Source organism: Pomacea canaliculata, linkage group LG5 (genome assembly GCF_003073045.1).
Source record: "Pomacea canaliculata isolate SZHN2017 linkage group LG5, ASM307304v1, whole genome shotgun sequence".
Classification (NCBI taxonomy): Eukaryota; Metazoa; Mollusca; class Gastropoda; order Architaenioglossa; family Ampullariidae; genus Pomacea; species Pomacea canaliculata.
This window is the reverse complement of record NC_037594.1, coordinates 1,472,556-1,614,418: the sequence shown is the minus strand read 5'-3', so window position 1 is coordinate 1,614,418 and position 141,863 is coordinate 1,472,556. Positions and strand designations below refer to the sequence as shown.

The following is a 141,863-nucleotide window of genomic DNA, read 5'->3' as shown; positions in this document are numbered from 1 at the left end:
TTTGAACGGAGAGAGAGAGAAAAACAGAGGAGGTGAGAGATGGAGGGGAGAGAGAGAGCAGCAGGGAACGGTATCCGGAGGGAAGAGAGGCAGATACACAGGTAAAGGTAAATACGACGAGAGCTCACTCCTTGTCCCGGGACAGAATACGATGAATACCACTCAGAATACAATGCACAGGAATACAAAAGAGAATGTGTGACGGTGGGAGAGAAGAGAGGGGAGAGAAAGAGCCTGCGTGTGTGTGAGAGAGAGAGAGACAGACGGTGAACCACGAAAACATGAAGAGAGGATCCGCCGAGAATGAATGCAGAGAGAAGTGGAAAGACGAGTTGTGGACGAGTCCGGAGACCTGCTGAGCGCTTTTCACTCGTCTTCCGTTACACAGCAGCGCGCTGCCTGCAGGGCAAAACATCAAATAAAGAGGAAAAGAAAAAAAGAAATATCGAGAAACCTTGTTGTCAAAGCTGCTGTCCGCTCTGGCGCGTGGGAACTGGTGGGGCAGCCGACCACAACAACAACAACGCGATACGTTTGTGACAGTTGAAGTTTGTTGTTCGAGGCCAGTTTGCCGAAGGTCGTCCCTCCTGCGAAACTTGGGCAAGCGAGCAGACTTGCATTGCACTGGGGTCAGACTTGCATTGCACTTGGGGTCCACACAAACCACACAAGCATGCTCCATTCCATTTTAGGTTTTGCACACGGCACTAAGAAAACTGCGAAATGTTGATTGGTTGTTGCCAGAGGACATCGATCTAAGCGGAAAACCCTTATAGAAACCGATACCCGTAGATGCTATAAAAACGCGTTACGGGTACCGGGAGAGATGCACTGGGTGGGTGAGGGAGGGGAATTATTTGACCTGCGCCAGTACCAACAGAAGCACGTGAGAAATGACTCAGTACACGTCACAACTGGAGGGAAATGACAGAGCTAGAGCGCCACCTACTCATCTGTGCATGCATGCAATCTCAAGAACTAAGACCAAAGTTAGAGATTATCAGAGCAAGCAAGACAACAAACCGCTCGAGGCAGTGACCCTTTGAACTCTGCCCCAAATAAACTCGTGGCCGATGACGTCACACCGTCTTCGTCTCGCGCCAGCTCCGGGTACCCTCGTTACCTCAACATTAGCCTTTACTGTTATCGCCGACCTCACCCAGCCAAACGTTTCTTACCTAAAGGTCGGTGTGATGTAACGGGAGGCTCCGAGCCTCCAGCGCCCCTCACGGAGGACCAGATGGCCACCCGGTCTTCTTCAGCAGGGTGAGTGCAGTTCAAGCTGCAAATCGCGGAGGAGTCTGTCGGGGCCGAGGCCTTTGATGTTTCCCTGATTCGCAATTGGGAGAGGGCATGGTCTGTTTCCACTGACGTCACAGTCCTCAGGTAAGAAGTGTGTACGGCCGTTGGTTTTATGTCATCGTGAAATGAGTTAGACAGAGAGAAATGTGTGTTTGTGTGTGTGTTTACGTATTGTGATTTACGGCAGGAGATTGCCGCACACAGATGAGTAGTGAGTCAGTCACCGGGGGAGGGGGATGTCGGGGACGAAATGTCTTGAGACAGGACGCAGCAGACCTCCACAAGGCTTCCCGAATGTAAGAATAAAGAAAGAAGATAAATGAAGAGATAAAGGAGAAATGCAAGAAATAAATAGGGTTAGGGAAGAAGGGAAAAAAAGAGGGAAGGAAGGCTGACATATTGAAAGAAAAGAAATGAATGAAGTAAAGAAAGGAAGAAATAAAAATATAAAGAAGAATAATAGAAGGAATAAAAAAGAAACAGAAGACGAAAGAAAGATCAAAGAAAAAGAAAGAATGAAATAAATAACGAAAGAAAGGAAATAATTTAAGGAAGAAATAAACAGGAAGGAAAGAAAAAAAGACAGGAAGGGTGGAAACAAGAAACGAAGAATAAAGTCAATGGTCGGCGCTTATAAGATTAACGAGGACTAGTGATAGTACAAAATAGATGAAATTCACTTCCTGTCGTCCTCTTCTACCCAGTCTCCGGTTCCCCGTTAATTTAAAAGACTGATATAGAGGGAGGGTCGGTGGTGGTGGGTTGATGTCGATCGAAGAAGAAAATAAGAGGAGGAGAAACAAGAGGAGATAGAGAGACGCGAAGTTAGAGGATGAAATCGAGGAAAGGGGGAGACGATGTAAGGAGGTGGGGAGTGTTCATTACTCCGACAACTAGTGAATGAATGAGCGAAGAAAAACTCTCAACCACCACGAACGCACAAACGTATACCTATGTACACACACACATACTAATACATAAACATTTTATATATACAGACAAACACTAATACCTACAGACACAGCTACAGCCCCAGACCACGTGGCACCGAGCACATCATCCACTCACGGAGGGTCTGGTAGTCTGTGGACAGCAGAGTGAAGTCACCACGATTGATGATCTAATATGTCCCCACACTACACCATCACATCCGGTCCACCAGTGCACCCCATCTCCTCCACCACCCTACCGTTGTGTGTGAGCAGGGGTCAGTGGAGTAGATGGAGGGAAGGAAGCAAAGGTCAGAAGCGAGCAGTGGCATCATCGATGACACTGGCACGTGCCACCCCCATCTATCACGTGACGGATCGATGAGGAGGACAAGGGAAGGGGCGAACGCGGGCCTTGTTTTATTAGGGGTCAGCGAGTGCTGGGAAACAATCCCACATCTTGAAAGCTGATCACTGCCGGGGTCGGGGAGGTCAGCGATCAACGATGATTCCAGTTTCGTATCTCGCGATCTCTACGTGCCTGAACCTGGTTCGAAAGGATCAGCGATCAACGTCGATCCCACTTCAAAGAACCGCCGGCTTCATCAGGATCGTGAAGGTGTTTCAGAGTCAAAGATCACTTTTGTGTTCACCGATACAAGCATCTGAGATCTTGGATTTAAAAAAAAAAGAGAGAAAAAAAGTCTCCTGAGCTTTAGTGTCAAAGGTCACGAATAACAGATTCAAAAAGATTTAATGAAATGGTGAACGAGAAAGCACTTTGTTGTTATTAAGCGATCCTTCTCGTTCAGAACCTGGTTCACAAAGTAAAGAAACGTTCATACATCTGCAATAATGGCATTAAATATATTTTTATTTCTGAATAGTAAATCACAACATTGCTTGTATTAACTTGTTAGCAGCTGTGATTTTCTTTTCTTTTCTTTTCTTTTCATTTCTTTTCTTTTCCTTAGACACGGGTTGGGCTTCAAAATATCAGTTTTCTTTCGAACCGTGACTCGGGTGGGTCGGGCAGACCCTGTAGACCTGCAGGCGATTGCTGCACTGGAAAAAAAAAGAAATCATCCGACATCAGTTGTGCAAGAAGTGGAACGAAAAACCAGCAACAGGGATTGCAGATATGAGCAGCTGCTAATTTATTTATTTGTATTTTTGTCCTCTGTCGTCAGAGCATGTTTTGCCGCTAAAACGGACACCACCCTCCAACTGCGACATCCGATACCCGGACCATCTCTCCCCACCCTGAGGAAGCACAGAGCGTGGTAGATGCAGGTGCTGGGGATCCGTCATCTGGTGAACAGCACAAAGGAATAATTAGATGACGAGCTAATGCCTTAGTTTTTTTTAAATATCAAACTATAAAAAGAAGCAAAACCAGTAATATCGTGTGTATTACAGGGTTTTCCTGGCGAGTTCTAGTGGAGAACTAATTTAGTTTTCTAATAATGGGGTTAGAGGTCAACAACAATAACCTTAGAATCGCACATGGAAACGTTTAGTTGTGCAGGTTTCAGCTAATAGGACAGCTGGTATCGTATGTTAATAAAGTTTATCTGAGTACAAAAGGGACTTTCAGTTTGGACATCTCGCAGGCATGGTGACGATTGTAGACGAAGACGTCGATGGCGGAAGCGGTTGTTCTTCCTCTCATCCTAGAGAAAGTTCTCGTGCTCATCAAAACATTTACACTGTGTCCAGATTACTGTCACCGCAGCACAGATGAAAACATTCCTCCTGAAAAGAGTGGAAAAAAAGGATGGATGGATAGAAGAACGAAGAAAGCTGTCGATTGCAGGCGTGATGAGAACGAAGTGAAAAAAAGAAAGAAAGAAATACATAAAACGATTTTAGAGAAAAGGCTGAAGTGTTTGAGAGAATCCCAGTTAATATGTTTGTTAGTGAGGGCGAGCACGCGGACAAAGGGCTTAGAGAAGGCCTGAAAAACAGATTTAACGACCAAAGAGATTGCCGATGATGGTGGCTGCAATCAGAGGAAGACATTTTGGGGGAAGGTTGGGAGGGTGGGGTGTGAGAAAGCGTGCAGAACGGAACGAGCATGAATTTTTGATGGTGGGCAGAGCATCGTTCTTCGTACACTCTGATTCCTGGTCCGTGAAATTCAAGCCCCGCGACCACCAGCGACAACCGCAACCACCCGCCGGCAATGCTCTTCGTCGTCCGCTTCATCATCGTCGTCTCCGGAGAGCATCACGTTGCAGATAATAGAGACTACGCCTTCCCGCCTCCAAATTATCTCCCCGTCCCATTATCTCCCCCTGCCTGTTGCCCCTCCTCCCCACTTCAATATAGTAGATATCTTCGTACAGGCGTAAACACGGAGTCAGACAGGCAAACAGGAAGGTGACGTTGCCATGAGGACAAGCCGGGTAATGATCCTGTCACGATTGGAGAGTGGGTACCGGGTACAGAGGCGCCTTGTCAGATCTTATCTCCCTCTTGTCTCTGTCCCTCTCTGACGCGCACGCACGCACGCACTGTGGAGAGAAAGTTCTGAAGTTTGTCGAGGTCATCAGAAATAGAAGATGGCCGAGGTGAGAGTCAGAGGAATTTGGATGTTCCACAAAATTGTGAGGATCTGATTTATGGCTGTCCGTGCGTTTGTGGGTATGTGTGTATATATGCGTGTGTTGTGTCAGTACAGTTTCAATTATATTATTATTATGTTTCAATTATATTTTTTTTTTGTAATCACCTCTCCGTTTCATCGAATTATTCCTCTTAGATCGACAGAGCTGCTTATCTTTATGTCAGAAACCCTGACCTACCAGCTGGCAACAATAACTATTATCCAGCAAGTTCTGCTTTCTCTCACAGGTTGAACAATTCGAATCGCTTCAGTGACTGCTCACGTGTTCTCTACTTTAACCCTTTTTGTCTCCAAGGTAGCGGGAGAAGCAGCACCCCACTGAGGTTTGCCAGCGAGGATGGGGTTTGCCACTTCCGGAAGATCTTGAACGAGGTCGCTGTACTCAGGGTGCTGTTGAAAGTTTCTTAGGTCTGATTAGAGATGATGGTTGTTTATGGCCTTCTTCAACCTCGCTTTTCTTTTCTATGATTCCGAGATGACGAGGAGAAGCCGGCCATCAAGCAGAATCCTGCGTTGTCAGGAGGAAAGCAGACCCCGGTGCACGATCCACGCTGCGTGCGGAGGAACCGTTGTCCTCGAGTTCTCTCGCATGTATTTATTTTAATGGCTGCCCGGAGGGAAACTGGTTGTGACGGAAAGTTAACTCCACTGTCGTAAATGTTAACAAGTCTTGTGCTGCAGCAGTACTGCTTGGAATGCATGCTGCGTGCACGTGCAGTACTGGAAAAAGATGAAATACACAGCAGATGTCATGTGGGTAGGGATGCTGCAGTTGTTGTTTAGCAAACATCATCGCAGCTAGTGGTTAGAGCGCTGGTGTCCGAACTGGGAGGCGCGCGGGTTCGATACCCGAATAGCGCAGCAAACTTCCAACATTACTTGATGACGCAAAGGACAGCGTCAAAGGTCGTCCGGTTCTGTTTGTTGTTGGCCAACTTGTTGATGTTTTTTTCGGCTGTCATTCAGGCTCCGCAGCTTTTGTCGCTACTGCTCGTCGCCAGGTGTGGCCGAACCACATTTGCGCTTTCTCTCGGGAGTCCAGTGCAGAGCATCAGTCCTGGCGATGGATCTGCTGTCGCCTTTGATTACGCGGCCAGTCCAGCGCCACCATCTTCTGGCAGCCATGGCGGCCACTTCCTCCTGTTTGCACCGGGCAAGAAGTTCATTGCTGGAAATGATCTGTGGCCAGGATATCCCCAAGGTCTGCGCCAGCACTTGGCGCGGAGTCAAGTGACAAGGCCGGAGCTGAAGATGGCACACTTCTTGTGTCACTCGCGACCCGCACTTGGCACGTTGCGTGACCAAGAAGTTCAGCCTCGTTCTGAGCCGAAAAAGAAAAACGAAAACTTTGCTCCAACGACCTCGTCAAGAGACGATCTGGGGAGTGTGCTTCCACCCCATGCGGACACTGACGTCACAAGAAATCTTTGTCATGGGCTACGTCATTTTTTCGATGCTGAAAATCGTCACCACCGTAATAATGACGTCACTTTGATAAATGCGTCAGCGCTGTTTACATCAGGCTTTGATAATGACGTCATTATTCATTATTGTGATCATAAACAAAATTGGATTCGAGGCGGGTCCCTGTCTTTGTGGAGTGTACACATTATTCCCTTGTCTTCGTCAGTTTTATTCGGGTACTTTGGTTTCCTTCTACAAGTGTGAGTCTTTTATTGGTAGTTTGGTGATTTGTTTGTAAACAGGATACTGTATGAAATTAATTCTTGTTTACGTGTATCTCGATTAGCTTATGGATATCGTTTTTGGTCGTTTATCGCTCACCCTGCTGTTCCGTGGGTAGGTCCGTTGTCTGACAAGTACAGCTCATTAGCGTCCGTGCTTTTTCAACCAGACCACCATGCAAACCACACCAAGAACAACAACAACAGCAACAGCAGCAGCAGCTTCGAAGAATGACAAAAATGGCGGCTGAGTGAGACTCACGCAGAAGTAAATAACTCTCACACGCTATTTCCCTCTCTGTGCTAACAAGTCTTGACAGGTGCTCATCTCAATCCCTCTGCACCCTACCCCATCTCCTCTCATTTGCTTCCGCCATCGGCGTCACACAATCCGCTTTACACCCCTCTCCACACCCTCATCAACCTCCACCCGGTTTCGCACCGTCTGCCCGATCGTCTGTCAATCTCCTCCCTCAATCCATCACCCCGACCCCCATATTGGAGGTTTTCTTTTGGGTTAAAAAGGGTTTTGTAATTTTATTAGACAAGAAAATAGTTGTCTGGTCATAAACGTACTGACTACGGGTGGATCCATTTATCTGAGTGGAATGACGGTCGAAGTACACAGGTCTCACAATCTTTCTTTTGTGGCCTTTGGTTGCTGACAACGGCGAGAAGAACAGAACGAATACAGAGAAAATGGTCTGATATTAACTGAATACACGATGTTCAACATGTGACAGATTTTGTACACAATAGTGGTGCACACTCCCCCCCCCCCAAAAAAAAAACCAAACAACAACAACAACAAAACAAAAACAAAACAAACAACAACAACAAAAAAACAAAAACAAAACTACAAACAAACAACAAAAAAAGCATTCTATTTGTCCTTGTCCAGATTCCGTGTCTCTTCCTTCCCTTCTTTTCTTTCTGTTAAGGATCTTAGACACGCTGGATAAAATTTGATGTGTTTACATACATATACAAACGTTCGTTCCTATTTGGTAAAGGTCTTTACACACACACACAAACACAGACTCACACACAAATGATCACACACAGACACACAGACGATCCCACACACGCACACCTACCCGGAGGAGGAGGAGAGGTAGGTAAGGGTTACAAGCAGCTGTTTCTTGTTGTGTGGCAGATACCAGGGTTCCTGGAGTTGTCTTGCAGGCAAAGAATGCAGCGCTGCCTTCTGTCTGGCTGTCTGACCGTCTCCGTGGCACAAAAAGCAACACCTGCCCGTCTCTCTCTCCTCCCCCACACCCCACTCACTCCCACCCCGTCCCCACCCCATCCCCACCCCCATGACGCTTATCTCTGCTGCACGGCTCCGCACGTCTTCCGCACGACAGGCATAACTAGATGGCGCCACGGAGGTTGCGCTGAGGAACTCTGTCCCCCCTACCCCCTCATCCCCCACCTACCCCATCATCCCCCACCTACCCCCTCATCCCCCACCCTTCTTGGCCACAGACGGCGTGAAAGTGCTGAGGGTGCAGGGTGGGGGATCCAGGGTGTGAGTAGAGGGGGTTGTTCTCACCTACATCAGTTATCCTCCCCCACCCCAAGCATCCCACAATGCCTCCTATCCTGAGTGACATCAGGCCATCTATTGGGCTGATCTCCCTTGACGCGCCACCTCTGTGATAACAAAAGCCGGGGTCTGTAGTCGCTCGCCATGTCAGAAAGAATTTGTCGAGATAAGTGTTTTCTTGCCTCCGTGTGACGCTGCTTCTTGCCTTCCTAGCAACAAACATACGGGTCTTGGGTTCTCATTGCAAAATATTTCTCTTCCTCCGTCTCCCCTCCTCCGATACTAACGACAAATTGTTAGTCATCGCATTATCGCCGCAGACAAAATGTATTTGTGTAAACCTCATCACAGTACAGGGTCACGTGAGTCATCAGATCATATCGCAAGATTTGGGGGATAATCTGTTTTGGGGGATAATCAAATGATTGCGCTGTCTATCCCGTTCTGTTGTGCTGTCTGATTGCAACTCAAGATCATTTGCATAATCTATTCACAACACAAGGTTGTTTCTGGACATCACAGTCATTAACAACGACACAAAGTCATCGGTGTAGTCTGATCACAACAGACGTCCATCACGATGTGTTCTTCCCACAGCACACAATAACATGCTCCGACTATCACAGAGCCACAGTAAAATACAATGTCAACAACACAGAGTCAGTACTTTTGGCAGAACACAACAATAAACAAGAAAACTCTCTAGAGCAGGGTGGCCAAAGTTTTCTTTTTGCTAGCCGGTCTCAAAATTTTGAACTATGCGGCGTGCTGGAAAAAATATCAAAAGCATGAGTCAGGTACACAACACACCTAGTGATAACGGAATAAACAACAAATGAGTACATAATGGAGTTTAAATTTTAATCAAATTAACCGCTGAATGAAAGGAAATGAATACAAGTGCACTTCACATTTGGGCTGACGGGCAGGTCCAAAGATGTCCGCGGGCCCATCCTTTGCCCACCTCTGCTCTAGAGTCATTCGTGTTGATGTTCGATCACTGCACCTTCAAAAAAATAAAAAAATAATAGTGATAAAAATAAAATATTAGTTTGCTAATAATACAAACAACTAGACAGGAGTCAGTCAGCGGTCACAGACTGCTGTGCCCAATGTTACCGGAAGCTTTGCTCCCACACACTCTGGATGGCTTTTGGGGCGACAAGGACATGAGAAAAGTGATCTGGTCTTTATTTCTCTGGGTATTGTCAAACGAGAATTAAGTGAAAAATTCAAGAAAGATGACAACATTGACCCAGCGTAAAGAATGCAACAAACATCGGAGATGACCTCTGGTCTGCACCTGTAACAAAGGTATTTAAATTAATTGCTAGCAGTTAATCAACAACTCAACAACATGGTCACATTGGAAAAGATCCTCGTCCTCGTTATATCCACAGTTTGCTGAACAACTGCAGCTGATGTGGGAAGGGGGAAAGGTGAGACAGGGGTGGGGCTGACTGGTATGTGATCTGGAGTAAGAAGAAACCCTCTTTTCGTCCAACGATCTCTTGCAAATTGGGATGTGGACCTGACAGCTGTGAGTACAACCAGAAGGGCAACATCTGCGTGTTGGAGTGGCATTTCTCCTCGCCTAAAAGCTGGGTGCCGGGCATTTTGACAGTTGTGAGAACTATCGTCTGCTCTGGCAGGACTCTGCTACCATTATCAGCTTGAACACATTAGCTTTAAACCTGCGAGAGTCATCTAAGATGAATTTCGAAAGGTTCTGGGTTGCAGTTCAATAAGTAAACAATTTTAGGAAAAATAAATATATCTGTTCAGGAGGCTATACAATAATAGAATGATCTTCAAGAACAGTTGTTGTATTATGATTAATATTCTTTGTTGGGTCGGAAAATGTATTTAACCAGAGTGAAATGAGTAAATTTCCTTCACGATGACCTGGCATATTGATAACAACAGTAACTTGTGTAGCCAGGTCCCAGCCAACAAGATAAATACTCTAAATAATAAAAAAAGGATGATGAGGATGATGATGTGGGGAACTTGACAAACCATCCTCATCATGAACAGATGATACTTGTGATAATCGCAGTGTTGTCTCTTGACTACCCACTAAACACTGGAATCACAAGAAAATGTATGCAACTGGCTAAGACGATGTTTGGTGATGACGATGAAAAGAAAAAAAAAGACTAGAAGAGAAAGTGTTTTCTGTGTAACAGGAGAAGTGTAGTGACATTTCCATTTCTAGACGGAATGGCTGGCGAGGCTGGCGGCTTAAATCCCGATCTGTAAAGATTTACAGCTCACCCTCTCATCTCTTGCTCAATACGAGACGGCTATCGTCCTTCACCTACTCCACCTTCACCCTGCTCCTTTCTCCCCTTCCTCCACTTCTACACACACCCGTCAGCACGCCACACACACAGATGTACATCATCTCACTGGACAGTGGCCACACACACTCACAGACACACACACTCACAGACGCACATCACGTGACTGGACAGTGGCCACACACACAGACCACAGACGTACATCATCTCGCTGGACAGCGGCGCGAGACGTCATCACGTGACTTCTGTTGGTCTGTCTGGGGAGCTGACGTTGCAGCGCGCGGGGAGCCGAGGGAGCAGCAGTCATTAGACTCATCAGAGTCCAGTCACGAGATCCCTGAAATCTTATCCCTGCGGCCATATCGCACTGACTACTGGACATCTTGACCATCTGGCGGCTCCACCAGTCCACGCCTGGTAATAAGGAGACCCTTGGGCGAGATGACCTGGATAATTTGTCGCCCTCGAGACCCCGACACCCGTCCGCCTTCCTGGGTAGCCTGTGGGGTTGTAGCGGTGTAGTTGCTGGTGTGGGAATCCAGACTGGAGGGTCAACTACCTTTGGTGTGCGACATGGTGATTTTTATTTTAACTTCATCTGGTCTTACTTGCTTTATGACAACCCAGAAATAATGATGATAAAGAGAAAGAGAAATAAAGGTATCGTCTGAATAATGGTGGATAAATTTGCAAGATATTTGATACCTACTGATAGGGGAAACGTCATCATAATAATCATCAACACATTAACATACACATAAACAATTGAAAGAGCAGAAGGCGCAAATAAACAAACCCACATCCCCAGACATCACCTCACTCGTGTGCCTATCAGTCTGCTCCAGATATCCTGCCCGGGTAGCAAGAACAATCAGTCACTAACTCGCAGGCAAAACAAGTCCTGTCGGTGACCTCCCCAAAGTAAAGCTCACCCCGCCGGCAGTGGCGCCACTGGACAACCCTCGAGACCTTCAGGCCGAGGTCAGGTGTGCCAAAGGTCAGAGGGCTCGGCGTTGCGCAAGGTGGACCCGTCACTGAGTCTTGTACTCACTGGCAGCTGTACTGCAGTGGAGACCTTTGGTGTCCCTTCCAGCGGGGGGTACTTTCACAGGCCGACCATGTCTGTAGAAGTGGACAGTCAAAGAAATACTTTCCATCATTGATGACTTCATGCGGAATAGTACATCACGTGTCTAGTTTATTATTTCAGTTTTTAAAGACCTACTTGAGTCAAACAGGAAATTGAAGTTAAAGCTACTAGCATTTCGGCAGAATATATAAAGTTGCTATCTATTACCAAATTTATGAAGTAATTTTTTAATTTTTAGAAAAGCACACTAAAATAACATAAACTGATATTTCTGACATCGCTGACGACCACAGCCAATACAGAGTTGTGAGTTCATCTTGTGGACATTGTCCTCGAGGGAAATGAGGTTGTATATTATTTGCGAAACCCAGGTAAGAACTGTGATGTTCAGAAAAAGCATGTAAGTGTTTTTGGCTAAGATTTTGGAATCTCATAACAAAGTAAAGCCTTTCGTTAGACCCAGTAAAACAATAAATATGTATTATTGTAGGAAATAATCTGGCGCTCGAGTTTGCCTTTAAAGAAGGGACTTTGTCCCACGAGGTCGCTGCTCGCATCGCACCATCAACTGTGAAACAGCAGAGGAAAGGGGAAAGGAGTTCGGAAAAAAAAAAGAAGGGGACTGTGCTTGTAACTCCCTCCCGCCGACCTCCGTTTAGCCTTTTAAATCAGTGCAAAGATTCTTTAATCGACTTGCCCTCATGCCTGAACATGGGAACAGGGTTCAAACACACGCGATGAGATGTAATATTAGGAGGTGGAATCATCAAAAAATGGAAATGAGTGAAAATGGTTGATGAGAATATTTTTTTTATTTGTGTTGGCATCTGTAAGGCGACACACACGATTTACTGACCATATTTTCTGACAGATAAAGTTTCGTTCGATAAAATTCAGAAAGACTCATTTTTAAAAAGTGTAAAATCGCCAGATTCTGGAAGACGATATGATTAGCAAGTAATTTTGCTGCAGGGACATCGCAGATGTCTTCATTAGCCACACCCTGCTGTCAGCGGCGCTGACGTCGTTCTTGAGGAAGGACCGGAAGTGAGGCTGATGAGTCTTGTCGCAGGCGATCAGTGTCTTTTTGTGCAGCCGTGATGCTGGATGCGGACAGGACCTGGGGACGACGGCTGTTCCAGCATCCCGCCGCGCTGCTACAGTGTCATCCAAGGTGCGGACGACCTGGTCGATGAACGGGGCGCTGAAATGGGCAATTAGGGATCCGCGCACCGGGGCGGGGCTGCGTTCAGGACCTGATGAGACCTGTCCTGTCCTGTCTGCTCAACGGGCGGGGCCACGTCTTCCTGTCCTTTTCGTCTTCAGACAGGAATTCTCACAGCCCGGACTTTCACTAGATGAACTTCCACACCCTGAACTGCTGCCAATGGTGTCCAAGACAACACAGACTAAGTGTAATTATTTATTTTTTTTTTTTACTGAATGCATTTTGTTAAAATACGATAATGTCTGGGAAGTTTAGGGGATGGTTATCGTCTACAATTATGCCAATGCAACATTGGTGAGATGATGCACAAATGGCGAAATTGTCATCAAAAGGTTTCCTTCTGGTGGAGCAGGTCCTACGTTGCTGAGCCGTAGTGACGTGACTACGTCGTGGATTGTCACGTGGAGAGTAAGTAATCAACTCTGACTATGTTCATCTTCTTGGAACCAGACCAGACCTTCGTGCGCGTGCACAATTGTGACTGGCACTACGCCCATGACCTCAAGATGGCCGTCCCTGCTGAACAGCCGCGGAAGAGATGGTCTCCCCTTGGCGTGAGGCGCTCTTCACACAGGGAGGATGGCGAGCGCTGAGTCAATCAATGTCAATCAAATATGCCCCTGCGCTTTGATCCGTCTAAAAGGAATTTCTGTGAATACCTTTAATTTACGAAATTACTGTTTGTATTCCACTCCATTCCAGTTAGCAAGACGGCTGGGCAGGAAATTGTCTGCTGATGGCTACTCACTATTCTTCCTCTGGATGCGTCGATCGTCTTCTCCTAATGGCCTCCTCCGGATTTTCTCTCTCCTTCTCTTTCACTCTCTCAATCCCTGCGCGCGCACACACAGACACATTTACACTAAACACACATACTAAAATAAAAAACAAAAACAAAAAAAAAAGTAAAAAAAAAAAAATTAAAAAACCCCACACACAATAAAAAGAGAGAGGGAGGGAGGGAGGGATAGCAGAAGAACAAGAATGACCTCTCCTAACCCTTTTTTCTAACGAAACGGCCGGAGGCAAGTTTCCATCATGGCCCATATTTTGGCAGAAAACACAATTATGTGTGTCAAATCGCAGCCATTCACTCTCAGCAAGAAGAAAGTAAAGAAGAGGAAGAAAAAATCGCCTGAGAGACACGGGTACAGGCCGAGCCGTTAGCCAGCTCCGTGTCAACCCTTGAAGGCGCGGACCTGGTCGCCACAGACCGACTCTCTTTCAGAACAGGCCTGCGAGGAGGCCGCAGAGGATGTGATCGATGAGAGAGCGATGATGAAGCGCCGCCATGTTGACTCTGGTCTAGACAAATAAGGGGAGAGCATTCAACGGACTGGACACACGGATAATGTCCCCCTTCTTTACCTCCTTCGATATTTGGCGGTCATTTGTTTGGCGAAAAACGTTTTTGGGGAGATCGATGAGGCTAAGTAAAGGGTAGGGTTGTAGGAGAAATTGTGTCGGTGCCTCACGCCGGACTGAGGACAAGAAAATTGTCTTGTTCCCTCCCCAAATAGCCTATTTCTCTCCTTCTCTCCTCCCTCTTTTACCCTCTCAACAGACTGAAAGAGAAGACAACAGTTTATATCCTCATTCAGCTTCGAACTGAGATTGTAATAAAAAGATTAAAACGAAAAAAAATCATGTTCTTTGTCAAACACCCTGATTATTTTGGAAGAATGGAGGAACAAAAAAATCGTAATCCCATCGCACTAAACAGCGTAAATATATTTAACTATTTAAGAACAACAAATTAAATTAGACAGTTTCATTAGGAGAGAACCAGAGTGGCCGCGGCCTAATGACAAAGAAAGACAAAACGGAGAAGAGTGAAGGAGAGAGAGAAAAAAAAAAGGAGTGAGAAGCGTATGTACAGTCAGGTTTGCACGGGAGGACAAAACACTGGATTGTTTGCACGCGCATGACTCAGTGTAAACTGGAGACGTCCTGTAATGTTGTCTTTTCATCCAGCTCGTGTTCTCCAGCAACACAGCTCCTTTTTGTCCTCCCCTGATTGGCTGTTTTCCTTTGGCGACAGTCACGTGACTCTGAGCGCCACCAACTTAAGCCGCCATGGGGGTGTCTCCACGGCGTGCGAGGAATCAGCAAAGCCCATTAACTGAGTGGTCACTAAAATGTATGCACTCCAATTAGACAGACGGCAATGGAAAGAAGAAATAAAAGAAGGTTGGGAAATTAACAATCAATATAAAATTTTCATCGTGTGAGGGACTGAACTTTCGCAGTCATGTTGTTGACATGTCAGAAACTCAGAAAGTTGACATGTAAGCAAAAGACAAGATTTGCAAATATTTTAGGTGAAGGAACTGGTATTAGCAGATGACAGAAAGTGAACTTTCTTCCTCCAGACTTTCTTTCTCTCGCTTGCTCTCTCACACACAGACACACACAAAGAGAGAGAGATACATCAGTTGTTTAGTATTATTTCCCTACTTCCTGTCAAGATGGCATCGAGGCCAGAAACCTTTCTTCAACTAAATAACTTGCCATCCTTCTGTTTTCGACTGCAGCCTGGACTCGCTGCTGAATGTCATCGTGAGTCAGACGTGAGCTGCAGCTCAGACACATTAACAGAACACGCCAGCTTATTAAAAACCTACATGACATTTTTAAATGGCAAAAAACATAAGTAGACTGACCTACTACATCTTTGTTACCTATTGACATCACAGAGCTTCACGAATCGTTGTCCAATCAGTCCTTTCTCATTCATCCACATTTTGTTTCCCCTTATGTGTGAAAATTAAGTAAGGCAAAATACTTCGTAGCTAAGTGGTCGTAGTCTAGCTGTAAGTGGTTCACCATTTCTAGGGACCAGAATCTGGAGGAGGGATCCCAACCCTCCACTTCCTCCTCTGAGTACCTCCTCTGGTAAAACCAGCTCCTGAAAAACAAGCGACCCTGATTTTCGGGGGAAAAAGGGAGTGGGGAGAATATTGAGCACGAGAACAATCTTCCCATATTCAGGATGCTCTCAAACACCAGCTTCAACAGCTGCCGATTGAAAGTAGCGGGTACTGTATGTTCCAGGCGCAGGTTCATTCGATTTACAAGACGACCTCACGCTTGAGTGGTTTGTCTTGGCAGTGGTTATGTCGCCATCACTAATTTTGCCTGCTCTTCTAATTTTGTCCCCTCGTTAATAATTGATTGCAGGCTTAACTAAATTACTTTCGCGCCTCCTTGGCTGTTCATTTCTGCTGCAGTCATGATGAACTTTAAAAACGCAGCACGAGCGTGTCAGTGTAGGATGGGGGTGTGGTGGTTGGAGGGGGGGGAGAGATTTTTTGGGGGAGGGCGCAGAGAAAGACACCAGTGGCAGACTTCTCTCACAAAAACACATGAACTGTGATTTTACAGCTGACTGAAACGAGTATACCTGTTGTAGGTGTGGGTAGCACGCAGTCAGTGGCACCATAATGTCCATTAGCAAGAATGTCCAGTATCTCTGGTGGCAGGAAGCTCTTAGTATCTGTCAGTGGTGCTGTGGTGTACATCTGCCGACACCAGTGGGATCGGAGGATCGGAGGATCGGAGGACCGCAATATTGTCTCTCACGAAGAAGAATGGGTTTAATACAACTCTCGCCCAACTAATGGATGAGCTCCACGGGTCGATCAGCGACTTCCTGTTCCGGTCAGTGTAAAACGTCAATGGTGTAGGTACTAGACATATATGTGGTGCCCCGGTAGCGCAGTGGTAAGGCACTTCTTGTGACGGCGAAACTTGCTTGGTCCCCCGGGTGTAGTTATGACCCTAGGGTAAGTCTTTACCCCGGGGCGACATGGCGAACTCAAGGACAAACGTATTGTCTTTCCAGACCTTCATCTTCCCTGTAGTTACCCCTAGGGGTTTGGCTACCGCATCCTACCTACGAAGGGGCAGATAATTCTTCAAGAAGGAAGGGGGAAATAACTTGTCCGACATTGTTCCATGTCAGAGTACGTCTCTCTCCCTCCCACATGTCCCTCCCCTTCCTCCTCCCTTACCTGCTATCAGTCAGATTGTTAAAACACAATCAGAATGTTGATGTTCCTGAAAGATGGCGCTCGTCAAAACTCGTCATCGCGGCGATGTTTACAAAGAGTCTGACAAAGACAGGACTGACTACTACTTTCTCTGTGCAAGTTTCCACCTTATCGAACTGTTCTGCCCGCCCATCCACCCGCCATCTCCCCGTCCCCTCGCCTGGCCACGACCCGACACGGCACTTGGGGAGATGTCGGGCGGGTAATTCGAGTTTCCTGCGGAAGTCACTCAAGCGTGTCGTGTGTATTCGTGGCAGTCAGGCGTGACGAGCTTCCAGCGACCTGCACTCACGCTGTCAAGGGAGGCAACTGGGTAAACAGGTAGGGCAACTCGTGATGTCTTCTGCTGCACTGATGGTGGTGGTTGTTGTGTGTTTGTGTGTGTGAGAGAGAGAGAAGTGGGAAAGGGATGTAAGACACTAAATAGAACAAGATGGAATATCACAAGGTCTGTAATCGATCTTGGTCGTCTAAGCGATGACGACGACGACGAAAACGATGACATGATGATGTTGATGATGATGACGACTATTGTTCTGTATTTAAAATGGTTATTATGTAGTAGACCCAGCCGACATTTATTCAATAAACTGTAAATTCAGTCGGACTGACTGTAAAGAGAAAATACAGAATAAATGGAAGTGGGGCGATGGATCATAAACACAGCGACACACATGCATCTTCTCAGTCACGTGACCCTTCACTCCAAAAGTACCACTTGTTTCCAGAGGTGAATACACTCCTTTTAAGGTCTTTGGTTCTAGTTTTGGCGGAAAGGTTTTTCCACCTGGAGTTGATTTCACTCTATGAGTGGAGCTGGAGGCGGAAGGAGACAGGTGTACTTGATACACGCTCCAGATGCAGGCCTTCATTCATCATTATCATCACGCACAGAAGATGATCAAAATTGTGAAATCTCATTTGTGCACACACCTTATTAGCATATGGTCCCAGCTCTCCCATTGGCAGAGGCCTTGACCACGTGAGCGTGTCCATGTACAACCCTGACGTCACGCTGCTGACTTCTGCGCATGTGCGTGTCTCGAGGAGAGGAATTAAAGCGACTTGACGACGATGGCAACGACTACCGTGAGGGGGAGCCACTGGCAGACGCAGCGATGCACGAGAAGCCCTTGGCTCCACTCCGAGGCGCGTTGGGCGCGAGATGGAGGTTCAGCAGACGGCGAAGAGCGGGTTCCGCTCCGCTGACTCACGAGTGTAAACGCTCAGTAGGCACCGGGAGGAAAGGCGAGATTTCAGGGAGGGGATCGAGTGGGGTGGGGGTTAACCAGTGCATTATAATCACTGGCTGCACCGTGCGGCAAGGAGCTTTGTGTGGTGGGGTGAAGGATCCGTTAAAATATTTCGTTGGGTAAAGAAACATCTTGTTTGCAGTGCATGGTTAGTTTGTCCGTCGGCAGCTGCCGGGTACGTGATGAAGTTAGCAGTTGTCCGCTCGTGTGTGAACATTTCTTCTCAGAAGGAGCTTTGTTTAATTTCCCCTCCTTCTCGGAACTTTTCCATTCTTCTGCCAGGTCCTTAAAAGGCAAACAGATACCAGCAAGTAAACCAAAAAATCCTTAATTGGACGGTTATGTCTTTAAAAACTGTGGGTACGTCATCAAGATGGCGTCAAGTGTCGATGAAAGGGTACTCAATGACCCTGGGGATACAATGAAGCATGGATGGCTTTATGTTGTCATTAATACTACAGTTGACTACAATAAGTCTTGGTACTGGACATCAGGCACTGTGGAACTGACTCATAACTTGTGATGTCCTCAATAACTGTCCATTAACTTCAGCCACATGGCCTTGATGTAAGCCCTGGAGGGTAAAGGAAGGAGAGAAAAAGTCCGAGGCCAACAAACGTGGGTATCACATCTTTGAAAGTGGATCAACTGCCCTCAGATATTCTCTTAATGGAAAAATAAAGAAACTCTTTAAAAATGTCTACAAGTAAGAGGCAAAAGCAGAGTACTTTATAACTTTACACTTTTGTTAGCTTGTGGCACAGGGACATGGGATTAATTTACTCAGTTATTTTCGCATAATTGAAGCATGATTATTGATATTATTTTAAACTTATGAATTGTGTAATAATTTATTCTGAATATACACTTGTAGGTTTTTAAATTTCTGTTTGATCTTTGTGCAGCTCTTGTTACGCGCTTTATTATTATTTTTTTTTTCAATTTCCGAGAGCGGATTGGAATGAAAAATAATCCTTATTACTTCCCTACCGAACGAAAGTTTCACTTTCTGTTCACCGATGAAGACAGTAGGGACGGAGAACGTGATCGCCCTTTGTGTGTTTGTGGTGAGAGAGAGAGAAAGGATAAAATTGAAAGGTTGAAGTGGGGGAGAGCACGGGCGAGATTATTATTTTTAAATTATTGTGTCCGATCAGACAAGTCAGAGGCACTAATGCAGTGGTTGTGCAGACAGCAACACCCGTAATGCGAGGCATGCGACCAGTACCGGGTGTCGGGTGTCGCCATAAAGCAGCAGTCACATGCTGAAATCTCGCCGAGTTCTCGCGAGACACCGAGACGTTAGGCTTGTGGTTGCGGTGAAAGTAAATCGACGAAAATGAATTCCGTGAAAAAACCTTCCCTGAACAGGAACTCTCGTCTGACTTCCGGTATCTGCGCGCAACCTCACAGTCGCAAAGGGATGCGGGAGCAGTCACGTGACCTTAAATGAAGCCCGGAGATACGAAGACGATTGTAGAGAAAGAAGTAATGACTGACGGGCTAATGAGTGACGAAACATCTGACCTGCGCCATGTGAATGCGCGGGCGGTACTCTGGAGGCCGTGTCGGGGGCGCTGCGTTCGTTTGATGAACCGTGGGCAAGGGACAGCACTCAAACAGCGACCGAGCTTCTTAATGGCTTCCGAGTGCCTGTCATGGCGCCTGCATATTTACTGGTCTAACGCACGACACGCACTAATTCTGCCAGAGAGTAATTTCCCCTTAACCAGCTTCATGACAGCGAAACGGCTCCACCAATCAAAACAATCAAACGAAAAAGCAAAACAGAAAAACAGGGACTAGCTAACAACAAACAGCATGACACACCTGTTAATTTGACACAGCAACGACAACAACAGTTATAATGATAAATAAGAAGAATATTTATGTTGATTTAAAAAGTTGTTTCTGTGTTTCTTTAGAATATCTAAAATTAAAAATTCTCCTAACACAATTCATGACATGCTTGTGGCCCTCGTATATTCTAATAAGTGCTTGTTTACCTTTTCAGTTTCAAGGTTTTATTGTTCTTCTGAATTTTATTAACCGTCTTTGCGAGGACCTCGAGACATCGCCTTGACCTACAAGGGTGGGTGTGGGGTGGATGGCAGGGAGGGAGGCTGGGGCTACAACTACCACATCCTGTGGAAGTGCACTGGCACGAGGCTGACTGCAGAAGGTGCCGGGGATCGAATGCCTTGCTTATTGATGCCATGAAGTATTTAAAGTGACACTCGCCTCTCGTGGCAGGTGATCCAGCGCCGGGGATCAATAGCTGCCTGCCCTGAGTGCATGGCGAGAAAAATGACCCCAGGAAATAGGCGAGTTGATGGCAGGCGAGAATGCCAACAGTTGTGATTTGTCTCCTGACATATCGCCCCACAGAAAAAAAAGGTCATGATAAATTCTTGCTGAAGACTGTTGCTACGGTTGGTGGGAGCGGTCTGGGTGGGAGAGAGAAGTTGTTGTAGAAGAATTAGTGATGACAAGAACAGGAGAGTAAGCAAGAACTGCGGACAGGTGAGGCCATGATTACAATGAAAAGTCTTGTTTGTTTGTTTGTTTTGCTTAGACGTTTACATGTTTGTTATGTTTCTGTATTTGTTTGTTAACGTGTTCGTTGTTATATCTTTTGTTTTCTTTGTTTACCTGTTGTTTGGCTTATTTGTTCGTTGCTTGTTTTGTTCTTAATTTGTTTTCGTTATTTTGTCGTTTTTTAGTTGTCTTTTTATTGTTTCCCTTTTTATTCCTTCTATACTGCCTCTCACTGTTTGCTGTTGTTAGCTTTGTTGTTAGAAAACATGGCCTATCAACATTTTCGTTTATACTCCCACTCACTCGTATATATTCCTACACCCGTATACATGCTCACACCCACGCACACACAGACGAAGACGCCGCCACCACCTCATCAGCACGAGGTCGACACGCTTCAGCTGCTGAACGTCCTGCGCGTGCAGGTAGGCAGAACAAGTGCGCGTGCGCAGAGCGTGGCGGGGCGCAATACATATTTGATGTCATCGCGAGGAGCGGGCCTATCGGGTGACAGCGGGGCCCCGACAAGCTGCGTTCTTCCCGCAGGCCCGGGCTGCGGCTCCCATTTCCGCCTGGTTGCCGCCGGCGGGGAGAAGATGCCGCGCCGCGATACGCGCGCAAATGAGGTTGGAAATTAGCAGATTCTTTCTGTGCGGCCCGTGATGGCGAGCGACCTGTTCCACCAATTAACGACAAGCTTTCAATTGATCGTACGCTCGGCGGCTGCGGCAAAGCAGTAAACAATCCTCCGGTATCCTCGGACCCCCATTAAGTAGGGAAACTATTCTAGACGCAGTTGTGTGCCCTTGCTGGGGATTGTTACGCACTAATGTATCGTCTGGCGACTGTTTTGGTTTGGATGGGAGGACGGCATTACCTAATTTCTTCTCGTGTTAACAACTGCAAGTTTGATTAGACTTTTTAAAAGTTTTTTTTTTTGAACCTAGAAAATAATTGACCTTTTTTACTTTACGGGATAATGCTCTATCGAAGTATGTGTAGTATTGTGGTGATGGTGTAGTAGTTGTGTTTGTATGATGTCTGTGGTGGTGATGGTGGCAGTGATCCCATTTACTTTTACTTGCCTGTTACTAAACATTTTTAAAAGTTATGACTGAGACACTGTCAGGGCTTGTTACTAAGGTTATCCTTTCCAAGGTTTATTTGCTTTCAATCATTATTTGGCTTATTCTTTCTACGGTTAATTTTTTTTCTTATTAGCGGTATCACCAGAAGAATTATCTTCAATCATTAATGTACAGCTACCTTGTTCTCTAATTAAATTATTCTCATGGTATTTGAGCCTCTTTGGCCTTTCAGAGCATTGTTAAAAGGACACATTGTCAAATATGTGAGTATGACAAAAGTTTCCATGACTATAAACAACTTTGTCAAAATGCTGCTGAATATTTGGCTGTCTAATTAACAGCGCCGTGAGTGATGGCTAAGTAAAACAACTGATCAGTTATTTTACACCTGATTAACAGCAATGACAAACTAAATAATAAAAAAAGAGAAAGAAACCGCACTCTTCATGCCATAAACAGACCTCTGGGCGTCAGCTCCAGGGTTCAGATACTCCCCAGATATGGACATTCCATGAAAAAGGTAAATCTTGTAAGGATTGCCTCGCTTGCTTTTGTGCCCTCCACCCGACCTACCCCCGAGACGACGAGTCACAATAGCTGCCACATCGACCGCTGCAAATATCTCTTGGTTAACAGGAATAATAACTCTTTCTCACCATTGACAGTGACATTCCATGCCTGGCAGACAGGCCCCAGCATATAGTCCACAACCTACACTTTCCAGATCGAACATTTCTTGAGAAAGGACCGTGGCACGCGCTCTTCACCCCTTGCCGTGCACGGGAGGGGGTCAAAGGTCGGGCAGACCATGGACGTTCAATAAGGGAACGGCGAGAACGGTTCCCGCAGGAGGGTGGGCGAGGCCGCCATCTTTGTCATGTGACGACCAGACTCCATGTCTCCAGGCAGACGACACTTGAGACGGGGAGAGGAAAAGAAAAATGTCAGTTCCAGGACGGGAAGATGAAAACAAGGAGAGAGAGAAAGAAGTGGCGGAGGGTTGCTGGAGGGTAGGAGAGTCGGGGAAGGGACAGAATGCGGAAGATGCTGAAATGACTAATGCCTACCAGCTTTTCAATTTCGTTTGGGAAACAGTTACAGTCGCAGGAGGCGTTTATGATCCTTTCCCTCCAGCTGCCGCATGTGTTGGCGTGTCATTAGGCAACACGGGGATCAGTCGCTCATCACCGCTGCTTTATCTGTCCCTCCATTTGTCTATCTGTCCATGGTCAATGGGAAATCACACTGCGTCTATCGGCGGGAGTGAGTACTAGTACCAGTCATCTGTAAGCGGGAGTTTTAATGCGGTCTTAGTGACCGTAGATTGGCAGTTAATGGGGTGTTAACGGGGGCCTGGTGGGCCGTTAAACGGCCTGTTGTGGGCTGTTATCAGGCGGCTGGTGGGCTGTTAGCAGCTCGAGATCGTTAAAGACAAGCAAGGACCCAGCATGATAGCATCTTGATAGATGCCTGGCCGATGAAAGGAGAAGATGGCACACATGCGGCGCCAGCAACACAAAACGTGGAAAAACTCATGGCCAGCGGTCGTAAAGAGCGCCCCCTACTTATTTCAAGACATTTATCTGGTTATGGGAGGTAAACCTTCACGACAACCTTCTATGGTAAACATAAACATACTGGTCTTCTATCCGTGGTACCCATGAGCGGTATACTCTTGTAGATGTGATGTTGTTGTCGATGTTGGAGTTCAGTTTTCACGGCATCAATGAAGTGAAATCAATTTTTAAAAACTTGTGCTTTCAAACGATGGCGAGCTAATAAAATCTTCACCACCTCGCGCCCATCCACCTGCCAGCCCGCCCACCACAATTCTTTGTTTATAAGATGTCTATTCAACTTCACACTTACATCGGTATGCACTAACGACTGCGATGTGAGTGAGGTTAGGTCTGCAGTCCACACAATGGTCAAGTATAGACAACAAGTACAGACAACAAGTACAGACAGCAAGTATAGACAACAAGTATAGACAAGTATGGACAACAAGTATAGACAACAAGTATAGACAACAAGAAACCAAAGAGTCGAGGCAAGGATCGAAGAAGAACTGAAAGTTTGAAACACAGATGGAAGGTAAGAACAGGGGCGTCAACCGTTAATGAACTGACGGACGGAGGAAGTGGAGGAATTCTAAGCAGACTAACAACCACAAATGCAGGAAACCCAACTTACGGCAGTTTACACGACAGGAGGTACTCCTGATGTAAGATTTGTACCCCCGGGGTGTAGAGCCAGGCGGGAACTACTGCGCACAACGCCAAGAATTTTGAGTCGCGGGAGGAAGGCGAAACTTTCTCTTGACAGTTCAAATCACACACTGCAGGCGGCTGTCAGAGTCGTCTGCTTTAAACCCATCCATCTGCAACTCTATCTTTGGGACAAACTTTTGCTGCCCCCCCACTTCCCTGCACCCCTTGCGCACCCACCCACCTCGCACCTCCCACTTCCATCACCCACACTATCGTCGGAATGGTGGAGGAGCGGGGTGAAAGTTGACAACGTAGTTTTCACGTAGATCTACGTCAGTTTACGGCGGCCTTGTAAACACGCGGAAAGGCGCGTCTGTCCTGTTTCTCCTCCCAGCTTATCCCTCCTTTCTCTCGGTTCACGAGGAGGGTGGGAGTTGGTGAAGTGCGGAGTAAGGGGTTGGGGTGGGGATGGGAGAGGCATCACGAAAAAGAAAACCGTTACGAAAATCACGTCTGACTTTCTGATGTCGTTGAATCGGCAACTTTGCCCTTTATCCCGAATTGGTGCTCTTTGACCCCAACCCTGGCTGGCGTCATCAAAATGGCCGCTCTCATTAACGTCAATTATGTTGCGGAGGACCTTCATGCCGTCGGCTTTGTAGTGAATGCAGTACTGAAACTGGAAAAATAAGTGAACAATAATCGTCGATAGGTATGGAAATCGATAATGATGACGACGACGATGATGATGATGAGGAGGAGGAGGAAGAAAAGGAAGAAGAGGAGGATAATTCGCAGTTCTCAGCAATGAAATTCATGTAAAGTTTGGAGGCGGTGAAGAAGGAACAAGAGGACCGGAATAAACGCGGATATCGAACCCCACTTCAAGATGTGAAATAACGATTTGTTTTTGCAAAATAAAACATCACATTGCAGATTGTGTGGCAGGGTGGGTTAAATCACACCCTTTACAGATCCTGCTGTCTCCGTGCTGGCTGTGTGCTTGGTGTCCATTGTCATCCTCGACTGACATATGCTGCAACTGTCGCCACCAAACCTCCACGATGGCGCTGCACTTTTTTTCAGTTATTTCCAATTTTGTAATTACAGCACCGAGCAAAGTACTCACGATGGATATTGTCTGTGTGTGTGTGTGCGATTGTGTGACTGTGAGCGTGTAGTGTTTGTGTAAATATTTGTATGAATCTATGAATCGTATTTTCCGTCAACACGTGCGCGCGCAACTTTTTTCCCGTTTCGTGTAAAAGCTTATTTCTCCCAGCAAACAACGGGTCTGGCGTCAAGTGGATGCCTGGCTTCGACCTCTCGTTGTTTGTTTCTTTGTGTGGAAAGTCGAGACGAGACGAGACGAGGGCAACAACTGCTCGCAAGGTGACGTCAGCAATCCTACCTTCGACCGCATAGCCTATGACGTCACCGGCCTTGCTCACGCGTTGGCTCGACAGGGGGAGCTGTTAGCCTCGGGGTTGTTTTATTCACGGCGATGATGGCGCTCAAAATGGAATATAGATGTCTATCGTGTTTTTTTTTTTTTCCCTTTCCCGGTGAGCTTTGTTCTGACACTTTTAGCGTCTTACTGACTTTTAATATGCGGCGGAAATATGGAGGATCGGAGAGGAAAAAGGAGGATTGACAGTTTGAAGATGTATTAATTAATAAATCATATCAGCCCTTACACGGACTTCGGATGGAAGGTAATTCATTTTCGAGGTTTTCTCGAGTCACTGGCTACAAACATCTGCCTACCGAGCATTGATGGGTTCACTAATAATAACTCAATTATTTATCTTGAAGTGTAAAAGACAGCTGTGTCGCAATAATGGTTGTCTGTGTGCACCTAGCCGTCCAAGTACGCATGCGCAGTCTGCCGATGTACCATCTTGAACGGTCATTTCCGCCAAGACACGATGTCCATGGCAACGTCAGTCGCAACTCTTGTACTGACCATTTCCGGCAATTCCAGTAGAATTCAAATGTGATGCGTGCATAACGCATTGTAACCACTTCTTGTTTTATTGTGCACTTAAAGACTAAAATTTTACCCAGACCGTAAAGACTTAACTCATCTCGATAATTCTCTTTGCTCATTTAGCTAATCCCATGAACTCATCTCAGTAATCTTTTAGCCACAGTTCTTTTGCTTGCTATGTTTTTACACATGAAATCGTTTTTACAATTTGTTTCCAAGAATAATTCTCCTGGCTGAAGTCAATTGCTGTTCACAGCTTCTTGTTTTTTACTGTGCACATGAAATCTCACTCACACATACACAGAGCGGCCGTTATTAGGCAACACCCGTTATTGCCGACTATAAAACGTGCATGAAATCCGACCGAGGGAGTAACCGGAGACAGAATTAGCACCTCATTGGAAAACAAGAAAAAAAAGCTTCCTCACAGCGGGGAACTGAATGAATGGCTACGGACATGAACACTGAAAGATAATCTCACAAATGAAAACAGAAGCTAACACAAACACAGAGAAAACAAAGCCCAACAGAATTTCAGATAGAGGCATGACATATATGTTACACAAAAAATAAATAAAATAAATAAACAACGTGAACAACAAACAACTATGACAGGCGCTGGCGGGTTGTGCGCACGCGAGGTATCGCCGTCTGCAGCCCACGCACCCACTGCGCCAGCGCGGACAGCAGTCGCGCTATGGGAGGGTAACGCGAGGGAGCGAGGGAGGGAGCGGCGACGACTCGCGCTAATCGGCGAGCACAGCCCCGATGCAGTCACTCAATGTCGCTTTTCTCTCGCGCCGCTGCTAACAGACTGCAATGGCGAAATGATAGACACGGCGTAATGGACTGGCCCTGCGCTTCGCGGAGCACGCCGCTGTACGGCGCTGGCGGGGAGGTGGAGGGGGAGAGTGTAGGGGGGTGTTGGTTGGTTGGTGGATTGCGGGTACAAGGGGAGGGTGGGAGTAGGTTGTCGTGCAGCGCCGCGCCGCAGACGACCACCACGAGACGCAGCAACTACTATCGCAGGTGCGGCGGAGGGGCTGAGCGCAGGACAGGGGCCCGGGTCTACGGGAGGAGAAGGAGTCGGTGCACAGCTTTTCTAACCGACACAATGGCGTCCCTGCCGCTGACTGCACGCCGACAAAAGAATTAAAACTTGATCTAAAGTCGTTGTGTAGGTCCCGGCTGGTGGTGGCCGCCAGGTTCTCCAGTACGATCCTCGTCTTCAGGCGTTTGCCACACCCACCCTTTACAACTGGGGTAGTTAGAGTTGAACTCTCTACCCCGGGTATTCCACTTCTAGGTAAAATGTATCGACATAGAGAGTGTCAAATCGCTGTTTCGACTCGATTATCTCGCCGAACTGTCTTCTTTCCTCGCCTTGTGACAACGGATTTCTCCCCGAGTTAACCAAAGTTAAACCCTCGTTACGTCACCTTGCTCCCCTCTCACCCAAGCTGCGTTGAACGGATGATGGTCGGATAACGAGTTAGGACTGTATCATAACACACACACATGCACGCACAAACACACACACGCACATACATCCCCCGCCCACACATCCCCACATCTGTCCCGTGCCTCCTCAGTACAAGATAGGGAGGGACATCAAGGGGAGGAGGAACACTACTTACATTGACTCCCAGCTTCCTATGTTAATTATTCAGTCAGTGCTTGGTTCTGTAGCCTTTGATCACCTCAACTTTGTTGTCGTCCCTCTTCGCCATTTTCAGGTGCTCACAACAGACCAACAACAACGACAACAACCACAACAACAGCGATAATACTACGAAGGATGCGAGAGTGCTGGAGGCCTCACGCCCAAGCGTCGGTGGGCACCTGACAGCCAGCTGTGATGTGTTGCACGTGCCGGCACTTGACGCGAGGGCGGGCTGCGCAGCAACAATACCTCGGGGGACACATTTGCGTGCGGGAGGAAAACGCTCCCCCAGTGCAGCGACCGCGCGCCGCGGCGCACTAAAGGGTATCGGAGTGGTGGCGCCGAGACGCGGGCCGTGGCGGGTGTTCACCTGCCTGCCTGTCGCCATCGCCGCCCGCAACTGCTGGAACCGCTGCACGGAGGGGCAGCCAGGGTCACCAGCAACGTCTGCAACATTGGGTCTGGTAGTCAACCACCACCAGCGACCTCCTCAAACACACGGCAGGAACGGAGTTCATTCGAGGGGGGATCACTGCGTACAGACTGAAATAAATGTTATGCACGTCACTGAAACAAACATCACACACGTCACTGAGACGCACGTTACTGAAGCTTGAACTAAACGTCACTGAAAACTAGACCGTTAAACAAACGTCACAGACTCACATTACTAACGATAACCTGCTTGAACCAAACATTAACGAAAGTGACATAATTAAACAAACGTCACAGAAAGAAAGAACAGTGAGAGTAAGAAGAAAAAGAAAGATTGTGATACATGTATCAATAAAAGATACAAATCCAACATTTTGTCTGCCAAGTTCCTTATGTTACGCACCTAGAAGCAGACTCAACATGAGATGGAGGCTGGGAGGAATGGAGCGAATGAGTGACGGAGACGACAACCGCTCACGTTCTTCTGTGTGACGTTCATTTCCTCCTGAGTGAACACGAGGCCAAGGTCAGCAGGAAGGGGGAGGAATGAAGGTGGCGCCGACGAGGCCAAAGTAGATGTTTATTGATCGCCAGTTGTTCACGAGTGAGAGAGCGCTAATGAAGGAAGTAATGTGAGACCCTAATCACAGGGGCCGCGCCTCGTCTTGAGAGTTGGCCGCAGCCATCCTCCGTCACCGGTCACTGCTGAGTCACGTGACTGGAGAGTCTGTGACCTTGTGAGCCAATTACCACAATACATCCTTTAAATTGGTCCCCGCCAGGTGGAGCTAGAGATTCCATGGGCGTCGCTCCTAAAATGTCATCCCAGACACAAGGATGCAAGCCAGCGAGCAAGAATTAGAGCATCAACAACAATAACAACAACAAATAAATTTTATTTTTTTAAATACACAGTTAAGAAAAACGTTTGCTGATAATTGCTTAAAACAAAGACAATAAGAATAAAAATGACAACAAACTTGTAACAAGCTTAAATAATATTTGTAGACTGAAAGTGCAGGCTCGTACTTGATTCCCCCTACAGTAGGCCCCGGGGGCAAGCGACTTACCCTCTCGTCATAACTACGGGTTAGTGCTCTCCCCTTGGGGTGCGCGCTGACAGACTGGCGGAGGAAGAGGGAGGCGGTCTCATCTGTTTGTGTTTCTGAGCGCCTTGCTGGCCGTGTGGCATCCTTTCTCTAGGGAGGCTTCGTCAGCACCATGGTCGGTCCTCCGAGCTTGACGAAGGTGTCACCACAGCTCAGCCGCCCGCCAAACAGTTTGTTGCTGAACGAGGCTCTGTGCGCTCGCTTGCGCATGCGCTCAAGGATGTGTTTTGTAAGCATGTAAGAATACGCACGTTGAACCTCGAAGGTTCAGATTCTTCAAAGTATTTGAGACTATTTTTCTATCTCTTGTGATCTTTAGGTAAAGTCGTCTTTCATTAGACATTATTTAGAAAATTAAAATAAAATCTGAATGTATAATTTCTATTTTTTTTTTTAAGCTTCTGCATCCCTGGTGGCGCAACGGCTAGCACCTGTCACCCATACAGTGAAGGTTGGGTGTCCTGGGTTCAGTTCTCCAAGAAGTGAACAAGTGTGTTGTCTGACAGGATTCACTCAAGCATCAAGCTTGTACTTTTAAAGGTTATTTAACATCTCAACATCAGAACCATACCCCAGGATGCACGTGAGACCATTGCAGCAGCCCGTCGATAATCCTGCGTGTTTCTAGGTGGCAATTGTCGCAACTCACATCGTCGTTGTTATCTTTCCTCGTCTTGCCACAAGACTAGGAAAACATTCCTAGAGGTGGGTGAGAACTGGAAGGTGCGTTGCAGGACGGAAGAAACACTTTCTTGCTGGCTTCTGAGATGTCGTCGCTACTGTGAGCTCCGTGGCAACGGCACAGCCAGGTCAAAGGGCAATCGCACCCGTCGAGGGGGGGACCAGGCGCGCGTGGTTAATGTGAGCGGATTGTGCACGCGCCTCCGGTCGCCGTGATTGATGGGTGGTTAATATCACTCGACAGCCTCGGTCCCGCTGCTTGTCAATTAGGTTCGGTGAGTGGCCTCCTCTTACGGGGCTGACGGCGCACAGAACGCGGGGGGTGATGTAGAAAATGTTTATACATCCGTGACGACATCATGCGACCACACGGCGACAGGGGCTAAAGAGGACACGTGGGGCCCACCGCCCAGGAATCCATTAGTTCTAGCGGTTAGCTCCCCTCAGCCGCAGGACAGGCGCTGCCCGTCATGTGACGTCACTGACGGAGTGGGCGGAAGTGGCACATTGGCCCAGTGACCTTTTGGGCCAGGTAAGGACCACGCATGGGAGGGAGCTTGTTGCGATTCATTACCTGTTTAACGAAGCACGGTCCCGACAGCCGGACAAAGCTGCTTGAGAGATGTTGTGATGTGTTGGTGGTGGAGGAAGACAGAGCGCGGAATTCTATCACGTGACTAAGCACTTCCCGCTCTGTAAGAAAAGTTAATAAAACATCTTTCGCACATAAACATACATTGGGCTGCAGGTGGAACAACAACGACTTCCATGTTTTTTGTTTTTTTTTTTTTGTTTGATTTTTTTTGCGGGGGGAAGAGAGTAGAGAATGATAAACAGATTGTCTTTGTCTCTAGCTCCATCTCAAAGCAGGATTGTACAAAAGAACGATTGAACTAAAGGATTGCCACATTTCTCAGGTGGTAAGAGGTCAGAGAAGTGGTCAGCGCAGGAAAAGTAGTTCCAGGTACAAAGGTGTGTGTGTGTGTACAACCCCAGTGTTATGCTTACCAACATTCCGGTTGGAGATATTTTGGAATATTTGTTTATTTACAGTCAAACGATATTTGACTCTCTTTGTCTGCAGGTATGTATCTCTCTTCCCTGATCTTTCTCTCTTTGTCTGCAGGTATGTATCTCCCTTCCCCCATCTCTCTCTCTGTGGCGTGTATTAACCTCTTTGTCCACCTCTCAATCACTCGCCATCTTCCTGTCCTTAGATCACTTTATACTTGTCGGAGAAACAGGATCGGAGCTGGAGGTCCGTTATCTCCGAGGGCTGTTGGGACCACAGCTGACTGCAGGACACAACACGTGACTAAAGGACATTTCACGTGAATCTGTGCAATCACGGACAGAACAAGACACATGCGGCAGTAACTTCTCGTTAAGCTCCGCGAGACAGGACAAAGGCGCCGCCGCGGCGAGACAGAGAGGATGCGTGGGTGGGAGGTGGGAAGGTGGGTGGGGGTGTTGGGAGGGGCAGGCAGAGGGACATTGAATGTGACACATGGCGACTGGCCGTGCATCAAGTACATCCGCGACTGCGACAACCATGGGAGGCTGTTTGTAGTGTAAGTCGTGACAGTCCCGTTAATTACATGAACCTCGGCAAGATGACCTCCTGAACCCCAAGACCTTTGTGAACCCGAACATTCACTGACTTTAAAAACCAAATGTTGTAAAATAATAACAATAATAATAATGAGTGTGGGATGTATGTAGCGAATAATCACACTCACGAAGTAGCATGCTCTCAGCGCTGAGGACAAACAGGAGACATGAACAGAATAAGAAGGACGGAAGAAGAAACAGCAATGTAGACAAGGAACATGAATCAGGGAACAAACAATAAACATGTAGAGAAAGACGAGCAGGAGGTATAGTCATGTGACTATAATCACAACCACTGACACTTATGTTGATTGGTGTAAGGAGTCATCATCGTTTTCTGCGCCGCTCAAGGGAATGCAAAAACAAAACAAAAACAAAAACTGTTTATCTAACTGTAAAAACTTTGTCTAATGGTCACATGTTCCTCCATATTTGTCACGTTAACAAAAACCTTTACACATCGCATGTTTCGTTTGTCAAAAATAAGTGTTACAAATAATAATGATGATGATGATGATGAGACGACGGAGCAGAAGAAGAAGATGAAGACTGCTTGCAAAGCGCGGAATCCCCGCACGTGGTCGTGTTCTCTCGTGGTGTGCACGTGCACAGTGGCATGTGTGTGAGTGAGCGCGAGATGTGTGCGTGCGTGTTGCCACCGGCAGTGACGGATGGTGCGCCGGGTGCTGTGCCTGTAGGAGCATGTCGCGGTGGACAGGCAGTTCGTTTCTGACACGCATGACAAAGCATCCAGTGGCGGGAACGCACGCACACCCCAGTTTCCACGCCACCGCCGACAGCAGCACGTGAAGCGCGTTCCAGTGACGTAGCACGTGGGATCCATCCGTCACTGGATCCTCGCAAGGGCCGCAACTCGACGTTGCACGCTTTGCGTGTTGCTGGAAACGTGAACTTGGGGGAAACCCGAGACTTATTGGATACAAGACTGCACGCACAGTAAGTGCGATGACGAGCCACCCTAGGGAACACCCAACGTTGATTGAGGAAAGGAGGAACAGAGGAATTCAGAGACGATACAGGAAAACGGAGCGAGAAAAGAACTGAATAAAAGGTCGATCCAGCTTAGTCGCGGATGCTGTGAGATCGAAATCATGTGCGGGAAACCAGAGACAAAACATTTTTGGGCTCAGAACCGACAATAGTGTGGACCACGCCTGCGACAGATTCTTGAAACTCTTTCTGCGAGAGTCTAATAAAAAATGACAACCTGATGGACTTGGTAAATGTTTCTTTGTTTTTCAATTATTGTTCTGAGCTGACATGTGTGCGTGTGTGGTTGTGTATACATGTATGTGGCCCCCAGTGCTGTGCACAACTGTTTGCATGTTGCTGAGGTGGGACATCATCCTCCTATCACCAGACCGACATGCCAGAACAAGTTTCGCAGCTTCTGCACGAAGGCCGGTGGCGGGTGTGGAGGTGTTATTCTCCATGTCTGGTCGAAACCGACGAAGGAGTCAATTTTTCATGAGAGTAGTGTCCCTTTGCTTGATTACAGACCAATAGAGCGTGATCTTCACTGGCGGAGTGTCTCCTGCCTCAAGACAGTTCCTTCCGGTGGCGTGATTCTGAGTGGAGACCGGACTTTGTTGACGAACGGCGCGATCAACAGGCCAAAGTGAAAACCGAACTCAGGAGGAGGAATGAAAACCTATTGTGAGAAAACTGAGCGACAGAGCTTGTGGGTTTTACAGGACCTGTACAGGACACTCACAAAAACTACAAAATAAATAGGGTCTGAGGGCAAACTTGTGAAAAGCTTCCCTACGCAAGCCTCTCTGTCGTTTGAAATGAGGACATCACTTCATCTTCAACATCTTGGAGGTGGCAAGAACACTCCCCAGTCACAATCTCTGCCCCCCACTCTCCTCCAACTCTCCAAAAGGATTATTAGCTGCAAGGGAGGAAGAAGCAGAGGCAAACAATTTCCTGCAGTTTCTGATTGGTCCATCAAGTCGTCTTCTGTAGCTTCAGTAATCTCCCCTCTTGCCTGGAGTTCTTCCTCCGTTTAAAATTATTGGTGGTTGGGCCGAGGAAAGCAATGGTTGTCTCCCTGCTATACCTAGCTTGCTGGGAATGAAATCCTAGAAGTGATCCCACAAAAAGCACCTCGGGGCTACCTGGGATCGCAGCCTGCTACGTTCAGCTGGTCGTCAATACCACAATCCCTAGCGCCGGCGGAAAGCACAGCCTGACAAGGGACTTAAGCGGAGCATGGGATGAAGGGACATTATCGGGGCTTTCAGGGGACATTAATGGCCGCAGTGATGTTTCTGCTCTCGACACAGAGCAGACTTGGAAAAGGCTTATTCTTATTTCTTCTTGAAAGCTTTATTTGACCTAGAAGTAGAGAGCGTGGACCGCTCGTGACACAAGACCTCGACTGACAGCGAGAGTCTTCTAGAAAGAGAACAAGTGAAGACAACTCTATATGGGTATCGGGATTGTTCCGTAAGTAAAGTATAGTAAAATACTTTTAGAGTCAGAACTTATGAACAATAGCTTCAGAAAAAAAACAGGAAACAAAATAATTTAAGGATTTCTCCTCCAAATGACAAAATGAAGCATTTCTGGTTCACTTGAACTAAAAGCATCTTGGTCAGACAGGACACGAAGAGTTTGATCAATAGGATGGCAATGGTGATCGCAAGTACAGACAGACAAACACCTAGGCCAGCCAGCAAGTCGATGAGGCGACCAGCCAGACAGCCCATGCAATTAGCAGTGTGCTCAGTTGTCCAACCAATCGCTGGTGTGGCAGGGAAGCGAGAGCTTTAGATAAAGACTGCTACCATATTCAATGCATTTCAGAGTGTTCTCCTCATAAATACATAAGTAGTTCTCATCCCAGTCCTGGCGGTGTGTTGCCTGTGGGGACCAGCCGCAGCTCAAGGTAAGACACACTGGATCCGTGAACCACTCTGCTGGACGTCAGCTGATGTCCTCCAGCATCCAATCAAAGCCCGCGACTTCTGTAAATAACCTTTTTGTGGGAGGTCGTGGGATGGATGCTGGGTGTGACGGGCTGTGGAGACTAAAAAGGAGAAAATGGAAAATGGATTCGCGGGACAAGAATTAGAAAGGACACGGTGGCCAAGAAGAGAATCCGTGTAAATGCCAGATCGACGTCTGATGCGGCGGCAGCAAAGAGAGAAAGAGCTTGAGTTAAATGGCTTTCGATTGGTCGATGGCTTTATCTCGGCGGAGATTCGAACTGAGGAGGAAACTATTGGAAGTTTGTGTGAAGACCCAGCTGCACCGTGCGGCCGGTCGATCCCGGCATATGGCGGACAGAGTCTCGTGTTTTATCTTTCCCCGAGCTAGGCTTCACCAGCGAGCAAATTAATTAAAGGCTAATTAGTGTTTATAAGTCTGATTCGTTTCATTCTGTGTGTGTGACAGAGCGACAGCGAGACAAGAAAAGAAAGAATATTCATACTTGCGGACATATGCAAGTGTGTTCGCGTGTTCGTCTGCATGCGTGTGTGTGTGTGTGAGAGAGAGCTTGCGACTGAGATTTGCTGAAGCCTGGATCTTGCCCCAAGATTGCCGGAAGTGCGTCATAAAGCTCCTACAAGGCGCCCTCTGGTGACTAATTACGGCGCACGCGCGCGGGAAGATTAAAAAGTATGGTGACCAGGCGCGTGGCCCCTCCCCCGGCACGCGGAGAGGGGACAGAAGGGTGGATAGGTTGGAGGTCAAAGGGCTCGGAGAAGGACCAACACTCTATAGAGTCCCCCCACACACAAACCTCCCCAATCCCCGCCCCCCAGACCTCAGTCACCACGCCCGCGGCCATAAACACTGCTGACGTCGGGGGCTGACGTGCCTCGGAGGCATCAGCTTGGGGGGCTGGCCGTCAGATGGACTTTGTCCTTTCCCTCGCGTGCAATAGGATCAGAATGGTGTCTGCGTAAATTTAATTTAACTCCGCGGCATTAACTGCGGCGGTTGGACATGGCTGCACAGATTGTGACACAGTTCGTCAGACTGTCCAGCAAATCGCGCGCAGACGATGTCGAGGTGTGTGAGTACCTGCTGCAAACGCTCTTCATTATTTCTCTTGGCTTTCGTTTGTTTCCCGCTCACTGATTCCTTCCCTAGTCTTTGGCTGATTCCATGGCGATCTGTCTCCAGGCCAAGTGGCTGCAGACACGAGAAGGATGGATGCCATAAGGCTTCCTTTCCTGGACTAATCACAAACCAGTTCTCTTTTCTTTCTCTCTTTTTGCAGGTCTCCCTTGCTCCTTCTTCTCTCCTCTTCCCTCGTTTCCACTTCATCTGTCGTGTAATCACGCGACCTAAATAATGAAATCGTTAAAGAAGGAGTGAAAACTGCAGACGAGTGGAGGCGTCAGGTTGGGGATTCTCTCCCCTGTGCATCTCTTGCTGCCTCCCTGTGTTCAGACTCTCGGCATCGCGTTCACGAGTAGAATTAACGGCCATTAACGGCTCGTGGTGAGAACTTCACCCTCCACCCCGACACTCACTAACTGTTCCACACTTCAACTCTCACTGCCGTGTGGGAGGCGAAGCATGTGTCATCTAAATGTTTCTTTTACTTCTCATCAAGCATCCTCATCCGTGTACTTCCCTCATCTGTGTGTATGTTATGTGTGGGTATGTGTGTGGAGGGGGTATGTTATGTGTGTGTACCCACCCTCTCCACTGTAAAAACTAACAAACGATTTATCAATGCTCGACTAGTTGTTGCTGGATTTTATAAAGTTCTTTTGTTGCTGACGCTGGGTGTAGAATGAAAAATGTCATCACAATGAACTTTAAGGTTATCTTGACCATCTCAACTCGTTCACAAATATCGATAAAACTCAAATAAATTCATCCTGTGGGGGCCACGAAGTAAGTTTCCAAGAGGAATTCATTCTGCGGAAGAAGAAAGCTGTCTGCTCCGGATGAAATGTTTTAAGCCCGGTTCAACAGCTCATCTGTCAATCCAGCGACTGACATGTTTTTAGAAGTGTACAAAGGAAGAACGAAATAACAAGAAACAATGCTTGACCCTCCTGAAACATCTATCCGACTAAACTTAAAAGTAATATGAAGCCCTGGACATTGAATTCGACTTGCAAAAAATAAATAAATAAATAATAACAATCAGCTATATTTTGATTTTTAAATTTTTTTTTTTAAATTCGCCAAGGCACTAGGGTTCAATGTCACTTCTTTATTTGCAATACTTCTTGCTGAATCTTGGTCGGACAACTTCTTTTAAAGATTTCTTCCCTCGTGTTATCTTCTCCTGGAAGACGATGCGATGAGCTTGACATTGTGGAGAAGATTATTTTTGGAGGCCATCATGTAAAGACGAAAGGACAGACAGGTCGCAACAATCCAAACCTGAGGGATAGACCCCGAGTGTGCTGTAGCAAAATTTTCTACAACCACCAATGTAGCCATCTGCATAAATAATCTTGTAATAAAATATTTTAGCCAATAAACGGTATGAACAAGTAGACACCTACATCCATAGTCTTGAAATCTAAGAACTAAAGAAGATGCTACAAAAATTTAGCACTTATGAAAAATACGAAGATACAGTTGCAGGGCGTTCAAAATATTGTGACAGTATCGCCTTACGAACTGCAATATGGCGGTTGATCGCCTTCAAGCGAAATCATTTAGGGTGTATCCATTAGTTTCAAATCAGTGGCAGGTCGTCATTCCATCACACGAGGTCAGAAAAACATTCACTCACAATGAGGTTCTCTCCCTGTACCGTCCTGCCCGGGAGGAATGGAAACGCCCTGCTAGTCTGATCGAAAGCTTATCAAAGATCTAGCCTGCTTTCACCCACGACCTTACCTCTCGTGGACCGAAGCTTTCGACCAGAAAACCCTTGTCTGGTGAAGGTACCCGCTCCCGTGACAGTTCTCCACCCTTCTCCCTCTCCCTCCTTCACCCGTCATGCCATCCCTCCGGAGGGAGCAAGGCAGGATGCGCATGGTCACGCTTACAACCATCTCCTGACTCGCCTCCCGGCCCCGAGCGTCATGGCGTGATGGCCGCCGCTTTCTCCTCGCCGGAACTCGCGCACAGCTCCCTGCACAAAATAACATTGATTTCTCGCACCACTACATGGGAGCAGTCAGCACAGGGGTAGGGGACAGGAGGGGAACATGATCATCAAATGTTTACTTGCTTTGTCTCTCTCTCTTATCTAAGTCACTTTCTCTTTCCATCTCTCGTCTAGACTCATCTAGACTTTTCATCTCTCTCTCTCTCCGTTTCTCCTTCTCTCGGTCCTTCCTCTATCTGTCTCTGGAGCACATAAAGTGATGACAGCGAGACAAATGTACAACACTGACGTCAGGGTAGTGCATGGATACCTTACGTTGTCAAGGCCTCAGCCAATGGGAAAACTGGAATTAATGCAGATATGACATCACGTGTTCGACCTTTCACCCAGATTTGGGTAAACAGTATCTTGCCCTGATGATTAGAAAAAAATGCGCTATGCTAGTCAACGATGTCAGCTTTTAGCAAGACTTTCTTCTAAACAAATAAAGATGATTTGCACTAGCATTTGCTTGTGTGTATGTGTGTGATGGAGAGAGAGAGTGAAAGAATGGACTAGAAGTGGTATACAGGGAGAATGAATGAAAACAAAGGCGTACAGGGAAGCAACGAAAAGTTTTATTTCTCTTTCCCTCTCTCTCTCTGGAAGCTCGCCCCTGGAAGCAGAGCCGTGGGGCCGCCTGATAAAGCGAGGAGCGGCGGCGGAGGAAAATGTTTGTTTGTATGACTTGCGACACGATCAGCGGCCACAAACACGCGAGAACATCCGGGTTATCAGCCGCCATCGCACGTGCTGTGCGACCACAAATGTTTCTCGACAGGCAGGGGCAGATAATTAATGGATAAACAACTGTCAAGGGGAGACGACGAAGTGGAAAGTAAACCTGAAAAAAAAAAAGAGGAAAATCCGGACCCATCAAGCGAGATTAAACACTCAATCCCGCATGTCGGAAAATATTCAGTCGGCTTAGTTATACAAGCCACATAAAAAATCCTTTGCCTACCCTCCAGCGAGAATGAGACATCTGGCTTATGTTTCCAATTAACTTGTTGTTGTTGTTGTTAAAATCAGTCTATGTGCGAGATCATTATGAACACGTGAAGCGCATTTCTCTCTCTCTGTTTGGTAGTAAAGGGAAATATGTTTCCTCCAGCTTCTGGAAGCAGTAGAGGATTGTGGGAATCCAGAAGCTGTATCTCCAAGTCCAAGACGGTTTCTGAACGATAGACCAACGCCATAGGGGCTGGTGGTCATCCAGACCTCCTACCCCTTAACATACACCCACATGAATGGTGATACGTGTGTGTTTTACAGATATATCGACACGAAGAAGATGCGAGATCATCACCATCATCATCTGCAGCAGAGAAACAGCAGTGTAAACCAGAAAGAGAAAGAAGAATTAAAAATAGACTAATCTAAAGAACATTTTGGAGATGAAGATAAAGTAGGCTTTTTTCTACGTGATAGGAAGGAAGGAGGGGTGAAACAGTTACAGTGAGAGAGGGAGGGACAGGAAGAGAATGGCAGGCCAGCAAACTTATCATTAGGTGAATTGAAATACCGCGGGTGCTAACAGGCGGGCGGTGTGTACCCCATCACGTGCAGCGCTCGGCCACTCCATCACAGGTCGCCGGCCTCGCGACAAGCAATACATCCAACATGGAGCATGGCTGACATCTTATTGCAAACTTCCTGTCCATTTGTACCCACCCTACTTTATCTACCCACACCTGTAGTCAGAGAGCGAGATAGAGGTCTGAGCCAGGCTGATTCACCTGCAATGTATCTGATCAGACGATGAGGCTAGGTGTGTGTCTGTGATCATCCGGGTGGCTGGTAGGTTTGAACGGATGGAATATCGGTGGGTGAATGGTGGGTTGAAGGGGTTGCTACTGGAATGGAAGGTCGGGAAGACGTGTGGGGGTCCGTTGTGGGGGGGACTGGAGGATAAGACGTGATAATGCAGTGAAGAATTAAAGTCATTATTATCTGCTAAACGTTTGTCATTGTCTCAAGCTGATAGTGTCGCCGGTGAGGTCGGAGTCCCAGCGCACCAGGGATCTGTCTGACCTTAATGAGGGGATTAGTGCCAGCGGAAGACAGATTCGTGGGGTCCCCCAACCTAACCCTCCAAGTTCCTCCCTCCCTTCCTTCCTTCCCCGTCTCCTGCACGACAGATGGAGGGGCCTCACGTGACCGACAAAGGGGCGTGGCCGTGGGCCGCCATGTTGGCGCAGGCACGTGAGCGCCAGTCGTTGGCTGAGGGCAAGTGTCCGGCCAACGTAGAACAGATGGCGCTAGGGTTCGTCATAACTAGGATTTGTAGTCATGGCGGAAACTCGCCGAGAAATACTTCTCTCTTCCTTCCTCTTGTTATTTGTTAACTAGCATGGTCTCGTGACCTCAAGATGCAGACATACAATCACACAGACACAACATCTCCAGTCCCTGGTCTGTCGGACTGGCAACGTGATGCAAAGTGCCCGGATGTTCGTTTGATTTGACATGTTCATGAAATAGATTGAAATAGAGGCTGTAACAGTCATACTTTGAGTCTGACAGTCGGACCTTGCTTGTTTGAGTAGATATGTTTGTCCGAGTTTGTAAAGTCGCACAATTTGTTGTTACATACATAAGACATGCAGAACATGTGAAGGATGTGTGGATTCAATTCTGTAACCGCTGTGGAGGCGTACGGCTGGTTGGCTGGCAGCACCATGTTTGGTATTTGACCCCGCACTTGACCTGGACGGTTCCTTCCGTGCTTGTTGGACCTGACTCGTTAGAATCAATTAGCTCCAGTAAGTGTAGACCTTTCTACAAGTTGTCTGCTCGTGTGGTTGACATATCTGTAAGCCTCGCTGCCCACAATGCTTCATGCAATAGTAAGTCAATGTATATAGCGAGTACCCACCATCATCAGACTGTAGCCACATCTGATGTTAGACACTTGGGGTAGCTGTATCAGACATAATGTCAGGTGTGTGATGCCTCATGTGCAATGCATAATGCAAGTATTATCTAATGTTAGACACAGGGGGCGCAATGTTAGTCGCTGTGTCCCACCCGGGATGGATAATGTTGCAAACACCAGATGCAATGCAGACACACAGGCTTGCAGCAACATTTGACAAGACCGAGATCGGCGCCATCCTCGGGGAGCGATTCCCACCATTTCCCATTTCCTAATGCACAGCTTTCTTTGTGACCCCCGTCTGGACACTAAACAGAAGGACGCCATATTGACTGAGCACCGCTGGGAAATTGTGACCAATGGCTGGAATCTTATCTCACTCATATGAACAAATAGCAGAACATAAAGCCCAACCATCTGGCTCCTTTAGGGTCCTGTCACATCATGTCCACTCAGTTCTGTCTCGTGATTTCATGGACGAGGAGTGGTGGAGGGCGGTGGAGCGGAAGCGGACAAAGTTTGTTTGACAAAATTTACTCCAAGCAGGTCAGGTGAGTGAAGGGGCCTCACGATCGCCGACAGGTTATTCGTTTTCTTTTTCTTTTTTTCCATCTCGATCTTGTCTTTCGTCAAGGACTCTAAAGGACTCTGTTTGACAGCATGCTACAGAGGTCCGCGGGGTTACATCGGGGTCAAGCTTACACCGTTTTATAGAGGGACCCCTAGCACTTGAGTTTGCAAACTGCAGGCCACGCTGGTTAAAGCTACATAGCCTACGGGAAGTAAAAGCTAAGTGGTCCACTGTGTCTAAACCACGGTGTAGGAGGCGAACTGAGCTTTAAATCAGGTGCACATGAATGTGTTGGGTAACCCTAGGGATGCGCTCGTTTGTTGGTGTTCTATTTTTTAAAATTCTGACTAATCATGTTAAGAATACTTTACTTCAAGCACACATTCGCACGCGCATTCCGCACATCTCACCCTCTGCAGGACGCGACTGCTCTGATTTCAATTACACTTCTTCAGTCTTCGTTGTGAAAGTTTTCATGGCAGTCCAGTCGAGTTCTAATTCAACCATTGGTTACAAAAGTTGTCGAGTGTCGCCAACCGCAGGTGATGGCACCATCAGCCGACGAAGGCGCAGTGACTCATCCAGAACAGTCTGCAAGTGGCGGAGGTTGTGTGTGGGGGGCCGCTTCCAGACTCCGATAACGAGGGAAGAGAAGACGCAGAACCGGAAGTTACGAACCTGTCGTTCAGCTAGAGTACTGCGCCTGCGCGACCTTTCTAGCGAAGAGTAGGGAGAACTAGAGGCGTCGTCGTCTGCTGGTCACCATCTGTCCAATCGTTGTCGTCTGTCCGAGACATTGACACCGCCAGCAACGACAGCCACCCGACAAGCTGGCACCTCGTCACGTCCTCCACCTCCAGACAACGGCGATAATTTCATCGCGAATTATTACACTTCTCCCCCCACCCTTCCCTGCCGCACACCTCCAGTCCTCTCCGTCCACTCGTGTCACGCGGTGCGTCTGCAGATCGTGCAGCACGTGCAAGCTGACCGGTCGTCGATGGTGACGTAGTCGATGCGCGCGCACACTGAAGCGGTTAGTAGGATAGGAGTCAGGCAGACGTTGATGGATGTGCGGGTGGCTGAGGTGGGTGAGGGGGTGAGAGGGTGGCTGGGAGGGTGGAAATTGAGGAAGTGAGCAAGGAAAGTGAACACTAGTGCCAACGTTACAGCCGCTGGCTAACGGTCTTGCCCACCAAGGGTCGTCTGTCGTCTTGTCCAATTTCGTGCGTCACATGACGCAGCCAGATGATCTACCCTCGCGGCGTTCTTTGCAGTGATCTCCCTTTGTCTAAGCCGGTCAGTGATCCCTTTTCCTCACGTCTCCTCTACAGCCAATGATCATTACGGCGAGGAAATGGCGGTCGATGTTCCTGGGGTCAAGGCGATCCTCTCTGTGGCTGGAACTCATCAAAAAATAATTGTAAGAAGTGATGTAACCGCGCTGTCACTCCAATCTGTCTCATCACCAGAATTATCGCAATCACTGCATGGTTTATTTGACTAGCTGAATTCTGTAAAACGAAACATCGATTAAAAATAGACAAGCCTCGCTCTCACTTGAGTATTTTATGCGACATTAAATGTTTCCGTAATCGAAGGATTCCTGGGTGATTGATCGCACGATTGTCAACAATCAAACACGATGGACAAAACTGTATCAGAAATGAAAAAAACTCACTTAGCTAGTGTCGGGGTCCTTTCTCTCTTCATTACACAAACGTGTGATACTTTTGTTGTTAATTGACATACACACATACACACACACATACACACACACACGCGCGCGCGCATGCGTACACTCTACCAAATAATACCACAAACTTTCAAGCCACCAGAATGGCTGCACAAGGGAGATTATTCTCACACTCAGGACGCCGAGGCCTGCAGGCGGAAGTTGTCCATCTGTCGCACACAGCACGGGCGTCTCGTCTGCACTGAGGCAGCAGCCGCTACTTCCGGTCGGCGCGCGCAGCACCGGTGCGCCTCATTTCCTATGGTGCGCATTAGCAAGTCATGGGCAGCAGGTGGGCGACTACTCTCATCGATCTCTGCTGTCGTTTTAACGGATTATCTTCCCTTAGCCCGAGTTACCTTGATCCTCGTCTTGCTGCCAACGTCTTGACCCGCTGACCTCTTAGTCTTCACTCACATCTTGGGAAACATTGTCTTGTACAGAGCACGACCCAGTCATTACAAGAACATGTGGCCTCAAATCATTGACCACTGGACCACTGGACCACTGGACCACTTCTGACATTACTGTCATGCAGCACATTCGCCACAGATAGCCACATATTCGGGCAATGTGCATCCAATTAAGACGGAGGCCCAAGCGAGCTGGCAAACATCTGTGGTCCCACCAACTTCCATGAATGGATTGTTTGCTGGAATCCTTCTCCTGGGTTTCCTTGGCTGCTCGAGAAGCGAGTAATATTTTGTGTGTCAGGCAGGAAGACAAGTTTGCGGGGAAAGTTCTGACATTCCTGAAGGCCAGACAAACAGAGTGGAGGAACTCAGTGGCTGCCATGTTGGTTACACAATCGCTCCTTGTCCCACACCCCGCGTCTGATGTTTGTCCTTAAGGGCAAGGGTCAGGTGAGGGACTTTCACACGAAGAACTGAAACAATGGGTGGAAGATTTTATGGCCAACACAAGGGCTCTCTGTCTCTCTCTCTGTCTCTCCCCTGCTCCCACATTCAGCCCCAACTACATCCACCAGACAGTGTCATCAATATGAACATCTTCCTCGAAAGTGTTAGAGGTCGAGAATAAACCAGTATTCTTCAGTATGAATCACAGTTTGCCCTCAGTGGAAATATGTTGCCGCAAGCTGTGCCTTACACACTGTATTCTTTGGCAGTTTATTTTATTTATTTATTTTTTTTTTTCGCTGAATATCAGTAATTTGATCTTCTGTTTGCTGTACATTACCATTTTAGCCTTTTGTTAACTGTATAATACTTTTGCCCTTTTTTCTGATAATATATATTAAATATATCCTAAGTATTATTTGAATGTACAACACGCGAACCCCACAGCTTTGAGCACACATTACAGACACAGAGAAGTTTGTTGACATGTGTGATGTTTGTATTTAGTTGAAGTCTTTGTGCACGTGGCCATCATTTTCCAGCATTACCACAGATTTTCCCTAAAAGCTTTTCTGCTTTGTCGATGGCTGCTTATACTTCTAAATTATCTTCCCCTGTCACCATTAGCTGATGGACTGGGAACAAAAAAAAAAACAACAACTCAGCTATTTCCGAGATGGAGAGTGATTAAGGACAGAAGTAATAGGATGGGAGCTAAGTAAGCTTAGTATTAGCCATCTTCCCACATCAAAAAATCTCCTAATCTTTTGTCGAGTTTGTCTTTCCTGTTTTTGTGTAAACTTTGACTTTTTTTAATTTTTTTTTTTTTTTGTAATTCATGATACGGTATTTTAGGAATTTTAGTTGCGGACATATGGTGTAAATCTTGTGGAGAGACTGGCTGTGCGATCAGGGGCAGGCCCCCAGATGAGGCCTGGGAAAGGAGGGATGGCGGCCAGGTATTTATCAGGCTGACAGCGCCACAGCTTGCGACGAATGTTGTTGGTAAATAATTATTCCCGAGCTGACTGCGACAGAGAAGAAAGAGCAGTGTTCGCACAAAAACTTGGAGAAGGAAGTGAGGAACATGAAGAGAGCCTCCCAGACAGACACAGTTACCCCCGTGTTCGCCCTTTGATCTTCCTATTTCTCTTGATGAGATTTGGGAGGGTCTGTGCATGTGTTTCTGCGGCTTTACCAGCTTTCCTTCACTCCAATCTTCTTTGTACCTCTTCTCTTCCCCACTTACAACTCCTCTTTCTTTTTTTCTTTCTTTTGATAGCGATGTGTTGTATGTGGCTGTGGGATGTTTGTATGCATTTGAGGTGTGTGTAATTATGTATGCTCGAGCCTTTGTGTATCTTTCTCTGCGTGTGATGTGTGTTTCTTCAGAAAAATCAGAGTTGGATGGTAGACAAAGCGCTCGTTTCAGTATCGATAATTTTATATTTGACTCTAGTAGGTCTTGAATACTCTCCCCTTTCCTCATTTTTTTCTTTCTCTCGGCTTCTTGAAAACCGTGTGACCCTCAGGTTCAATGCCTGGACAAGAGAATGTCAGCGGGGGAAAGACTGCATGCGATTTCTCTTGATTATCGCAAATTTGTGAATGCTTTCCGAGTCCCCGAAGACGTGACCATGCTACGTGCTGGACGTAGTCGCCGATGATGAGGAGATATGCCCGACACCCTCGCTGGAAAATGCATTATGTTGGTTCGTCCTTGTGAGAGAGGGAACAGTTTCATGCTCAGTGGTGTTCTGGTGCATGAAAGTAGTTTTATTTTAATATTTCTCCCCTCTCTCGCTCTGTGCAAGACAACACATGTGAAGTGATTATCACGTGTCTGGAAGCTGCAGGCAGTGACTCATGCCTCGCCATGAAGGATGCGATGTCTGCGTTTGACAACAGGAGATCTCGAGATTGCAGACACTGCTGTTATTTCCATGAAGCTGCTCTGTTCATATTCACACAATTAATGAGCACACACGTGAACCGGAAGTCCTTAAAGCCAACAGATAAAACAACACTTTTGCAATCTTCAGAATCTGAATAAATTCTTAATGCGAATGTTTTCTATTTGTACTGATTTGTTAAAACCTTAAGGTGTGTTTTGTCTCTCTTTGGAAGTTCTGATTTATCACGATTTTTTTTTTTTTTTTTTTGCGATGGTTGTGACATGTTGATGTTATGTATATGTTATGCTATGAGAGGGGGTGCGTGCGTGACTGCGCGTGCGCGCATGTATGTATGTGTGTGTGATGGCGTGCACCAGCAGCACCACAGAAGGGGAGAACGGGTATTTAAAACAATCGATTGTCATGCGAACCTTTTGACCATTAAAAGGTGTGAAGTGAACGCGTAAGCTGCGCTAAAAGCGCGCCACACCACGTGACACGTGACTGCCCTTCACTCACCCAACGCTCGCTGCTTCCCTTCCCATCTCTTACCATCTCCTCTGTTACGAAATTGAGTATTTTTAGTTTGACGAGGCCTTGGCGGAAGTGGCGATGTCAAGGCCAGGGCGTACTGCGTCTTAATTTTTTAATATTTTTTTTTTATTTTGCATTTTTAGCATTTTTGAAGGGATCTATAAAAAGCTGGGGTAGACCTAGGTGGTCGTTATTCGATTTTTCTGAGTTGTTAGTAGTACTCTGTGTGAGTTGAAAGTAAGAGGATGCGAGTAGCCTGTGTGGCAGTCCGCTGATTATGTGGTTATAACGTTGAGTTGTTGAACATTGAAATAATACTGAGAAATATTACAGTGTGAGCCGCTGTATACGTGTTCTATCTTCTGTTCAACGGATGACTGAAGTGACTTTGTACAGGAAAGTGTGACACCGCAGATTTTCAGATCTTTAAACGAGCCAAGTTACCGCTACGGTCGTAACATCTGGGGGCCTGTCCGGGGATCTGCACCGTCATCGTTTCCGTACAAAGAAGCTGCTGTAGAAAGGACAAGAGAACTGTGAGTGAATCTTTTTGAGTTGAGTGTACAGCCATGGAAGTTACGAAGGAGCTAGTGAAGTTAGGCAAAGAATTAGGCCTGGAGAGAGAAGAGTTAAAAGTGTTTGTAAAACAGATGGAGAGAGAACAAAGAGAGAGGGAGAGAGAAGAAAGAGCTGCAGAGCGAGAACTACGGAAATTACAACTAGAACATGAAGAGAGAGAAAGACAACGCGTGCATGAATTAGAGATGGCGCGTCTGAGGCCAGCAGTCACCATGTCGGAGGTGTCTGTGAAGTGTGAGAGGCCAAAGCTGCCGAAATTTGTAGACGGTAAAGACAGTATGGACAGTTATTTACAAAGGTTCGAGCGCCATGCTGAGCTGTCTAGTTGCCACGAGGTGAGTGGGCGGTGTCGCTCAGTGCGTTACTGTCGGGGCATGCACTGGACATTTATTCACGCATGCCGACAGAAGCAGTTCAAGACTATTATCAGTTGAAGCAAGCGTTGTTGAGTGGATATGACTTCACGGAGAACGGCTTTAGGCGACGTTTCCGTGCAAGTAAACCAGAGAAAGGGGAGAGCCCGAGCAGTTTACAGAAAGGTTAAGAGCATACCTTTATAGATGGATTGAGGCAGCGGGGCAAAAGACGGACTTCGACGGTCTGTTGTATATAGTACTCAAAGAGCAGTTCATCGAAGCCTGCCCCAAAGACTTGGCAGTCTTCTTACAGCAGCAAGAAGACCAAAGCCTAAAAGCATTGTCGAATGCTGCGACAAGATACCTGCAGTCGCAAGGCAGAGAGTTCACAGCCAGGTTAAGAGGGTCCCTGTCTGCAGCCGACACGGCCCAGAACACCACATCTGCCCAGCGCAGCCAAGGTTACGATCGGCATCAAGGCAACGAGCTGCGGTGTTATTCCTGCGGTGGAAAGGGTCACAAGGCCATGGTGTGCCCGAGCAACTCGATGAGACATTCAACCAGCCGCCAAACACTGGAGGGAAACACACGACGGACTCCGCAACCGTCGAATCGTCGTCCTGTGATGTCAGCAAACGTGGCCATTTGTGAGGGAGATAGCCAAGGGCCAAGCTATGAAGGCCGACGACAACACACGATCGCTACTGACAGCACGACCCAGAACGAGCGGCACACTCCAGTGGTAGACTGCGCGTTTACCACGAGAACGACCGGCGACATTGGTAATATGCCGGTGTCACGCGGACAGGTGGGAGGTAACAACGTCACCGTGCTGAGGGACACTGGGTGTTCTGGAGTCGTCATCCGGAAAGACCTTGTGTTAGAAGGCCAGTTCACCGGTAACAGCTCGAGGCTCAGATGCTGCCACGGGCATAGTCAGGATGTGCCGACTGCTGATGTTGAAATATCATCGCCGTACTTCAGTGGCCAGGTGAATGCAGTATGCCTCGATAACCCGCCATATGATCTGATCATCGGCAACATTGAAGGCGCTAGAGCCGCTGATGACCCCGACCCAGAGTGGGAACACACATGTGCTGTAATGACTAGAGCACAGGCGGCCCAAGAAAAAGTAAAAACCCAAGCTTTAGCTGTCATACCGAACGTGAGAATGCCTGACATTGATAAAGAAGAACTCATTCGGATGCAGCGAGATGACCCGACACTGGACCAATGTCGCAAGCAGGTAGCCAAGTACACAGAAGATGACGAAAAGATCAGGTTTGAGGAGAAAGGAGGGGTGTTGTACCGCATATTCCGCCAGCGAAACTTCCATAATGGGCAGCCGGTCCGCCAAGTGCTAGTCCCAGCTCCCTTACGGCGGTCAGTGATGGACGTCGCACATTCATCCATCATGGGTGGTCATTTAGGTGTCAGGAAAACTTTGGACAAAGTCACTGCAGCCTTTTACTGGCCTGGCATCTCTGGGGATGTAACCCGCTTTTGCCAGTCTTGCGATGCCTGTCAGAAAACGGTGCATAAAGGCAAGGTGGCTAAGGTACCTTTACAGAAGATGCCGCTGATTGATGTGCCTTTTAAGCGGGTAGCGGTAGACCTCATAGGTGAGATTAAGCCCGCCAGCGAGTCAGGACATAGGTATATCCTGACGCTAGTTGACTACGCAACCAGGTACCCAGAAGCGGTTCCTCTGAAGAAGATCGATACCGAGACCGTCGCTGAAGCCTTGATTGGAATATTCAGCCGCCTTGGAGTGCCAGAAGAAATACTTAGCGATTTGGGACCGCAGTTTGTGTCTGAATGCATGAAAGAGGTCTCCAGGCTCCTCGGCATTCGCCAGATTACCACCACCCCATACCACCCGATGTGTAATGGACTTGTCGAGAGATTCAACGGTACACTTAAGGCCATGCTAAGAAAACTATGCCGCGACCAGCCTAGACAGTGGGACCGATACGTCAACGCACTGCTGTTCGCTTATCGGGAGGTCACCCAAGAGGCTACGGGTTTTTCACCTTTTGAACTGTTATTTGGACGAACCATACGAGGTCCCATGCACATTTTGAAGGAGCTATGGACCAAGGAGGTCAACGAACCCGAAATTCGGAACAGCTATCAGTATGTGTTCGAGCTGCGGGAAAGGTTGGAAGAAACCTTACAGCTTGCAATGACTGAACTAGAGAAGGCTCAAGGAAAGGCCAAGCATTTCTATGATCGGAAGACGAAGAACAGAACGTTCAAGCCCGGCGACAGAGTCCTAGTGATACTACCTTCAGACCACAATAAACTGTTAATGCACTGGAAAGGTCCGTTTGCAGTGCGAGACGTCAAGGGTCTGAACGACTATGTCGTGTTTATAAAAGGAAAGGAGAAGGTGTTCCACGCCAATCTGCTCAAGCGGTACATAGAGAGAGATCCAGATAGAGCGGCTGAAAACATTACCGAGATAGCAATTGCTTCGATTGCTAATGGGCCGCCAAGCTTGAGCAACTCGGCATCATGTCAAGTGGCCACCATCACGAGTGATGAAGATGGGTGTGTCGAGGACGGGGGTGAGGACCTCCTCGAACTGGGAGACATACACCATGGTGAGTCGGTGGACAACCTGGTTTACGGGCTCAATCTGTCCAGCCAACAACGGGCAGAGCTACAAGAACTAGTGAGACAACATAGCTGTATCTTTACGGACGTACCGGGAAAAACTAACCTCATCCAGCACGAGATACGATTAACGTCAGACGTGCCGGTCAGATGTAAGCCTTACCCGATACCATATGCTACCAGGGAGTCTTTGAAGAAGGATATCGAGGAAATGCTGCGTTTGGGAATTATTCGGGAGTCCAAGTCACCCTACGCGTCGCCAGTTGTGGTAGTGAGAAAGAAAGATGGAAGCAACAGGGTGTGCGTCGACTTCAGGAAACTTAATAAACTTACCCACTTGGACCCAGAGCCCATGCCGACGCCGGCTGATCTGTTCCGACAGCTGAGCGGTGACAGATTCTTTACGAAAATCGATTTAAGCAAGGGTTATTGGCAAGTGACCATACCCGAAGAGGACATCCAGAAAACAGCGTTTGTGACACCCGATGGTGTATACGAATTTTTGAGAATGCCGTTTGGAATGAAAAATTCAGGTGCAACATTGAGGAGAGGTTTAAAGAAGATATTAGACGACTTGGAGGGTATCGTGCACTACTCCGACGATATACTGGTTCACACTCAGACTTGGGAAGATCATCTCCGCGTGATCCGCGTGCTGCTTGATCGCATCGTCGAGAACAACCTGACTGCCAGGCCTAGTAAGTGTATACTCGGCACTGATGACGTAGACTTCATAGGGCATCGTCTTAAGAGCGGAGTGAAAGGAGTGCACGAGGACAATGTCAAGAAGGTGAGAGATGCACCAAGGCCACAAAATAAGAAGCAGTTACGTTCTTTCCTTGGCCTGGCATCCTTTTATCGGGAGTATATGCCTCACTTCGCAGCCGTGACGGCACCTCTCACGGACCTTCTAAAGAAAGGACAGCCAAGTTCACTCGAGTGGGGTGAAGCGCAAGAGCGAGCATTTGTTACCGTCAAAACATTCCTGACCAGTGACCCGGTGCTGCAGCTCCCAGATCCTTCTAAGATGTACGTTTTAAGCACAGATGCATCAGATACAGGGGTTGGGGCGGTTCTGATGCAGGAACACGGAGGAAAGTTATTCCCTGTCTGCTACGCAAGCAGAAAGCTGAATGGGGCCGAGAGAAGATACTCTACTATCGAGAAAGAGTGTTTAGCCATCGTATGGCGGTGAGGAAATTCCGGTTATACCTAGAAGGAGTTAGGTTTACCATACGGACAGACCACAACCCTCTCACCTATTTGAACACTGCACGATTTGAGAACAATAGGGTGATGAGGTGGACCCTGTTTTTGCAGAACTTTGACGTGCATTTTGACTCTGTAAAGGGATCGGACAATGTTGGTGCTGATTTCTTGAGCCGGTTTGGCTCAAAGAACTGAACTGAGCTGAATATAACTACAATCCGATGAAGGATACTGTGATTAGCAATTACATGTGTGAAGTTTTGTTAAGTAGCTTTATTGTTAAGAGACTGGTTAGTTTTGATGTGAGGAGAGATCATGCCTTAATTTGGTTTTTGGTTGAGAAGATGGATGATACCTTAAAATGTTTGTTTCATTTCGTATGTTTGTAGAAGAAAGTCCTGCGGAGTTTCTTCTTGAAGTGGGAGGGTATGTTACGAAATTGAGTATTTTTAGTTTGACGAGGCCTTGGCGGAAGTGGCGATGTCAAGGCCAGGGCGTACTGCGTCTTAATTTTTTAATATTTTTTTTTATTTTGCATTTTTAGCATTTTTGAAGGGATCTATAAAAAGCTGGGGTAGACCTAGGTGGTCGTTATTCGATTTTTCTGAGTTGTTAGTAGTACTCTGTGTGAGTTGGAAGTAGTACTCTGTGTGAGTTGAAAGTAAGAGGATGCGAGTAGCCTGTGTGGCAGTCCGCTGATTATGTGGTTATAACGTTGAGTTGTTGAACATTGAAATAATACTGAGAAATATTACAGTGTGAGCCGCTGTATACGTGTTCTATCTTCTGTTCAACGGATGACTGAAGTGACTTTGTACGGGAAAGTGTGACACCGCAGATTTTCAGATCTTTAAACGAGCCAAGTTACCGCTACGGTCGTAACATCCTCGAAAAAAGTAATGGAAGAAAGGTGTCACGCTTGTCGGTTTGTCGCGATTGCCGCTAACGGGTTTCCATTGGCGACAGCAGAATACGTCAGCGGGGGAAGCTGCCATGCGTGACAACCGTTGGTAATGTGAATGTTAGTCACTCGTTTTTACTCACCAGTTCCTTTAAAAAAAAACAAAAAAAACCCGCATGTAAATTCACTGGTGGCACAGCAAACTGCAACCAAAGAGGGAACTACGACCTTTGCCCTCGAGGTGTTGACTCCGCCATCGAAGCTGATGTTGGTGGCTGCAAGACATGAAATGTTTCTTTTTCCAAAGTCCGATAACAACTGCAACACTCAAAGGGTTGTACCTCGCAAACTCAGAACAAAGCTTTTTTTCAGACATTTTGAGTATTTGGATCTTATTATAAATTAAATCCACTCGTTAGAAATTATTTTATTGTGGGGTAGGTCTTTAAGACGCCTGTAGCTGCAGGTCCTGATGTGTCCGTTGTGACAACAAGACGACAGGTCTGTTACATCAGTAAAGTCCGGGCTTCAGATCGTCCCTCGCCAGCAGTAAGTGTATCTAGTGTCTGAGAGATGTGTTTCACCATGCCACTCGTAGATGACGGCTGGTTTGATAACGAAGAATTCCAATTTTGAGATTTCATTCTATGAAGAGATAAAAAGAAAAGGTTAAGATACTACTAAGAAACTTCTAGAGAGTGACAGAGAAAGATATAAACTACTGAACTTTATGTGTGGTCTGTGCGTGTGTGTGTTGTGGGGGGGAGGGGTTATACAGAGAGAGAGAGAGATGTGGAGAGAAAGGTGAGTGAAGGAAAGATGATGATGACTCGATAATACTGAGGTTTAGACGGCTAAACAAGTGTCACATCCAGACAGCGAGCCCCGAGATGAGACCTGAACATGTGACCTTGCTATCTACTGGGTATTGTGAACAAGTCAGGGATTTTTTTTTTTTGGAACTACTGCGCTCCTGGTCTCCCCTGACGCCCGCGAACTTATCTCGGAATGCGTCTGAAGTCTCTCGGTCCGAGTGTCATAAGCGGCTTAGCATTTATTTTCTCAGGTTTTAGTGGCGATGGAAGCTATTTTGGTGTCGAGCCCCTTGACGTGTCTTCATTTCCTATGTCAGGGGCTACCAAGTGCTTTCTTTTCATCTGCCACCATTTTATTGCAGGACCATAAACTGAAGTACGCAGGCGCTGGTAGCGACAGCAGCTCCATCTGGCGGCAGGACCGTCAACTACCGCAACCCACGGACGCAGTGCTGGTGACCGATCTCAGTTGCAGAGGCAAGCAGGGAGAGACAAGCCCATGCATCACCCGGGGCTGGATGGATTGCCTCACTTGGGAGGACATCAGCAAGAACAGAGGGATCTCATGTCGTGTAGGTCTGTCGCCAGGAAAACATGGCGGTGTCGCTGACCTTTAGCCCGTGCGCCTTGACCTTTGTCTCTCGACATTCATGTCCGTACGTTTGTAGCTGGAAAAAAAGACGGAAAAAAAGGTAAAGAAAAGTGGAAGGAAAGAAAGAATAGTAAGGATACGCACGTGCTCTCCAGAACAGAACAGTACGCAGGTGCAATTCTACATTTCCCTATACAAGGGAGACAAGTCCCCTCTCGTACAACTGAATCGAAGTTGCCAGAAGGTGCCACTCAGGGCCCCGCATCAGGCGGAGGAGCCTCCACGTATGTCTTTCATCGGCTGACATCAATGAAAGATTCTGGAGTGTGCGCGCGCGCGTGCGTGTTTGTGGCAGCTGTTTGCGCGGCATTCCTGTCGTACCGCGCGCATCGTCTGGAGGGTTGAGCCCCTGCAAAGCCAACACGCCCCGGGTGTGCCCCTTGTGACCAGGTAGGTCTCACACCGGCGGCCGTGACATACCTCCAGAGGCTCGTTCACCTGCGATACCAGGAGCAGGGACGTGTAGCTCGCGCATCCCGCACTTCAAGGTCCTGTCTCCCCTTCTCCTCCCACCTCTCCTTTCCCCCTCGGGAACGAACGGTTTCGACAGGAGGAAACGAGAGTAGAGACAAAATAGTGAAAGGGAAGAAGGGGAGAAGGGGTGGGCGGGTGTTGGATGTAGTGGGGGTGGGAACGAAAGGACAAGCAGCCTAAACAGCTCCAAACACGAAGTTCGTCGAGAGGTTTGGCGATGGACATGTTTGGCCCTAGAGAATGCCGAGAGCTGTCTCCATGTTCTGCACTCCGAAGACAAGACATCCACGAACTTGGTCTGTGTCGCTAAAAGGGTCTTCTCGGGAAACATGTTCTCCAACACGTGACTATGTCTGGCAAATTTTTACACGTCGGTCTTAAAAAATTGGCTCAACAAAGGTGTGACCAGTGGAGGAGACAGAGCCTCGAGATGGTGGAGCGTTGCATCAGAGGTGGAGTCGTGAGATAGTGGCGGTGGTGGTGGTGGTGGTAGTAGTTGTTTTTCGTTTGGCTGTGAGGACTGCAGAAGATTTCGAAAAACAGAGTTTATAAGCCTGCCTGCTGCAGGTGATCCTTGAGTTGGAAGGAAGGAGTGTAAAAAAGTCGAAAGAAAAGTAGAACAAAAGAAAGCGGCTTCTTCAGTTTATTTACTCCTCCCCCTCAATCAAAAAATCTATCGTTACGCTCGCTGTCGTTATCATTGCTAGACTTCATTGACTTCTTCTTTCTTCAGGGCTCTGCAAAAAGTCATTTGAATAATATTGCATGGCTAGCCCCCAACCCCAGAAAGTTCTAGGCTACAAATCTCTCCCACTCCCACACCGTCCACGAAGTTGCGCCATCCCCCAAAACGATCTGATTTCGCAACTACCTGGAGGTTCCAACTCTGCGGAACTCAAAGCTAACAGCAAATACAAAGTTTTAAATTTATTCCCGAAGCCTCAAGATGATCTATGCTTCCTTTTGAACGTTTCTGACTTCTCTCTTTTCCCCCCTACAACTCTCCCCAAAGAAAACAGAAGAACAGGCATCATGTTTGAAACGTTTCAGGACCCGAATTTGCACTATCGTGTGACCTTTCACGTGACCCCCAAGGCTCGGACTGAATTACGGTACTTGCCAAGGCGAGGGGTCTGGCACTGGCTGCAGTCATAACCATATTTATAACCTCAGAGACAGCGATGAGACATTCGCAGGCCACGTCCTCGGCCGAAACGCAATTAAGTCGGAGGCGCCGGGCTCATTAACTACCAGAATGCTAAATGCAGAATTATCAGCCCATAATACGCACAGCCAGCGCTGGTGCTGCCGGTCCTGACAGCCGAGAGGTTAATAGCGGGTCTTGCTGGCAGGGGGAAGGGTGAAGTTCATCGTGAAATGTCGGCCATGACAGTCTTGGGCTGACATGCGCGTACGAGGCGACGTTGACGTCATAATGGTGTGTCGACAAGAACGAGGCTGATACAATAGTGACCTAGATCGGCCATGGTTGGTTGACTATAACCCCGATAGTTCCAATATTTTGAAGAAAAGAATTAAGTAGCCTGAAGAATGAACGTGTAAAAGATGATGAAATGAATGGAGACCTGATCGTGGGATAGACGATTCATGGGAAATGGAAAAATGTCAGTAAATAGTCACACCGCCTTGAGGACTGCACCAATATTTCGGGGAGAGAGAGAGGAAGGAGAAGGAAGATCTCCTTTGAAAAGGAAGACCTCATTTATTTTGCACACAGCGTGTGGAAGATTACATACCAGACTTTTTAAATGTTGTCTGTTACGCTTTCCTGACAACGAATTTTAGCAAAGATAATGTCAAGCAAACGTGCCAGAGACTGATTGGTTCCAGACTGCAAGCACTACAATCTGGACACCCCTCAGATGTCAGCGTATGAATAATTCCAGCAGGTTTAGCTGCACAATTTTTGGATGAAGCATAGCCTGTAAACAAAAGATGCGTATCTCAAAACAAGAATTCGCGACTGCCGGAGATAAGTTTCTGATTTCTATCGCATGAAAAGTAGGCTGTGCTCCCGTCTTTTCATGGGTCTGATTTGTGGCCCCTGCAAACTGGAACTCTTCCGACACCGATCCCAGAAGATATGCCTGGCTGAGGTCCCAATCTACATCCGCACAAACACACTGGATCCCAGAATTATTGTTTCCCGACTTCCGACTGTCAACAGCCCCGAGGAAGGCAAGATGGCTGACGGAAATCAGACGTGGAAACCAGCTTGTGAGGCTTAGCTTCCAGCACAACTTTTGTTGTTAGCAGCAGTTTGTGCAAAATATGAGATTGTCCACTGAAGGCTGGTCACAACTCAATGTATTTCTGTGCAGGTGACCACCACGCCAAGAGGAAACGTTTGCCCCATACACAGACCAACATCTTGTGATCAGTCCAAGTTCTTTACAGGTAGTCCAGACTGTCCTTCTCGCCAGGCTATCAGATAATGCAGATAAATTGTAAATATCCCTGTCTATCCCTTATCTTTTCCAACATTTTTATATGAAGACCTCCAACCCTAACCTTATTGCTAACCCTAAGCCATCTGTATCTTTTTATGGCCATGAACAGTTTTCCGTTACTTGATTGGTTCTTTTGACACCATTGTCCTGCATGATACAACATTTTTTCTGGGGAAATAATATCCAGTCATTGTGTTGGTGTCTAGCGATGACCTATTGAAATGTCAAACTGAGATAAGCACACGAGATTGAATAAAGATATTAACGGCCTCTGAAATAAATGCATCCGTGAACGCTCACCTGGGCGAAGAATCATTGGTGTCACCGAGTAAGGTTTTTGGAATGAGCTTCTAAGTATGGTGTGCTGGTGATTTTATTTGATATCCTACTCACGGATGTGACAGACGAGATGTTCTGGCAGAGATTAAGATGTCAACGACTGCGGTCAGTTTTATAGTGAACTTTTGTTTATAATGAAACACCAACTGCACGTGCACGAGAACTCGAGTTTTTAAGAGTTGTCCGTTGAAACTTTTTAACCAAAGTTTGGAATTATGATTTATCACTTTTTATTCGGATGTCAACGCCACCTGACCTGGATGTCTTCATGCAATTCAATTTGAAGGGGCCAAAGTTTTTGATCTCTCAAGTTTGCTTTACAAGATGAGAGTTGTGAGTGTGGCTGTTGAAATGGACTCTGGCATGGCGTGAGCCTGGAGGAGCAGGATGGTGATGGTGGTGGTGGTAGTGGCGGCGGCAGTGGTGGCGGTGGTGGTGCAGAAAATCCTCAAACGAGAAGTGGGCAGGAGGGACCTAAAAAGAAACCCGCCGGAAGGGAGGTAATGATCAAACTCGTATTGACATTTGCCTACCTTTGAGCGCAGTTCTCTTCCCGACGCCGCGCGGGGGCGCGCTGTTCTGTGAAGTCGGAGGCAGGCGAGCAAGGGTTGCGTCTGTTGATTCACATGGGACGGTTTGGGAGCGAGATGGAGGCATTGTTTCGCGCGGCCAGAGGCCTGCATGCTCAGCAGCTGCCCCGAGCGGGAGGCGTTTGTTCAGACATTGTTCACACACGTGCACAAACAGCCCGCCCCGCTGGCTGGCGGCGAGACAGGCTTGCACGGGACGCGGGAAGTGGAAGCTGGGGATGGGAAGGGGTGGATGGGTGGGGAACCAGGGAGGAAAGGGATGGAGATGAGAGGAAGAGGATGCTGGAGAGATAGAAATAGGGAGGAGTAAAAGAAAATGGACAGTCCTTCTTTTGAAACCACAGTCAATCAGAAAGCAAACAAACAGCCAGGACTGCACGTTCATTTTCGAACGCGAAATCTCATTCACGGGGGAGACAATTACAGGCAGGAAAACAGCCGCAGGTAAAACTAAAGGTAGCCCTGAGACCTTTCGGACGCTGGGGAAATATCGGTAATACTTGCTCTAGATGATTACAGTTATCGATGTAAAGAACATCCAACTGCAGCCCTAGAGTCGGATCCCATGATGTTGACAATGGCGATCTCAATCCCTTTCAAAGCTTGACCGATTACTTGTCTCTTTGTTAATGGCGGGCGGTGTTTTCTTGTTTACTTTTATGAACGCTCTAAACAAACTAGGGGCAGAAAAAAATATTGATCCTCCGTGGACTGTGTAAAGTATCAATGGAGACTTGGTTGCTGGCTTGCCGCAGTGGGGTCGGTCGTTTGCTCGCTGAAAGTGGAGGTTGTCGTTATTACCCTATGACGTACCCTGAACTCAGCAACATACCACGTGATCCGATTCCTGTGGTACTGTTGGCTATAATCGGTCTTTTTCTTCCAAGATGAAGAATGGTATCTTCACTTTAGGCCTTGCCGAAGTCTTTCAAGTTCCGGTGCATCACTTCATCATCCATTTTGCAGCTGTTGTCCATCTTGTTTCCACTCAGTTCATCGCACTCTGACTCTGACTCTCACGTCACAAACGATTGCGAAGATGAAAGAAGCCGCTCGCGCCGTCCCTCCCGCTACAGAGGAGGAGACATCACAGGCAGCCGCGGGCCTGTCGGCAGCCATGAGGAGCAACACTTGTCAGACGGCTGAGCGATACGTCACACGTCGTGACGAGTGGGCCATGTGACTGGAAGTGACGCACACCTTGAGGGCGCGTGACGTAATGCTAACGGATTAACGTTGTCCGGGCGACGTCTGGCGATGACGGTGCTGCAGCTGAGGAGGAACAGACCCTGACTCAAAGCCGATGAAGCGTCTTACAAGGGGCGGCCTGCGTTGTCTCTGCTGCTCACGTTTCCTTCTCTTCTTCTCTCGGCACTTTTCTTCACACGAGCTCATTAAAAATGATGAAAACGATACCAGATGACAGGAGAAATAATACAAACTTTAGACGAAGATCCGAATGCCCACATCAAACAAACACGGAATGACCACAGAAAGAAAACAAGCAATAAATTACAGAAAGAAGAAAAAAACCAAACAAACGAACAAACAAACAAACAAACAAACGAACAAAATCACAGGACAAAGGCGACATTGGCACTAAAATATACACAATGTTCCTGAACTACAAACGTGGTCTGGTACAGAGATAGAGAGGAAGAGGATAAATAGTTCCGAGCACAGTAGATAATATGACTCGACATTGGGTGGGTGAAAGGGTGGGTGGATGTTGTGAAGTGGCGCAGGAAACAGGGGGTCAAGGGGAGGTAGCCATCCCCTCAGAAAAGTTACTGAGAAGGCAAGACTGTGAACGTCGTTCACTGTCAGCATGTGGTTCCCCTAAAAGGTGAGCATCTTCATACGCCACTGTTGTGGGAGGAGTGAAACCAAACATCATGTTCACGAGACAAGCCCGAGAGTCTCTACAGTATGTGTGCGTGCCTGTGAGTGTATATGTGTGTGCGTGCATGCGGATTTGTTTTGTATAGTTTGCTCGTGACATCAAAAGTGGAAGAATAAAACAAATTAGAAAACATGGGGCAATAACATGCTTGATCGAATGCCCGCCTTCTCCCAGACATTGTTAACATTTGAACTCAAGCAAACCCAATTGTTTATGTGCATAAGCATCGAAAACTACACCGGCCTTTGTAATGAGTGAACATTTTGCTTCCAGAACATTCTGTCGAAAGAGAGAATTTTAGTAATGTTTACACAAATCGAAGAGGACAAGATGGTGTGGAGAGAGGTCTCGGTAATAAATCAGGAGTTTGAGGAAATTTGGAGATAACAAGTATGGCAGAAGACACTACACGCATAATTGAAACCACCATTCAGGTATGGAGATTTCTTGCAGTCCAATAATCTCTGCGACTACCTCCTCACGAGTAGGGATGCTGCAAGTCAGATTCTTGACATTCATATGAGCCATTATCATATGAAACGTGATACGGCACGTGACATAACTGATGTTTCAGGTGAGTGAACGCTCAAAGACGTTTCTCTGCTCAATGACGCTCGTGAAACCGAATGTAGAGGGTCTCTAGCGAAGTGTCTATAATTTGGATGATGGCACTACTGGAAGACAAACAGACCGTTCATGCTGACGAAGGGCGCATTACTCGTTGACGGGCCTTTCAAGCGAACATCTTAATGCTGTTAACTGTCATGCACAAATTTACTCATCCTAGTCACATAGTCGACAGTTTCTCTTTTTACTACCATCCTTAGGAGCACCCATCATGAAAGGCGACTGGAAGTGTGGTGTGGATAGGAACATTCACAACCTCGCTTACAGTTCTTCGGGTGGATTGAGCAAACTGATAGCAAATACGGACTCCATACCTTTCATCCTGCCACATGGCATTCTATAGACCTAACGTTGTATGTTCTGTTGCTTGCTTCCGTTTAGTATTGCTTTTATTTGTTTATATTTTTTCAAGCTTTGAGCTAACCCTTGATGGTTGGATAAAGCGCTGTATAAATTATTTATTATTATTAACTTAACGGGCTCAGAAGAAACCTAGCTATATTTGTTATTATGTATACATGATACTTGCTGTTGTGGGCTTGCTGATAAAGTCTCACCCGCTAGTCTTAAAATCTTTGCTCAGTTTAGTTTAATCTTGCTCGTTTTCTGCCATTTGTTTTTTCGAACTCTGTGCATTGACCTTTGCATTGTGTCGAATAATTTATGATGTGCAATAGCAGAAGAATTAAACTTGATAAAAATAAATATCGTGACAGAATTTATAAAGTGTCGTAAGAGAAACACTCTTCTTTACAGTAGCAAAGTAACAGTAGCATTAACACTTCGCATCAGTCATCTGCGACATAAATTATGACCAAAACACGGTCAAAGGGACGCTATCCTATTCACACACGTAGACATCTGTACTTCGTCTATGAGTAGGCTCCCTTGAACGAAATGCTCAGGCCTTATGACAGCATTGGGAAGATTTCCTTTTTTTTCATTTTCTTCGATCTTAGATGTGCAGGACATCCTCCTCCTCCTCCTCCTCCTACTTCTCCTCCTCCTCCTTGAAATCGAAGAGTATAGTTACACTATTTTAGCTATAGCTAGATCCCAAAATCTTTTGGTCGTTTGGGAGTGAGGTATTGGACGTCGCACGCTTCTCGTGGCCAACCTTTTGTGAGGAGGTAACTCATTTTCTCTCCCTTTTTTCTTAATGTTTTTGTAACTCTTTCCTAATCAGATTCATGTACCCCATGAAGAACTTACTTACAAAGGTCAAAGACTGGACTGGTTGTCTTGTACAGATGACTATCGCCCACAATATGCGTGGTCGACCCACAGACTTTGATGATCTCTGCGCAGCCATCGTAACACCATTCTTCTTCTTCTTCGTCGATCACTCAAATGGACACGCCTGCCTCCTGCACAAATGATGCTGTGCGCCGCAGGTCCTCCAGGCTGCCGTGTAGCTTCCTCAATACTGGCGTCTCATCAGTCCAAATGCGGTGCCTGAGTTCTTCGTGCATAGGACATTCTTGCAGTAGATGTGCTGTTGTCTGACTGCCTGTCTGGCACGGGCACTGGTCTGTCTGGCCGATTCGGAGCTTGGTGTAAAGGTGGTGATTGAGACGGTTGTGGCCTGTCCTCAGCCTGAAAATAATGACCTGCTCAGCTCTTGTAAGCAGGTAGTATGGGTCGTTTCGGTTGAAACGTGGGTGCTGCTGCAGCCACTTGTTGTGCTGTTTGGCCTTGATGATGGACACCATTGACAGCTGGTCTGACCTCGGACTTCTATGATCTATGTAGTCTCCGTTGCCATCGTAACACCACTGACATCTTGTTTGACCTCGTTGTTGTTTCACTTTCGATTCTCAAACGGTTGAACAAGTTTCATCCGAATGAGAATCGAAAGGAGCGATGCCTTAAGTCAAATTAACATTTTGTATCAAAAACTTGGGAAAGCAAGCAAAGTGATCATATATTACAGTAATTTATATGTTGGTTACTTTTTAGTAATTTCAAGAAATCATTTCTACTTTATCCACCAACATCAACTTTCTTTCAGTTGCACAAGGTGGCTGGGAACCGAAAGTAGCTTCGGATCGACATTCCACGAACTTGTACACGTCCGGGATTATTCGGAGATCTGCTAAAGAAAAGCAGAGTGTTTAGTGTTAATGTTTAAATGTGTCAACAGAAAGCCTACGTCGTTTGTTATTTCCTTCTTATATTTATTTGTGAAGTAAGATAAAGCAAACGACGCATACTATACACGTTAAAAATTGTTTCTTCGTGAAAGGAAAACACTTCCTGGTCTCCATTGACAATCACTATTCCTGTAATCCAGAGAAAGGCAGGCATGTTGGGGAGACAATTTTTAATTTTAATTTCTTAAACCCAAGCAGGCATGACCTTATATATATATATGACACTGATCCAGTTAGAGCAGTTAGATCCAGTTAGAGCTCGTAATAATGACAGTTCAGAGGAAATATTTCCATTTATGTTATTATACGATTATTATCATCATATTATCTGATAAGAAATAGTACAGTTGACTTATTATGAATATTCACATTTCGCTTTGCCATAGCTTGGACGGTATCATAATCAACCAATAACTTTCTTTCTCTCATTACACAGAATTACGTATTTCTTAAAGGCCGAAGTCGAAATGGGCGTGTTTTCAAATGGTTTCGCCCGTGCGAGGGAAGGTAGGAGTACACGGGGTCAGTACCAGCGGTCAGTCTTCCCTAATTGCTACCCTGGCCCCGAGGCAAAGTGGAGATCGCAAGCGATAAACCGTCTTTTTCAGCCGAGTACTTGGTGTTGGCGGTGAGAAAGCTAAGGTAATGAACAGACTTCAGACAGTTGCTAAAGATCATGAAAAGATGAGGAAAGATATAATCTCAAATGAAGCCATCACATACAGTGTAGATGAGAGAACAGTGTGTGTCTCTGGACTACAAGCACAAGATTCTGAGCTCTGCTGGCTGTACTTTGATAACGAAAGACAAAGCAACGGGGGAGAGATAGAGGAAAATGGGGTCAGCTGGGATCCAGAGGCAGAACACTTCTTAATCACCTTTGTTGAAAGACATGGTACGTATATTCATTGCAAAGAGAGATATTTATGACACCTACACAAATGTATGTCAAAGTATCAGTATAATATATCATAAAGTATTATAATTTTAAAACACACAGACATGTACTATACATGTGCACACACACATATATTATTTTTAGGCTTGTGTATGATCCTACCCAGTGATATTGTTCTTCTTGTTCCTGTTAACCCCCAGTGGAGCATATATAGGGCTGACCCAGTGATATGATTAATATCAATGTATGAAAATGCACTTGGTACTTGGCACTGTTGTTTGCAGAAGTGTATCATAATTGCATTTTTATATGTGGATATTTGCACACACACACATGCATGTTTATGTACGGATATTTTCACACACATGCACTAGTATGGTTAGCATTTTTTTTTTGTACCAGGATGAAGGATCATGCTCTATGCTGAGTGGAGTGACGAGCGCCTTTTGTCCCGAATAAATGAAATTCAGTTTGCATGATTTTTTTCTGTGTGCTCTAAAGTCAAGGATTTGATAATCTGGGGTCTTCTTTCAAACCTTCATTTGTGTCTATTTTGAACTTGAGTGGAAAAACCAGAAAAGTGTATTTGTTCATCAGATACTCCATCTGCTGTTAGTGGGATTTTTATTTTTTAGCTGCAGAGAGGGTGCTATCAAAAATACGACATACAGTAGGGGGAAAAAGAGTAGAGGTCAAGCCATGGCTGCCAGCCCCTTGTTACACTGATGCAGTCTTGATCACTGGCATCCCAGCAGGAACATCAGTTAATGATCTTACAGACTTCCTGGAGAATGTTGTAGATGTGGCAGTGGACAGCATACAGTTGAATGAAACTGAGAACAAAGCATTTGTCATTCTGAGTGATTCCCAAGTTGGTGAGTTTAACACTTGTATGCATGTGTAATGTGTGGAGATGATGTTTACACTAAGTATATATTTGACTTAGTTTTGACGTAGTATGATAGAGATGTATTTTCTTCTTGTTTTGGCAAGGACAGAGATTGTGTTTGACTTGGTATTTCTGAATGTATAAAGATGTATTTTCTCTTTGATTGGTAAGAAAGGAAACAGTGATCAAAAACTAAAACTGTGGCCTGTTCTCACAAAACTTGGCAGATTTGACAACTTCTTTAGCAGTCATATGTTTGATTATTAGTAATCAGTTCTTAAAAAAATAAAGATTTTTTTCCCCCCTTTTATTTCAGATTTGAAACATCTGCAGTATGCTTGCAAAATGAATCCTTTGGATGAGGACAGCGTGCTGTCAGTGAAAAGTGTTCCACTGTCTCACACAGTCGTGGTGAAAAACCTGAACCCTATGACACAGGAAAGCACAATTTTCTACTTCTTTAGCAACAAAAGCAGGAACAGTGGTGGTCCTGTGTCTGAAGTCATACGACTGGATGACACTTGTGCACTTGTCCACTTTGAAAATGAACAAGGTGGGTTAATGTTCTCTGTAAATCCCTTGATGTATTATACTTGTAACTGTAATGATGTATTGCTTATTTATAGTCAGCAGGTATTGGATAATGATATTTAGAATTAGGAAAGCTCTATAGCATTGTGGCTAATGAACTCAATTTTAGGTAGAAGATTGCAGGCCTGTGGGTGTCAAACATCCCTATTCCATTCAGCAGATTTAATACCCATTACAAGGGGAGTTAAAGGTGGAAGAATGCAATCGCAATTAAAAAGGTCAACAATCTCTGTAGCTGAGACAGTTAGGGCCCTGCTTGAGACTAGAGTAGTCAGTCTTCACATGTACCTCAAATTAAAATAAACAGATGTACATACCTCATCAGAGTCACGAAGCTCTCGTTCAGCCATGATAGCAAGCACAACTATATTTACAACAGCAGCTCTTTAAATGAAAAGTTATTATGTTAGAAAATGAAGAAAAATAATATACTTGCATGAAGGTGGGATGAGAATAGGCTGAGGCAAAATTTTGATCCTTCAAAGGAAACCAACAAAAGAACACAGCAAGTTTTTGCTTTGTTCTTTGTTGTATATCTTTGTGACTATTTTGTGGATCTTGTTCAGTGCAGTGAGCTTGCCTTTTGGCTGAGATATTGCACTATACAAATTATTATTATTATTATAAGATTGGTAAAGTTGCAAAACTCTGACAAGTGTGAATAATATCCTTATAAACTTCAACTGTTTTAGATGCTCGGGCAGTAGTGGAGAAAGGATCTCACATTTTAGATGAATACAGTTTGGAAGTCTCTGTACTCCAAAAGGGATTCTCATCTGCCAGCAGAGGTACTTTTTAACTTAAATGCACAGAAATTGCCCAATTTGTTGTTGTCAGAGATTGACAAGATGACATGGTAACACAAACTTTATGATGAATCACCTTTGGTTTTATACATTCATTTCTGTACTAAGGCAGAAAGGCAGCCATCTAATATATGAAAGAAAAAAAAACTACTGATGTGCCTCAGCATAAAAGACTCATCTGTAATTTTTTTTGTTTTTATTTTCATTTTGAATGAAATGACTTGTGCTCATTTTTTTCACTAGAATCAGTCTTTGTGAAAACAAAAGTAATTCAAGTGGAGGGTCATATTCCATCTTCTGCTTACAAGGATACCATTAATGATGGACCCTTAATAGACAGGAAACAGAAGTTCTTAGAGAAGGTGGCTGATATCATGCTGGACACGCCAGCAATAAACGAGGCTGCATCCAAAGCACTCAGCATCTTTGGTGATAGATTGCTCAGTGAGTATCACAATTCAGAGTGTGCATCAAGGGGACGTATTCATCTTTATTGGTCAGTGCACATGTAAATGTTTGCTGTGCACATATTAATGCTGGCATGTATGATTTCAGCAAACTGACATGAAAAGGCATTTTCTGGTCATGACTAAACAGTCAGCTGGTGATCACTGTATGTTTTCTGATAGGAGTAGCAGTGGTGTGGCGGTGGCAATGAAGGCAGTAACAATTGGTAATGATAATAGGAATTATGATAATAGTAATTATGACAGTAACAGCAGCACAGCTATATCAATGACAATGAAAGCTAATGATTCCACTAAGTGTGCTTTTGTTGTTCATGGTATGTTGCAGATGCCCAGCCAGTGGGAGGGAAAAAACATGCCACAGATAACTTTTTGCTGGAGGTCACAGTCCAACTGGCTTTTGTTTCACCAGATAAAAGGCCACTTTCTTTGGAAGGAAGAGAAGGGAAAGAAGGATCTAAGGGCTATTCGATGTCTGCATCTGCAGCTTCTTCGACACCTGTTACTCTTCAATACAAACAAGGTCATTGGGACAGTCCAGAAGGAGCAGTTTGCTTGGAGTCAGATGAAGCGCATCAGAGCTACAGCAATTCGGATCTCGCTCAGCAAATATCTCAAGTAACATCAAACTTTGTTCAGAAGCAAAGAATAGATGAACATACATTTAAAAAAGTTCACAGTGAACGGACGTCCAATCCAAAATCTTCTGGTGTGCCACTTAGGAACCCTTCAACTTTCCAATCACCTAGTTACCACCAAACTCAGTCTTTTATCAAATCACCCATAGCATGCAAAGGAAGAATGCGTTCAACTGATCCAAGACAGCTAAATGGGGAATTATGTGCTCAGAAAGAGATGATCCAACAGATCACAATTCACTTAGGTGTGGATGTCGTTGACAAAATCACTAAAGACAAGCAAAAACTTCGACGTCTAGTTATAGATTTGAGAGATGTTTGTGGCAGATTTAAGTGGCAACTGCCTAACTCTATAGTAATTACTGCCACTAAGACTGATGTCCCTGAAGATTGGAAAGAACGGGTGAAAATGTTAATAATGAGGAAAAAACAAGAAGCTTATTTGTAAGGGTTAACAAAGATTTTCTAGAAATTAATGAGAGGAGGGACTCTCAGGAAACTTCTCTGACAAAGATTTTCAGAAAAAAGTTTTTTTGAGAACAAATTCAAGTCTCTAAAACAAAGACTAACTTAAAAAGCTTTGAGTCAGAACCACAAAAGTAAAAGATATCATACGCTTTCTCCTCAGCACTGACTTTATCATATTTTATTTACTGACCATACTGCTTCAACATTTGCATTTAAAAAATGAAACCATGACTAACTAAATGATGGTAAACATCATTTTAGTGAAAAGTATTTATTTCTTATGGAAAAATGTATTTTTGCAAACTAAGAAAGTGTTTGTTCATTTTAAACATGAAAAAACTAAATATTGCTTGCTATTGTGGAACAGGTGCCAGGTCTATGCTTTTCATGAGTGTATTAACAAGGTTGAACTCATTTGCCACCACCAAAAAAAAAAAAAAAAAAGAGTAGATTGGACAGCTGTCTAGTACAAATCTACCACATAACAGTAACAGTAAAAATGTAGGAAAATGTTGCTTGGTTGGTTTATCCTTAGTCATTTTATGTTGAAATTATTCTATTATTATAAAAAAAATCTACATAATTGATGGTGGCCTTAATGAACACGGATCAGCCGGGGAAAGATGCTGTCATACTGTAGTGAATGTGTGTGACACCATCATGTTAGATGTGCGCCGAGTGCAAGAAAGCCCAAGACTTGCACATAGTTTGCTGGACACTGCATTAGTCTTTATATCTTTGAAATGTCAGCCATGAGTGATTAATTCCCTAGACTACAGCACATCTCACAAAAACGATTTTCTGTTTGCAGTTTCCATCTAAAACATTATTCTAAAAATACCTTTTTAAAGTGTACATCCAGTTTTTTCAAGTCATCAAAAATCTACTGGGATTTTACTCATATGATCATGTCAGATCTTTTATAAACATCCACATTGTGCAATGATCAACAAAAAGCAACCGAACAGTGAGACCTACATGCAAAGGGCTTCATACATAGATTCCATAATGCACATAGCAAAAAAAAAAGCATTTAAATGTCACTACTATGCCATTCTGTTTTTGAAAAACAAAAGGTTTTGTTTTGTCATGTAACAGGATGCCCTTTATGCCTTACATCTAGGTTCAATCCACAAATTCGGTGATGGAAACTTACAAGTTCACATAAAATATATCACAGATTTCACCTGTTCATATTCTTAAACCCACTTATTTGAAATCTTTGCTTCCACCTGAAGGCCCAAGACACTCCAGGTACCGCTTCACTCTTAACTCTTGTCCATCAAGTACATGGCTTTTAGTCAAAACTGCATCAACCACTGCACAGAAAAAGAAACTGCATCTCATTTTTTAAAAAACATATTATATTGCTTTTCATCAATGTTGGAAGAGCCCATGCTATACTTTTGCAATCATCTGCTTTGATTGTTTCATAGGTAAGTGTATATTGTTGATAAATCTTGCACATCCCTCAGAATACCTTATGAGATGGTGGGTGGAAAAGGGTGAAATTCACAAAGCTGGAGTTTGTTTTGCCAATAGTTACAGCTATACAAATGTCTAACAAAGATAAAGGGGCTGTACCTATTAAAGGTTTAGTGGGATGCAATTTTCTTTTTGTCTGATGAATAGATAAATCTCAGTGCAAAGTATTGTTTTCCAAAATCTGAGCAAATATTCAACTTCTGTTTGTGAAATATATGCCCTTCAAAGATCACCGTACATAGAAAGAGGTCAACCTCATGGCATCTTGTTTTTCTACAGGCCTCATATGCAGGAAGCTCTGATCAGACTATAGTCACGATATCTCATGAAAATTCTTATGCAAGGGACTCCTTTGCAGCGCCACATCATATGATAGCCTGCATCCGAATTTTCACGCACTATCATGACGGTAGTCTAGTCAGGGCTTCCTGCGTATGAGGCCTGTTGTCTGTGTTGTCAACCTCCTTATGTGTGTGATGATGTCAGTAGGTGTTTATCTTGAGCATAGAGAAAGGGAGACTCACCCATGTTTGGGGAAATAGTATCTTGCACTGAAATTTACAAAGTCCATCGGAAATATATTGCAACCCACTAAACCTTTAAACATTTATCGACTATGATGGCTTCCTGGCCAGAAAATAATTTGGGATCAATGCAATTCTTACCCTCATGGTCTTCAAAGAAAACTAGGCATCTGCTGTTACCACTGTCAAAGTTCACTTTCTCTACAGGGCCTCCAAAGCTTCTTTTCTTGCTTTCAAAATAGTACATGATTGTATCCTCTGTTGTGTTCTTATTCAAGTTCTGAACAAGAATGCAGTTTGTAATGGGCACTCTGGATACTGAAATTTTCCTTCCTTCAAGACACTTTTTCTGACATAATTCCTGCACCTTTTCAAAATCTGAAAGTGAAAAGAAGGAAGCAAACAGTTGTTGCACAGTCTTTCCTTGATTAGTAATGATAACAATCAGTCAATTATCTATTGATGGTACCTGTCACTAGGGGAAAACATGGCAGCTGACAAGGCCGACCACACACCTGTTTTGGGTGAAAGTAAGCAGAGTGACCAGTCCACTCTTTGACATTTATAAGCCAGTTCTTTATCTAGTCACCACAGTGTCAACCACCCTCCAAGGTACCTTAAAGTACAGTCTTCGACAAGGCATTGTGCCAGGTCACATGGCCAGACCAGACTAGCTTATGCCGCTTGACTATTGCATGTAGAGGTTCCTGCTGTCCTACAAGTGTGGCAGCCATGCTTCATACAGTCCTTGGTTTTGTTTTCCATACAATGTTTGGAGCAACTTAGGAACTTGTTAATAAATGCCTGGCTTCTCCTCTCTGCATCAGGAGGCAAAATCCACATTTCACAACCATAAAGCAGGAACTTGTACAGGTTGTACTTTGTAGTAAACTTGATGTTATGGCTGTGCCAGACTGCCCAGCCTAGCCATTGCTGCTGTTGCTGTTGCAATTCTGATGTACGTATCAGTCAGGGAGCTGCCTTCCTGAGAGAGAGTGACTCCCAAGTACTTAAAGCTGTTTCCCTCTTCAAGTTGTGCACTGTTCAAGATCTGCTTTGCCATTGCTAATTACCATGCCTTTGGTCTCATCAGTACTGATCTCCATAAGCATTCAAACTATCTGTTTATTAGTTGATTGGTAAGTGCTGGGTAAGCAACCTCTATGTACTCAGCAAAACATAGATTGCAAATCTGCCTTCCATTGATGGAAATGGAAGAGTGGTGTTCTCCAAGATGTTGAACAGCAAAACGATGGTCATAACATAATAAGAATTTAAACATGTATTTCTCACAATGATTGGGCTTCAAGGCTCATGTTAAGAATGTGCGATATTAAGTTCATGTACTGCCAATATCACATTTCCAGCCTGTCTTTAGAAGGACTTTTTCCAATGTGTGTATATATATATAAAGCTCTTTTCTATTCATGTAACATATTAATTAATGTTATATTACTATATTTATATTATTTAATTATTATATTTATAAATTAATATGATGTGCTTGCATGCCTACATATAAAGCATCTTCCCAGCAAACACGCAATACTTTGCCGAATCTTGCGTGTTTGCTGGGTTGAGTCTGGCTGATGCTGGAAAAAGGTGCTATACAAATGTGCCATTTATTTATATACAAGCTACATTTTGTACCAAGCCTTAAGCAACCAGTTGTTACTGAAGTATTTTACATTTTGTCTTGATCAGGGACACAGCATTATGAAAGGCGGTTTTTAGGATGTTTTTATGCAGAAAAGCTTTTCATGTAATGCAAAGAAATTTATAAAATAATGCATAATTTAATCTTACTCTTAAATATTCATATACTACCCCTGCCATAAGAGTTTTATGAATTTTATGAAAAATTTTGCAAATAAATATACAACTTGATCACTTAAGGTATTTATGTAATTCCAGTAGTTATATAATCTAAAAGCATTTCTTTTAAGAGGTACAATTTTTTTCATGATTGTTAAAGTTCAGTTCATGTTACTGTTTTCTTGAATGTGGGTAAATTTTTGCCCTTCTATTTTCAAGATACATGCTTACAAACATCACCACATGCTAGCCATTTAAATACTATTGAAGATTAAAAAGGATAACAAATGAAAGATAACAAAATTATCTGTTATTTTCTAAAAAGGGTGAATTAAACCCCAGACCTGGTTCCTCATTAAAAACTGCCAAAACGTCCTCCAAACTGTCAGCATATATTAGCTCAGCAGGCTCCAGTCCAGTGAGGAATTCCAGGAACAATGACAGACAGTCGTGTGTTGTGCTTTTGGACACATTACTGAAAAGCAGCTTGTTTGGATATGTTGGCTTTGGTGCAGGGGGAACAAAGAGGCTTACTTTGATAGGCTCACCACAAATAATGTGCTGTCGGTCTGTCACACGAGCTGCCGCTATCAACAAAAGTATAATGATTATTGCTTAAGATTGAACGGGTGGTCTTTTGCCAAAGGTATACTACTGTTGTTTTTTTTTTTTTCAAATGAAGATGGTAATGAATCATGGAAATGTCTTTTTAGAAAACTCATTTTCACAATGCTTATAAAAAGAGTGTGTTGAGACTACTAGCTTTATAAACAGGTGTTAGAGATAAATTATTATCAACTTGACAAAATACTGAAGAGGCTGAAACTCAACCAGAAATCTTTGACTCTCAACCATATTGTAACCCTAAAAAAGATTATTTCTCAAGATGCTGTGATAGCAGTCAATAAAAAAGCACATTTTGCCTCAAAGATGTTTAAAAACCTGAACATACTGAATATTTCTTGAAGATAGAAATCACACCAACCTTCTGGCTGCACAAATGTAACATAAACGATGCCCTTCTCTTGATCAATGCTTATTTTTTCTACTTCACCCCCTCCACTGCGTTTCGACTCAAAGTAGTACAAGTAGTTATCTTCACTCTGTATTTTTTTTCCTACTTGAAGCTGTACTGTTTTCAGAGGCTCCTGATTATCTGCCTCCTGTGTTTGATTTATGCTTTTTTCATCTTTTGTGGGGACATGAAGGCTAACTTCAAGGTCACAACCTCCAACTTTATGAGTTTTGTTGCAGACATTTACAGCAGCTGTAAGAGAAAATAATACATTTTAACACAAATAAAACTAGACGTATGATGGAAGGAAAAGTCTACAAAAGCAGACGTTCTTTAATGTGATGGGAATACATTCTTCATAGTAATCAAAGTATTTCCTTATTTGTCTATAATTGTAGAAAATTTCTAACCTGTATGAGAGGCAACACACTCTTTAAAAAAGAAATCAACAGCCAAAAAATGAGATAGAAACAAAACAGTATCACAAATATTGATCTTGCTCTGCATCCAGGGCAGACAGTCTTCTCAAAGGTGTGTGCACCATTTTTTTTTTAATTTAACAGACTGAGATAAGATCATGAAAATCAGGCCATTCTCTGCCTGTTGTTCTTGTCTTTAAAAAAAATTAAATAAAAGTAACCTACTCACTCTCCGGTTCCTCAAATGTTATATAGATTACTTGCTTCTCTTTATCCACAACCAAATCTTTAATGGCTCCTCCACCCCGGCGGGGATTCTCAAAGTACAGTCTGTACAATTCTTCCTTTTCTGGGTCACATCCTGTGATCTTTATTGTACAGGGAGGAGAGGTCACAGGGTCATCTATGGGAGCAAGAGTCACCTGCAGCTGTCTACCTCCAACAGTGTGTGTTAATTTGGTAACCTTTTCAGCTTCTGCAACAGACATCATGATGATGAGAAAAGATCTTGTGTACTAAGACAAACATAAAAACATGAATCATAAAATTCATATGGTTATTGATGTTAAAATTCAATCAGCAAAGATTTGATAACTATTGATAAAATCAGAAATTATTTAGTGATTTGCAGTAACTTTTAAATGTTGTTTGATATCGGCATGATAACATCAATGTTTTATAATAATATTTTAGAACATGAACTATTAGCTTACTAACACAAAAGTGGTTTAAGCACGAACTTGTATTGCTGGACTGCTAGCAGATGATTTTTCTAGTTAACTACTAAAACAAGGCAGGTGTGTACAAAGCTTCCGGTTTAGTCACATTCACTGTTTAGGCTTAACAGCGGAGAAATTCACACAAGGCTAAGTGTTGGTCTCAGCAGACAGACAGCAATCCACCTATACATGTCCGTGATTTAAATGCTATATCTGTCATTAGGCATGTTATAGACAAGTCAAGAGCTTAGGAAGCACCTTCAGGTGTCAGGAATGTGACATAAATAATATTCTCATTTTCATTGACGTAAAAGTCAGTGGAAGTTCCTCCAGTTTTCTTTGGATTTTCAAAGTAAAGCTGATAGAGTTCTAGGTTGGAGGGGTCAAATCCCTGAACCATAACAGTGCAGCATCTCTGATGGTCCTTCACAATGTCTGGTGAAATGGTATGTAGCATTGTTCTTGCAACTTCTCAGGCAACTTGAAAGGGGAAGGGAATTAGTGTTTTAAGCCGATCCAGCAACGAAGGCTATATCATGGCAAGGCAGCCAGCCCTGTAAACAGAAGGCAACTTAAATTGAAGGACAGCCTGCAAAACCTAGTGAGCCAGTTTTTTTTATTAGTAGAAATTAGAAAGGATACTTCAAGTGAAAAAGTAATTTAATAGTACTTCATTACAAAAGGACCATAAGAATCAGAGCATGTATAAGTGGTTTTTCTTATCTAAGACATTGGGGAAAATGGAGCTCAACTCCCTGTTTCTGCTGCCATTACCTTCCCTGATCAACCAGATACCCTTTTCTGCTAAGACGCTGATGGGTGGAATGAAGTGAGCGGAGGGTTGGGTGGTTCTAGTCACAGGCCTGAAACCAGTGACCTGTTCCAAAACTGTGTGCAATTCCCACCAGGTTATGGAGTCCAACACCCCCCACCCCATTACATCTCCAAAATCTATGAAACAAACTGTCTACAAGATGCTATACATCGCCAAAATCTAAGGGACAAATTCAGTCCATAAGATATAGACCATGGAGATCAACCTATAATTCTTACCTTGTACTTGAAAAAAGATGAGGTCCAAATCCCACGTTCACAATGTACCAGTGTAGGCTAGCAACCACTGCTGCACATAATTAATGTTATATGCTGTGCACCCTGAGTAGTGTCAAATTCATGTCAGTCACAATGAGTTTTACACTGCACACAAAAATCAAAATAAATAATTAAAAAGGAATATTACGAATGAGTGCATGGTTAGGCCTCAAACAAGAGTCTTTGATCAAGTTTGTTCCTTGTAGTGTCCTCTGCATGTTTCTCTACATCTTCAGTAATTCTATAGGTATATGCACACACACAGACATATTTACATGTATTTCCCAAAACTAGGTCCACACTTGTGAAGTATACATGTAAATTGGGAACAATCCCTCGTCCACCCTGATCCAGCGTATAGCACTTTCAAAAGCTTGCATCCTGTCATGAAACCTAAAACTCAATCTATAGTCTTCCAAATAACATTAACTCTACCTATCCTTTTAAATAACACTGACTCTAACCTCTAATCCTATCACTACCCCTAATAGTGGTGAGGCTTACACATTATAAAATTCTTTGAAGTCTAGATTTATTAATGTTTTCTTCTTGATGCCATTTCTTTTTGTTTAAAAAAAAAAAAAAAGAAAAATAATTACTATGACTGAGCCCCCCTCCACAGCCATGTGCCTGGGTACACCTCCCTCTATAGGCATGGCTAAGGATGCAACAATCATCTAACAACACACACACATATATGCCATCATTAACCTACTACCTTAACCCTAGCCCACAACCACCCACCTCAAACCCTGTAGCTGTAAAACCCTATAGGCTTCACCCATTACGGGAACTTAATTGTTTTAATAGGGAAACTGTATATTTTCATGACTCTACATTTTCCACTTATTTGAATATATGAGTCATGTGTTAAAATCCTTACGCAAATATGCCAAATGCAACCTTAGTTCTAAACTACGTTTACCGCTGTACTTTATTTGATGACAGACAAAACAACTTTAGGCTAAAATAAAACCCCCAAAGATAATTACTATTAATACTGATGTTGTTGCTATTGTTGTACATCTTGTACACCACTACTGATGTAAATTTAATCATAAATATGTACATAAAGTACTTAAAGCTGTCAGAAGCAAGCCTTCTAAAGTACAAATGCCACAACATATTTTATATATATAATTTTTTTTATGTGATTTGTACTAGAAAAGCAAATTCTGACTACTATCTGATTAGGTATTGAGCCTCTCACCCCTGGCTGTTAGGTACATGTCTTATCCTTTTATTTTCCCACCTCAGTCTCATATACTTTGATAGATGTATGCCCTTTGGATCACAGCCATATATATGACCAAATTATAAAAGCAAGCAGAATTTATTAGAGAAATAATCTAAATATATATCATCTACAAGTTTTACTAGCCGAAATAGCATTCAATAGAAAACTTCTACAGTTACAATAGGAAAGGCTTTGATTTACATCTTTACAAAAGAATTCGAAGACTGTTGCACTCACCGACGTGTTTAGTGTACTTTCGTTTTCATTGTTGTTTACCGACAACTAGAAGACATATAAAACTTTCGATTTTAAATACAACTGCTAATCTGCAAATTTTCAGTTTTTCATATGTATAGTAAATATTCTAGTAAGTGTTGATGTTTTGACTGTCGAATACACTTGAAAGGAGAAGAGGAAAGTTTCTTTTTTTCAAGAGAATGACAACGATTGATTTTTATTATTATCGCATTCTCAAATGGTACGATCCATTTAAAACCGAAAGTGACTTCTTTGACGTACTGTACCTATATTTGCTTTCATGTAGTCAAATAATATAAATAAAGTCTAGTCTTCCTATTTTAGCCTTCGTGGTTCAGTAGTTGTAGCTGTCGAAAGCAAAAGTCGTCGGAACGTGAATGTCTCTCTTCAACATCGACCGCTCATTCTGGGTAAGGAAAACAGTAGAATAAACTCATAAAAATGTGTTATTTTTAAGAAAACTGTATGGCTTGATTAAATTATGGATTACCTTGTTAACAAAGATGAGGAACTAAGTCAATTTGATTAAGTGCAGGAAGGACTGCTGTGCTGGTAATGTTGTGTACACTGTTGGATCATCAAAGATAAAAAATATATATTGGCTACTGGTTATAACATATAGACATCGTCGTCAAAAATTGTGCATGTGTAAAGAAAGATATGAACCATATTTTTTTTTATTCCGGCACAAAATTTTATTTATGGTTATAGATTCAAAAATTATCTGTCAAAAACACCCACCCACTCACACCTTTGCGTTTTCTCTAGTCCTTTTCTCCGTTACGACATCCCCACGACCCTCCCATGCAGACAGTAGAAATACAGTTTTGTTACGGATTGACTGGGTTTGTATTCTTTCGTTTGATTGTTGTTTCCATTTCAGGATTACCCATTTGTTGAAAGCTAAGCATAAATTGTACTCCATTTAAATTGCTTTGCAAGATGAACCAGATGGTAAGTGACAAGACTGATCGAATGAGGGAAAGAAGATATTGTGTGTGTGTGTGTGTGAGAGAGAGAGGAGTAGAAAAGAGAAACATACAGAACTGTGGAAAGGGAAGACTGAGAGACAGACACGACCAGGAAAGAAAGGAAAATATAAAATAAGAAAAACATGAGTGACAAAGGCATACAGGCATGTTAGCACAAGCATATACATGTGTATGTTCTCTCTCACACGTACAGGCATTCTCACACAATACCTGCACACAAAAACTCTCTCTCTCTCTCACACACACACACAAAATTAAATCCCTCCCCCGCATAATCACACAATGATACAGTGACAATTCTTTATCATTAACAAGGATAATAACATAAGAAAAGTTCATTTTTTTCACCATAAAGAGGAAGAAATAGGTTTAACGGCAAAAATAGGGGGACGGGCAGACAAAAGAAAGAAAAGTGTCAGTAGAAAACATAGTCATGTCTTTTCATTATCTAAGGAATGCAAGAGAAGCAGCTCAGCACCTCAATAGAAATCCTGAACAATTTTGGTTGATGTTTTGTACTTGTGACTGGTTATTGCATTGCTCCATTAATAGTGTTATATGTGTATATATTTATATGCAATGCTCTATGAATGTAAAGTAAATGTAAAGTTTTCCTAAGAATTTTGTATACTTGGCAGGCATCAGTGATTGTGGTAACAAATTTAAATCCTGAGACCAGAGACAATGCCATTGAATTCTTCTTTAGCAACAAACGACGCAGCAGTGGAGGTCCTGTTGTTCAAGTGGACAGATTAAACAAGTCCTGTGCTCATGTTCATTTCTCCAGCTCATTAGGTATGTATTTAGCTCATCGGAGAATTAACTATTTGATCAGAAATACAGCTCATCAAGCATGTGGATGGCTCTCTAGAAGTGTATCTGCAAATTAAAAAGTATCAAAGACAATAAAATTGGATTTCATGTTCATATGTTCAGTCACCTAACTCATGACTACCTTGGATAATACATGAGTTTTTTTATACTTTAAGCATTATGAAATAATTATTTGTTTATACATATTGTTCTTTTTTTTTGTTCTGACCAAAACTTTAAAAGCATTTTATCACATATGTATCACTGATATAACTAGGTGGAAGCTGATAGGAAGAAATCTTTTTTACATGCAAGTAAGGCACAGTGCTGTTAAGCTTGCATATGAAACTTTTTCTTGACTTGTGACGGCCCAGTGGCTAATTTGTTGGACTGGGTAGACCTTCTATTTGTTTACTGACCCATATCAATGCCCATCGCTCAGTGGTCAGACATAAACTGATCATGACACCAAGGTAGATATGTTATTTCTCATACTAGATGTTGTGTTTTTAAGTCCTTTTATTTACCGTGGTATATATTGAGTTACCTTTCTGTTTGGTTAACTATTTATGTGACATTTAATACCTTGGTGGCTTTTCCCCTTGCAGATGCTCAGCAAGTAGTTGATAAAGGATCTCATGTCCTTGATGGTTTTCCTCTTGATGTCTCGTTTGAACAGACTTCATCTTCAATCAGACCTTCTTCACAAGTTGATGTGGACACCAGGCTGACAAATGATGAGAGCTATAGCTTGTCAGCAGATATAAAATATTATATGGGTCAAAGATATGAGACACAATATGATAGATATCAAAGATATGAGACAAAATATAGAGCAGACCATGAGCAACATAAGGCTACAGACAGAGATAAGGCAATGTGTGCCTCAAGTCAGTTTGCCACCAGCCACAATACATTGTTTTCTAACAGAGGTGATAAGGAAATATGTATGGAGGTAGATGATAATGACAGGGAATATAACCAACCAGTGTACAGCTGGGATTCAAAAAGTGGCATGAAGCATGAAGGACTCAAATTTCAAGAGGAGAGGCTTAACAGGCAAGCATATCCTGTGCAAGAGAAATCTTCAAAAGTACTAGATGATAAGATGAATGCACCAGAACAAAGTTTCAACCACAGATCACTAGATAAAGAGGAGGATGTAGAAGATCTTTTGCGTAGAATCACAAATCTTCAACTCCCCAATGACATGACAAAAGGATCCAATGCACAGATCAAGCTTCAGCAAGCAGATAAGACAGAAAGGGTCGAAGGTCAGATGATTATCTTCAAAGACGAAGTTATCTCCAACTTAAAGCCAGCCCAGATTAAGATTCTTTCATTGCCACAGGTTTGTCAAAAGTTTAAGGAGAAGTGGACAAGTCTGACATTTGAGGTGGACCACAGAAACCTCCAAATGAAGCTAAAAGCTCCAGAAAATATAGTAATGTTGATCAAGGGGGATGTCCTGTCTTTTGTCACAGCTGTGTGTGAGAGACAGATATCACTGACACCAGCAAAGGCAAAAATGTTCTCCAGCACTCATGCTCAAGACTTTATCCAGGCTAAGCTTGAAAAAAGAGGGCTGGTTTGTTGGTGGGCAGTGGAACATTCTGACTCCCTCTCTATGTGTAGTCACATGCAGGATGTTAGAGAGATTCAGGAAATTCTTGAGCATGCATTCAGGGAAGAGACTATCTCCCTTGATGATGATAAGATGGCAGTTGTGAAGAGTGTAGCCTGGCAGGCATTTGTAAAGAAAGTGGAACATCCAGAAAGAGGAACGTTGCCTTCTCCTAAGCTCATTTTGAATTTGTCTCTAAAGTCTGTTACAGTTGTTGATGTTGTAGAAGACTTTGCCAGAACCTATCATGATGTGAAGTCTTTCTTCAACAACAACAGACTGGAGGAGATCAAAATAAAAATCGATGTGGACAAACAGAAATTCCTTAAACAGTTCTACAAAGAAGAGCTGAAAGAGCTTTGCAAACAAAAAGATGTGACTTTAAATTTGGACAAAGATGCTTGTGTGGTCGTCAGGGGTCTCCATGACAATCTGTCAATCATAAGTGAAGAAATTTCTCAACTCATGCAGTCTATCAAAAGTGAACAGAAGACATTTGAAGGTCCTGGAATTGTCAGGTACTTCAGCAGCCAGCAAGGACAGGATTTTTTAATGAACACAGGAAATATTATGGGTTGCCTAGTAACAACATCCTTTGATCAGACTAAGACTGACCACGAAAAAAGTGGATCTGGCAGGAGGAGGCACAGACCCATAGGAGACAATGGTAATTCTAGTCCAAAATCTGACGATAAGTTTACCTGAGACCATTTTCAGGGTATGCCAATATTTAGTTCAGCAATACAGACCTTGTCAATGATAGCTTAGTGATGCATGGCACAGTTGTTTGTCTGACAGGAAAATGCACATTAAAAAAACATTAAAAAACCAATCAAACCAAGAAATAGAATTTTGAGAGCAATTCAGATAGAAGTGTTGTGGTATTCATAAAAGATATTCATGCCAAGATGCTATCTTCCAAAATGCTACAAACACAAATCAGGTTGCAATATTGTCATGTCATGCAGATTCATTTGCTACACATGATGCGAGCTCAGGAGACACATCCGATGCTCCAATACGAATCATCTCCGGAGATCTTGCCAATTCAAAAGTAAGAGATATCTACTGTGATATATACTGTAATCACTATACTGATCTGTAATCTGTAATTGCAAGTGACTGGCAGTCCAGAATTAAACAAAATTAGAATCCTATGTTATGTTAAGAATTTGTGGTGTCTGTTAGTGAGTGGTGTGCAATATTTTTGGCTGTTTTACTTTTGTGTTAACTGAGGAGTACTGCTGTTGCAGGCAGATGTAATTGTCAGCACAGCACACCCCAGCCTGGACTTGCAAAAAGGTGTGCTGTCACGGAGCATCCTGCAGCATGGTGGTGATGCCATTCAGCAGGAACTGCAAGACTATTTTCAGCAGTATGGCTCATCACAGCTTGGAAAATTGGTTGAGTCTTCAGGCGGAAACCTGCACTGCAGACGAATATTTCATTTAAGTCTTCCTGTTTGGCAGAAAGACAGGGGACAGGTATATTCATATATTCTTGAAGTTGCATTTTTCTGTCGTATTTATGAAAAACTTATCTAATCTATCTTATCTATTAGCTCATCTGATCACAGAACAATCAAACTGCACAAACTTTCTTTTTCTGCACCAGCTCTATTTTTGAGGTTTATTTGATTACAGTTTACCAAATTGTTGGAGTGCTACACTTAGTAAACACCTATAAGAAGAATTGGCATTGAATTATACTTTGAGTTGCAAATGTATATGAAGTGATTGTTTAGCTATAGAGACAAAAACTATCAGATCAGCAGGTGTTCCAAGTGCAGATTATATTGTCAGTTTATCAGATTAAGTACATATTTACCACCTGGATCATCTGCATTTATTTTATTCAACAACTACTAATTATACTCAATTAATCATATACTCAATTAAAAAACCGGTTACTTAATCCCCAGACACTTCATCCCCGACACTTCATCCCCTAGACATTTAATCCCTAAGCACTTCATCCCCGACACTTAATCCCCAGGCACTTAATCCTTTATAAAGCATTATGTAGTGCTTCTGTCAAAGAATTGAATTAGAATACGTCATCCCCACACACTTATTCCTGTATAGAGCAATAAGTGATTTCTAATCACTGATTCTTCTATAAAGCATTGTTTAATGCCTCTATAACACGAACAAACAACTCTGTGGAGGGTTGGCATCACGCCCTTCAATCTCTCTTCTCCTGTCATCACCCTACAATGTGAACATTCCTTGAAGGTCTACGTAAGGATTGTCAGCTACACAAGGCGTCTGTTCTACAATCATGCGCCGGCACAGAGAAAAGTCCAAAGAGGAAATACGCTGAATTAGCCAGGAGAATTAGCAACATAGAGATATGAGACAATGGATCGTCTTCTGTACCTCCGATCATTAGCTTACCTTTCATATTGATTAACAACAATTACCTCGCGAACACTCAAGAACAATTTTCATATCATATTGTTGAAGAACATTAAATTTACCAGCTTATATGAACTTTAACTCATGCTGTAGATGTTCAAATGACGTTGAAGTTAATAGCATGATTTGAATTTGAATTATTTGAATTTCAATTAAATTTTTCGCTGACTTCATAATTTTTATAGTTAAGGATTTAGTTTAGGGATTAAGTGTCTGGGGATGAAGTGCTTAGGGATTAAAAATCTAGGGGGTTAAGTGTCTGGGATTAAGTGACAGGGAACCTAAAAAACTACACCTTTCAGCTGATTAAAACAGCCATCAGGCATATGCAATCAAACACAATGAGACTGAACAAAGACACATTACATTACCTCATACAGTGTTCAGCTTGTTCTATTTGTATATGATCTCTACAGGTATTGAAGTCTGCAGTTTTGGAGTGTCTTGACAGAGCACATGAGAAGAAAGCTAAGAGCATATCTTTCCCCACTTTGGGTACAGGCAAGTTGGGGTACCCGAGTCACGTGGTAGCAGATATTATGTACAGCACAATAAGTAAATGGTTCCACAGCCACAGTGACAGCTGTTTGAAAGATGTTCAAATCATTGTTTTCTCCAAGGACAGACAGAGTATGGAAGTGAGTCAACACTTCACTCATTTGAGCTGATTGGTAAAAACTAAAGTCTCAGAGCTTATGAGAGAGAGGGTGGGGAATGCATATGGATGGTATATGTGCTGATGTGATTTTTATGTATATATATATATGTGTGTGCATGTGTATATGTGATGATGTTATGCATATATATCAATATATGTGAAAATATATATCTTTGTGTGTAGATTTATGTTTCTGGTTAGGGTAAAGTATTTTTTATTTACTTTGTTATGTTTAACAATGTTATTACTTTGTGATTCTGAAGGCTTTTAGGAAAGTAGATAAAGGGAGTACCTTGCACCAAGCACTCTCAGGCCAAGAAGATCGGGATCATGGTGGTAGACACAAAAGTAAGTCAGACAGAAGTGGTGTCGAGATAAATGGTGCTGAAAATGGGTGAATCATTAATTGCTTTTGCCTTTTCTTTCAAAATCAAGTTTAAAGTAACATGGATAAAATCCATTATTCAGACATTGGTGGTTAACTGGGAATTTGTGATGTTTTGTGGACTGCACATTTTAAAATTGTTATCCCTGGAAAGCCTGTAGGCTTTGAAATGGAAAAAAACAAAACGAGTGCATTTTAATGTAGAAAAGTGATTATCAAAAAAAAAAAAAACTACCTACATTGTGGACCAAAATGTAGTATGTTAAATATAATAGATTAAAGATAGTAGATTAGACATAGTAGATTAGATATAGTAGATTATAGTAGATAAAGAGTACAAGTTTAAATAGAATTCATCTGCCTGCATAAATACTTTTGGCACCCCTGTATACCATAGAGAGGAATGTTGGTGATGGTTGATGCACTGACACAATGTGTTGTAGGTCACAGCCAGTCTCAATCATCATATAGAGGCCGCACAAGGTGGACATCAGTAGATATGAAAATCTGGTCTAAGACACAAGAAGCTGTTGACAAGATGATAGAGAGAATAGACCGCCATATTAAGGAGAGTCAGACTACAAAGAATGAAAAAGACAAGATCATTTGCAGCTTCTCAGCTCAGCAGGTACCACTGCTTATCTTGTTGATTCTCCCAGCTTAGAAAAACTTATAGGTTTACGGTATTCGTATTTGTGAAAGTTTTTTTTTTAAAAGGTGAAAATTAATTCAAGTGGAGTGAGTGGAGAGAGTCACGAATCTGTGTTTTTGTGTGTGTGCTTGTGTGTGTGCAGGCATGCCACAGGCATAGAGATCAATGCTTAGGCCTTTTTGGGTATTCTTATATGCTTTGCAGCAATCAGCAGTAATGGATCTTCAGAAAAAACATGAAGTTGCCATTGAACTTGACACACACCATGGGGTTGTCAGAATCACAGGCTTTGAGCGTAATGTGTTGGAAGCATTATCTGCAGTCAAAGATATCAAATTTGATGCCAGCAAACACCGCACTGTTGCAGTTGAAATGCTGGCGGTCCGCTGGCAGTATCAGGTGAGTAAGGACAAGTATAAAGACTTTGACTCAGAGCACGTTTTGGAAATTGAGGCCGCCTACAAGAAGAAAGAGTCTGCTGTTGTTCTTACTGACAAGCAAGGAAGGCGTTATAAAATTGTTTTCAACGAGAAAAAGGAGTATTTCTTAGATGACAAGAGTGCTCCCCCAATTTCAGTTCGTCGTAGGGACATTTTGGAAGGTAATGTATAAATTCTAGTGCTCTCTCTCTCACACACAAACATTCATAAGCGCACATTTGTACACATGCACACTTAGCGACAGGATGGTATGAATTTAAACAGACAAGAATTGTAGAAATAGTACTAGATCACAAATATCTTCACAGAGAGATGCAGAACATATTGCAGAAAATGAAAAAAATGAAAAGTGGGATGTGGACAGTATCCAGCACTTAGTTAATGTTGAAATGTACATGAAACAATTTCATGTCATGTGCTCATGCTCATCACTTGGAATCTGCTCATGCCCATCTTTTCTTTATATTCAAGATATTATCACTAATATATTCATAGAATCTTTTTTCCTCTGTCTTATATGCATGTGTGCTTGTATGAACACAAATGCAAACAGAAAAAGCTCAAGAGATCCCTCTACCTCATCACTGGGATCCTATGAAGGGGAACAAAGTACAGCTGGTGACCTTGAAACCGTCTTCTGGAGAATATAAACGAGTGCTCCAGCACTTTGGGGGCCAGCCTGTCCAGAAGGTGAGCTTTGAAGACTGAGCTGGAATCAGTATAAGGACTACAGCATATTGACCTCTAATGTTAAAACAGATCGAAGGATCAGTAAATTTACTTTGAGTGTTATAATGAACCAGTGCATATCCCTTTTAAAGAACTTTTACATACCATTAAAGTAACAAGGAACCCCAAAACCTTTGCTTCCAAGTTGTTTGGACTGTCTTTGAGAGAGGTGGCAAAATAATATTTGCAAATAATCTGATTTTGGGGTTGATGCTAGGAATCCTGGGGTCTAATCTCACATTGTGTTTGCTTAGGCAATGAAACTATATTTTTAGTGTTTTCAGCAGTTTTGAGTAGTTTTGTAGTTTTGCAATTACTCAAAGAATTAAAAAAAAATTCTTTCAGATTGAACGTGTGCAGAACCCAACCCTCTTCCAGCAGTACAAGGTGAAGAAAAAGGAGCTGGAGATTCACAACCCCCCTGGCACTGAAAATGAGAAGAGGCTCTGGCACGGCACTGACTCCAGAAGTGTGGACAGCATAATTACTAATGGCTTTAATCGGAGCTACTGCGGCAAAAATGGTGTATAATAATTGAACATTAAATTACCCTTATATTCTGTATACAAGTGTCTGAATGAAAGACAGACACAAAGATGGTGTATGTGGATGAATTTAAAAAGAAAAATTTAAACAAAGTGGACTGTCATACTCATCATTGATGAAGATGGGTGTAAAATATACATATAAAAATGCTTATATATGTATATATACCACTCACTGATAATTTAAAAGTAAATTTTATGTCATGGTTTAGTTAATAATGGAATGCTTGATGTTGTGAATAGTTTTTATAAACATGGATCTAATTCCTATCTGCAGGCACAGCATATGGTGATGGAGTTTACTTTGCCACAGATGCAAATTACTCTAGAGGCTTTGCTAGAGATGGAAAAATGTTCCAGGCACGAGTCCTAGTTGGGCAGTCGTCACCAGGCCAAGCTGGCTTAAAAATGCCACCCCTCAAACCTAGCACAAACCGACCCTACGACTCTTTGAGTGGACCAGGCATGTTTGTTCTATTCCATGACTCTCAGGCCTATCCAGAATATCTTCTTACTCTGTGACAAAACACTCCGAAACATGCACAGCCTTTGATGAACTAATTCTGGATGAGAACGCAGGTCAGCCAAATTGAAAAAGCTAGATATTGTGTAATAGAAGTGACTGTCAGCTATTGACACTTCAAACTCTTTGTAAACATGTGTGTTCAATGATCGATGGCAATACGTTTTCAACAGTTCTGCAGTGTTATAACAGTTGCTGGTCGATTTTATAGTTTGCATAATTATTTACGCAATCTTTGTTTTTAAAAGTTGTTGATTATTACTCTACTTATGTTGTTAAAGCTTTATGGCGTGTTTGATGAGCAGTTATTAAAGAAAACACACCGATTTCTAATGTCAGACAAATCAATCTTTCCAAAACTAGTTTTTATAAATGTATTTTTCATCTGAAATGCATATCAGAGGTTACAGTAGGTGTGTAAATATAGTGCTTTTGATTATGTGGCTAGATATAATTATGGAATATGTATGCCATGTGTGTATCTCTGTGTGTGTGTAGATATATATACACAAACACACAAGCAATCAAAATCACACAAGCTGATTCCTTACAGTTACTAAACCAAAGTGTATTTAACAAAACCAAATAGGAATAAAACCATCTAAGGATCTGAAATTATAACAACTACTCCACAGTAACGAGCACTGAAGAACTCTAAAAGTTGGTATGAACTGAAAAATGTGAAATTCATTGGTACCATCATTAAGTTACAGTATATAATACTGGTACAAAATTTAAAAAAAATTAAGGAGATGGTACGAATAAAGGAAAATCATTGTTGCTGTCTAATAGTTTTCTTTTGTGATGTGCATGTTTTGCATTAACAATTTGAATTATTTATGTCTCGATGCTCAGAGTAAATTAGTGAATGGAGATTGTGAATATCTGAATATGGCAGTTGTCAGTGAAAGCTCTTCCATAAAATGGTGATGAAATAAGGGAGACAATTGAACACCGTAGACTTGATAAGCCCTGGGATATAATGTGGAAAGTCAACTAAACAGATTGATACACAAAAAATTTATATAAACGGATAGAGATACTGCGGAAAGACAAAAACCTACGACTTCTTAGTAACAGCAGCAGCAGAAGGTAGAACGCTATAAATAAGGGACATAACCACTTTATGTGTTAATTTTATAGACTTAGGTCCCTTTAATTGATCGTTCTGCCTAATTTGTTCTAAGTGTAAGAATGAAGATTGTATTCTTTGGGCATCTCAACATACATAATGGAGGTGTATATTGCTATCGATTAATTGATGAAAATATGAATTAATACACAATAAATGTATGAAACACTGGGTCTGACTGCCGCAGCTAGGTAAACAGCAAGTTTAGTTTCCAGGAAATAGAAACCGAAAGTATACAGGGGGATCAGGTATTCTGCTTTTTCATGAAGTTGGCTGTAGTCGCCTCTTGTGTGTTATTGGGGACCTGGATTTTCCAAACAAGTGCAACCTGGGTGAGTGTTATCTGTAGAGTGATACCTGACTCTAGTCCCTTGTTTATCGTCTTTATCAGGTAAGAGATCGAGTTATATTTCTAGTCTGTTTCTGGATTCAAACGATGGTCCTGCGAGTTGTATGCGGTTCTGTCAGACCAAAATACCCCAGTCGCTACTTCATGGTGACTGAGCATTTTGTATAGAAATCAACTGTTCTTTGGCTATTTCAAAAGTTTATGATTGCAGTGTAGGCTCGTTGTTTCAAACAGTGGTGCTCTGAATGTTTTGAACAGTTTTATATGTTCTCAGCTATTAGCCACACTCAGCTGGTTCATTCATTCATTGTTGTGCCATTTTTAATGTCCCACGGGACATGACGTGGGCAGTGAGCTATTTTTAGGTGGAAAAACATGCAACACTACTTCAGAGCAGCTTGTCGATCATGCGTGTCAATATGGATGCACTCCTTAGACAGGTGTTTCCAGTGCTATTTAGCGCAATTCTTTAGCTCTAATCCCAGGTTCCGTGACTTATCTATCAGTTTGATCATCAGCCCACTTTGTGTTTCCTGTATAGGTCTTACGTCTAATGTGCTCTACTATAACGAATATTAAACTCTGGATTATTTTTTCTTAATTCGCAGAAGCCTGTGTCTGATGTTCAAGAATGCCTGGGCCTGACATTCGTATTATCTCCGGAAATATCGCTTTGACGAAGGTGAGAAACCTCGATAACAGAAATTGTTTTCAGATTATCTAACCTTAGAAAAGAACCCAAGTTGAAGTTTCAATTGTATCTCAGGAGATGTTTTAATGTAACCTCAAAGATTAGACCCCTTCCTGTGTTCAGGTATGAACGTCAATAGTTGCGGGCCGAACAAAAGGGTGAGCAAGGAGTATTCGCTAAGATTTTCAGTAAACCCCTATTTTTGAAAAATATGGCACTCGAGTAGGTCTTTAGTATAATCAGGGCTGCAAGTGTCTTACAGTTTAACTCAGAACTGAAATTGTAGTGTACACTATTCCTTTATTTGATTCCTCTAATAGATATCTAGTTGCCCTGTGTTTTTCGTCTGTGAATGAAGGGCACTGTTGTTGCAGGCAGATGTGATCGTGAGCACAACTCACCCATGTCTAGACCTTCGTAAAGGAATTATGTCCCGCGTCGTGCTGCAGCATGCAGGTGACTCAATACAGAAGGAACTGCAGACATACCTGGTGGCATACGGCCGTCCTCAGCTGGGACAGGTGGTGTACACTTCGGGTGGGAAACTGTCCTGTCAGCATCTGTACCACCTGAGTCTTCCCACGTGGCAAGATGATAAGGGTCAGGTAAGAATGTTTGCCTGCTCGAAATGGCTTAACTCTAGATCTCAAGTTTAAAGCTTGTGGGTGATGTCACAAACGGGTTACTGAACATGAACAAGTTCAGTATAGGTTATGTTTGATATGTGGCCAAAATTCACAGTTTTTCTTTGAGTTTTGAAAAACGTTGGACGTGTGTCATCAAAGACATTTTCTTGTCAAAATTTTACAGGATCTTGCTTCAAAACCTGCAAATGAAGTAAAATAAGCTGTGAACTGGCTGTGAACTTTATACTGGTAGTTATTTATACATTGCTGACGTCATCAGCAAGTGATTTCCCAACATTCTCTCCAATTAGTGACTTTTAACAGGAAAAGGAGGATAGAGAAACACGACATAGGCGTCGAAACGGTGTAATGTACCTAAGTGCAGCAATAGCTAAGGTAACCCTGAATACTTCTGTGTCAAAGAAAATTACCAACTGCGTGGTGCCCTCACAATTCTTTCAAAAATTTCCTCTCAACAGGTCTTGCAGCGTGCGATAGAGAAATGTTTGGATCTGGCAGGGAACCAGAACGCGAACAGCATAGCCTTCCCTACTCTTGGGGTGGGTTTCCTGGGATACCCTCCTGATGTTTCTGCCTCCATTTTATTTACAACAATTAACTCCTGGTGCCTAAAGAACAACGCCGCCTGTCTGAAAGAAGTGCTGCTTGTTGTCTTTTCTCCAGACACCGTATCACTGAACGTAAGTCTGTCAAGCAGTTTTTTTAACGGCAAGTGCATTACAAACACTTGTATCACTCTTATAAAAAGTTTCTTCCCCATCTACTAGTATTTCTGTTTTTTTTTTTTTTGCTCTCGTGCCTTTGACATAGTTAAGATAATTTACTAAGGGAATAAAAATTAAAGTTAAAGACCAAAAGCCATTAACAAACGCAGTGCATTTGTATAAATAAAATAATAAACAACATATTCTTTGTGTCTCAACAGGTCTTTAACTCTGAGGCAACGAGATTTCTCCAGCAACAGCAAGGTTGGAAATGTTAGAGCTTCATTTTCGCCATCCTTGTCGGTGTCATTACATGATGGTCTCCATTTAACACCATAGTCATATCTAATGTCTTAAGAGTAATAATTTAAAATTAATTATTCACTTCATAATTAAATGTATGGGAACTATTATTAGTTTAGTTAGAATTCTTTGAACATAATCTAAACTACTACTATTTTTGTGAAGTAGAACTTCTACCTTAAGTGTTCTCACGGATAATAATAGCTAATCTAATTAAACCCATTAATGTAGAAGCTGCACATGAGAAAGCTAAGAAAGCAGGCCCAAACACCCTCTCTCCATTGTAAAAAAATAACTCGGGTAGAATGCACATTGTGCACACAGTCCATAAGGGTACACCAAGGGGTGAACATATTAAAGCCAAGGAAACTGAGTCAAGAAAACAAGACAGTTTGTCAATAAAATCGACTTGCACACTTAAGGATTTGTTTTAAACAAAACAGACTGGCTTGTTTATATTATATGCTATGTCTGAATGGTGAAGGATTGTGTAGTGTACAGCTTTGTGTGTTCAGGTGGGGCACTTGGTTGTATAACACTTGGATCAGCAGCACCTGCAGGCCAGTTTCAAGCTCAGAGTGTGAATCCCCTTCAGAACCCGGCGACAGTTGGACAAGGAAGGACAGGTAATAAGTTTGTCGGTGGTGTGTGAATTACTATGGAAACCATACATTCAACTATTATTATAAGCACACATAGTGGAAGCTGGAATATCCTCACCACTTCTGTCCTCCCATAACTCAATCTTTTTCCACATCATTTCTTCCTACCTCCTCATCTACCTCTGTGTTTCTCTATCTGTACTGAATGAATGTGTTTTTAAGAATGAAAAGTGTCTTTGAATGACCTCTGTGGTTTGTAATAAATGTCATGTTGAATATTGCACTTATTGAATTAAAAATAGTTTGTCGGTTGTATCAACGTGCACACCAAAGTCTATATTGAGAATCAGATTTAAAAAGTGGCTTGTTCACACAATGTTTTATGTCACTGCAGTAGAAAAGTTTCTGTAGTTGCAGCTTTGTGTGTTCAGGAGCACTGGGTCTTCTAGCATATCGGCCACCCCAGTTTCAAGCTCCGCTTGTATTTCAAGCTGCAAACCCAGTTACAGTTGGACTCGCAGTGGCAGGCCACCAGCAAGCAGGACAGTTAGGACGTGAGTGATCTTCTGATTTTCTTCCAGCAACACTCGCTTCCTACTGTTCTCTCACTCCCTTTACAAAGCCTAACAAAATATCATTTCTTGCCATTCTGGAAAAACTATTTTAAAAGCCAATCCCTTGTTAAATTTATTAAAAGACTGTATTTATGGTTGATATAAAACGTATTATTTTTAATATTAAACATACTAAAATGCCGGGCAACTCGCTCATATCACAGGTTCATCTCCACCCCAGGGCAGACAGCTCCAACACAAATCGCGCCCGACGATCAGAATCATCTCTGGAGAAATCGCAAAAGCATCTGTAAGAGAAAAACAATCAGAGATTGCACCGTTTTCTTCTTCATCCAGGCACCCCTAGCTTCTCTTGTACTTAGCCTCAGAAAAATGAAAATAACCATAAGTTCTCAATACTCTGACAAACGAATATATATATTAAATTTAATAAGGTAGTCTCCAGACAACTGACAAATGTTGAAACAACTAATCCTTACTATTTCGACATTTATGTTACTTGCAAATTATTCCAAATACAAAATATTGATGCGGATTTATAGAAAGAAAAGAAAGAACATTCGAGAAGTCAGATCCAAAGTCTGCAGACCATATGTACACCTGTTGCAGGTAGATGTCATCGTTAGCACAGTTCCCCCAGGTCTGAACATGCTGAAAGGTGTCATGTCGAGGAGTGTGTTACAACTTGGAGGTAACTCGATACAGCAAGAACTGCAGGCATACCTCATGACACATGGGTGTGCTCAGATGGGCAAGGTGGTGTGCACCTCGGGTGGACAGCTGCAGTGTCAGTATGTGTACCACCTGAGTCTTCCCGAATGGCAATCTGACAACGGCCAGGTAAAAATGTCCGGAAAAGCTTGATAATTTTCTTGTCTCGAAGCAACTGTAGGACACTTTCGATCATGTTAAGTTCAATTGAACTTTCAGAGGTCATAGTTCCAATGATCATGTAGGTTTATAATTCTAATTTGAGATTCAGAATTGCTCATTTTCGCACACACACACTTTGGAATATAAAACACGTATTCCTCCATTTCTTCCTTTGGTGATCTTAACATACACATAGTATATCTTGATTCTACTCTGTGCATAATCCATGTTTTCCGAGCTCTGTAAAGATAACGATTATAAACAGTTCACTGATCTTTAGTTTAAAAAACTTCTACTTTAGTGTTTGCACGAGCAATTATAAATTTAATAAATTATTTGTATGTTTTTCTTAGGGTGAGGTTGCCTGTCATACACTCTTTATTCTTTGCCACCTACCAACTTGTTTGCTTGTTTTTTTCAGACACTAAAATCTGCTGTAAAGGAATGTCTGGACACGGCGAAACAGCATGCCGCAAAAAGCATTGCGTTCCCCACCCTGGGTGCAGGCTTCCTGGGGTACCCACTCCATCGAGTGGCCACGATTTTGCTGAACTCCATATACTCGTGGGTCGACAGACACCGTGGCTGTCGCCTGCAAGAAGTTCAGATCATAGTCTTCACCAAGGACACGGCCGGCCTGCAGGTGAGTCGCTGTGTGGTGCTGTCTGGACACAGGTTGGGATGGTTGTAGGAGGGGTTAGTGCGCCACTCTCATCAACTTTTGTCAGTGCCTTCGGTCTTCCCTTGTTCCGGGTGTTAATGAGAAGATCATCTATGATCTGACCAACAATCTTCTAATATTTTGTAACATTTCTGGAAGCAAAACATAAAGCCATAAGCTTATGATTTCCAAGTATTTTCCTTGTAAAAAAGGGAGAGCTTATTTTTTCTCTAACTTAAGAAATCTGTTTTCTATTTCCTTAGAAATCAGAGCAAACATGTCTTGTGTCTAAATTGTCAACAGCTACACTGATACTAAGGTGGAAATAGTTCAACAGTGATCAGTTTTAACTTTGAGAGCATTAAGACTATAGAGGAAGTCACGTGACGAGGCATTAGCCAATAGAAAGACGTCATTGCTTTGATGACAGGTCTTCACGGCGGTACAGGACAGTATTAATGACAGCAAGGGACTAACAAGGACAGGAAGTGGTCGCCAGAGTTCGAAGCAGAAGCAAAGTTCGAGCCCCCAAGCCCCACAAGCTACGAGTGGCAATGCGACAGGTTTGTTGAAGCATTTCCTTTGTGGTTGTAAGAAATTTCGTAGAAAACATACACACTGAATTAATTGTTTGAGAAAAGCATGAGCACAGAATTTCATCTCATTTTTTCTTTCTGGATGTCACTTATAGGAAGTGTGCATGCAAAGGACGAACTGAGATATGTTTAGTAAGCATGTTAGAGGTGGCTTCCAGGAAACTGTTTATAGGACCATTGTTTCAATACCATAAAAGTTGCCGTGTCAGAGTTCATGGGACTGGTCTTACCAGTGCTGTTGGGTATGTGCGTGTGTATGTGTGTGTGCGCGCGTGTGTGTGTGTACAGTTGTTTCCCAGCCAAGTCACTGGGAGCCAATGAACGGAGACAATGTCAAGTTGGTCGACTTGGATCCCTCCTCTACCGAATATCAGCAAGTTGTGGGTCTCTCTAGAGGAATGGCTGTGGAGAGTGTAAGTTACAAACAATTATTATAAACAAATAACTACAGATAATACCTTATGCTGCGATAATATTATAATAGCACTGGAAAAAATAATATTAACCAGCGACGACATCGCCATGGTAACGCCATACTTTTCATCACATGCCAAGCTGCCAGTTGTATAAAACTATATCATATAAAATTATTTATTGAAATACAATACAAAACCCTGACCATATAATGTCTTGAGTTGCAGACAGAATGTAGCTAGCTTAGCCTCACAGTTAGCTAAGTTTTTATATGTTTAATAAGTCAATTCAATCCAGTAGGGGTCAGGGAGGATGAAACAGCTTCACAAAAAAGATGAAATATATATTTAGTTTTTTTAAAAACCAAGGTACTATCCCTGTCCTTGGCCCAATTTTTAGGTGACAATATCCATCTTACACATAATCTCACAAATTAATGTCAGAAGTAAGGAGTGTCACCAAGAGTGACTTCTACATTATTCTCGGCTGAGCAGTTCTGGTTGTTTAAAACTGGAAAACAACAGTGAGGTACTTTGTTGTCAGATTCAGCGCGTGCAGAACCCAACCCTGTACCAGCAGTACAGAGCGAAGAAGAGAGATATGAAAATGAACAACTCATCCAACACAGCCAACGAGCAGCAACTGTGGCACGGCACCAACGCCGCAAACATCAGTAGCATCATCACTAACGGCTTCAACCGTGGCTACTGCGGACAGAACGGTCAGCATTTCAACTTTTATTTAGGAGACTGCAGCTGTTCTATATTTTATGCTAATATTCAGCTAATATCAAGTGCTCAAGGTGATAAGAAGCGTCGTGTTCTACATGATGAAATGCGTATTTATGAATTTCTAAGATATTATCATATGTGCCGATAATGATAAAATTATTTCTACCAGTAAGGCAATGTGCATGTACTTTGAAGTAGACAAGAATCCTTCCCAGAATAAATGAACAAACGAGAAACTAAATTTCAGCAAAAGCTCATGCTCAAGAAAATTCAGAAGAGGACAAAGTCACGTGATGCATTTTAAATGCTAACAATGTGATGGACCTCTTTGCTAGCATTTGGTGTGGAAGTGTGTGTGTGGTTTGTGTGTGTGTGTGTGTGATAGTGTGCGTGTCTGTGTTTGTGTTGGATGAGGTTTGGAAATAATCGCTCGGGTTTTTCTCTGCAGGCACGAAGTTCGGACACGGAGTGTACTTCGCGACTAACGCGGATTTCAGCAACAGTTACACACTCAGCGGTACTATATTCCTGGCTCTGGTGCTGGTAGGGGAATCTACCCCGGGTAACTCGCAGATGAGAGTCCCACCCAAGAAGCCAGGCTCGGACAGGCTGTACGACTCAGTGACCGGACCAGACATGGTGGTCATCTTCCATGACGCCCAGGCCTACCCACAATACCTGGTGACCCTGCAAACCCAGAGGTCTTGGACTAATCACGTGGTCCAAATGCCAGCAGCAGTGCCCATCAACCTGCCATCCAGTCCTAGCAGGGGGAATCCTTCATGGAATCCTGGAAATTCTAACAGTGGGAGCTTTGATAGTGGCGATTCTGATTATGGAGATAATGATGGTTGTGATTCTGATGACGGAAATTTCGGCTGAAGAAGTTTGGAGGGACATGGTGATTTTGATGCATATCACTATGAATCTGTTGACAATGAACATTCAAGTGCAAAATATTTGGTTCTTTAGTTTTGTTCCAAACTAAACAACCGACACTGGCTTTAGTATGGAGACACTTTGTATCAGCAAACACTGGACATTAAGAACATTTATGATGCCACAACATTGGTTTTTGATTCTGCCTAACGTGTAGTGCAATGATTTCTGTAATTAGTGTACTGTAACTCATATACTTATACAGTTTACAATCTCAAACACCTGGTAGAGAAGAATATCAAATATAGCATGTTATTTATTTTACTGTAAATACTTAGTTGTTGGTCTAAAATAACCCTTGGCGCTGAAGTTTGTCAAATATCTGCCTTAGAAATTGTTAAAACAGTTACTGTTACTGTGCTGGTGGATTAAATCTTTTTCTCAGAAGACTGTTTGTCTACGTTTTATTATTTTATATATTATTTAAATCTGTTGTTAATAACCCTAGGGAAGACAACTTGAGTAATCACAATGTCCAACATTCAAACACATAACAGTTTGACCATGAACCGGACACTTGGGCATGTCGAAACTTTTACATCTTCTGTTCGGGATCAACATAACCGACAACAATCATAGAACCAGCAAAATATACCGAGAATAGTATTCATGAGCTCAGACTCCTAGTAACACATGTTCTAATGACAAAAGAGTGTTAAGATATTGGAGCACATTACGGCTCCCACAAGGAGTGACATATAATTATAGTTTATAGTTTATTTATACAATGGACAGTGAAAATTACTGGCCAAACATGTACATAAGTGGGTGTTGACAAAACGAAGCATGCATTAAAAATGTGCATTAAGTGTAAAGATAGTGTTGGTGTGGAGACACAAAGGTACAGATGTTCAAAGTCTACTTTGCCTCAGAGCCCTGGATAAAACATAGTCACACGAGACTCCTATTGTTTTGTCAGTAAATTGTGAGCACAAGTCTGGTACATCTGAGAAAAACAATGCAGTACAAACTCCTATAACGATGTTTTGTCGATTCTCATTTTATTTGCTTTTTTCTTTGTTTCATTTTGTCTTACTTTCTTTCTTTTATATTTCTTTTCTTCATTTTTTTTTTCTTTTTGTGTTTCTTTCTTACTGTGTTTGTTTGTTTGTTGCTGTTTACACGACAAGTATCCGACAATGAGAGTATCAGTGAAGACAGTGTTAAGACAGATATTGCTACTCATAGAGAATGTCTCACATGGGCAGTGGAGAAAGAATTACTTGTTCTCAAGAATGGAGCATATTCCATAACATATTGCGCTGCAAGTTTCCCATTTTAGACACTCATCATACCAACCTCAACGAAGGAAGTAAAACTAGTCTCTTCCAACGAGAACACTTTTCCAATCCACTGTTGTTCCACAAAGATTTCATTTTTTCCTTCTACCAGGATAAGAAATGTTTGCCATGTTTATCGGTTCATCTAACTTTACAGCTTCCATCAGCTCTGCGACACATATTTCATTATCAACTGTCGTGTTTATCAGTTTATCACACGTTCCAGCATCCATCAGATGAGTGCCACGTATTTTTTCGGTGAGCCTTTAAGATAATCGCCCATTGCTGCTTCCTCTTCAAGTAAGTCTTGTTTGAGTACAAAGACTTTATTATTTGATACTTTTTGTACTGTAATTGTTTCCTGGTGACAATAATTAAAATTTACATTTCAGTGAATTTCTGTGCAAAGCTGTAGGTACTGCTGAATGCACAGGTAATCACTGGCACTGTCACACCTGAAATATCTTGATAAACAACAACAAGCTCATGACGTCTAATGATCAACAGATTGCAGCAACTTTCACCCCAAGGCGTTCTTCGTATCATGGGACAAAAACATTGGTAGGGCAGACAATCAAATATTTCTGGAATTTAAGAGGAAAATCTGCTCAACAAATATTAGTTTATTTCACTAGGAACACCCACCAGAAAAAACAAGCAACATTTTGTCCTGTTAACAAAAATGGTCACCAACCTAAAGGTGTGGTCAACCTGACCCTGAAGCTGATGCATGCTCACCAACACGAGCTTTAGTTGTAGAAAGTCAGGAATATACTGTGGTTATGATCGAGTTGGGGGCAATTTAAAAGTATGAGACACATTTGTTCCTTGGTTCTCAAAAGTTTAGTACATTTTTACACCGTTAACTACCTCCAAGTACTTTATTGTAACTACATAACTTAAATCTTTCTGAAAAATGTCTTTCCGCACATGTTTCGCCATTGTAGTAGGGAATGATAGTAGATGACTCCAAATGCTCGTTCTTTCAAAACACAACAAAACGATTGCCTGAGGCTGCCCTCATCATCTTCATTTCGCTGTCGAGTGGCTCAGGACTCGTTCTCTCCAAAACCTACTGGTGAACACTTTCTGTCACAGTTAACCCTTTCCTATCTAATTTTTTCATCCATTCAGCCATACTTTAAACTTACACTTTTATTCTGTGAGTCGCAAAAGTGTTAAATATTCTGAAAAACACTGGAGTCACGGACTGGTTTATGACATGTCTGTTTACAAATTTTATTTACAGGCTGGTGAAGTGTACACAAGGTCAGTTCAATAAACACCATCTGGAAGTTACTTTTCCGAACTTCATGGCGTCCACACCATCGAGCAGAACCTTAAAAAGTCCAGTGAATGTAGCAAAGCCCACTGCAAAACTCCTCCAGCGCAAGTCAGTGATGCTGGATTTATTTGGAGAATTGATGGACTCGAGTCTGACCATCGACAGGAGCAGCATAGCAAGCGGTGCCATACTAGTCACCCATGGCGATCCTAAAAAGGTGGCAGACACCATCCACAAAGTGGTGGGAGAAATAAACGTGTTAGCCGCTGAAAACGATGAACAGGTTTTAAATGTCTTGAACTCACTAAAGGAAAAATTTCCCGGTCAGTTTGACACCGACTTTGAACGAAGCAGTTCGACATATATATCTGCGTTTCACAGAAAGGTGAAAACTGAGGTTGAGCCAGAGATCGCATCTCTAGCCACGAAGACAGGTCGCTTTTCAGTGTCCAGACAACACATGAACTACTTGCAGTGCCATCTGGATCACTTACAGGAGGACGTGCATGCGTCTTGGCCAGACAGTGGTGTGAGCATCACCGTGCAGATGGAGGACAGAGGTCAAGGAAGTCTGTTAGTTTCTTCAAAAAGATTCGATTTCGAAGATGTAAAAGGCTTCATAGAAAATTTCGCAGCAAACGTTCAACAATTTTCGAAAGATGTGGAACCTTCCCGCGCGCTGTTCTTAAGCAGTGGCAGAGGTCAGAAGGAGGTCAGGCGGCTAGAAAGAGAACACAACTGCCGGGTGTCTGTCCTTTTACCTGTACATCAGGTGTTGGTGCGAGCTGAGTGTCCCAGAGGTCATCAACTGTTTCTGTGCGAGGGCAACATGGCTGCGACTGACTGCAGTGTTTTGGTTTTTCCATTCAGAGACAATGTCAGAGATTGGCCGCCTACACAGAGACTGATTCTTGAAAGAGGCGAGTTGTAGTTAAAATGCACTTGAGAATACATGGATACATGTTTTGTATGTAACATTTCGTGATCAATGTAATAATTTTTAATAATTTGATTTCAACATCATTTAATCCTCATTACAGATATATTGGCAATATAGGTGTTTAATACAGGGTCCACAAGACAAGTATGCAAATTTGCTTGTGTGTGATGGTGCCTGTGCGTTTCGCACGAGCGCGTGTGTGTGTGTGAGATTAAAGGAAAGCTAGTAGACTGTTAGAAACAACTAATTAATGGTTTGTACTATTTTTATGTTCACAAACATAATAAAAGAAATGCTCGATAGATGGCAGTATTGTTATTTCCACTTTCAGATCATATAAATCAATGTTACCCAGTATGACACCATTACAATCATGTTTGCATCAAGGAGTTATCAACATTTCTTGCCTTTGCAGGTCTTCTAACAACTAAAACTGAGCTGTATGCTAAATTTCTCGGAGGCTCACCCAAGGCTCACAGACTGAAGCTTCAATCTCAGAGACCAGAGGATGAACAGACCATCTGGCTGCTGTATCTTCCCGACATCCCAGCCTCACATCCACTGATGCCTGAAGAGCTGGCTGATGGACTGGCTGAGGCCTTAAGGTTAACATCTTCATGTGGAGCAGGCTTAGCTGTTCCCCTTGCCATGAGTGTTAAACATTCACTTGATGAGAATCTGAATAGCATACTTCGTGTAATCGAAGATCACTTGAAGGAAAAAGAAAACTCTGAAACTATCTTCCTCTACCTGGAAAAGTCGTCTGCTTCTGTGAAGCAAACCCTTGTCCAAGTCATGGAGAAAGCGATGAGTAATCGCTGGAAGATAGAAGCAGACCTGGGTAAGAAGCTAGAAATTTTCCCCTAGTGATTTTAGAATTATCGGTAAATATTATTGCTCTAATTAGTATTTCTCTGAAAGATTTTGTGAGAGTAAAACAACTTAAAATATGAAAAACATTTAAGCGCACTAACCAAAGAGACGGAGATTCGAGCCCGACTGGCGAAAGCCAGCCAGGCCTTCGCCTCACTCAGGAGCACATGGAAGGCAAAAAACATCAGCCAGAAGATCAAACTGAGAACCTTCAAGTCAAATGTGATCAGCACCCTCCTTTACGGATCAGAATCCTGGAAGATGACCAAAACCATCAGTAACAAGCTTGACGTCTTCCAAACCAGATGCCTCAGGCGCATACTTAACATCTTTTGGCCAAACACCATCACCAACGAAGAACTCCACCGAAGAACTGAAACCGAGTCCATCACCACGCAGGTTCAACGAAGGCGTTGGCGATGGATTGGACATGTGCTCCGCCAGCAGACAGCAGACCTTTCCAGAGTCGCCCTACGATGGACTCCAGACGGCCGAAGAAAACGAGGCCGCCCAAAGGAAACTTGGAGAAGAACAGTGGAAAGGGAGATGAAAGGAAAGGGCTGGACATGGGGTCACCTAGAGCGGGTTTCAGCCGATCGACATCGGTGGCGGACTCTGGTTGAGGCCTTATGTGCAACCTGATGCACGAAGAGGAATAGATAGATAGATAGAACCAAAGAGACATACATTATAGAGCATATGATATTTCCTTGCATATGAATTACTTGTGTTACAAAGCATTTCATTCCATGCAAGACCTGTAACAGTGATTGTAAAACTATCATGGGGTAACTCTCACCTGTCGGACTATTGCCATGAACCTCTCTGTGTTCCTCTCACTTTGCCTGTTGTGGCTTCTGCTGGAGGCATCGTTAGTCTTGTATATTTTTCACCTGAACAGAGATAAGCAACATATTGCAATAACATTTATCACCACAAGACAAAATGCAAGACCAAAGAGAGGACAGTCATATTGTGTTGTCTTGTCTTGTGCCAGTTGCTGTTTATGAGAAGAGTCACTCATCGTCACCATCGCTTGTCATTGTTGGCCAGACACAAAATGTCGAGACAACCTTTAGTAAGGTTTGTATTCCGACAAAATGAAAGATAATTCAAGCGTCAGTGTCCTTTATTACTTATTGTTCACTTAGCTGCAGCTGCTCCAGCATGAGAACACTGACTTAGTCAACTGAAATGTTCGTTATGGGTTGCTGTACTGCAATGTCTTGTCATCCTTCTCTGTGAGATTTACTCCACCCGAAATAAAGGATTTTGTTTCTGTCCCCAATACCGAGTGAATAACACCCAAATTCACTTTTATCATGGATTGATTCAATATCTTTTAAGATACAAACCTTCAGGCATGGCCATGCACAGTCAAGCTCTGGCATGCAAAAACTCAGTCCAGGTCATTTAGAAAAAAAATATACAGAGAGGCTTTCGTGAGAGAAACGATCTCTTGCTGTTCATTCTGCTGTCTGAAGGTCTTGAATGCGAGATAAAAGAGTGGGGGAAGTATTCACTCAGTTTGGGGGACAGGTTGTTCTAAACTCAGAGTAGTGACCAAGTGACTTGAAAAAAAAATCACTGTATCCGGCAATGAAATATTATCTTATAGCCCAGTGAGGGGAAAAAACTTGCTGATGTAGAGCCTAAATAACATAATGTAACTATCATCAAACATGATTTACAATCGCTGCTAATTTATGAACTTTTGTAAATAATACATTTTTAAGCTGAAGGAGAAGATCAAATAAATGTCACACTTTCTCTTCTTCAGTCCATGATCAAACGGAGAATTTTAGGATTTTGTAGGTGTTTGATGTGAGATGTTCATCTGTAGAATATGAAATGTTGTGTCTGATGTGAACTGTTCAGCTTTAAGTTTATACATCAGTTGCAGACCATCCTTGTACCCAGCGACTTCCAGGAACGATCATGTATACTCGACACAGAAATTAAACCTGGGTTGAGTTTGTGCAGACTTTCTGAATCCATGACCTCGGAACTTGGAGCAGGAAGGGATGCAAGAGTATGGTCAAGGTTTTAGTTTGTTTTGATTTTCATCTAACGCACTTGTATAATGTGACACAAAACTGAAAGTAAAAATTTAAAAAAAAAACCTGCTAAAATCTGATGACTATTACTTTCATACAAAACAGCAATGAGTTCATTTGATTCATATCTAAAAGAGCTTGTAAAATATCAAATACAGTAGTGTAGCATCTTTTCATATATTAAGATGTTTAGGGTTATTGTTACACAGCTCCTAGCTAATATTTACAAAGACATCAGTGTTTTAGAAGTGCAATGATTTAATAAATAGCTGATTCACTTCCTGTTAAAATATAAATTTGGATATAATTTAATGAAAGAAAACTGGTTTGGTGAGAGTTGTAAAGTAGGAAGTATTAGTGAAATGGAATATATATATATAAACAGGAAATAAAAAAACTGTGTAGAGAAATATTGCGTAGTGGAGAAGATGGGATATTTTATTTTGAATGAATAACTATAGCATTTACCTAACCCTAACCCAGGCTACTGTCACAAGAATTACCATTATACAGGAAAATATTTGCTCTATATTGCAATCTGGTGCGTATTTTTTTCTTCCTGTCAAAAAAGGGACAAAAATACAAAGAGAAGAATGAAGAAAAGAAAAAGGATGAAGAAAAGCCTGTAAGAACTGTGGAAGTTAATGTTGGCGACAACATACAGACTGAGGACACATACATCTTTTACTTCGAAACAAGGCGGCACGGAGGAGGTGATGTTGAGAAGGTGGAGATTGAGAGAGAGAAGGGCATCGTCCGTGTCACCTTTGTGAAGCCAGAGGGTCAGTACAGTTACTGAAGTATTTCCACAAATGTAATGTAGTGATTACTGAACTACAAACTAATACCTTTATTGGCTTAAAAGGCAGATTTTGTGCTGGCCTTGGCATACCTGGCATTGTATTAATTGTATGACAGTTTAGATAATCAGAGAATGTTGATTGTAATCCAAAGCAACATCTGTACAATAGATATAAAGTGTGTAAAGTGTTTACTTATCATCTGCTCTATAAAGTGGCAGCACGCGTGGCAAGTCAGCAACATAAAATCGCAGGTCAACCTGTGGAAGTGACCCTGTATGTACCCCCAATACCCAAACCTCCATACCCAGACAAGCTGCTGTTCCACAACGTGGCAGAGAGCACAACACGTGACTGTCTGGCCATGTATCTGGAGCGGATAACTGGACAGGAACCTACTGACCTGATGTATGCTGATGAGGTTGGAGATGTCCTTGCTGTATTTGATGAAGACCCAGGTGCATGACAGTTTGTTACAAAGATTATAGCAGACGGCAGACTGTTACCATCGTTTAGTTTTTTTCTGTATATATTTGGAGACTTTTTCACAAAATCAGAAACATGGACTGTTGACAGTAGTGGCTGATGGCACATCATACTCTGAATAGTACTGTGCCTAAAAAGATCATGAATAATTAATTTTACAGTCTCATAACAGGGCTTCTGCTAAGGCTAAATTCTTTGGGGTTCCAGGGACCCCTTCTTCAGATTTCTAAGGGGTCCCAGGCTAACTCTAAGGGGTCCCTTTACAATGTGAAAAAAAAAATCAACAAATCAACATACTTTGTTCAACTGCCTTTCAGGCACACAAAGCACTGTAATGTCTAGCCAGAAACGGCGAGATTTCTGTGCCTAAAGAGTGTGCAAGCATCTGTGATGAGATTATGCTCACTGTACTTGGGGTGCTCACTTTTTTTCCGTTTCTGAGACGATGATTTTAACCACGCTGTCAACGACGTCTTGGAAATAAGTTAATGGAACTCTTCCCGGTAAGGGGGAAAAAACCCCCCAACAAAACACACAGTTCAAGGGAAGTAACTCTCAGTTTGTAGCAGACGACAACAATAGATTGGGCTACGACGTCAGACACTACACTAACCCAATTTTGTATCTGTTTTTCTTGTATCTGAAGGTGTCTCTTGGGACCCCATTGACGAAAATTGAAGGGGTCCTCCAAACTTTTAATGCGTACTGTACGCAATTTTTTGCGTAAGCAGAAGCCTTGTCATAGGTATCAAGTAATGGGAAAGCCACAACTATTGGCTATAAGACTGTAAACTGCAGATTTAAATGTGAATTAGTTAAGCAGTGTAAAGCAAGGCAGGCACAATTAACTTCTAAACAAAAAGATAATAAAGCTGAGTTAAATTTTTCTTTCCACAAATAGAAGTGTTGTGTTAGGAGAAAGAGTTTACTTATCATGGAGTCTGTTGAAGAAGTCTTTTTATTTCAGTTCCACTTCACTAGCTTGTTTTACTTCCCAAATGACTAATTGACAGTCATATTTTTCTCATCAGACTTCTCAAAGGTGCAAGAAATGTGTCGACAGAAAAAATTGGAAGGGAGACAGATCTCAGTGTCAAGGGTTCCCATCTCAAACTGCATGCTTGTGGAGAACTTAAACAAAAATACAACAGAGAACACCATTTTATTCTACTTCGAGGGCAAGCGAAGTGGTGGTGGTCCCGTGGAGAAAGTGGCTATTGACCATGAAAATGGCAGGTGTCTGGTTTTCTTTGAGAACTATGAAGGTATGAAAAGATTTTGCTGTCTGTGAAGTGTATCTTCCCCCAACATTTTTATTTTCAGAGATTGATGTACTGTAGTCTTGTATACAGTATCAAGCTGAAGAGTTTGGGATGCCTTGACTAAATCTCTTTAGTTTTCCATTAAGTCACTTCCCATGAAATCGTATTTGCTATTTCAGGAAGAAATGATAAAAACAAAAAAGCGAGAAAGCATGTTTTCAAATATTTTCCATGTGAACTATGCAAAAAAAATTATTGTTGTTTTTGATATTAATAAAATTTAAGCAAGTGAAAGGTTTTTGCAAAAAAAACTTTGTGTAATAAAATTATCAAAGTTTACTAGTATATTTTTAAAGACTAAATTAAATGTTACCTATTATTTGTTAATTTTCTTAGAAAAAGTCTTTCAACCATAGCTATAACATCCTAAATTTGATTTCACGATTGATTTAACTTATGGATCAGTAAGCTAGACATCACTGTATACAAATTTCCCTGGAGTATATTGGAAATATCCGTGAATCTTTCTTTTCAGCAAAAGAATAAAATAAAACTGTATTTTTTTCATTTCATAACTCAGTAATTGAAAAAATCCTAGAAAAGTCCCACACACTTGATGGAAGTCAGCTGAAAGTCAGGCTGTACATGGAGTGTCTTGGACCATCTGGGGGCAGAAGAGATGGCAATATTTTTGTTCTGCCCAGACCTGTAGAGTTTAGAGAGGTGGATAAATACAAGGTGGCGTTTATTCAGCAGTCAAGTACATTGCAAGGAGGACTGACCCATCAACTCACGGCTTTGCATGCCAAGCCAAAGTTCTCAGACAACACACTGTCTGTAGAATGTACCTTGACAACATCAGTTGAGCATGCACGTCTGCTGGCTCGCACCTGGACCAATGATGTCCAGAATGCTGTTAACTTCATTTTCAGCATGGTTGTCGTTTTTCGTCAAGATGTGGTGCAGGAAATATGGGATGAGACAGAAAAATCTGTGACTACCATCAGGCCAGTTAGCCAGGACTGTGCAATCATACTGACACTGAGTGAGGAAAAGATGTTTATAGTAGTGGGTGTAAAGTGCATGGCTGATCATCTGATGAAACAAGTCAAACGGATTGTCAACCACAAAGAGGAAGAATGTGAGCGTAAAAAGCAGGAAATTACAGAGACCAACAGAAATCTCAAACTGTTCCAGCTTCGACTTTTGGCAGCCACCTATTTCCAGAGTGAAGCAGCCAAACTACATCCAGGACTTAAGGTAGATATTCGCACAGCAAAAGGGGAGATCAGCTACCATGGCTTGCTCAGAGATGTGAAAGAGGCTCAAGTTGAGATGTACGAGCTCCTGCAGTCAGTCAGGTCTGATAAAATTACCAACATGAGCAACCTGCAGAAAAGTCTTTTGGGCACCAAAGAAACACGGGATTATGTTGTTCATAAATTTAAGTCTGAGAAAATTGTGGCAGTTTGGGATGTGGACAGTCAGGGAGAGATAAATGTCTACAGTTTCTCTGACAAGTACCTAGTGAATGCCATTCACATCATGCAGAAGTCTCTTGTACAACACCAGCGCCCTCTTGAACCTGAGACAGCTGATCTACTGATGTCACCTGAGTGGAACCAGTTTGTGGGCAAAATAACAGGTGACTATGTTGGTGTCTTGAAAATTGTTCATCTTCACAATGGTCATCAGCTGTTTATAGCTGGCACAGACAACATAATGCTTGCAGTAATAGAGGAAACAGAGCGATTCCTCAAAGAAAACACCATCTACATGCTGAGCTACCACTTTTTTCCAAGTCTTCAGATTTTTGTCGCCAATTATTGGCGGGCCAAGGTGATGAGGATGAGCAACAATTTGCGAGCCTACAAAGTGGAGGTGAGTTTAGATGAATCTGGAAAGGAGTTTCATATCCGTGGAACAAAAACAGGATTAGATTTAATGACAAAAAATTTCGAACAGCTGGGTTCAGAGGTGAAGTGTCACATGCAAACACTGACAGACCCAGCAAAGGTCAGGTTCCTGTCAACTCCCAACTGGGAGAAGGAACTGGAGAAACTTGGCCGCAGCACCCAGTGTGTCTTCTCCTTGAAAGAGGAGCCTGTGGACTTGGTGAGTTAACATTTTTCTGCCTTAACGTGAGGATTCCTTTCATATGTTTTACTGATATTTATATCGGTTTTGAAGGCTGAGATTGTATTTTAACAAATTCTCAGAAATTAAACATGCATGAACCAGATTTTAAGTTTAAACTTGCTACCGTTGAAAACAAGTAGGATTTTTAGTTTTTTTTTATCTGTTGCTCACTTGTGGGACAGTACTCATAGTCAATAATAACTGGTAAACTGAAATCTGAAAATCGTGTTGACAGAATAAGGTGGAGTATAAATCTGAAAATCGTGTTGACAGAATAAGGTGGAGTATAGATGAGGGGAGGTGAAGCACAGCCATGAGTTACATGTTTAATAATAGTAAGTTACCCTATAGAAGGGTTGGTCGTTCCTTCAGGTTGTCGCAGGCATTTGCTTTTGTTATTTCCTAATCACTGATGCTCTGCGAACTCAAAATAAAACTATTTCTACTCTTCATTTCTGTGATGGAGAGGGGAAAACAAAATTCTCCTCTATCGCGGCATCTTAAAGATAAGTCACGTGTCCATGAATTCACGCAGGATCAAAGATGTTAACATAAAAAACTCGTCTCCAGAGACTTTAAGCAGACAAATAAACGAACATTCCAACTAGACTTTGTGTGGACTTTGTGTTCTCTACAGGTGGTGCAGTCAGACAGTTCTCAGAGAATCACCAGTGAAGTGGCTTCAAAACCTTCAGTGAACCCCAAAAGTCCAAACTGGTCTTCAAAGCAAGGCAGGGATAAAAATTTTAAGATCTTGTTAAATTAGAATTAAAAATTTCTTTTCCTTGGTCTTATTTTCATCAAAAGAGGGTTGCGAGAAGTCTATCTTTCAATATTATCAATATTTTGTCTTTCAATAATTGCAGTGGGATAATTATTGTCAAACTACAGTCATCCGCAATATGTTCCCAGTCATGTCCTTTACAGAATTAAATATTTGTTTCTTTAGTCATATTTTAGAAATCTGACAGCAGCATTGTGTTTAAGAAAATGTAGCGGAAATATTAGTTTATTGACACTGACTGGCTAGCGGGTCTGGATGGACTTCCTACTCTCTGACTGATGCACATCATTAATTACAGCATAACCAATTAAATTATGAATAAGTCCTATTTAAGGTTGCACATAAGAAACCAATTATGAAAAAGCTAGTACATCTCACATTTCCGTTTTATTTTGCAAAATTTTCAGTTTTCAGGATTAGTGGAATATTAAGTCTTAATACAAAGATTATAATTACAGATACTATAATATTCTCCCTCTGCTCTTCTAACTACAGCTACTAGTGGTTCTGTTCGTCGCAGTCCCAAAAAATTCTCCAGTTCATCCGAGGTGGAGGTGACAAAGCTCTTTGTGTATGGTGAATCTACAGAAAGCATAAGAAGGGCTCTCAGACGTTTTGATGATCTTGTGAAGGAAAGTTCACAAGCAAAGAAACTGTGGATGGCATAGTACAAGCGTCAACCTGGTTTGATGATGTTTTCTGGAGGTAGCGAGAACTCGTAACATGTCAGTGGACCTCTGTAGACTACAGATGAACTCTTGACATATTATACTGCCCTCAGCCACACACACATGCAATGATTGCTTTACTGATTGACTGTGTGACTCCACAGTTCACAACGCGTGATCTTTCACCTATGAACTCGACTATATACAGTATATACACATATGTTGGGCTCTGTCGTCTGCTGTGTGGTTATTCTTGTGGCAGCCTTACCTCGCGAAATAAAGTCTCACGATGATTACTGACTGGACACTGAGGTTGACGAGTAGATGTTTGTGTCACGAGGGACTGGACTTTCATCAACCTGCTCTCATGTTGACCTCACCCTTCTAAGTCAAATTGTATTTCTCTTCCTTCATTTATCTCATTACTGTTTCTGAAAATGCAAAGTCGTAGGACATCAAAGTTTTTTCCTTAACGTCTGCTCTTTTATGTGATTATTAGTGTTATTAGTGTCTCAATTAAAAAAGATCCACTTGTTTAAAATACAGTCCGAGGTTTACAAGCAACATCTATGTAGCACATCAGTAGCGAGACCATAGCTCTGTCATTTAGTGAATGTTTGTTGTCGAAACTTTTTCTATACTAATATTTTTATATATAAGACAACATTTATAATCAAGACATAGACTTGTGAATACATTGCATAAAGTACCGATTAATTTTGTAATAAATGTACAATTACCAGAATATTTCTTTCTTTTATAAAATTGGTGCGCGTGCGCGCATCTTCCTTCTGCACTATCTGCCACGTCAGGAAACAAAATTCACAAAAAGCAAAAAAAGTCATGGAGACATCTTGTAGAAGATGCGGGATTAAACAACACCTGTCGCCTTACACACCGGAATGAGATAATAAACTTTATTACCATTGTACACCATCTGCACAATAAAAATATATTGATAGCGAATACTAGTTGTCGTCCTAAGAGGGGTTAAGAAGTTTATCCTTATGTGCATGTGCAAACCATACTAAGACAGTCGTATCATCTCAAGACATCGGCAATGCGACACCTGCAGTGACTCAGGGGACAATCAGTGCCATGCAGACTGCGAGTGTACACGTGGCAGAAGGACTAACACTGTTTGACCTGTCTTACCTGTCTCTGACCCTTCAGTCAGGGTTCAAAAAACGTTTTTCCTCCCTTAACCACCTTAAGCACTTTTAAGCTTTCATACGGGATGCGTTTGTCAGGTAACAACATTAATGATCTGAAGACAGCTTACAACACTAATTGAAAGAAAAGTATTTTGTTGGATCTGTCGACCCTTGGTCTCCGGTGTTGCAAACCTCCTTATGTCGAATGACTCGTTAGTCCTCGGCCTAATTTCCGTCAGACCACTGTAGTGTAGACCTCCTCAACTTCATGACTTTTCAGTGTCCAACCTCCGTTAGTAGGAGATGCGAGATTAAACAACACCTGTCGCGGTACACAGCAGCAAACATTTCCCCCACCTACACAAACCTCTTCCCTTCCTCGCCATCTTCTATACCTCACTCCTCCATTTTCCCTCCCATCCAAAGCCCCACACCTCGTTCAATACCTTTAAGTGGAAGTCCTTTTCCATTGCACAAATAAGACAACCAAGCCCCTCCCCGTAATATCTCCCTCCTCACACCAGGGACGACAATGGTGTGTTGGATATAAAAGGCCATTGCAGGCCACCAGCAAGTGGACTACGAGCTCACCTACAGGAGGAGGCACTTTCCCGACCAATCAAGCAGCAAGGACATTGGACATCACCGGCTACCTGCCTGCAACACATCCTCACGGGCCTGACCATCGGCACTGACCACTTCCACCCGAGGACAGACAAGGGAGGGCGAGTTGTCGCTGTACGAGACAGACATGGCATCAGCACATCACCTGCTCGCCGCCGCCTTTAGTCTGTGCGGACTTTTGTTTCTTCTTCACGTCGTCACAGGTAGCTTCACTTCTTTAGATTCTTTCCTTTCTTTTGTTTTACTCATTTATTTCTCACATTAATGAGGTCTAAATATGTTGCTTGATAAAGGCAGTTGCCTCAACATGTCTGACCTTCGCAGAAAAGACACCATGATATTTCTTTTCCTACAATAACTGCACCGATGTGCTCTTTAACTACAAAATTCTCTCGAATAATTCATTAGTTTAACACTTTTTTCTAAGGATTCAAGGAATGTTTCTCGCAAAGTTTATATTTTGTTCTCTCCAATCTGATGGCTACCTTTTTCCAAAAGGAAATTCGTTTTGGATTCAGTTTAAACGATGACTTTATTACTCATCCATTTTGGTTTACATCGAGTTTATCTGAAACTGGACAACGGGATATACACTCACTGCCTCTAGAGAGAAATCTTGACGATGAACACCCTCACTTCTGTTATAGTTGATCTTTTGTGTTCTCGAGATGACGAGTCAGACCATTGTGTTGTCCTGGAACGGGCTGTAGAAGTTGGCAAGCTGGGAGAAAAATGATGAAAATAAAAGTGCGATTGATTACGTGTAGGCTTCCAACATCACCACCACTCCAGCAAACCTTTCTCTTTTTCATCCTCTAACTTCAGGGCTTCTGCTTACGCAAAAAATTGCGTACATTTTGCATTAAAAGTTCGGAGGACCCCTTCAATTTTCGTCAATGGGGTCCCAGGGGACCCCTTCAAATTTGGGCGAAGAACAGATACAAAATTGGGTAAGTGTAGTGTCTGACATCGTAGCCCAATCTATTGTCTGCTATAAGGTGAGAGTAACTTCCCTTACTTTGTGTTGCAGTCAACAGCCTCAGGTGCAAGACGTGTCGTTTGACGGATGAAGGATGCGATTCCAGAGATTTGCCAGAGAAGGACTGTGGTTCCTACGCCCTCTGTCGCACTGTAGTATTTTTCTACAAGAATGGTAAATAAACATTTGTTTTACGTTTTATGTGTGCGTCCATCTGTGGGGTTCTGTTGTAAGCTCTTACAGTTGTGTTACTGCCCTTGTATTCTGTTTGAATTGTTTTCCTCCCTTCAGTTATGGGCGCGAGTCTCCACTAAAGTCGCAAGTTTCTTCCCCCGCTGCCACTACGTGTCCTTTTCTCTCTCTCTTTTAGATATAACGAAGCTGAAAGAAGTTAGATATGTAGGGGATGGGGCACATACACTTATTGTATCAAATTGTTCAAATTCGATAGACAGAAAGATGGAAGGATATACAGGGAAAAAGAAAACTGTAGAGGTTAAAAGATGATAGATTGACTGTTAGTGGATTAGTGAGTAAATAGGTACATAGATTGATAGAAGGGTAGATAAAATTACTTTTATGAATGCCACTACATACCTTTGCTAAATCATTGCCCTTTGTCTGACAGGCGACACACAGGTTACATTTCGAGACTGCGTAAATGGTAAAGACTGGAAAAACAAGTGTGAAGATGTGGTACATTCGAGGAATTGTTATTACTACTGTGACACTGACAACTGTAACAATATCTCCTACAAACAATAAGAAGAGGACTGACTTGTCAGAAACCTTCATGGGTACAAAAGCTATGCCTCCAGTTCTTTTGTATTAATACAGAACCATGCCAACAAGTACTCTTCAATAAAATTTCAGCCAAATTACACACAAGATAAACCATTTCATTCCACTCAAAATGTCTTCTATTATTTCCTGCTCTGCACCGTCGGAAACGTTTCAAGTAGACATTCCTAAAGGCTTTTTAAACAATTTCGCCTTGTCGTAAATTGATTGTGATATTTCACATGAAATTGTTTGCTTGGTCCTGAAAACTGAATAAAGGTTTGACATCTGAGTTCGTAGCCGCTACTCCTTTGTCGTGCGAACAAATGTAGATATGAATGTGATTGTAGTCTCACCACATCTTATTAATCTGTCTTCTTCTTTCTCCTTTAGTTCATTAGTCTATTTCCTCCTTTGTTCTTTCTCCCGTCTTTCTACATTTTTTTTTTAAACTCACCATCCGTTATTATCGATGTTCCTCTAATTTATTATCTCTGCTCTGATCGTTATTTTATTGTTTATAATTTTTAACTGTGCTATAGATAGAACTGAACAGCATCGGTACATAAATAAATCTATTTTATTAAGATAAAGTACAGAGGAAAGTTTTTTAAAATAACGCATGTAAACAGATTTTGTCTTTTGTTTTTTTTTACTCAGATTCTTATTCCCAAGAATAGTATATTGCTGCCACTGAAATATTGATATAGATACGCCAGAGTGTTACACAACACATCTTACCAAAATGTTTAAGTTAACAGAGCCAACTAGTTCGATGAGAATTGTTTGTCAGCGTGTCCGTTTGCGCCCGTTCCGTTCTTTATTTGGTATCAGACGATGACGACGATGATGAACTCGCTGTATTGGAAAGATGCGTGTTGCTTTGAGAATAACCGATGGTAAGAGAATTAACAGATATGATGAATGACAACAACGGCTCTGACGACCCAACAGTCCACAATAATAAACTTGACTATCTATCTATTCCTCTTCGTGCATCAGGTTGCACACAAGGCCTCGACCAGAGTCCGCCACCGATGTCGATCGGCTGAAACCCGCTCCATGTGACCCCATGTCCAGCCCTTTCCTTTCATCTCTCTTTCCACTGTTCTTCTCCAAGTTTCCTTTGGGCGGCCTCGTTTTCTTCGGCCGTCTGAAGTCCATCGCAGGGCGACTGTAGAGATGTCTGCTGTCTGCTGGCGGAGCACATGTCCAATCCATCGCCAACGCCTTCGTTCAACCTGCGTGGTGATGGTTTCAGTTCTTCGGTGGAGTTCTTCGTTGGTGATGGTGTTTGGCCAAAAGATGTTAAGTATTATTGCCTGAGGCATCTGTTTTAGAAGACTTGAAGTTTGTTACTGATGGTTTTGGTCATCTTCCATGATTTTGATCCGTAAAGGAGGGTGCTGATCACAGTTGACTTGAAGATTCTCAGCTTGATCTTCTGGCTGATGTTTTTGCCTTCCATGTGGTCCTGAGTGAGGCGAAGGCCTGGATGGCTTTCGCCAGTCGGGCTCGAATCTCCACCTCCGCATCCCCGGTGTTTGACATTTTGGACCCAAGATAGGTGAAACTGTCAACTTCCTCAATCTCTTCTCCATTTAGTTTGATGCTGTCTTGGACTCTGGCGTTCACTCTCATACTGTTAGTTTTTTGTGCTGACCTTCAAGCCAAGGTTTCCAGGTGTTTCCGAGAAGGCCTTTGTTTTTTCCTGCATGTCTTGGTGGCGGTGTGACAGCAGTGCAGTGTCATCAGCAATGTCCAAGTCTTCCAGCGTTGTTGTTGCTTTCATAGTCATGGTCCATCTGATCCCTCTTCTTTCACTGTCAGTGGAAGTTTTCATGATCCAGTCCATGGCCAGGATGAAGAGGAACGGCGACAGAATGCATCCCTGCTTCACCCCGGTACTGACGCTGAAGGGGTCTGTGAGCTCCGTGTCACAGACAACCTGGGATTTGAAATCGCTGAACAGCATTTCAACGACCTGAACAAGTTTTGCAGGGACTCCGTAATGCCTCAGGTTGCCGTCAGTCTTGACAGAACAATCTTGCTAAAGACCTTGCTAGTGAGGGAGAGCAGTGTTATGCCCCTTCAATTATTGCAGTCTCCAAGATCTCCTTTCGTTGGTAACTTGAAGATGAGCCCTGTCTTCAATGCATCAGGGAGCTGCCCTGATTCCCAAACTTGCCTGAAGATTTCAGTCAGTATGGGAGCTGTCACATTCACATCTGCTTTCAACATCTCTGCGGTTATTCCATCTGCCCCTGGTGCTTTGCCCCTCTTCATTGTCTTGATTGCTGTCACTTCTTCCAGGCTTGGTGGGTCTGTGCAGATGTCGAGGTCTATAGCTGCTGGCTGGATGTCTGCAAGCTGAGGGGGATCTGGTCTGTTCAGAACTGACTCAAAATGTTCCCTCCAGCGCTGTAGTTTTGCTGCCTCTCCCTCGACCACATTACCGTTCACGTCTTTCACTGGCACATCACTGTTCTTAAACCCGTTGTTTAGCTGTTTGTTTACCTTGTACAGTGTCTTCAGGTCATTTTTTCTTGCTGCTTTTTCTGTTTCATCTGCCAGTTTCTCTATGTAGTCTCTTTTGTCGGTTTTTGTCGTCCTCTTTATCTCTTTGTTTAGTTTTGTATATCTTTGTCTGTGTTGTTCCTTCAGGCTTTCAGATCTGGTGCTGTTGATTCTTTGTTTGGCTGACTTTCTCTCCTATATCTTCTTCCATGTCTCTTCTCTGATCCACTGTTCTTTCTTTTTCCTTTGGAAGCCCAGTATTTTCTCTCCTGTTTCATATAAGACTCGATTGAAGTCGTCTAAGGTCAGGGTTAGGGTTAGGCAGTAATGCAAATTTTAAGATCTTGTTAAATTAAAATTAACAATTTCTAGATAAGGTGTTGTCCACTGTCTTATTTTCATAAAAAAGGTTGGGAGAAGTCTATCCTTCGATAATATCAATATATTGTCCTTCAATAATTGCAATGAGATGATTATTGTCAAACTGCAGTCATCCACAATACTTTCCCAGTCATATTCGGTACAGAATTCAATATTTGTTTCTTTAGTCGTATTTTAGAAATCTTACATCAGCATTGTATTCCAGAAAATGTAGCAGAAATATTAGTTTATTGACACTGACTGGCTAGCGGGTCTGGATTTACATCACTAATTACAGCATAACTAATTAAATTATGAATAATGACTATTTAAGGTTGCACGTAAGAAACCAATTATGAAAAAGCATATCTCACATTTCCGTTGTATTTTGCAAAATTTTCCGATTTCAGGATTAGTGGAATATCAAGTCTTAATACAAAGATTATAATTACAGATACTGTAATATTCTCTCTCAGCTCTTCTAACTACAGCTGCTAGTGGTTCTGTTCGTCCCAGGCCAATAAAATTCGCCAGTTCATCTAAGGTGGAAGTGACAAAACTCTTTGTGTATGGTGAATCTGCTGAAAGCATAGAAAGGGCTCTCAGACTTTTTGAAAGAAACTGTGGACGGTATTGTGCAGACTATTAATAAGGTAATCGGCAACTCTTATATTTTAAGGAATTATTATTTTTTATTATTGTTGAAAGAAAACGATTTGCCCAGCTTTCTGTTCTGACAAATAATACACTTACACAGATGATATACACAAAGTAAAGTAAAGAATTTAGAAGCAATATACTGTCAGGGACGCGTTCAATTCGCACTTTCACACTACTCGCACTCACTGTACGCACACGTCCCCTTACGTGTTCTTTCATTCACAAATCACATAGATTTGTCGTGGGCAACAAAAGTTTTATATCAGTCAACATTAAAAACACACACACGATACTGCGAACTATATATATAAAGTCTGTAGGTCTTTCACGTCGCGGCCTGTAAATCAAAGTTGACGTATGTTTTTGAATAGTTCGTTAAAGTCTTAGTTACTCACACCTCACGGCCTGAAGAGAAGGTCTGTGCAACCCAAAAATAAAACGTCCTGGTGAATTCCTCCTTTTCCCTGGTCCAGAAGTTGTGCAGAAACAAAACTTTTAGGGGAAAGCACATACACGTTGCGGTTCTTAATACGAGTAAGTGCTGACTTGGCAGACACCTAGTCGACGACTTAGAATATATTCTCTGGGATCAACACAAAAGATCCAAACCGAACACCGCGAATAAATCCTCTGGATCGACACATAAGATCCAAAGCGAACACTACAAATAAATTCTCTGGGATCGACACACAAGATCCAAAGCGGACACTCCACACTTTCAGTCCACCTCTCTTCACTCCTCACAGCCGTCTCCCGTCGTCTGCTCTCTTCCAAAAAAAATTTTCACGCTACGTCCCTCTAAAGTTGCGTCATAAAATGACGTCGGGTTCTGACGCGAAACCACAACGCAGCAAACACACTCTCATACTGGTAAGGGCAATAATCCCTGACTAACAACAGACAGGGGAACAACCCCCTGTTCCTAACATATACACATAATATCCTACTAAATAAATACCAAGCATGCACGAACTCTTTCTAACACCTCGCGAACACAAACACAAGCACACAAACAACTAACAATAACTACTGAATATTTTTAAAAAGAAAGAAAAAATATAAAATTTCCTATCAATAAAAAAGAAAGTTATTGTGTATATTTCCTTATATAAAATGGTTTATTTACAGTTTTAAATAAACTTGAATTGTCATTTACCATGGAGTAGGAATCAACGCAATTTTATAATCAGATTTTATATTTATAATGAAGACGTTGACGTGGATAATAAGAAAAACGTTGTTTTGCTGGATTGGAGTCGGTGGGCAAAACTGACAAATAGAAGTTCTTCTATAAAAGTATGCCAGCTCTTTCATGGCTATGTGTTACAACACCCACCGCCCTACACACAAGGAACGGATGACTTACACTCGCACATATACAATCACATTTATAAGTATTATATATTTATACATGTGTAGAATGCATTGCTTTGTTTATTAAGGATTAAGGATTAAGGATTAGAACACTTGGTATATGAAACGTTTCAGTAATGATTAATGCAATTGCTGCCTGTGTTGTTGTAGATGTTGATCTTGATGTTGGATGGATGATGATGAATGGATGATGATGGATGTATGATGATTTATGTATGATGTATGGATGGATGATGATGATCTACATGATGCTGATTCGTATGTCCTACAGCTGCGGAGTATCAGGGCTGTGAGACAGTCGTGGAATGTGAAGGTGAAGGCTGAGTCTTTATTAGGACTCGTCATCATTGATGAAATGCATGTTGATGTGTGCGCTTGAGGCAATGAAATCATCAAGATCATTCACGAGGCTACTCGTTACAGATAGACGGGTTTGATGGTGTTTTCTGGAGGTAGCGAGAACTCGTAACATTTATGTTAATAGACCTCTGTAAACAACAGGTGAACTTTTGACATATGACTTTAACCCCAGCCACATACCCCCACACAGAACGATTGCAATGATTGCTTTACTGTGTATGACCCCACAGTTCACAAAGCGTGATCTTTCACCCATGAACTCGACTAAATACAGTCTTGACACATATGTTAAGGCCTGTCGTCTGTTGTGTGGGTTATGCTTGTGGCAGCTGTGAAATTCTCGTCTTTTATTCAGCCTTACCTAGCGAATTAAAGTCTCACGATGATTACTGACTGGACACTGAGGTTGACGAGTAGACGTTTGTGTCACGAGGGACTGAACTTTCTTTCAAACTGCACTCATGTTGTCCCCACTCCCCCCTCTCCCTAGTTAAATTTCCGTTTGATTCATACATCGATATATTCTCTACAGTACTGAGTACACTACGCAATCACAGTTACGCATGGACTCACGCACCCACCCACAACTCTCCCCCTACACAGCTGTAACGACTAACAACAATAAAATCAACGATATTTTTTCTACAAGTCGTCGACTCTTACCGCCGATTAGTTGTCTCTTTGCCACATTCACGTTGTTTTTATTATTATTACTTTTTTTCCCTTGTCTTTCTCTTCATTTCATTACATTTTCTGAAAATGCAAAGGCGTGAGCCCTGAACATTTTCTTCTTAACCACTGCTTTTATGTGATTATTAGTGTTATTGGTATTTCAATGAAAAAAAGGTCTCGTGTTTAAAATACAGTCCGACGGTTTACAAGTGACAGCTGTGTAGCACATCAGTAGCGGGACAAACGTTCAGTGAGTTGTCGAATTTTTTTCTATATTAATATTTGTACATCAAAGGCAAAATACAGAATCAAGTCCTAGACTTGTGATTACATTGCTTAAAATACCGATTAATTTTGTAATAAACGAAAAATTAACAAAACATTTCTTTCTTTTATGAAATTGGTATGAGTGCACACAGCTAATGTATGTGCAGGAATATGTGTATGAGATTGTGGGCGCGTGTGTGAATGTGTGAGTGACAGATATTAACACGAGTATATCGGTGACTGAGCGAAATGCTATGCAAGATGAAGGTCCAACATCATTAAACACCCTTCAGCTTTGCAACCTTTGAACACCACATGCAAATAATTTATGCACAATTCCATATCTGCTGAACAAAGACAAAGGTAACAAAGAAAAATAATTCACAACTAAGAACTCTAGCTCAAAATCACCATCGTTACACATAATGAGTGTGTGGACTTTATAAAAAGACTGTTTACATGTATATCATAAATAAAGCGACAGGAAACTTTTGTTTCTTCTTTTTAAAAAAAAAAAAAATAGGGGGCAGAAACTGAGGTCCCAATGCACAACGCAAATGTAAAGGAGACAACTCCTATGAAGCCAGCCAACGCTAACTTAGCGTAGCGTCCCTTTAAACTGTGTTTCTGTATGTCTTATAAGCGGTTAGCAGAAGCAGTAGAGAAGATCGGAGAAAAACTTAGAAATGTACTGCGTGTGACAGACACTCTCAGCGCTTTGACAATGCATCGGGGTCTTTGGTATCGTATGTAGTGTGTTGTTGCTGCTGTTGTTGGTGGTGGTGGGGGCACTTTCTACTTGTTGACTTATTACCTGCATGAAGAGGCGGATCTGTCGAGAAAGTCGCCAAATCACAGATCTTTTCATGGCTGTTACAACACAACACAGGTTAGGTTTTGTTCATTTTTTTCGCATTTTTATCTGTTTATCAGTAAATAATATTCAGGTGCGTTGGCATACATTTCATTGTCAAGGCGAGTTGCTGGTGTCAGTCATGTTGCTGATAGCCGCCAAAAAATGTAGACTGCTGTAGACACTGTACTTGTCCCCTATCAACTCTACAGGCTGTTAGAATATTTATATTTTTTGTGTTTGTTATTTTGATGTTATGCTATAGTTGACCCCATGGGGGAAAGAGAACGTCCTCTTTCTTACTTGTATAGTAATATCACTGTTCTTATTAACCTTATTACTAATACATGTATAATCTTAATTGGCCTGATTACCCTTCATTAAAATACAGTCGGACCACGCTAGGTCCACCTTCCCTATGTCGAACACCTCTTTATGTCAAATAACTCGTTAGTCCCTGGCCGAATTCTCATAAGACCACTTCTCGGTTTCCAACCTTCGTTAGTCTAATTTTCTAAGACCTCTGGCTTATTATTCTGAGGCTACATTTCAGAACAGGTATTCCAGAAAACCAAGAAAACGGACGGAAGTTACAGTCACCAGAGCTGTGGAACAGAATAACAAGAAGAAAGTGGAGAGTACAAAAGTAATCCACATTCCCACAAGTACACTCAACAATGCCTGAAGAGAGCGAAGATTTTGAAACTTTACAATAAAAAGCGATGTGTCCATCAGAACGACACTGTCCATATAGATAATCAGTTGTTTGATTTGTTGATTACAATAGGTAATCGTCTAATTTTTTTATTTTGTAACATAATGTATAAGTCACCTGACCAAATCATGATCGTTGAGTTGGCTTCCTTCTGCACTATCTGCCACGTCAGGAAACAAAGTCACAATAAGCAAAGTCAGGGAGACATCTTGTAGAATGTGCGTGATTAAACAACACCTGTCGCGTTAAACAGCAGCAAATATCTGACCTGATCGTCATGGAATGCGAGAATAAACTTTATTACCATTGTACACCATCTGCACAATAAAAATGTATTGATAGCAAATAGTAGTTGTCGTCTTAAGAGGGGTTAAGAAGTTTATCCTTATGTGCATGTGCAAACCATACTAAGACAGTCGTATCATCTCAAGACATCGGCAATGCGACACCTGCAGTGACTCAGGGGACAATCAGTGTCAAGCGAACTGCGAGTGTACACGTGGCAGAAGGACTAACACACTTTGACCTGTCTTACCTTTCTCTGACCCTTCAGTGTGGTTTCAAAAATCATTTCCTCCCTTAACCACCTTAAGCACTTTTAAGCTTTCATATGGGATGCGTTTGTCAGGTAACAACATTAATGATCTGAAGACAGCTTACAACACTAATTGAAAGAAAAGTATTTTGTTGGATCTGTCGACCCTTGGTCTCCAATGTCGCAAACCTCCTTATGTCGAATGACTCGTTAGTCCCCGGCCTCATTTCCGTCAGACCTCTGTAGTGTAGACCTCCTCAACTTCATGACTTTTCAGTGTCCAACCTCCGTTAGTACAATTTTCTAAGGCCTCTGGCTTATTATTCTGAGGCTACATTTCAGAACACGTATTCTGGAAAACTCAGAAAACGGATATAAGTGACAGTCATCAGAGCAGTCAAACTGGGTAACAAGAAGAAAGAAGAATTTGCGAAAGTAACCCACTGTCCCACAAGTACTCTCTACACCTTACTGAAGAAGAAAGATAAGATTTAAAAACTCTACAAGAAGAAGCCATGTGTCCATCAGAAGGAAATGAGGGATGGTTGCTGAGGAGCATTTTAAAAAGTAATCACGGTAGTAAACTAGTAAACATGCTTCACATTCACAGCGGGATTTAAAGCCACAACACACGATCTTGGTCGCCTTCAAAGAGAAAGAATTGACAAATGCTTTTAATGTTGAAGACTTAAATAGCGTTAATCATCATCATCATCATCATCATCATCATCATCATCATCATCATCATCATCATCATCATCATCATCATCATCATCATCATCATCATCATCATCATCATCATCTTTTTGTATTTTGCTACATAAAGTAAAAGTCACCTGACCAAAGCATGATCGTTGACGTGGCTTTTTTTTTTTTGCACCATCTTGTACGCGAGGACAAAATTCACAATAAGCAAAGTCAGTGAGACATCTTGTAGTAGATGCAAGACTAAACACCTGTCGCGGCACACAGCAGCAAACGTTTCCCCCACCTACACAAACCTCTTCCCTTCCTCGCCCCCTTCTATACCCCACTCCTCCATTTTCACTCCCATCCAAAGCCCACACCTCGTTCAATACCTTTAAGTGGAAGTACTTTTCCATTGCACAAATAAGACAACCAAGCCCCTCCCCGTAATATCTCCCTCCTCACACCAGGGAGCGACAATGGTGTGTTGGATATAAAAGGCCATTGCAGGCCACCAGCAAGTGGACTACGAGCTCACCTACAGGAGGAGGCACTTTCCCGACAAATCAAGCAGCAAGGACATTGGACATCACCGGCTAACTGCCTGCAACACATCCTCACGGGCCTGACCATCGGTACTGACCACTTCCACCCGAGGACAGACAAGGGAGGGCGAGTTGTCGTTGTACGAGACAGACATGGCATCAGCACATCACCTGCTCGCCGCCGCCTTTAGTCTGTGCGGACTTTTGTTTCTTCTTCACGTCGTCACAGGTAGCTTCACTTCTTTAGATTCTTTCCTTTCTTTAGTTTGACTCATTTATTTCGCACATTAATGAGGTCTAAATCTGATGCGTGATAAACCAGTTGCCTCAACATGTCTGGCCTTCACAGAAAAGACACCATGATATTTCTTTTCCTACAATAACTGCACCCATGTGCTCTTTAATAAAAAAATTTTCTCGAATAATTCATTAGTTTAAATTTTTTTTAAGACTGCAAGGAATATTTCTCGCAAAGTTTATATTTTTTCTATCCTATCTGATGAAATTCGTTTTGGATTCAGTTTAAACGATAACTTTATTACTCATCCATTTTGGTTTACATCGAGTTTATCTGCAACTGGACAACGGGATATACACTCACTGCCTCTAGAGAGAAATCTTGACGATGAACACCCTCACTACTGTTATCGTTGATCTTTTGTGTTCTCGAGATGACGAGTCAGACCATTGTGTTGTCCTGCAACGGGCTGTAGAAGTTGGCAAGCTGGGAGAAAAATGATGAAAATAAAAGTGCGATGGATCACGTGTAGGCTTCCAACATCACCATTGAAAGTATTTAAATATTGCGGGCTTTTCTCATGTATTTGAACCGAGTGCAGTAAAGAACGGTTATCTGGCATCGTCGCTTTTGAGTAAGAAAACTATTTGGTTTGTTTTGTTAACCGGATCTCCATGGAATATGAAAACATAATTGCCTTACGCATCTCAATAACCCTTCTACATAAAGTATTGATGTTATAATGTGAGGTGTATGCATTCGACTTCATTGTCATTGTCTAACAGGGGAAAGGGTTTTTCCACAAAACCATATAACAAGTTTCGTGAGTTTTAGGAAAATACTTCACAAGAAAATATTGTTGTCACTGAAATATTGGTATACTGATGCCAGAGAGTGTTACACAACAGATGTGGTCAAAACTTACAACGAATTCAAATAACTGACTGATGTCTTCACCTTCGTCACAGCTGACAGACACGTGACTTATCCTCTCCCTCCTTCGATCTTACTTTGATAAGTGGGCTGACAGTCACAGTTACAATTCTCAGCTGTATAAAGATGTTGTTGTTGTGATTTATTAACTTTGAATTTATAATCAAGATGCTTGCTATTGTTGTTGCACACAGCCATCCTTGACATGGACCTAGGCATACTCAATTCAAAGCTTAAGTTCGAGTTCACTTTTTCTAGAAAATATAAAACAGTTTATGATGTGAGGTGCTGTATTCTTTGTTTACTTTTAACTTATTACAAATGTGCCAACTGATGGGACATCAGATACACACAGGAAACGACGTTTAGTATTCTAAGAGTTCTTCTTTCTTTTGTCTTTTCATTTTAATTAACAAGTACAACAGAAAATGTTTCCTGACGATGACTTGAGTATCGACGTCTGTCATTGAGAAAGCTGCCCTGTAGTCACGTGATGCACTGTTGTCGACTGGGGCAAAAGGTCACAATACTTCAAAACCACTTGATGTTCCATCACCAGTTTTCAAAAACTGTTAATCAAGGAATGTGTTGATCCAACATCTTGGGTGACTAGTAGAGACGATGACAGGAAGAAGATTGATGTACCCGTGCTTTGTGTTGCAGTCAACAGCCTCAGGTGCAAGACTTGTTATTTGACGAATGAACCATGCAATTCCATTTATTTGCGACATGAGGACTGTGGTATCGACGCCCTCTGTCGCACTATACTATTTTTCTACAGGGATGGTAAATAAACATTTGTTTTACGTTTTATGTGTGCGTCCATCTGTGGGGTTCTGTTGTCAACTCTTTCAGTTGTGTTACTGCCCTTGTATTCTGTTTGAATTGTTTTCCTCTCATCAGTTATGGGCGCGAGCCTCCAATAAAGTCGCAAGTTTCTTCCTCCTACTGCCACTACGTGTCCTTCTCTCTCTCTTTTAGATATACAGAAGCTGAAAGAAGTTAGATATGTAGGGGATGGGAAACATGCATTTATCAAATTGTTCAAATTCGATCGACAGAAAGATGTAAGGATACACAGGGAAAAAGAAAACTGTAGAGGTTAAAAGATGATACATTAACTGTTAGTAGATTCGATGAATGAGTAAATAGGTACATAGATTGATAGAAGGATAGATAAAATTACTGTTATGAATGCCACTACATACCTTTGCTAAATCATTGCCCTTTGTCTGACAGGCCGCAAAGATCTATATCGAGACTGCGTAAGGGGTACAGACTGGACAAGCGAGTGTAGAGAAGAGATACATTCGAGGACTTGTTATTACTACTGTGACACTGACAACTGTAACAATGCCACCTACGAACTATAAGAAGAGGACTCACTTGTCAGAAACCTTCATGGGTACAAAAGCTATGGCTCCAGTTCCTTTGTATTAATAAAGAACCATGCCAACAAGTACTCTTCAGTGAAATTTCAGCCAAATTACACACAAGATAAACCATTTCATTCCACTCAAAATGTCTTCTATTATTTCCTGCTCTGCATCGTCGGAAACGTTTCAAGTAGACATTCCTGAAGGCTTTAAAAATATTTCGGCTTGTCGTAAATTTATTGTGATATTTCACATGAAATTGTTTGCTTGGTCCTGAAAACTGAATAAAGGTTTGACATCTGAGTTCGTAGCCGCTACTCCTTTGTCGTGCGAACAAATGTAGATATGAATGTGATTGTAGTCTCACCACATCTTATTAATCTGTCTTCTTCTTTCTCCTTTTGTTCATTAGTCTATTTCCTCTTTTTTTCTTTCTCCCGTCTTTCTACCTTTTTTTTTAAACACACCATCCGCTATTATCGATGTACCTCTAATTTATTATCTTTGCTCTGATCGTTATTTTATTGTTTATAATTTTTAACTGTGCTATAGATAGAACTGAACAGCATCGGTACATAAACAAATCTATTTTATTCAGATAAAGTACAGAGGAAAGATTTTAAAAGAACGCATATAAACAGATTTTATGTTTTTTACTCAGATTCTTATTCCGAAGAATAGTATATTGCTGCCACTGAAATATTGATATAGATACACATCTTACCAACATTTTAATGTTAACAGAGCCAACCAGTTGGATGGGAATTGTTTGTCAGCGTGTCCGCTCGCGCCTGGTCGGTTCTTTATTTGGTATCAGACGACGACGACGAAGATGAACTCGCTGTTTTGGAAAGATGGGTGTTGATTTGGAATAACAGATTGCAAGAGAATTTACAAATAATGATGAATGACAACAACGGCCCTGACGACCCAACAGTCCACAATGATAAACCTGACTAAACAGAGCAAAATACCATAGGTCCAGCCTACGACCATCCAAGTCTACAAAATTATTCAGTCTGAACCCTGCAAAGGACATCGTAGGAAAAACACGAAATTCAATCACTCTAGAAGATTTTTTTTACAGCAACATAACTTTGCATGACGGGAATCATCACGTGCCAAGTCATCTGAGACGGAATAGCGGTATCCGCCTGGTCTGCGCATGTGTGTAAAAGACAAAGTTTATTACCGCACTGTACACAGCTGTATAATAAAAATGTTATTGCCAGACACACCTCATCAATATCATCGCAGTACGCATGTTAATTGTCGTCCACAGCTTGATTTACTGGGCAGATACTAGACAGAGCGGTGATAAAGTTTGTATGGACACGCACGTGCAGAATATTTATTCTTTTTTTTTTTTTGTCGTTCGCCTGTTACACTTGGAGACCAGCTCTTGAAATGTAACTGGTGGTCTTCTGTAGAGTCTCCGCTGGCCCGTACAGCTTGTTGTGCAGGGTCTCCGACTGTGGCCACGTCTCTTCCCTCAGTCCTGTAGGATGTGTTCTACAGTCTGGTCTGCCTCTCCACATGAGCATCTCGTGGACGGCACGAGGTGCAACTTCCTGTGTAGGTGGTGAAGCAGCCTGTTGTGCCCGGTCCTGAGGCGGAAGATAGCGACCTGGTCCGGTCTGGACAGCTGATGGTCACTGTCCAGTGGTTGCTGTGGCCTGTACAGAGACTTAATGATGGTTTTCATCTCTGACATGTTGACTGCATTGTCTTCTTGCTCGTCCTCTACACCCAACTAAGCCATCCTGTCAGCTTCCTCATTCCCATCTATCCCGCAGTGTGATGGGATCCACTGTAGGGCTGTTCTGAGGCACTTGATGTTTAGCAGCGCGGCTTCCAGTTCTGGCAGTTTGTTGTTGTTGACTGACTGCAGCACCGACAGAGCATCGGTCAGGAAGACGACCTGGCTGTCATGGTCTGCTCTGCTGCTGATGATGTTTGCTGCGTGGACCAGGGCTTCTACTTCTGCTCTATAGTTTGTACAGTGGAGGCCAGTTGGTATTGCTGCTGCCTGCCACTGTCCATTTGGGAACTGGATGTACACGCCGGCCCCTCCCCTCTGAATAGCGTCTGTGGCTGACCCGTCTGTGTAGGCCCTTATCCATGATTCCTGGGGGTACCTTTCTTCTAGCATGGCTAGCGTCAGGGCTCTCTTGCTCACGTCGCTATGCTCATCCTTTGTTGTGAGGTGAGGAACTGTGGTGCAGATGGTGATGTTCCCTGTTCTGTCTTTCCAAGGAGGAGGATCGAGGGAGGGAGTCGGTACTTGGGCCTGTGCAGGAAGCTTTGTTTGATATTTTCTGTGTAGTGCCTGCGTCTCTCGCACAAAGCTGGATCTTTTCAGCCTTCCCGAGGACAGCTGTTTCTGTCTGGCACTCATCAGGTGGTCTTCACTGTGCCTGTACTTGGTGGCCTGCACGAGCGCTTTGCATTCCCTTCTCTTGTTTAATGGGGGTATGCCTGTTATCTGCTCCATCTTGTCTATTGGCGTAGATCTCATGGCGCCTGTTATTACTCTCAGTGCTTGGTTCTGCACCTTGTCCAAAGTCTGAAGGTGTGACTTGGCTGCTGTCATCCAGGTGCTTGATCCGTACTCAAGGTGTGGTCTTACAGTACCTTGGTACACGGTCTTCAGGATCTTTTCGTTGGCGCCCCAGTGTGTTCCTGCCAGCTTTCTCATGATGTTCAGCTTTCTTTAGGCTTTTGCTTCTGTGTCCAGGATGTGTTGCTTCCATGTCAATCTTTTGTCAAAAGTGACTCCCAGGTACGTCTGCTGGTCTTCAAGTGTCAGTGGAGTGTCTCCCAACTTTAGTCTGCCAGCTTGCGCTTTGGTGGAGAGAGAGAAAAGAGTGGCTGTTGTCTTATCACGGTTGATGGTAACGCACCAGTTGTCTGCCCAGGCTGCCACTTTGTCTAGTGCAAGCTGCATCCTGTAGGTTGCTGTTGTTGCATACTCTTCTGAGCACCATATGACCAGGTCATCTGCATACAGTGCTGCTTGGACTCCTCTTGGAAGCTCTGGTACCAAGTCGTTGATGAAGAGTATGAACAAAGTCGGCGAGAGTACTCCCCCTTGTGGTACTCCGTGCCGTAGCAGCACCTTACGGCCACACTGTCCGTCTACAAGCACCCTGGCTCTTCGGTTGTGCAAGTAGGACTTGGTCCACCGGTACATGTTGCCGCTGATGTTACTTCGCTGGAGCTTGACCAGGAGTCCATCCTTCCAGACCTTGTCGAAAGCCTTCTGCATATCAATGAAGACCGCTAGGGTGACCTTCTGGGCTTGGAAAGCATCCTCTATGACCTGCGCTAGGTGCGTTGTCTGATCTTCGGTGCTTCTGTATCTTCTGAAGCCTGCTTGCTCTGGGATGATGATGCTTTCAGATTCCAGGTACCACTGCAGGCGCTGATTGATGATGCGCTCTATGGTCTTGCAGACGCAGCTTATCAGGCTGATGGGGCGGTAGCTCAAGATTGGCGACTTGTTCTTTCCTTTTTTCAGAACAGGGATCATCCTGGCTTCCTTCCACCACTGAGGTACCTGGCCTTCTCTCCAGCTAAGGTTGAAAATGTCCAGTAGTTTAGTGAGGGATGTGCTGCCAAGGTGTTGCAGCATCTCATTCGTTATGTTGTCTGGACCTGGAGATTTTTTCTTCTTCAGCTGTTTGATGGCATTCTTCAGTTCTTGGATGGATGAGAAGAGAGATGTAGAAAAAAATGTATAGGCGAAAAAATGATAGATTGACATGTAGGTGAATATATGAATAGATAAATAGTTGTATGGGTAAATGACAGGGTTGATAACATTAATTTTCTGTATCCCATTACACTTCTCTGTCATCATTGTCCTTTGCCTGGCAGGGAGGATAAGGGTTATGGGTCGTCGCTGTGCTGGAAATGAGCGACTGCTTCAACAGTCCCAATGTTACAAGGGAGCTCGTCTTCTACTGTAACACGGACAACTGTAACAACGTCCTCAGCCCCAAGATGTCGTACAACCGTCAAAACAGCTTTGACTGCGACGGTCCCAGTGCTTACCAACGGCGCCACCGTATATTGAATCCACGTTGATGTCAGTCTTGCTCTCTTCCAGAAAATAAACAAAAATGATCATCGAGCCTGTTGTGTACTTTACTAAACAGTTCCAGCCTGAAAATATCCAACATTATCATTTCCGGGATTTTAAAGAAGGAAAAATAATTGCGGTATTTATTATTAGGTCAGAACTCCCAATGAAGATCTTTGATTACATACGTCACATACATTACATTTACATATACACTACATTCATTACTTGCGTTACCTATATACATTACATACAGACATACATTACATTCACACATTACATATATACATTGCATACAGTACTAACATACATTATATACATGTGTTATATACATAGTGTAATTTTTAAAAAGGACTTAATTTAATTGCTTGATAAGCTTTCCGTTACTCTGTGTGTGTGTGTGCTCGCTAATAAAACCCCCAATGTTATGTAAGTATAGAAATATTATTTCAATTGTGTGTTGGGAGAAGTCAGGAAATCTTACCACGTATCATCTTTAATTGACAGCTGCACTGCTTCTAAAGTCATGAACAGCTTCTTTAATTAAAGATCAATCCAAGAAATTTATTTGCACCAGGTATTTAAAAAGGTCAAAGACTGCACCAGAACTGTTATTTCCAAAACCTGCCAAATAGGGTTAGCAAGGCTTTAAAGTCTGAGAAATTAAAAAATATCTTCCTTCTTTCATGCTTTCGTGATGAGAAATTTTTTAAGAAGGCAACACGCGGGATACTATTTTCATCTGAATATCCTGGATTCTTTTCTGTCTCAGATTTGTAGCTAAAGAAAAGATTTACAGAATTATACAGAAAAACCAACGCATTCACTAATGTTGTCAAAAAGATCCATTCGCACTTCTTCAATTGACGCCTACTCACACACCATGTAAATACAGACACACATTATTTATGCTCAAAGTCAGGACAGGGTCGGAGGGAAGTCTCTGTTCTGAAAAGAATGATCTTGAGCAGGGGTGGGCAATTAATTTTCCCAAGGGGCCGCATGAGAAATTGGGATGGTTTTAGAGGGCCGGACTAATACAGTTAACTCAGTTTTACCCAATACTGTATATATAGTATATATACTGGCAGGCGGGCCAGTGGGCGGGCCGGTCAGAGACAGGAGGCGGGCCGGATCCGGCCCGCGGGCCGGCGTTTGCCCAGGTCTGATCTTGAGTATAGGTGGTTAGAGAATTAACAGATAATGTTCAATGACAACAACGGCCCTGACGACCCAACTAGTCCAGAAAAATAAACATGACTAAACAGCAGAATACGAAAGGTCCAGCCTACGGACGGTAAAAGTCTGCCAAATTATTTGGTCTGAACCCTGCAAAGGACATCGTAGGAAAAACACGAAATTCAGTCACTCTAGGAGATTTTATTTACCTCAACACAACTTTGCATGCCGGGAATCATCGCGTGCCAAGTTATCTGAGACGGAATAGCGGTATCCGCCTGGTCTGCGCATGTGTGTAAAAGACAAAGTTTATTACCGCACTGTACACCAGCTGTATAATAAAAATGTTATTGCCAGACACACCTCATCAACATCATCGCAGTACGCATGTTAATTGTCGTCCACAGCTTGATTTACTGAGCAGATACTAGACAGAGCGGTGATAAAGTTTGTATGGACACGCACGTGCAGAATATTCAAGGACGGTCGTTTCCATCCAGACATGAGGACACACCACACACTGGATGACACAGAGAACAGTCAGTGCCAGGCAGCCTGGGAATTGCAGAAGGGATGACACACCTCCGTGCAATACCTGTCTCACCTGAAGGTTTGACCCTCTACGACCCCTCAGTGTGTCTCAGACACCATCCTGTCTCTCTTTGCACTGCCCTGTCGGCTTTGACCTTTACACCAGCAATTTATTTGTCTGCTAAAAACATTTTATTGGAGGTGGTCAGCTAAGACGGTTTGCGACAAAACTGACAGAGACTCCAGCCCAGAGTATAGCTCAACCATCTATGGCTCTGCTCTGGAATAATTTCTAATATATACTGACATTACTGATCATCATTATGGGCTCTGCACCTGTCATTCGAACAACTAAAATATTAAGCAGGTGCTGTGGAAACCCTGATTTCTTTTTGCCGCCTGAAACTTGTACTTTCGTATGCTTGTCTAAAATCTCACCCTCCAACTAACTTGCTGTTTCTCATTATCATCGTACTGCCCTGTGCCTTATTCGTGCCAAAGAGCTCAAACCAGTAACCCTTCGTATACTGCATTAATCACACGCTGCCTGAGCAGATACTCAACAAGAAGACTTTCTCATTCTCCATTAAGGACCTCCTTGGACATATTTGCTTCCTCAGATTCGTCTTAATGTCAAACATTAAGATAGGCGACACGTCTACAGAAAGTTCTTTATGAGTTTTATGGATTGTGGTCTTTCTTAGTGAACTTGGTGGACAGCTGCAGCTCTTTCCTGTCAGAAGCAACAAGCATATCAAGCTTGTCTTACTAATGAGCGCTCCAAGTACTATTTGAGTTCAAAGCCATGGTGGCAATCATTGAAATGTTCATGTGGAGCAAGTCGCTATGATGCCGTCTGTCTGACTACAGACCTTCTGATGGATTTGTGCGGCATGAGAAACAATTCAAGGAAGACCAATAAAAACCCCTACGATGGTTTGGCTGATTTATATATATTTTTGTAAGTGGTTTCCACTGGCTGGCTAGTCTCTAGAGAAGGCGAGCTTAACGTTCACGGAGATGGCTGCCAGTCTAATTAATTTAACAGCAACAGACATTTGGACTGCGTGAATCACCGCGTGCCGCGATGTCTGGGACCAAATGACCGGATCGGCATGGAATGCGAAAATAAACTTTATTACCATTGTACACCATCTGCACAATAAAATGTATTGATAGCAAATAGTAGTTGTCGTCCTAAGAATGGTTATGATGTTTATCCTTATGTGCATGTGCAAACCATACTAAGACAGTCGTATCATCTCAAGACATCGGCAATACTACACCTGCAGTGACTCAGGGGACAATCAGTGCCAAGCGAACTGCGAGTGTACACGTGGCAGAAGGACTAACACACTTTGACCTGTCTTACCTGTCTCTGACCCTTCAGTCAAGATTCAAAAATCTTCTTTCCTCCCTTAACCACCTTAAACACTTTTAAGCTTTCATATGGGATGCGTTTGTCAGGTAACAACATTAATGATCTGGATTCTAGCAACGGGGTGAGCGATGTTCAGCATGGCTGACGGACATGCTCCTGTGTATGGGAGAAAAAATTTTCCCTAAACCGGCTTCAATCGATGTTGAAGATGTTTAAAAAATAGTAAAAAATAGTAAAAAGAATCAGGGAATGTACAAATGAAAAGATTTCTGCGCCCGCTGTGTTTCTGCGCCCGCTGTGTACAAAAGAATAACTGATTGTGAGACGTGGTGAGTTCTGCTTCTGCCGACTTCGTAAACAACTCTAAGCTTTGGTGAACACGGGCCAGGTTATGGCCTCAATGAAACAAAAGGACAAAAAAGAAAGAAGGCTTCAAGTTCTGAAGAAAGTGCGATGGAAAGCTCCAAAATAACGGACGGAGAAGAGAGAACAGGCCGTCTTCGTGAGAGATCGGATAGCAAGTCCAAAAAAGGTAGGCCGTCGCAGTCTAGAGACAGGCAACAAACGCTACTTTACACAGGCCTTTGTCGTCAAACAAGGTGACAATGCTGCTATTGTAGAAAGACTCGAGGCCTTACAGAAAACGACCGATTCGATGAAACAACTGATAGAAAACAGCAGATGTTCACTTGCTGAGCAAATTGATAAAAAATTAGAAATTCTTACAAGCACTTTGTTTGAATTAAGAACTGAAAACGATCTGCTAAACAAATCTTAGAACAAACGCAAAACCAAGTAAACAGCTTGGAGGAAGAATCACAAGTTTGAGAATACAATGTGCAGAGCAGAAGGAACAAATCAACGTGCTGGAACAGTACTCACGACGTGAATCCATACGTGTGTTCGGGATACAGGGAGACAGAAAAGAAGAAACACCTGCAGAATGTGAAAAAAAAAATACTGCATATGATTCAGAATGTGCTTGGTTTGAGAGATATTGATAGTGCCAAAATTTCAACACTTCATCGAGTGGGAGAGTGACGACAAACAAACCTCGACCAGTGATCATAAAATTCGTGTCGCGCAAGGACAGAGATCAGGTGATCAAAACAAGAAATAAACTTAAGGGCTCAAATGTTGTCATCACAGAAGACCTGACTAAATTAAATGTACAAAGACTAAATCGTCTGCGGCAACACGATGGAGTGTTAGATGCCTGGTCAGCGGCAGGAGGTCGTTTATTCGTTAAACTAATAGACCTATCCATAATGGAAATCAAGAACGGAGACACCAACCCCATAGAGAAGAAACTGGTGGGTTACAAGACAGCAACAGCGACCAAGCAGGGAACCAAATAGACAACAGAGATATCGTCAGGGGGAGCAACGACGGCAGCAAGACCAAAGACAACACCATCAGAGGTCAGGACGGATGGGGGACGACCGTCATGGGGCCTCACCGTCACGTTCCCACTTCTCCCCTACCACCTATTCGACGCCTTCAACTACCTGGGTACATGCGCCGAAACCTGTGTTAGAGACAGATGTCCATCAGCATGACGCTAACAAGGAACAGCAGCCAGCCGCAAGTGATGTGAGCAACATTGATGTGGAAAACACAAGCAGAACATTGGATAATCCGCCTGTGTAATTGTGAAATACTAATGACAAAAAGCAGTAGACATTCGGTATGTAGAAACTGAAAATTCATGGATATATGTGATTTCCCCTCAAAAACCAGTGTGTACTGGTAAGTAACTTTCTTATATATATGTTCTGTACTCTTTGAGACCTTAATAAGGGAGTGAAGAAGCTAGTAGGAATACGCAGAGCCAAGGATGGGTTACCTTTTTTTTTTTTTTTTTTTTTTTTTTTTTTTTTTATTTATTTATTTTTTTTTTATTATTATTTATTATTTTTTTTAAATAGCCCACCCTTTGAGATTCTCTCTATTAAATAAAAAAGTAAGAGACAGTTATTAGCGCATTTAAATTCTAAACTGCACGAATTCTTACTACTTAGAATTGAGTGTGCTTTCTTTCCCCCCTCCCATGTACTCGCATCAAGAAAAAGTACGCAGCCGTAAATAAAGGTAGCGCTTATGCACAGCAAAAAGCTCACCGACGTAAACATAGATGCACAGTGGGACCTTTATGTCATCCCTTTCTGTAACAGTATACATCATCGACATCAATACATCTGTGAATACCGCTCATGGCAAAATGCTGTGGCCTTGCTGCGCCACCGTGCCAGCTTTTTTGTTTGTTGTTACATGTTGTTGCTCTGTACTTTGTTACTTTTTACTTTCGGAAGAGGAAACAGTCTAATTATGACTCTTTGGGCAGTCTAGTTTGTTTGTTTGGTTTTTTTTTTTTTTTTTTTTTTTTCTTTCCTAATTAAAAATAATGGATAAGTTAACTATATGTTCTATGAATTGTCGAGGCTTGGGAGACCCGAATAAAAGAGATGAATATTCTCCATTTCCTTAAAGAAAAAAAATACAACGTATACTGTATTCAAGAAACTCATTTTACTAAAAAAATAGAACATATTGTCAAAGCAAAATGGGGATATGATGTTTACTTTAATTCTCACAGTTCAAACGCTAAGGTCTGGCAATATTAATCAATAATAACTTCGAATACAAATACAAAGATCTATACAATGATCCAGCTGGAAACTTTATGATTTTAAAAGTGTGCATTGATGACTCTGATTATCTGCTAGTTAACCTTCATGGCCCAAATACTGATAGTCCAGCTTATTACAGTGAACTTAAAGAAAAGCTGCATAATCGAGAAAAAGTCTATGTCATCATGACTGGTGATTGGAACCTGGTGTTAAACCCAACTCTTGATTATTGCAACTATAAAAGAATAAATAATCCCAATTCGAGGAAAATAGTAAAAAACATTATTGAAGAGTTTAATCTAGTTGATATTTGGAGAGAGATGCATTCTGAGACTAAAGGTTTCACTTGGCGCAAGAGACACCCACTACAACAGGCTAGGTTAGACTTCTTTCTGATATCAGAAACATTAGCCGGGGAAGTTACTTCAGCAAAAATAGAACCATCTTATAGATCTGACCATTCCCCTATAATGTTATCACTTCAGCTAGGAAAAAATCATGGAAAATGCAAGACATTCTGGAAGTTTAATAAATCCCTTCTTAAAGATGAGGAGTACATACAATTAGCCAAGAAGGTCATTAGCGAGACTAGAGAACAATATGCAGCTTTACCATATTGTCGTGAATCACTGGACTCCATTTCTCCTTCTGATCTTCACCTCCAAATAAGTGATCAACTTTTTTTTGAAATGTTACTTTTACAGATTAGGGGAGCCAGTATAGCTTATGCATCTGCCAAAAAGAAGAAGCAGATTACAAGAGAGAAAGAGCTAAAACAACAAATAAGTAACATAGAAGAAAACATGACTGAAGACTCCACATTACAGCTTGTAGCACTGCAAAATGAACTACAGAATATTAGGGAACATAGAGTTGAAGGATTGAGGATACGATCGAAAGCAAAATGGATTTTCGAAGGAGAAAAAAATTCTAAATACTTCTGTAATTTAGAGAAAAGACATTTTGTAAGTAAATTAATGAAGACAATAGAGAAAGAAAATGGGGAAATCCTTTGCGATCAAAAACTGATTACAGAAGAATGTGAAGCATATTATAGAGAATTGTATAGAAGTAAGGAGTCTGAATTAATGGAGTTTAAGCCAAACTGTCTGGAGAAAAATAACTTCCCAATACTAACTGAAGATGAAAAGAATGAATTAGAAGGTTTAATAACAGAAAAAGAAGCATGCAGAGCTCTTAGAGAAATGAAGAATGATAAAAGCCCTGGAAATGATGGTTTCCCAGTAGAGTTCTTCAAATTCTTTTGGAAAGATTTAGGAATATTTCTAATAAGATCATTAAATGAGGGGTTCAAAATGGGCAGTTTATCTGTAACACAGAGACAGGGGGTTATAACACTAATACCAAAAGGAGACAAACCCAAACATCTGTTAAAAAATTGGCGCCCAATCTCTTTATTAAATGTGTCATATAAAATTGCCTCAGCCTGTATAGCTCAGAGAATAAAGCGAGTTATGCCATCTATTATTCACGAGGATCAGAGAGGTTTTATGCAAGGAAGATCGACTGCAGATAATATTAGACTAGTATATGATATATTATACTATACTTAGTTACAGCGGAAGCCAGGTTTGCTACTGCTAGTGGACTTTGAGAAAGCTTTCGATTCCATTGCACACTCATTTATTCAGAAAGCCCTTAGACTGTTTAATTTTGGACCAGATCTTTTACGGTGGGTAAATGTATTTTATAAAGATGCAGAATCTTGCCTTATTGTAAATGGCTGTGTCTCTCGACGTTTTCGTATAGAACGAGGTTGCAGACAGGGCGATCCTCTTTCGCCATATATCTTCCTTATATGTGCGGAAATTCTCTCCATTCTACTTAGAGATAATGCTGATATTAAAGGTATAGTTGTGGGAAGCAAATCATTCCTAGTGTCACAATTTGCTGATGACATGTCATTGTTTCTTGATGGATCTAAAGAATCTTTTGAAGCAACTGTTTGGGAATTGGAGAAGTTTGCTCTGTTTTCAGGTCTCAATATTAACTTTGATAAAACTGCTGCAATTTGGATTGGTATTAATCGAGGCTGCTTGACACGCTATATGACTCAATTAAAAATTCAATGGAATCCCGAAACATTTACAGTTCTTGGTATTACTTTTTCTCTAGACCTTGAAGCTGTGATAAATATTAACTACCAAAAGAATTTTACTAAAATGCACAGGATTATGATGGAATGGAAGGCGAGAGATCTCACACCAATAGGGAGAAACGCTGTATTCAAATCCCTTATACTGTCTTTATTTACTCATCTATTTATTACTCTTCCCTGTCCTGGTAAGAATATTCTTAAGAAAATTAGTCAGTCAGCCTTTGAGTTCATTTGGAAGAAGAAAATTCACAAAATTAAAAAAACCACTGTTATCAGGAAATACTCAGAAGGGGGACTAAAGGTAATGGATATCAATGCTTTTCATAATGCACTCAAGCTGACATGGATAAGGAAGATTTGTACATCAAATGCAGGCTGGAAGTACCTTTTGAATTCAATTCATCCACAGATTTTAAATTTCAACAGTATGGAGGATACTTTCTGGAAAATATTGCTGAAACAAATGTGTTTTGGAAAGATGTATTCGCTATTTTTTCTGACTTTTGCATTAGATTTACCCCCTTGTCACTTACAGAATTTCTGCATGAACCGTTATTTTTAATACTTTTCTGTCCAAAAATGATACACAAAAAACAGTAGAAAAAATGGTTAAACTGTAATATTATGAAAATTGGGGATTTACTTGATAATAATGGAATACCTATGAAATTTGAAATATTCCAACAAATACATGGCAAAAATATAAACTTTCTCGAGTATTACAGTAGAATCATGGCCATTGTCAGATATAAAAGAAAGATTGGTCACTTATGGAAACAATCAGATAGAAATACTACATGCTATGCACCACTGTTAGCCATAAACAAGCATAAAAAAGGCACAAAAGGTATATATAATAAACTGTTGTGTCCACAGACGCCTCCTACATGCATTAGAAAATGGGAAAAAGTTTTTCCAGACCTTCAGTGGGGACAAATATTTGCTCACCCTTTTATTGTTACAATGGATACAAAACTTCAGTGGTTTCAATATCGTATTCTGCATCGTGTTTTAGCTACAAACACACTATTATATCAAATAAAACTTAGAGATTCAGATCTTTGCACCTTCTGCAATCAGTCAAGGGAATCTATAGAACACTTGTTTTTTGATTGTATTATTGTTAAAAAATTTTGGAATGATCTCTTTACTAAGTTAAAAGAAAAATGTGCTCATTGTGAGCAGATAGAAGTAAAGAAACAGTTAATACTATTTGGAGTCCAAAATGAGCTTATGACAGATAAGATATTCAGCCTTATTCTAATTATGGCAAAGTTTTATATTTACCGGTGCAAATGTTTCAATATTCATCTAAATGTGAACTCATTTGTATTGGAAATAAAAAAAAGATATCATGTAGAAAAATATTATTACACAATAAATAGTAAGCCAGAATGTTTTGCACTAAAATGGATACCATATGAGCAGCTTTTCTTCACACATTGAATGTTTCTGTCTGTTTTTTTTTTTTTTTTTTTTAAGTGAGAATGCATTTACATTGTGGTCTAATGAAAAGCCTGCGAATCCTGTTCTTTTCCACATTCCTCTTCCTCCCTCTTTTGTGTTTGTGTTTTTGTGACAATCCATAGTTTTGTTTTGTTTTGTTTTTGTAAATTTATGTGGTTTTTTTTTTTTTTGTTTTTTTTTTTTTTTTTTTGTTTTTGTTGTTTTTTTTGTTTGTTTATTTATGTTTTCTCAAGGTGTAGAACAAATGTACAGTCTTGCTTACTGTTACTTCCATTGGCAACGTCATCAACCATGTGTTTAACTGCTAAAACTGTGTTAAGCCTCAGGTGTCCTTTATCTGTTTTCATTTACATTTTTGGTGCAATTTTTTATCCATTCTGTCTTAATTTCGTGCTTTACTGCCAACATTTGGCAGTCTCCACAACACTTTCTTTAATAGTCTAGTTAGTCTTTCTTTTCACATTCTTTATCTGTCTTGCTTCCCTGTTAAAATATGTAAATACTTGTTTCATTATCAGCCATTTGTATAAATGCGCTTAGGGCTTGGGAGAAATAAGTTTTTGTGAGAACAATATGGCTGCAGTTTTTGTGTCATTCAAATTTTGATTTATGCTGGAACAAACTGCACATTTCTGGAAAGTGTTTTGCAGTCGGTGGTATGCAACCAATGAAGATGGAAGTTCTGTTAAAATATGTAAATACTTGTTTGATTATCAGCCATTTGTATAAATGCGCTTTTTTTTTTTTTTTTTTTTTTTTGTTTGTTTGTTTGTTTGTGAGATTGCATGGGGAAGATTTGCATTTCACTCAGGTTGGAAAATTTTCCTCGTAGCATCTGTAGTCATAATGTCTGAAGGCAAAGTGTAAAAGACTTCTGCTTTGAGAGAGACTGTACTTTGTGCTGAACCAAATTACTTTGGCCTGTACAGTTTCACAAGTTTAGTATAACTGAACAATTTGCGTGATATTTCATGGTTTAAAAAAAAAAAATAAATTTGCTGTTTTATATAGAAAATATTTTGATTCTTCATTGTTAGCTGATGTGAATAAAAATGGGTCTTGCTATTATTGCTCTGAATAACAGTTTGTTGGCTGTTGCCTCGAGATTAAATAAATTTGTGAATTTCTATTATGCAAACATTCCTACATAGTGAGGGTGTAGGTACTGTCGTGCAATGACTAGATTGAACAATTGTTTTCAGCTTTTTTTCTAAAGCTTTTGATATACTGTATACATTTGCTGAACTTGTGAACCTTGTGATAGTTTGGTTTTTTTTTTTTTTTTTTTTTTTTTTTGTACAAAGGAGAAATAAGTTTTTGTGAGAACAATATGGTTGCAGTTTTTTGTGTCATTCAAATTTTGATTTATGCTAGAACAAACTGCACATTTCTGGAAAGTGTTTTTAAATATGTGTGTGTGTGGAGGTATTAGGTCACATGATTGTTGGATGTAATTTCTTGTTACTGTCATGCTTTGCTTCAGGGCTTGAGAGAAGTGCTTAACTTACATTCATATGGGGTTGACATGGAAGTGTGCGCATACTGTGTTGCATGACTTGTTTTTTGACTGTGCCTTGTGCGTTTGTGGTTGTTTTTTTCCTACGATGTTAAATATTGTATATTTATTTGTATCTGTTTGGTGTATCTAAGTATTATGAAATAAAAAAAAAAAAAAAAAAAAAAAAAAAAAAAAAAAAAAACATTAATGATCTGAAGACAGCTTACAACACTAATTGAAAGAAAAGTATTTTGTTGGATCTGTCGACCCTTGGTTTCCGGTGTCGCAAACCTCCTTATGTCGAATGACTCGTTAGTCCTCGGCCTAATTCTGTCAGACCTCTGTAGTGTAGACCTCCTCAACTTCATGACTTTTCAGTGTCCAACCTCCGTTAGTACAATTTTCTAAGGCCTCTGGCTTATTATTCTGAGGCTACCTTTCAGAACACGTATTCCGGAAAACTCAGAAAACGGATATAAGTGACAGTCATCAGAGCAGTCAAACTGGGTAACAAGAAGACAGTGGAAATTGCAAAAGTAACCCACTGCCCCTCAAGTACTGTCTACACATTACTGAAGGAGAAAGAGAAGACTATGAAACTCTACAAGAAGAAGCCATGTGTCCATCAGAAGGAAATGAAGGATGGTTGTTGAAAACTAACGGATGCCGACATTTATTTTTGAGGTGGCAAACTGGAAACAAAAGGAAAATGAAGAGGGGATGAAGAAGGCTGACGATGCTGAGGAGCATTTTAAAAAGTAATCACGGTAGTAAACTAGTAAACATGCTTCACATTCACAGCGGGATTTAAAGCCACAGAACACGATCTTGGTCGCCTTCAAAGAGAAAGAATATACAGATGCTTTTAATGTTGAAGACTTAAATAGCGTTAATCATCATCATCATCATCATCATCATCATCATCATCATCATCATCATCATAATCTTTTTGTATTTTGCTACATAAAGTAAAAGTCACCTGATCAAAGCATGATCGTTGACGTGGCTTTTTTTGCGCCATCTTGCACGTGAGGGCAAAATTCACAATAAGCAAAGTCAGCAAGACATCTTGTAGTAGATGCAAGACTAAACACCTGTCGCGGTACACAGCAGCAAACATTTCCCCCACCTACACAAACCTCTTCCCTTCCTCGCCCCCTTCTATACCCTACTCCTCCATTTTCCCTCCCATCCAAAGCCCCACACCTCGTTCAATACCTTTAAGTGGAAGTCCTTTTCCATTGCACAAATAATCAACCAAGCCCCTTCCCGTAATATCTCCCTCCTCACACCAGGGAGCGACAATGGTGTGTTGGATATAAAAGGCCATTGCAGGCCACCAGCAAGTGGACTACGAGCTCACCTACAGGAGGAGGCACTTTCCCGACCAATCAAGCAGCAAGGACATTGGACATCACCGGCTACCTGCCTGCAACACATCCTCACGGGCCTGACCATCGGCACTGACCACTTCCACCCGAGGACAGACAAGGGAGGGCGAGTTGTCGCTGTACGAGACAGACATGGCATCAGCACATCACCTGCTGGCCGCCGCCTTTAGTCTGTGCGGACTTTTGTTTTCTTCTTCACGTTGACACAGGTAGCTTACCTTCATAAGACTCTTTCCTTTCTTTTGTTTTACTCATTTATTTCTCACATGAATGAGGTCTAAATCTGATGCGAGATAAACCAGTTGACTCAACATGTCTGACCTTCGCAGAAAAGACACCATGATATTTCTTTTACTACAATAACTGCACCGAGGTGCTCTTTAATTGCGAAATTCTCTCCATTATATCATTAGCTTAACACTTTTTTCTAAGAATGCAAGGAATGTTTTTCGTAAAGTTTATATTTTGTTCTATCCAATCTGATGGCCAACGTTTTCTCAAAGGAAATTCGTTTTGGATTCAGTTTAAAAGATGACTTTATTACTCATCCATTTTGGTTTACGTCGAGTTTATCTAAACTGGACAATGAGATATACACTCACTGCCTCTAGAGAAAAATCTTGACGATGAACACCCTCACTACTGTTATCGTTGATCTTTTGTGTTCTCGAGATGACGAGTCAGACCATTGTGTTGTCCTGGAACGGGCTGTAGAAGTTGGCAAGCTGTGAGAAAAATGATGAAAATAAAAGTGCGATGGGTCACGTGTAGGTTTTCAACATCTCCACCCCTCCCGCAAACCTTTCTCTTTTTCATCCTCTAACTTCATTTCTTTTTTCTATCGATCTGTCAGGATCGGCTGTTGAAAGTACTTAAATATTGCGGGCTTTTCTCGTGTATTTGAACCGAGTGTAGTAAAGGACGGTTATCTGGTATCGTCGCTTTTGAGTAAGAAAACTGCCTTTGTATCATGTGTCAGACACAGCTTAGCCGCAGTGACTCGGCGAAACCTTTCTTAATCACATTCACACAGTACAGGGGAAAGGGTTTTTCTAAGAATACAATAGAACAAGTTTTGTGGGTTTTAGGAAAATACTTGTTTACAAGAATAGTATATTGTTGTCACTGAAATATTGGTATACTGAGTCTAGAGAGTGTTACACAACAGATGTGGCCAAAACTTACAACGAATTCAAATAACTTTCTGATGTCTTCACTTTCGGCACAGCTGACAGACACGTGACTTATCCTCTCCCTCCCTCGCTCTTACGTTGATAAGTGGGCTGACAGTCACAGTAACAATTCTCAGCTGTATAAAGATGTTGTTGTTGGGATTTATTAACTTTGAATTTATAATCAAGATGCTTGCTATTGTTGTTGCACACAGCCATCCTTGACATGGGCCTAGGCATACTCAATTCACAGCTTAAGTTCGAGTTCGCCTTTGTAGAAAATATAAAACAGTTTATGATGTGAGGTGCTGTATTCTTTGTTTACTTTTAACTTATTACAAATGTGCCAACTGATGGGACATCAGATACACACAGGAAACGACGTTTAGTATTCTAAGAGTTCTTCTTTCTTTTGACTTTTCATTTTAATTAACAAGTAAAACAGAAAATGTTTCCTGACGCTGACTTGAGTATCGACGTCTGTCATTGAGAAAGCTGCCCTGTAGTCACGTGATGCACTGTTGTCGATTGTGGGCGAAGGGTCACAATACTTCTAAACCACTTGATGTACCATCACCAGTTTTCAAAAACTGTTAATCAAGGAATGTGTTGATCCAACATCTTGGGTGACTAGTAGAGACGATGACAGGAGGAAGACTGATGTACCCGTGCTTTGTGTTGCAGTCAACAGCATCGTATGCAAGAACTGTAATTCCAATGATGCCGGATGCCTTTCCGGAAATGTGCCAGAGGGGGACTGTGGTGCAAACAACCGCTGTCGCACTACAATAGTTTACTACAAGAATGGTAAATAAACATTTGTTTTACGTTTTATGTGTTCGTCCATCTGTGGGGCTCTGTTGTCAACTCTTACAGCTGAGTTACTGCCCTTGTATTCTGTTTGAATTGTTTTCCTCCCATCAGTTATGGGCGTCAGCCTCCACTAAAGTCGCAAGTTTCTTCCCCCGCTGCCACTACGTGTCTTTCTCTCTCTCTCCCTCTCTCTTATATATATACAGAAGCTGAAAGACGTTAGATATGTAGGGGATGGAGAACATACACTTATTGTATCAAATTGTTCAAATTCGATAGACAGAAGGATGGAAGGATACACAGAGAAAAAGAAAATTGTAGAGGCTAGAAGATGATACATTAACTGTTAGTGGATTAGATGATGAGTTAATAGGTACATAGATAGATAGAAGTGTAGATCAAATTACTTTTATGAATGCCACTACATACCTCTGCTAAATCATTGCCCTTTGTCTGACAGGCAACACACAGGTTACATTTCGAGGCTGCGAAAATGGTAAAGAGGATCAAGACAAGTGTACCGACTTCGATGACAGGAGTGAGTGTGACGAGTACTGTAACACTGACAACTGTAACAAAGACACCTACGGAGATTAAGACGAGGACTGACTTGTCAGAAACCTTCATGGATACAAAAGCTATGGCTCCAGTTCTTTTGTATTAATACAGAACCATGCCAACAAGTACTCTTCAGTGAAATTTCAGCCAAATTACACACAAGATAAACCATTTCATTCCACTCAAAATGTCTTCTATTATTTCCTGCTCTGCATCGTCGGAAACGTTTCAAGTAGACATTCCTGAAGGCTTTTAAAATATTTCGGCTTGTCGTAAATTTATTGTGATATTTCACATGAAATTGTTTGCTTGGTCCTGAAAACTGAATAAAGGTTTGACATCTGAGTTCGTAGCCGCTACTCCTTTGTCGTGCGAACAAATGTAGATATGAATGTGATTGTAGTCTCACCACATCTTATTAATCTGTCTTCTTCTTTCTCCTTTAGTTCATTAGTCTATTTCCTCCTTTTTTCTTTCTCCCGTCTTTCTACCTTTTGTTTTAAACACACCATCCGTTATTATCGATGTTCCTCTAATTTATTATCTCTGCTCTGATCGTTATTTTATTGTTTATAATTTTTAACTGTGCTATAGATAGAACTGAACAGCATCGGAACATAGCAAATCTATTTTATTCAGATAAAGTACAGAGGAAAGTTTTTTAAAAGAACGCATATAAACAGATTTTATGTTTTTTACTCAGATTCTTATTCCCAAGAATAGTATATTGCTGCCACTGAAATATTGATATAGATACACATCTTACCAACATTTTAATGTTAACAGCCAACCAGTTCGATGGGAATTGTTTGTCAGCGTGTCCGCTCGCGCCTGGTCGGTTCTTTATTTGGTATCAGACGACGACGACGAAGATGAACTCGCTGTTTTGGAAAGATGTGTGTTGCGTGTAGAATAACA

At 42.5% G+C, this 141,863-nt stretch overlaps 8 protein-coding genes and 4 long non-coding RNA genes across 19 annotated transcripts; 8 read left to right on the top strand and 4 right to left on the bottom strand.

Annotated features, from left to right (window-relative positions):
- The first annotated feature begins 6,417 nt into the window (after positions 1-6,417).
- LOC112564590 lies at positions 6,418-14,414 on the top strand. Its single transcript, XR_003099245.1, has 2 exons — positions 6,418-6,524; positions 12,460-14,414. It is a non-coding gene; the product is annotated as an uncharacterized LOC112564590 (long non-coding RNA).
- On the bottom strand, positions 7,978-24,097 carry LOC112564589. The gene is made up of 3 exons (XR_003099244.1): positions 23,840-24,097; positions 10,600-11,519; positions 7,978-9,100 (listed from the first exon to the last, which is right to left on the bottom strand). It is a non-coding gene; the product is annotated as an uncharacterized LOC112564589 (long non-coding RNA).
- Positions 24,098-46,679: 22,582 nt separating this feature from the next.
- LOC112563872 lies at positions 46,680-50,664 on the top strand. The gene is made up of 2 exons (XM_025238288.1): positions 46,680-46,761; positions 47,069-50,664. Exons 1-2 carry the CDS (start codon positions 46,680-46,682, stop codon positions 50,662-50,664), a joined length of 3,678 nt encoding a protein of 1,225 aa, XP_025094073.1.
- An 11,422-nt stretch (positions 50,665-62,086) lies between these two features.
- On the top strand, positions 62,087-66,874 carry LOC112564216. Its single transcript, XM_025238881.1, has 6 exons — positions 62,087-62,498; positions 63,137-63,376; positions 63,707-63,943; positions 64,674-64,769; positions 65,031-65,231; positions 65,583-66,874. Exons 1-6 carry the CDS (start codon positions 62,249-62,251, stop codon positions 66,338-66,340), a joined length of 1,782 nt encoding a protein of 593 aa, XP_025094666.1. The 5' UTR covers positions 62,087-62,248; the 3' UTR covers positions 66,341-66,874.
- LOC112564220 lies at positions 66,524-75,043 on the bottom strand. 2 transcript variants are annotated; one of them, XM_025238890.1, is made up of 8 exons: positions 74,904-75,043; positions 73,391-73,534; positions 72,596-72,891; positions 71,848-72,093; positions 71,170-71,451; positions 70,529-70,771; positions 68,511-68,747; positions 66,524-67,679 (listed from the first exon to the last, which is right to left on the bottom strand). In XM_025238890.1, the coding sequence occupies exons 3-8, from the start codon at positions 72,792-72,794 to the stop codon at positions 67,570-67,572; spliced, it is 1,317 nt and encodes a 438-aa protein (XP_025094675.1). In that variant the 5' UTR covers positions 72,795-72,891; positions 73,391-73,534; positions 74,904-75,043; the 3' UTR covers positions 66,524-67,569. The 2 variants fall into 2 exon arrangements, with proteins under 2 accessions (XP_025094675.1, XP_025094676.1); XM_025238891.1 differs by having other exon boundaries at positions 74,876-74,940.
- Positions 75,044-75,180: 137 nt separating this feature from the next.
- On the top strand, positions 75,181-85,479 carry LOC112564208. The gene is made up of 13 exons (XM_025238863.1): positions 75,181-75,334; positions 75,808-75,878; positions 76,555-76,711; positions 77,338-79,020; positions 79,322-79,407; positions 79,607-79,837; positions 81,187-81,408; positions 81,692-81,776; positions 82,257-82,441; positions 82,670-83,066; positions 83,459-83,595; positions 83,980-84,157; positions 84,457-85,479. Exons 2-13 carry the CDS (start codon positions 75,867-75,869, stop codon positions 84,699-84,701), a joined length of 3,618 nt encoding a protein of 1,205 aa, XP_025094648.1. The 5' UTR covers positions 75,181-75,334; positions 75,808-75,866; the 3' UTR covers positions 84,702-85,479.
- Positions 85,480-85,985: 506 nt separating this feature from the next.
- Positions 85,986-94,308, top strand: LOC112564213 (poly [ADP-ribose] polymerase 14-like). 3 transcript variants are annotated; one of them, XM_025238875.1, is made up of 14 exons: positions 85,986-86,166; positions 86,792-86,865; positions 87,249-87,479; positions 87,980-88,201; positions 88,447-88,498; positions 89,044-89,154; positions 89,562-89,684; positions 89,909-89,994; positions 90,315-90,545; positions 91,000-91,221; positions 91,670-91,802; positions 92,124-92,248; positions 92,793-92,970; positions 93,429-94,308. In XM_025238875.1, the coding sequence occupies exons 2-14, from the start codon at positions 86,815-86,817 to the stop codon at positions 93,860-93,862; spliced, it is 2,199 nt and encodes a 732-aa protein (XP_025094660.1). In that variant the 5' UTR covers positions 85,986-86,166; positions 86,792-86,814; the 3' UTR covers positions 93,863-94,308. The 3 variants fall into 3 exon arrangements, with proteins under 3 accessions (XP_025094660.1, XP_025094661.1, XP_025094662.1); XM_025238876.1 differs by having other exon boundaries at positions 85,993-86,166; positions 88,447-88,489; XM_025238877.1 differs by having other exon boundaries at positions 86,091-86,166; positions 87,253-87,479.
- LOC112564229 lies at positions 87,495-90,433 on the bottom strand. Its single transcript, XR_003099182.1, has 3 exons — positions 90,295-90,433; positions 89,878-89,992; positions 87,495-87,700 (listed from the first exon to the last, which is right to left on the bottom strand). It is a non-coding gene; the product is annotated as an uncharacterized LOC112564229 (long non-coding RNA).
- Positions 94,309-95,432: 1,124 nt separating the features above from the next.
- LOC112564207 lies at positions 95,433-107,230 on the top strand. Of its 2 annotated transcripts, none has more exons than XM_025238862.1 (11): positions 95,433-95,499; positions 96,449-97,404; positions 97,840-98,265; positions 99,295-99,380; positions 100,195-100,329; positions 100,926-101,136; positions 101,370-101,612; positions 102,672-102,905; positions 103,483-105,017; positions 105,679-105,772; positions 106,321-107,230. In XM_025238862.1, the coding sequence occupies exons 2-11, from the start codon at positions 96,513-96,515 to the stop codon at positions 106,491-106,493; spliced, it is 4,029 nt and encodes a 1,342-aa protein (XP_025094647.1). In that variant the 5' UTR covers positions 95,433-95,499; positions 96,449-96,512; the 3' UTR covers positions 106,494-107,230. The 2 variants fall into 2 exon arrangements, with proteins under 2 accessions (XP_025094647.1, XP_025094646.1); XM_025238861.1 differs by lacking the exon at positions 95,433-95,499 and adding an exon at positions 95,642-95,760.
- Positions 98,109-102,125, bottom strand: LOC112564227. The gene is made up of 3 exons (XR_003099181.1): positions 102,065-102,125; positions 99,097-99,190; positions 98,109-98,242 (listed from the first exon to the last, which is right to left on the bottom strand). It is a non-coding gene; the product is annotated as an uncharacterized LOC112564227 (long non-coding RNA).
- A 625-nt stretch (positions 107,231-107,855) lies between the features above and the next one.
- LOC112564225 lies at positions 107,856-110,297 on the top strand. Its single transcript, XM_025238900.1, has 3 exons — positions 107,856-108,474; positions 109,302-109,424; positions 109,879-110,297. Exons 1-3 carry the CDS (start codon positions 108,399-108,401, stop codon positions 110,013-110,015), a joined length of 336 nt encoding a protein of 111 aa, XP_025094685.1. The 5' UTR covers positions 107,856-108,398; the 3' UTR covers positions 110,016-110,297.
- A 6,289-nt stretch (positions 110,298-116,586) lies between these two features.
- On the top strand, positions 116,587-141,290 carry LOC112564226 (omega-scoloptoxin-Ssm1a-like). Of its 4 annotated transcripts, none has more exons than XR_003099180.1 (3): positions 116,587-117,129; positions 121,410-121,532; positions 121,986-122,425. XR_003099180.1 is itself a non-coding variant. In XM_025238901.1 (3 exons), exons 1-3 carry the CDS (start codon positions 119,729-119,731, stop codon positions 140,982-140,984), a joined length of 336 nt encoding a protein of 111 aa, XP_025094686.1. In that variant the 5' UTR covers positions 119,335-119,728; the 3' UTR covers positions 140,985-141,290. The 4 variants fall into 4 exon arrangements, 2 of the variants coding, with proteins under 2 accessions (XP_025094686.1, XP_025094687.1); XM_025238901.1 differs by lacking the exons at positions 116,587-117,129; positions 121,410-121,532; positions 121,986-122,425 and adding exons at positions 119,335-119,804; positions 140,259-140,381; positions 140,848-141,290; XM_025238902.1 differs by lacking the exon at positions 116,587-117,129 and adding an exon at positions 119,407-119,804.
- Positions 141,291-141,863: the final 573 nt, after the last annotated feature.

Excerpts from the sequence above, each read along its gene's own strand:
- LOC112563872 (XM_025238288.1), top strand. The coding sequence starts at position 46,680 with ATGGCGCGTCTGAGGCCAGCAGTCACCATGTCGGAGGTGTCTGTGAAG. Across the intron at positions 46,762-47,068 it reads GCTGCCGAAATTTGTAGACG|CGGGGCAAAAGACGGACTTC; the intron begins GTAAAGACAGTA and ends GGATTGAGGCAG.
- LOC112564216 (XM_025238881.1), top strand. The coding sequence starts at position 62,249 with ATGAACAGACTTCAGACAGTTGCTAAAGATCATGAAAAGATGAGGAAA. Across the intron at positions 63,377-63,706 it reads TCTGAGTGATTCCCAAGTTG|ATTTGAAACATCTGCAGTAT; the intron begins GTGAGTTTAACA and ends CTTTTATTTCAG. Across the intron at positions 64,770-65,030 it reads ATTCTCATCTGCCAGCAGAG|AATCAGTCTTTGTGAAAACA; the intron begins GTACTTTTTAAC and ends TTTTTTCACTAG.
- LOC112564220 (XM_025238890.1), bottom strand. The coding sequence starts at position 72,794 with ATGCTACATACCATTTCACCAGACATTGTGAAGGACCATCAGAGATGC. Across the intron at positions 72,094-72,595 it reads CACATTCCTGACACCTGAAG|AAGCTGAAAAGGTTACCAAA; the intron begins GTGCTTCCTAAG and ends TGTCTGTTGCAG. Across the intron at positions 67,680-68,510 it reads TTTCTTTGAAGACCATGAGG|TGGTTGATGCAGTTTTGACT; the intron begins GTAAGAATTGCA and ends TTTTCTGTGCAG.
- LOC112564208 (XM_025238863.1), top strand. Across the intron at positions 79,408-79,606 it reads GAGATCTTGCCAATTCAAAA|GCAGATGTAATTGTCAGCAC; the intron begins GTAAGAGATATC and ends CTGCTGTTGCAG. Across the intron at positions 81,777-82,256 it reads TCATGGTGGTAGACACAAAA|GTCACAGCCAGTCTCAATCA; the intron begins GTAAGTCAGACA and ends AATGTGTTGTAG.
- LOC112564213 (XM_025238875.1), top strand. The coding sequence starts at position 86,815 with ATGCCTGGGCCTGACATTCGTATTATCTCCGGAAATATCGCTTTGACG. Across the intron at positions 88,202-88,446 it reads CAGACACCGTATCACTGAAC|GTCTTTAACTCTGAGGCAAC; the intron begins GTAAGTCTGTCA and ends GTGTCTCAACAG. Across the intron at positions 89,155-89,561 it reads AGTTGGACAAGGAAGGACAG|GAGCACTGGGTCTTCTAGCA; the intron begins GTAATAAGTTTG and ends TTGTGTGTTCAG.
- LOC112564207 (XM_025238861.1), top strand. The coding sequence starts at position 95,696 with ATGATCAACAGATTGCAGCAACTTTCACCCCAAGGCGTTCTTCGTATC. Across the intron at positions 95,761-96,448 it reads ATCATGGGACAAAAACATTG|GCTGGTGAAGTGTACACAAG; the intron begins GTAGGGCAGACA and ends TTTTATTTACAG. Across the intron at positions 100,330-100,925 it reads GAGCAGGAAGGGATGCAAGA|GGACAAAAATACAAAGAGAA; the intron begins GTATGGTCAAGG and ends CTGTCAAAAAAG.
- LOC112564225 (XM_025238900.1), top strand. The coding sequence starts at position 108,399 with ATGGCATCAGCACATCACCTGCTCGCCGCCGCCTTTAGTCTGTGCGGA. Across the intron at positions 108,475-109,301 it reads TCTTCTTCACGTCGTCACAG|TCAACAGCCTCAGGTGCAAG; the intron begins GTAGCTTCACTT and ends TTTGTGTTGCAG. Across the intron at positions 109,425-109,878 it reads AGTATTTTTCTACAAGAATG|GCGACACACAGGTTACATTT; the intron begins GTAAATAAACAT and ends TTTGTCTGACAG.
- LOC112564226 (XM_025238901.1), top strand. The coding sequence starts at position 119,729 with ATGGCATCAGCACATCACCTGCTCGCCGCCGCCTTTAGTCTGTGCGGA. Across the intron at positions 119,805-140,258 it reads TCTTCTTCACGTCGTCACAG|TCAACAGCATCGTATGCAAG; the intron begins GTAGCTTCACTT and ends TTTGTGTTGCAG. Across the intron at positions 140,382-140,847 it reads AATAGTTTACTACAAGAATG|GCAACACACAGGTTACATTT; the intron begins GTAAATAAACAT and ends TTTGTCTGACAG.